At 41.9% G+C, this 143,649-nt stretch overlaps 3 protein-coding genes and 1 long non-coding RNA gene across 6 annotated transcripts; 3 read left to right on the top strand and 1 right to left on the bottom strand.

The window, feature by feature from the left end:
• The first annotated feature begins 4,225 nt into the window (after nt 1–4,225).
• LOC120455513 (netrin-B) lies at nt 4,226–65,367 on the top strand. Of its 2 annotated transcripts, XM_039641784.1 has the most exons (8): nt 4,226–4,992; nt 5,396–6,900; nt 58,744–58,932; nt 59,603–59,752; nt 59,840–59,953; nt 60,030–60,095; nt 60,178–60,409; nt 60,569–65,367. In XM_039641784.1, coding segments are annotated over exons 1-8 (2,400 nt in total). In that variant the 5' UTR covers nt 4,226–4,990; the 3' UTR covers nt 60,711–65,367. The 2 variants fall into 2 exon arrangements, with proteins under 2 accessions (XP_039497718.1, XP_039497719.1); XM_039641785.2 differs by lacking the exon at nt 4,226–4,992 and having other exon boundaries at nt 5,322–6,900.
• A 4,702-nt stretch (nt 65,368–70,069) lies between these two features.
• Nucleotides 70,070–72,485, bottom strand: LOC120456994 (gamma-butyrobetaine dioxygenase). The gene is made up of 2 exons (XM_039644146.2): nt 71,551–72,485; nt 70,070–71,470 (listed from the first exon to the last, which is right to left on the bottom strand). The coding sequence occupies exons 1-2, from the start codon at nt 72,465–72,467 to the stop codon at nt 71,146–71,148; spliced, it is 1,242 nt and encodes a 413-aa protein (XP_039500080.1). The 5' UTR covers nt 72,468–72,485; the 3' UTR covers nt 70,070–71,145.
• A 10,046-nt stretch (nt 72,486–82,531) lies between these two features.
• LOC120456132 lies at nt 82,532–90,652 on the top strand. Its single transcript, XR_005616815.2, has 3 exons — nt 82,532–83,160; nt 90,023–90,104; nt 90,163–90,652. It is a non-coding gene; the product is annotated as an uncharacterized LOC120456132 (long non-coding RNA).
• An 8,116-nt stretch (nt 90,653–98,768) lies between these two features.
• Nucleotides 98,769–143,273, top strand: LOC120456370 (netrin-A). Of its 2 annotated transcripts, none has more exons than XM_039643182.1 (7): nt 98,769–100,457; nt 127,015–127,203; nt 137,270–137,419; nt 137,495–137,647; nt 142,055–142,120; nt 142,180–142,561; nt 142,648–143,273. In XM_039643182.1, exons 1-7 carry the CDS (start codon nt 99,344–99,346, stop codon nt 142,787–142,789), a joined length of 2,196 nt encoding a protein of 731 aa, XP_039499116.1. In that variant the 5' UTR covers nt 98,769–99,343; the 3' UTR covers nt 142,790–143,273. The 2 variants fall into 2 exon arrangements, with proteins under 2 accessions (XP_039499116.1, XP_039499117.1); XM_039643183.1 differs by having other exon boundaries at nt 137,495–137,651; nt 142,648–142,717.
• Nucleotides 143,274–143,649: the final 376 nt, after the last annotated feature.

The raw sequence follows: 143,649 nt of genomic DNA, 5'->3' as shown, positions 1-143,649 counted from the left end.
TAAATATTTGGCCTACGTGCCCATTACGTGATTTTCCGATAGTCTCCCATCGATAAAGACGACGACGACGTCGAAGTCGGGAAAGATGAGAATGCTGATGGTGCTGATGATGATTGGTGATGGGGATGGTGATGCTGGTGCTGATGCTGATGGTGATGACGATGGTGATGGCGATGGGAAGGTGCACTTGAGATGGGATGCAATGTGCAGTGCTGCATCGCCTTGGTCGGCGCTACTTGAGTGGTAAGATGCAGAACGGAAACCTCTGGGCGGCATGCCTCGATGCCAACGAACTGGGGATCCCAACCCCAGAGAAACGCAAGATCTGTGTAATTCTTCCGCTGAAATTTGTACGCCTTCGTCTTCGGTTCGTTTGGTTTCAAAACCGCGTGCAATTGGCTGGATTGATGGGAACTAAATGGTTTAAAGACATTTGGAAATGTAGAAGTACAGATATGTAATGTCATTCCATCTATAATGGAGAGTTACAAAGAAATAATAGAAATTTAATATAATATTTTACTTTCCTTTAATAGTTTAAAATACTAAATAGTAACCTTTCGTTATTATTCATTTTGCTATAGATTTATTATATTATTAAAGCCTAAGTGGTCTCCTGTTAAGCAAAATAGGCGACAAATAACAAGAAAACACCCATATACCAAATTAAATTAAATTGCAAGTATCAAATTATCATTGTGTTTTCCCTTTTACAATTTGTACACTCTGGCATTGTAATTTTCTAATTGGTTGATTTAATGTTTCCAGCGCACGAAAATGCCTATTAAATATTGTGTCAGGAACAGAGGACAGGCAGTGCAGTGAAAAGTGCAAATCATTTTTTGGTAAAGCGTAGGCAAAAATAATAATAATAATATTATCATTGCCACATACATACATCTGCATGCCACGTTTTTTGTTCATTAACTTGATTCTTGGGAGGGGGGTAGCAGTCAGAGTGAAGAGCTCTAGCAAACAAGGATGTGTTTGTGTCTGACCTGCCATGTCCTGTTCTTGTGAACCGAAACATCGCTTATATAGAAAACTTTATGCTTCGTTAAAAATGATGTACAAATCAAATGCCAGAAGCAATTTTCCAGCAACAATTACAGCCAAAACACCAGCAGCCAGAGAAGCTCCGGCAAACCACAACAATGTGAGGCCAAGAAAATGTAAGGGAGCGTCTGAGCACACAGCAAGAAATTCAAGAATATATTTTCACTTTATATTTGTATTAAGAAAGACTTTGTGATTAATGGTCTAAGACATGGCTTTTCAATTGACAATGGCAACTCTATTAGGAAGCAATAAGCTGTTAGTGATAAATAAACACAATTCTGAAGGCAATAAATATATAAGTTAAAACATGTAACAGAACTTTTGTTCAGTGTAGCCGTCAATCCTGGGTCTAAGGGATGTGTGTTGCGGCGGACAGGCCAAAAGCTTGCGAAGGGCAATGAGCAAAAATAAATAAATCATTTAAATGAAAAAAAAAGGAATGGAAACGGAATGGAAGTACGGGCACCCAAAAGGCTCATTAGAAAAACATAGAAGCAACCGCAACAACAGGAAAACCAGAAATAACAAATATTCCAGCAAACATTTTTGAGGCTGTAAGCCGAGCCCTCTTTGCAAAATTAATTGAAAATATCATACAAATGGTAAACAAATTTACATTGTTGTACTGTGTTAACTGCGGTCGGTGTATGATAGTTAAACAGCAAACTATATTTTATAGAACTAATATAAATTAATATTAAATATTAAAAAGAGGAAAAACTAATCTTCTTTTAAATGTTTTTTTTAAATACCATTTATTAACTGAAAGTCTTGTTATTTTCGCACATTTCTCTTTTCATTTTCTCACATTATTGCTCACTACTAAAGTGGAAAAATGTTTCAAGTTACCGGAAAATATCGCGATCGTGGGACAAATTTGGCAAGGCGTACGCGCCAGTGCCACGCCCCTAAATGAAAGGCGTTGACCAGGGGCCTCATCGCCGTCATCATCATCATGACCATCAGTGGCCTCATCTGGAGCAACTCAGTCAGTCAGCTCTATAATGATCGTAATGATCAGGTGCTGACCATTTGCATTTTGCATTTGGCCAAGTGCGAGGCGGCGTCATAATTACACGTTCCGCACTTTTCGGTGCACGGCGAGAAAATTAGGCATAATTTGTGGATTAACACATTTTTTTGTAATAAAATTAGATACTTAATTCCAATTAAGTTACCATTTGTAGATACTATTTTATCGAAGTTTCTCGTATTTTCTAAAGGTTAACATATTAATCTATAATACAAACGAAAGTTCAATATCACTTTACATATTTCTGAGTGCATAAATCCCAAGCTGGAGTTGCGGTTCAAATTTCTGGCTGCCAGAGCTCCAGGCGTAGAGAAAACGACCGAAAGTTTTCCGCAATGGGGAAAAGCCAGCCATATTTCGCTGCGGTTTCCTAGGCAAGGAATCAAATGAAATTTAAATTCCATTAAGGCCAGCCTTCGGAATTAGCGAAATGGACCCAAATCAAAAACGGGGCAAAGGGAAAACAAGCAGCAGGTCGAAGAAGAGCACAAAAAAAATAAGGAGGAGGAGTCTTTGAGTCTTGAGGAAGGGACACACACATGTGCGGGGCTTGGCATAAATATTTACAAACAATGACGACGGAAAGCCAAAAGTGGTGGCTGAAACAAATCCGTTATAAATAAAACATTACGAACAACGATTTTCAGCTCCGAATCCACTTGAAACGCAGACCCAAATTCAGACTCAAAACTCAAGCCTGGCATTCCCGTCCTCCTGAAGAAATCCGTCCGAAGAAATAGGAGCCCAAAAAACGACGAACGAGAAATATGTCAAAAACAATAAATCAAAACCAGAAAGGAAGTGCACACACAGAAATTAAGGGTAATATTAATGTTAACCTTTTGAAATCATACCAGTATTCTGGTAAGTTTTACCCATAAAGTAAATATGCTTTTAGTTCCATATAAATTATATGATTGCTGCAATAGTTTGGCACTCTTCAAACTTCAATGAAGTCGTGCAGATTTGCTCAGTGTTTTCGGGAGGGGGTGAAGCCCCAGACCATTCGAACGGAAGCCCTGTCTTTTGGGAACCGGTGAAGATTTCTACCGGCACGTTCCCTTTTTTTTTTTCTTAAAACTCGCTGCCTGGGGCATGCCACTGGGCAAGCTGCGAGCATTAAGCATCGCTTTTGCAGGAAGAAGAGGTCCAAGAAATAAAGAAAGAAGCGGTTGCGCAGGCGTCGCTGGGTCTTCGCCATCTGAAGTTGACTCTTATTCCCTCATGCACTCATGTACATATGTATGTGCGTACGTATAAATACAGATGTGTATCTCCGCCGTCTGCGATTAGCATTTGTGAATGAGTGGATTTTTGAAACGGATTCATGACAGCGGAAGTTTTGGGATCGGGGTCTTTATTGTGAGGAAGGTGCGACCTGAAATCGAGTAAGGTAGGTTCATATTCCGGAAGATTTCGTTTGCAAAATATTTAAAAAAAAGGGAAAGTAGTTATAAATTGAAGTATTATATTGGCTTAAATGTAATACCTCAAAAGGAAAGTTAGTAAAGTAGTTACATTTAGTTAAACTTCCAAGGAGAAATAATCGCATTAATAGAATATTAATTAAAAAGTATATATATGGCACATAAGAACATTAAATAATTTAAATGATAGATAAAGCTGCCTTCCTAGCAGATTGAGAGTTCATAGATCTCATATTTTTGACATATTTATTGAGTCCCTTATCAACACATTGAAAATCGAAGGCAACATGATGAGAGAGAGCCAGCGACAAATGTTGCAGGCTACTTCCAGCAACACGAACAGCATCCAGCAACATGAACATCCAGCAACATTGCACCTAGAAATAATTTCAATTGCATTGTATTGTACATAAAAATAAATAAAATTATCCGTTAAACATATTAATCTTAATAATCTTTTAACAGCCTAAAGCCGCTTAATTAGTTTAGTATTAATAATACGTTAGAAATACATTAGTTCGAATTCCAGTCGAAAATATTTCCCTTTCGAGAATCTCCAGCATCATAAATTTGGTGACATTCAGGCTGCATCAATGTTGCGGCAGCACAAATGTTGCCAAGCAGCATCATCAAATGTTGCTCTCTCTCCGGCAAACCAAATGCAAAGCAAAGCAAAGCAAACGCAAACAGTTTCGACCGAGCGTTTGCCAGGTGAACAACATTGAGCGGCGCAAGCGAGCGATTTCAAAGCGATTCCGAGGCGATTTCAAGGCGGTACGAAATCGAATTCAACCGAAGTGCGCGTCGGGCCTTCGTTGTTGTTGTTTTTTTTTTCAGTTACACTCTGTTGTTTGAGAGTGCGAGTGTGAGCGAGATAGCGAACGAGAGTGTGGGAGTGGTGCGACAAGGAAGGAGCACCAGCCTCCTTTGAATATTCAGTGCGCCAGGACGAGAGAATCGAAACGAATCGGAACGAAACGCAACGAAACGAAACGAGAGGAAACGAGACTTCGCAGGTCCTTTTTTTGGGGGCAATTGGCGCGAGGACGTCGCTGCGGCGAACAGAAACACGCTGGCCGTTGACCGAGTGGCAACGCAGCCCGGAGAATCGGCATTGGAATTGAAGAATTCCCCTACTTTTTTCAGAAGAATCAAGAGTATCGTATCGTATCGTATCGTATCATCGTAGTGCATCGCATCGCATTGAATCGAATCGAATCGGATAGACTGAAAGCAAAACTGAGAGACTAAGAATTGGCAGCTGTTGCATGCAGTTGCGGCAGACTCAGTGACGCCGCGAGTGACGTCGCCGCGTCTTGTTTTTGTTGTTTGTTTGTTTGGTGACCCCGACGCGAAACGATCCTCGCGAGTGTGTGACCGGGACAGCAATATATACATATAATCCTCGGAGAAACAATTGAAGAAAACAGTGCCAGAGAGAAAGAGTACGAGGTATTTCGCATTCGAGCCAATGTACGTAACTGCCGCTGCGATCCCATAAGCTTCGAATATTCCCAATCCACAATTAAAGATTATAATCTATTAAAGTGAAAACTAAATAGCAAATAGCTGTCCGAGTTTTATCATATTTATGAATAGTTCAACTAGTTCAAGAAATTAAGTGTTGATATTTTTTGTTTATTTGTTTTGTAAATAAGGTAGTCGCAAAATTATTATAAATAATTTATATTTATACTTAGTGAAATTCTATAGAGAAAGATTTTATTAGTTTTGTTAGTAACCAACTAAAGTTATAAAAATGATTTTGTGTCAGGTTACCTTTTGATTAAAAGTAGGGAATATGAGAAGCTTATAGGGTGTGGGATAGTCGCCATCAGCGTCGACTATATAGTTCTCCCCCCCATTTCCAATTCAGGGTCAGAGCGACAGGGACAAGGATGGGCCTGCTCCTGCCCGTTATCCTGGCACTGGCCATCGGATCCTTGGCCGCCGGCATATCCTCCAATGATCCCTGCTACTTTGAGGGCAAGCCGCGCAAGTGTCTGCCCAGTTTCGTGAATGCCGCCTATGGAAATCCCGTCCAGGCATCCAGCGTTTGTGGCGCCCAACAGCCGGAGCGGTACTGCGAGCTGCTGCGCGATGGTAATGCCGGCGAGTGTCGTTCATGCGACCAGCAGCGATATGGTCCGGCGGCATTAACCGATCTGAATAATCCCAGCAATGTGACCTGCTGGCGATCGGGTGCCGTGAATGTGCCCCACGATCCGGACAGTGCGCCGCCGGATAATGTGACCCTAACCTTGTCGCTGGGCAAGAAGTACGAGCTGACCTATATATCGTTGTCCTTTTGTCCCCGCTCGCCGCGTCCCGATTCGCTGGCCATATTCAAGAGTTCGGATTTCGGACAGACCTGGCAACCCTTCCAGTTCTATAGCTCACAGTGCCAGAAGTTCTATGGACGACCAGATCGGGCCAAGATCTCCAAGTTTAATGAGCAGGAGGCAAGATGCATTAATTCGCAGCATGATACGGGCGGTGCTGCCCAGCGATTTGCCTTCAATACGCTGGAGGGTCGTCCGTCGGCGAATGATTTGGACTCGTCGCTGGTCCTGCAGGATTGGGTGACGGCAACGGATATACGTGTGGTATTCCATCGCCTTGAATTGCCACCGCAACTGCTGAAGGTGAAGAATGCGAACGCCTTTAGCGATGAGATGGGCGGCAGTCGCGAGGAGGATGAGGATGATGATGCCGATCTGGAATTGGATGGCGAGCAGGATGAGTACGACTACAATTTGCAGGACAACGATAGTGCCGATGCTGGTTACGATGAGTACGAGGAGCCCAAAAAGCATTTGGAACTGGATGACGATCATCTGCATTTGGACTATGCCAGCGATGGTGAATCGACTGTTAAGCGGCAGGGCAAGCACAAGGGTAGCGCCTATGAGAAGCACTACCAGAGCAAACTGGCGGCCACCACGCCCCCACAACAGTCACCCAAGGTGACGTCACCTGGCAAGGCCACGCCCCCTAGCACAGCTGCCCCCTCCATCGCCGCCGCCGCTGCCGCCGCCTCAGCCGTGACATTGCCCATTTCGCAGCATTACGCCGTATCGGATTTCGCCGTCGGCGGACGTTGCAAGTGCAATGGTCACGCCTCCGAGTGTGTGGCTACCGTCAGTTCGGGTTCGGGAACGGCACTTGCGGATCAAGATGATGGACAGGACGAGGACACACCCTCCGCCCCCTCGCTGGCCACCCACTTCGGCGGCCGGAGCACCCAGATGAGCGCCAAGCTGACCATGACCTGCGCCTGCAAGCACAACACCGCCGGCCCGGAATGCGAACGCTGCAAGCCCTTCTACTTCGACCGACCCTGGGGCAGGGCCACCGACAACGATGCCAACGAGTGCAAAAGTGAGTACCAATCCTTATAGATATTGTTACTAGATATACATACATGCTTACAACCTAACTGGATCCCAACGGATTCTACAGCTGTGAATTATACAAATTTCGGAGGTCTAACAATTTTTAAAGATTATGTTGGGCATTTGATTTGAGAAACTTAAAACAGAATTTGTTTGCTGCTTTAAATAGCCTAGCTGTATTTTAAGTTTTACAACTAAATCTATAAACATTTACCATATCTATCTAAAATTTTCTTTATTGTGAATATTTTTCAACATACCACAACTGCACTTTAAACGACTTATCTTACGCACAACTTATCTTACTCACAACTTATCTTACTCACAAGTCATACATTTTTAGGACATTCGAGTAGGCATGGAAAAATGTAGAAGATAGTGTTATCTGAAACATATACTTTTTAGTAGTAGAAGAAAAAACTTACATGCATATTAAGCTATTTTTGTGTAAATGCAATACATTCTGAATAGCAAATTTATGGGTATCTCGATGATAAAGCAAGAATTGATTGAGTAGCACATATTCTTTCATTGAAACCGCCTCCAGTGCAACCGGCCTCACTGCCAGTGATATTGATCTTTGGAGCTGCCCTTGGTCAAGAGCAGAGGTCTTTTCATGGTCACTCACACTGGACTTTTGGAATTGGACAGTGCAATTGAGTGCATTTGCAGGAGGAGAATGTGGAGCGCGGAGGATGGCTGGAAAGTTGGGGACGGCGCATCGAGTGGCGTTTTCAATTGCGAGCATTGTGTGATTGAGATTGTGATTGTGATTGTGATTGTGCCAGTGCCCTCTGCTCATCCTTTCATCATCATCACTCCAGTTTCCCATTGCACTTGAGCACTTTAGCCTTGCACTGGCAATCGCCATCGATGTCATCGCCTCCACGGCACCAAATTGCCATCCACATTCTTCTCCTCTTGCATTTTTCGTATTTTATTCGAGACTTGGAATGTCCGTTTGGATTGTCCACACATACCATCCCGTTTGGCACGGAGAATGTGGCCCAAACATATCGGGATTTCTATCTACTTTGGCCAGCAACTATAGACCATCATCATCATCATCCCATGCGATATAGCATTCGGTATTAGCACTACTTTCAGATCGCCTTACCTTTACGGCCACGCCCAATAATACGCCTCCTTAGAGGGCCATAAATTACTAACGATTAACTTTTCCGTGGACCATTGACGTCCACGTTGTTGTCCTCATCCAGAATTAATCAAAAGCCAACCAAGTGGGGGAGTGGTGCAGCCCAAAAGTGGGTGGTGCTCAGTTGATGGAGAATGGGGTCGAAGGTCAGCTTAAAGACTCAACGGAACGTCGGTCGGCACTAATTTATGGCTTATGGCAAAAAAGAAAAAAGAGAAAAGGGAAAATCCCATGACAATTGCCGCTGGAAATGGCCAACGAGCTCAAGCGGAAAGGATTAGCTTGAAGGAGGAAAATGAAGGGAATTACTAGGTATTAGTAATTTACTAGCTACTAACTAGGAAATAGCTCTCTCATTTAGAAAATATCGCAAGGCAGGACTGCCCATCAATAAAAACCAGGAATTTACTACAACGAATGTAGCGAACTTCATCAATCTCTGTAACTTACAATTGAGCGCTTTAAATATTTTAATTAGATTCAAGTGCTTTGGTGCTGTAGTCTAGGGATTTTCCACTAATATCGGTGGATCTCCGTAAACAAAGCGTCCTAGATGCCGGCTAGAAAATGTCCGTAAACTCTTTAACCCATGGCCAACGGCCCTTAATCGACCTTGAAGCATTGAAGCTTACTATAAGCCGAATAAGCCGAAAGTTGTCCGTCTACTTCTGTGCTTTTCCATCAGCGTTTCCAACCACCGCGAAGCATTTTTGGCTGGATGGATGGAGGATGGAGGATGGAGGATGGTAGCCAAAAAATTAATTTTCTATGGCTTAAATTTGAATTAGTCTCCGCCGGAATCCCAAGTCCGGACTTCATTACAAATGCAACGAAATAAAGAGCGCGGGGTGAAGGGAGGGGCAGGGGCAACATGGACAAGGGTTGCTGGAAAGATGGAGCGCTCTCGGAAAGTGATAAAAAATATTTATGTCTGGGCGAAATTCCAGCCGCTGGCTGTCCTTGTTCCTATGTTTCTGTCCCACATTTCCCCACCAATCCCCACCATCTGTCTAGGGCCACTCTCTCCCATTTACCTCCTCCAATCTCCTCCAGCTGACCACTTGGCTACTGGAGGGAATCAGTCGGCTCCAAATATCCACAAAGATTTACGAACGCGGCAAACAGCGGGCAAACAATATGCATAACTAAAAAAAAGATTTGATTGCGACACCGAAATTGTAATGCCACTCACTTTATATTTAATAGAGTTTCAACTATTGCAAAGTAAAGTTATGACTTCAATGCATCTGTATATCTGTATATCCGTATTTTAAAAATCTCACTGCAAACTGTATACAAATTGGTATATTTGCCAGCTGAAATATTGTATTGTTAATAGATGTAGGGATATCTTGAGGAACGCCCTCCCGAGGGAACTAACTCATGGTATCCAGCGGAAAGAGTAAATATTGAAAAAGGAAATGGAAGTGCAAACACAAACATTTTTCTACCTGCTGCCGTGTGGCTTATCTCGCGATCCCCCCTGCCCCCGCACTTCACTTCACTTTGCTCCAAAATGCTTTATTCCGATTTGCTTTATTCGTTGGCGATTTGTCTCGATTCCGTTTGCCTAAAAATTGCTCCCAATTCCATTCCATGGTTAACCCGCAATGTTCGCAGCGCACAGTGGGTCGCAACTGATTTTATTGTACCCACATTTTAATTTAATAATAATTATTATGTTATTTTTACCAATGCTTAACACTGAAATTAACTTTTTAATAGCTTTTACACAATAAAATCATTTTTATTTAGAATGCCTATATTCTAAATATGCAAAACTTTCTTTATTCCATTTAATTTATTTTAAATAAATCTTCTACTTTTTTTTTTGAACATGGAATGAGGTTTTTGAATGACCTTTGAGCCACTGTGACTTAAATCGCCTCATTGGCTCGCCGCTCGCCGCTCGCGGGTCTCTGGGGTCGAGTGAAGCGCATCTAATGCGAGACATCTGTTAATTTTTTGGCAGGCTGCAATCGGGGGAAAAACCAGGAAGCCAAGGGGCATCGATATGGCTGTTTGTGTCCCCTGACCATTTTTGACTGGACCAAAGCCACTCCACCCCCCTCCCTCCATCCCTCCATCGAGTTGTGAGATGAGATGATGCTTTGTTTATTACATTTATTTGTGTGTGATTTTCATATGTTTACTATTCCCCCTGCCCCCCGGGGGTGAGTCCTGTGTCCTGTATGGCTGAATGGCGAAGTGAGGGTGTTGCTCCTGCCCGCTCTTGTTTTTCCCTTTTTCCCTTTTTCCGAGGGCTGTTCGGTGGGTTCGTTGTGTTCGGGGCGCGACTAATTCGCTGCGTTTACATTTGCAAATTCCGCCTGGTAATCCCGGCAGCTGTGCGCATTTAACGTGTCCGGGTCCGGGGGAGAGGTGTAAACGGAGCCACGAGCTCACTCGGAAACCCCGGCACCCACAACTGACTTGCAACAAATTGCCCCAGCTTAAGTTGCAAAGGCACTGTTGCACTCGCAAAAATTATAGGGTAGCAATCAGCTACTAGCTACTAGGTTTAAGTCTTATTCTTTTCACGCATAAACTGAGCATTTCTCGCAGTGCAGTAGAAACAGTTGTAGAAACAGTAGCAGCACTAGTAAGAGTTACCTAGCGGTTGCCAGTTAAGTTGTTGCACATATGCAACACGAAGCATTCAACATTCAGCATTCTGCATTCTGGGTTATTCTGGCCCATGCGTTCGGCAAACCGAAAGCAAAATGCAACATTTTATGGCATAACCGCAACACTGTGGCTCTGTACCATGCACCCCCCCCCCCCCCCCCCCCCCCCCCCCTTTCCCTCTCTACCACTTTGCTCACTTGTCAGGGGGGCAGAGTGGGCGTGGCGTGTCAATGTGATAAAATGCTGGCAGCTTCCATTTCGCTTGTTGCGATTGCTTAGTTTTTTGCCTTCCCTTTTTTTATTTTTTGTTGTTGATGGCTGGAGCAAAAAAAAAAAGTCTGCTATTTAAAAGGAGCCGTGAAAAAATATTACAAAAAAAATAAAAATGGGGTGGTGGGCAGAACATGGAAGTGCATAATGAGGGTCCTTTGTGTAGTGGCAAAACTCGGAGACTGTACTTAATTTGCATGCAACGGGTCCGGTTATGTGAATGTGATTTGCACTGCTGAATGGCTGGAATTTAAGAAATTCGCTCTGGGAATCCTAATAAGGCTGAATTACATCCTTTGTTTGCCATGCGGAAATGCTTTTGAGTTTTCATTTGATTTCGGGAATTCAACTATGTGCTCGGTGGCGTGCACAAAAAGGACTCGTCTAATGGAGCCCAGAGCATTCGAAAGGACACTCGTGCGAATTGAACTTACATTTAAAGGCTATGCAATATAATTGAAAGCAACTATAGAGTGATACACAGACACTTTTCCTATTCAGATCAGTGTCATCGGGAGATGTGTTCTTTTTCTTCCAATTATTATTTGTCTCAAGGTAACAGGAAAGTACTTTGGGGGGACACTTGAGGGTTTAGAGAATGAATTTACGGCGGAGCATGCCATGTACTTGATTATCCTCGGGGAATTGCCGCAGATCCTTGCAGTTTCACTAGCACACCCCATACCATTTGTCCAACTGTCCAACCATTTCCGACTAATGGCTTCGCCAGCACTCTAATTCCTTTTCGCACAGTGCCAGTGTTTGATTCATCACTTTTACTTCTATTTAATTGCTCCCCCGAGCGTTTCTCGCCAAGATTGCCGCTGAAAAAGCCAGCATCTAGCATTCAGCACCCTCCTCAAATTGCATTCTACTTGTATTGTATTGTTGTTGGGGAAACATCCAGTGTGGATCGCCCTTGCCCTTCGACCTTCGCCATTCGCCCTTAACCGAAAAACAACGATAAGTTGATGACTTTTTGGCATTTTGGCTGGCAACTTGAAACCTTTCAACTACACAAAACTGTGGGCCACCAGCCCAGCAGCCAGTAGCCACATCGGTTGCCCCATTCCCAGCCACTCGATTTTCCCCTGGAAGCCATCAACGCCACATTCCTTCGTCGTCGTCTTTTTCTCCGCCTTCTTCTTCTTCTACTGATGTTGCTGCTGTTTGTTGCATATTTTCTGTTTCTGACTTTTTCTCAAGCAATTACTTTTTAATTTGCGCAAGTATTTGGCGCCGGCAAAAAAAATCAAAAAAAAATCCAAAAACAATCAAAAACAGCAACAATGCAGCGTGTCGGTAGTTGCCACGCCCCCTTAAAAGCCGCCACCTACTATAGCAACAATATTCACACACATACAAGTATTCTCGTATATAAATAAAGCTACTTGTCTTACGTTTAACTTTCAGCGTGTTCTTTTGGCCGATATATGGCGCTTTGGCACTGAGAACAAAAGTGATTATTGGAATATTACTCATGTTTAGGCATAATCATGATAATACAATATTTATGGTTAGAACGGTTTTTGAAACTAAATTTAGTCAAATGCAGATGGAGCTTAAATAGCGACTTATACAGAACTAGTTTCCAAAGTACATTATCCGATCTATGCTAACCAAAAACCAGATAGTTTTTAAAATGGCAAATGGTTATTTCTGGAATCTGGAATCTAGATTTGATTTACCTCAGTGTGATTGCCTTTTGGGGGAACTCATTGGCTTTTATTTATTTTTTTTTAAAAGCAAGCGGCTTAAGTTAGCGCCATAAACCCACCGCCCACGCGATCCGTTCTACGTTCTTGGTTTTTCATGTGGAGGTGTGGAATTATACAAAAATTGGAAGTGGATGTGATTGACCGCACTCCGCGTCGCATCAAGTCTTGTTTTTATGACTCTTTTGGTCAGAAACAAGAAACAGCAGCTGTTGCAGCTGTTTTGGCTGTTTTGGTTGCCTTTTGGCTGCTTTTTGTGGTTAAGAGACCGAAATACCTATCCTATCGACCATCATCCGCCGCTTTGGGCCACAACAGAGCACTTCAAAGAGCTTTTTTGGGGTCTGTCGTCATCGCTCCAATTAGTTTTCGTTATAAAATTTAAATTGTAATTTATGATATCAAACAAACTGACCAAAAATGCTTTGTTGCTGTGTTGCTGTGTTGCCTTTGACGATGCTGATGTATCTGACCGCAGAAATGGCAGAAAACGACAAACATACGTGTATTCGAGTATTCTTTGGACGCACAAGTTGTTAATTTATTGCCCGATTCAAGTAGCATTTCTGTGCATTTGCATATGCAGACAGTGGTTGCTAGGCGACTTTTTGGCTTGGAAGAAAGTAGTCAACAAATGCAATCAATCAAATGCATTTGGAATTAAACGATTTCAGCGAGCGGCAAGCAAGCTGTAATCAATATTTGATTTGAAAGTGAGTGAAAACCAAAAACTTGTGTAATGATTAATACAATAAAATTCATTAAATTTACCCTAAGATTTCTGTGCAAGCTGTGTACCTCTGATTTTTGTACCCAACTACCCATTTATTTGCTGCTGTTGCCAACGACAGAAGCATATTTCAATTAATTTGTTCGCTTTTCACACTGAAAAGAGAGCGAACATTTACTTGGGTTTTTTTGCTTTTGTTTTTTTTTGTTTTGGCTGTATGTGCTTTGTTTTCCTTTGCCATTTCCCCTTAGTTTTGTTTGCTTTCATATTGTTTACTCTGTGGTGCTGGGTTTTGGTCCTTCCAGAATCGTGGTCCAAAAACCCAAAACAGCCAAGAAGTACTATACATACTCGTTTGCCTTGTTTTCCCGCATTGTTTTCACTGTGCTTTGCTTTTGTTTTCACTTTTCCGAGGTTTTCCCACTGGCAACATGGTAAAGCGACATGATAAACTGCATTTCGTTGCCACAGAGTGGGAGAATTCAATTTTTGAAGATAATTCAGTTGTGCACTCATTGAGTGGAGCACTCTTGAGATACTGACTCTTAAAACAAGTTAGTAATAATAGTACGAATTACAGCGAATGATTCATGCAAATAAGCACACGCATGGGTACTTTAAATACCTTTTCACGACTCTAATTACACAATGACCCTGGGCTCAAACACGACTTCTATGTCAGTTTGACTGCCCTCAAGTTCATTGAGTTTGCAGTTAAAGTTGCAAGTTCACATTCGTACACACTCATTATTATTCACTAATTATTCGAGAGCTCTATTCACATCTTTTGCTTTGAATTCCTTGTGTGTCAATTCTTTTCATTTGCATTGAACTGTGCAAATTGAATTTGCCAACGTGTCTTTTTCTCACCCACATGCACTGACAGAAAAACTAATGCAATTGATTGAATATAGTGTATTTAGCATATAACAGATACAAATTTCCTCAATAGTATGAAAAGCAATGTTTTACTCACTCATTGAGATGCAACTAAAATAAATCCCCCACTTTTTCGGTGCGGAAAAAGAAAAAGAATCTTTTCTGTTTGAGCACTGCCATCTCTGCCGAGAATCCTCTTTTATTTATGTCATGTATCCTATAGATACATGCCTCTATTTCACCATTCCACCATCCCATCACATTTTTTTTTTTCTTTCTAAGCCCCGTCCGTGTTTAGCTGCAAATTGCAATTAGTGTTGACTTATGCTGCTATGTTGCCTCTGCTTTGCCAGCGACGCTTTTCCTACGCTTTTCCCCCATTTTCCTGTGGCATTTGCGGGTTTGTTTCGGCTGCAGCCGCTCAATATCTCAGTTGTTCACTTGCTCAATTGACTCAATGAAAATGCAATTTCTCGGCCTGCACTCCTTTCGACCTTCTACCCTCTGCTGCTGCTGCTTCTTCATCTGCGGCTTTGTGCAGTATTCGGAAAACTCTAGGAAACTACTGCTACTGCCCCATTTTCTGCCCACCTGTGGCCTGCTCACCTGTGAAAAGCCGCCGTCCGGCGGTATTTTAATTGCCAAATGCTTTGTTTTACGCCGCACCCGATCCAAAAACAACACGAACAACATTGAAACAACCAACAAACAACAGCGATTACATACACTCAGGGAAAAGGGGGCTGCATTGGGCTTTTTTGTAAAATGATAGAATTCCAAACATGGAAACAAATAATATATGTAAAGTTCTTTTGGCTGTAAATTATTTGTATAGCAAAGTAACATAAAAAAGCTAAATGTTGCTTTTTCTAATTAGTTGAATTTAAAAGTAAATAGATATATCGCAATTTTTTTCTCTGCATGGCCAAAGGAAGCAAACAGAAATAATGTTTGGTTAGTTAGTTGTCGGTTTTATTTCCCAGAAGCCGCCATTGCAGCCACACAGAACTTAATTTAAAAGCAATTTTCATAGCAATCTAAATGAATTCGGGGGCGAAATGGGCAACGGATGAGGGGGATTCCAGAAAGGGGGGGACGGGGAGGGGTTGACAAATCGAATGGCGTTGTCGCAGGCTCGTTTACAACAACTTCTCCATCCCCCCTCGTAAAACACTACTAGGCTCACCACCTCGTTAGCTACCTTGAAAATTCACATAAATTAAAGGCACGGAAAAACTATTAAAGCATTTTGTCGTGCCATGTGTGTGTGTGTGTGTGTGAGTGAGAGTGTGAGTGTGTGTTAATGAAGAAAATTATATGGTGCCGAGTGTAAGATGGGTTTTGTGGCTTCAGCAGGGGATATAATAGTTGGGGGGAGGGGAGCAGCTATTACAGGCCAAAAATTTGTACCAAACATTTGTACCAAATGCCCCACTTCAAAATGTCGCAACTTAGATTGAATCGTGAGTTGAATAGGAATGTGAGTAGATTGCAGTGACTAGAGTGAAATAATAAATGATTTTAGAAGGGAAACTTTAATGCTGGTTTCAGTTACTATTTAAAACGATGATTTTTTAAACAAGTTACCTAAATAAAAGGATATATATTTGTGCTCAAGTTTGTGAAACTTAAAAATCCAATTGAAGGAAAATATTCTCTTGCCTCGTAAAGTTTGATGCATTGGGAAAGCACAAGTGCGGAAACTGAATAACAAAAAAAAACGCATAAATATGCCGGCTGGTTAGAGGAAATCTTGTATGGTCGTAGCACCTCTAGACCCATAATTCGATCGGGTGTGAGGCAAACCCATCGGGGAGTCCCAACACACGCACCTAAATTAATTTCAAAGCAGCATTTGGATGGTTTGTTACCAGATCTTTTTACCAGATGGGAACTGGGAATGGAGTGGTGTGAGCTCTTAATAAGTTGCAGCGATTTGTTGCCTGTCTGTCGAGGCCTCACTGCATTCAAGTGTTAATTACTTGCCATTTGAATTTGTTTTTTCTCTATTCAGTTTGTACTCTACCCAGTGCAAAGGGTGTACTGTAGATGATTTTTGAATTTTGTTTCACTTTAGAATCGCAATTTCTGTAACTTTGATTTCGCGCGTATGGAAGGCCGTTTTAGGTATTTGCACGTGGGCCGCCAAAAGCAGGCTCATTCAAAAAGTCAGAGGCGGTGGGATGGTGGGGTGTCTGCATTAAAGAGGGTTCCTTGGTAAAAGGCAGTTAAAACTGTGGCACGTAGTCGTTAGCGATGAAAAGCGCGAAAGCGTAGCATTGACTGCCAAATGAAAAGCCAGGCAAATAAAAGGCAGCCAAAAGAGCAGGGGTGGGGTTGGGTGAAAAGTGGATAGGGGGGATACAAGGGGATTCGATTACACTGACCATGGCTGGTGATGGTGGGGCAGGGGTGCAAGAGGTGCAAGGAGCAGAGGGGCAGAGGGGAGGTGGTGACAAACCGCAGAATCATGCGGCCTTCGGTTAGTTTGAATCCCTTTTGCCAGCAAAAGCATTTCAGATTCCACTTCTTTGCCCCCCGCTGTGTGCACAGTGCATTCTGCTGTTTTTTTTTTTTTCATTTTTTTTTCTCCATTTCCGTACTCTCTGTGGCCTTTTGCTTTGACTTCTGGGTGCTCGGGATAAAAAAGGGGGGCTTGGGGGTCGTCCAGAGGCGTCGGTGGGGTGCCTCGGAATGGGGTGGTTAGTTGAGTGCGTCTCGTTGCACTTCATTGAGCCGTGCAAGTGTTAAAAGTGTAGCAAATTGCGTGGTTTTTATGCATCGAAGATGCATGAATGGCGTGGGGATTCCAAAGGGGCGAGCCTGCATGTGTGTGAATATATCTACAAAGATATTATATATACATATATGTATATGTACATGTGGGTGTGGGTTTCCATGCAGACTCCAATTTAATGAGGAATGCATCCGACGATCCATTGGAATTACTTTGCGGTTGAGCTCCACTTAGATTTGTGGGGATGCCTGATTGCATGTTCCCATTTCATCGAGTTTTTCAGGGTCAGCACTGTAATGATATATTATACCTAAGGAACGTTTGTGGTTCTGGTTTAATAACTTTGACATATTTCCTTCCCAACTCATAACTACTAAGCATTTTCTGAGCGGAGGAGAATATTCATATTCATATTCAATTTCATGTCATTTCACACAATTTATGTGTTAGCTTTTGGTAAAGTTTTGCCTCTTTGGTGTAAAATATCTCTGGCAACGATGATAAATCATAATTAGACCTGTGCTAAGGAAAATAAAACACGGACTGCCAAACTTTAAGCTCTTCAGCTGAGAATCATTTAAATTTTCCCATTCGATTTCCCATTTCCATGTCCATTCACATGGCCAGACTATCCCGGCAACGGCATATTAATATTGAATTATTTTTCATTGCCCAGCGGCAGCTCAAACAATGGAAAATTAATTGACGACTTCATTAACTTTCAAATGAATATGCTAACAAGCGAGAAACAACAACGGCAACGCCAGCAAATCGATAGGAAAATCGGTTCGAAGGAAAATAAAAGAAAATTTCAGGCCAATTTAATTTTAAACTGTCGCTAATAACTTTCGACCCCACAGTGGCCAGTGGCCAGTGGGCGATAAACTAATGAAGGCTGAAATGATGTATTGTTGTGGCACCAGGGCCCTAATGAGGTGGTAAGCCCCACCGAGCGCTGCAATAAAATGCAGGCTAATTAAAAAAAAAAAACAAAAAATCGTCTGCACACACAAAAGTGCTCAACATTTTACATGAAATGTGTAAAAGTCGAGTGCTGAACGGTGGTAGACGAATGAGTTTACCCTGTAGCCATTAAATTCGTTAGCAAAATAATTAATTAGGCTTGAAAAAGATAAAAAACATAATTTCTAACTTCATTGTAGATAAATTAGAAACATAATTCTTATTATAACTTCAATGAAGATAAATATATTGAACTTAACTAACCATTTGTTTATCCAAAACTTCTCATTTACGAATGTTATATACACCCTGTAATAAGCTGAATTATAGGGTACCTTTGGAAAATTGGCAAAAACGTTTGGAAACAGCTTAACGAAGTGATTTAGCTTTCACTCCAGTCCCCGGTTCATTACGCATTATTTATGGCCGTAAAAGGCAGCTGAACAAAAAGAAAATTCACCCACACTCACACATTTTGTGAGGGGGAAAAAGCCACCCACTTTAACAAATATAAACGCACTCAGACAAAAAAAAACAATAAAATGCGCTAATAAAATCTCACATATTTTTGACTTCATTAAAATGTTTCGTGTATAATTTGTTGTTCATGTGCCACAAACACACAAACATTAAGTTATTATTAGCATAACTAAAATTGTGTAGAGGTGATAGCTTAAAAACATTTCATTAAAATAAAAACATTTTGAATGCATTTTGGATGTGGCGAGTAGGTAATTTCAATCGTTAATTGTCAACAGAACAGAAAATTTTGAAACAGAGAGGAAGTGAGGGAGAAAATCAAAAAGCCACAATGCCAAAAACGTGACTAGGAATACATTTTCGTAATTAAATTTTTTTTTGTGTTGGTGAATACATTTAATTGGGAAAAAATGCATAGTGCCAATGCAAATTGATTGAACCAATATAATTAGGCAATAAAATAAGAGACACTCGCATATTAATAGCGACCATATCTCTCCCTATTTATAATGCTGTTTTTGGACAATGGAGTCGGAATTTGTTCACTTTTGGGTGGCATTGTTTGGCTCAATGGCATTAAAGTCGTTAAACAATCGCAAATACTCGAATACTCACTCTGGCACTCGTGCATTCGAATGCCTATTCATTTTCATTTCGATTCCGCTGCCACAAAAAGCCGCACAATTAACAGGAACCGTCGGCTGCTGCTGATTGGATGGAATTTCGAGCTATATATATGTATATATATATATGTATGTATATCATATATAGGAATAATCGAGATCGGGGATGGAACCGAAAGAAGGAGTCGGAAATTTATACGCGATAATTAAATCGAATGCATTTTTAAGCTGTGCACGAATGATTTTGATTGATTTCGCAGCACTTAAGTGCCTGCATTTTTCAACGGCGCACATGGCGTATGAGTGATTTTTACGATTTAACCCATTAAGCGAGCGAAACATTCTAACGAATGATTCCCTCAACTTTCGCTTAATATTGCCCATTAATCACCTGACTCCTGTGATTTTTTCCCAACTAAGGGAACAATTGATACGCCATGTTAACTTTCATTGGCCATTTAACACGCGTGTGAAAACGACGGAGTCAAATGTGTTTTACGGTTTTTTAAAAGCTGGTTGATGTGGTTTCAATAAATCGAACTCAATTAATTACTATCGAATTGTTTTAGTGCAGGAAAACCGAAACAGTTTTTTCATTAAGACTTTAACCACTGGTAAAATCCAATTACTTACGTGTATAGATGGTTTTTAAACTTTTTAAGCTTTAAGAATAGCATGCAAAAGGCCATGGAATCCTTATCATGAAACCGATTCAGTTTACTTTCGCTTTGCCCAACAGACAATCAGATAGCTTAGTGAATCGCGGAACCCAATATCGCCCTTCTCAAATTCATATTGGCAATTGATGCATAAATTCGTTTACATTTCCCACTCACTGGACACCAGATGATGATGATGATGACGATGATGGGTTCTGGGTTTGCGTTCCTTCAGGGGTGAAATGACATCAATAGCCATTCTTTCATTACAGTTCGGTTTTAATTTCCTCCAACACCTCGCACTTTCCCATTTTTCTTCTCCGTTTTTTTTTTTTTTTTTTTCATTGAAAACAAAGCCAAATGAAATTGCGGTTGGCAGCGGCAACAAAAACATCAAAACGAACCAAGAAAATCATCAACAGCACGGGGCGGGCATTTTCCTCTGGAAGTCGCCTCATGGCCGGAAATGAATAAATTATTTTTTAAAATTAAATATTTGAAATGACAAAGTTGGCGCAAAAAAGCGAATTATGCGGGCAAGCAGAGCTACAAAAAATTGAAATGTAAGATGGAGAATCTGGCCGACGGCGGATGTGGCGGCCGTTAAAACACTCGCGATGAACTGTCGGAAACATGATTTCATTTCTCGAGTCGAGCAGTCCAAGACCCAGCGACTCAATATTAATTTTATGCAAAGTGTGGACTATTCAAATGATGATTGTCCACCACCACCACCAAGACCACCGACTTCCCTCGCCAAAATCAGCCGACTGGACATAATGCGCCGTGGGTCAAAACAGAGATGGCAGGATGTGCGTCGGTAGTGTGTTGTTTGCAGGAGGATGGTTGCTGACAAGCTGTCTAGGCCTTGAAAACGAGGCACCCATTGGTTGCCCAAAGGGCAATCGTAGCTGAAACAGCAGCCATCATGTCGAGACTTGGGCCACTGGGCAAACCAGCAGCAGCAGCAGCAGTAGAAGCAGCAGCATCAGCAACATTGCAACACACAGCAGCAACATCAAACTCAACAGCGGGGAGTAGCCAGGAGAAGAAAACCTTCTGAAGAGGATTTCTGTACGGATGGGTATTTCTGGTGGGGATTCGAGGGACAGGAATGGAAAGGAATGGAAAGGAAAGGACGGCTCGACTCGAGTGACAAGTACGTGCAAATGATACTACAACGTACGATGTACTTGACTTTGCTGCGGCATGTTGCTGTTGCTGTTGCTGCTGCTGCTGCTGCTGCTGCTGCTGCTGCTGCTGCTGCTGCTGCTGTTGCTGCTGCTGTTGCTGCTGCTGCAGCTTGCGTAGTATTTATTACACTTTTAATGACAGCGACAACGGCTGAGCCGCAGACTCAACTCAACTCAACTCGACGAAACTCCAGGGGCGGTACAAGCTGCTACTAATCTGTGACATCTATTACTCCGCTCCTGAACAGAGCGAGATGGGTGTAAAAAAAAGAGGGATGGCAGAATGGGAGTATCTGTGCACAGTGAAACCCAAGTGGCACTGCTGGATAATTAGATCATCAATTACGAGCATAAAGCTCTGGATGTGCCAGCCAGTTTATCCATACTTCTTATATTGTATCAATAGTTAAACGTCATCAACTAGCTGCAGATAATTAAAGATAATAAATATAATTGCATGCAATTGCATTAAGAGATAGGATTCATATAAAGAAAACTATCCATTGATAAAAGGAGCTATGATAAAGCAGCAATCTAAGCGAATTAGGAAACGAAAAGATGGTGTTCCATTTCTGTTCGTGCAGACATGAAAGCTATGTTCACCTTTGGCTGCGTTTTTGGGGCAAACAACTTTTGTGGCATGGGGGCACGACAGTCAGGGGCGTGGTAGAGGGGGGCATCCAAAGGCCAAGGCAATGCCTGTTGTTGGGGCACGCGCGTTGTTGTATTTATTTGCGTTGTCTGCGCATTTCCGGCTGAAGCTGCGACTCTGAGGTCGAAAGTCGAGTCGAGTTGAGTCGAGTCGAGAGTCGAGTGTCTCCTGGCTGAAACTCCCTACTTACATATATACATATATACCTTTTGATTCTTATTTTTTTTCACCGCTCCGCTCCTTTCCGTTCCGTTCTGTTTCGGTTGGTTTGCCGTTGTATCGGCATGCGGAGATACCCACAATCAGAGGAATAAGAAATACGAAATAAGAAGAATGGCAACTGCCACAGGAGGGGGCACATTTTTATGCGCTTTAATGAAAATCCTCTTATGCTCGTTGCGAATAGCGAATAGAGTTGTGCCATCATCTTCTTCCCTTTTCTTTTTTGCGGGTCGAATGCGAATGTGAATATATTCAAAGAGCAGTCACGAGCTGACACGACGCGATTGTTATTGCAACGTGATTTGTGAAAGCAAATCGGCTTAAAATAGGTATAAATACCAAGCTGCCATCTCATTGACTTTGCGTGTTATTCTTTGTCACAGTGAGCGGAAGTGAAGGGCACACATCCGTGATCGGAAACAGTGACTGCTTTTCACGAAGAACTAAACGCTCAAGAGGTTCTGTAATCTACTTAAAAAAGTGAACAATTTGTATAAATAGTGTTTGTAGGGTAACTTTCTTTACATGGGAGTCTGTGGCACAGGGAAACCTGGCTGATGTTGCACTTGCAACTTAACCAAAGTCACTGTTTGCATCCACTTTACCACTTGGCATCTCTGGCGAGGCAATGGGCCGCAACAAAAGCAGCAGAGTCACAACAACGATGTCAGGCTGCTTTGTGCCAAGTTTTGTTTAAAGTTTACTTTGGTTTTAGCAACGCCGCCGACGTCGACGACTACGACTACGATGACGATGACGATGGCAACGTCGAGCCTCAGTCCCATTTACATCCACAACCGCAGCAGACGGAGAATCAGCAGCAGCAGCAGCATCAATGCCGCAGCAACAGCAACAGCAACAGCAACAAACAAACTGCAGAGTTGCCGCTGCTGACGTTGCAACAACGTCGCAACGGTGACGTTGTCTATTTACCTTTGAGTTAGTTAAACCCGATGCTGCCTATCTGCTCTGCGTGTATATTTTACTAATTTAGATTAACCTGCAGCAAAAAAATGAGAAAAAAAAAACTGAAAATGCAAAGAAGATGAGGAGGAAAAAGAAAATTCTATCGCATTGCACACATGAGCACGTACATGGCAGGGTTCCAACCATCCAACCATCCAACCATCCAACCATCCGACCATCCAACCAACCAACCAACCGAAACCAAAAACACAGCCGAACTTGGGCCTGCCTGGCAATTTAAGATTATGAACCACACGCAGACAACAGCAGTCTGGCGACAGGGGCGGCACAAAAAAGGGGTTCGAGACTCTGAAGGGGAAAAGCAGGGAAAAGCTGAAAAAAAAAAAAACAGAAGAAAAAACAATCCAAAAGAAAGGCAAGTTGGGGACGCGGCCTAAAGGCAAGTCTAGGCCTTGGCATATGCTCCACTCTCTGGCTGGCGCATGGCCAAGCCCCTCCCTTGTCTCCGCCAGCGAGTGGCAGGCTGCAGGTGCTGCATGCAACTTAATTTTGATGCCCTCTCCACGGATTGGAGTCCAACAGCTGCTCTAAGTAGTGCTGATCTCACATTTTCAGCCTAAGCATAAACCTTTCTTAAGTTAGTATCTAAACTTTAAGTGTCTTTTTGAAGTTAGTCTCTTATTTAAATGCAGTTCTGAAGGTCAGGCGACTTTTTCTGAAAAGGTATAGTAAGTAAATCCTTGAGTCTATATACAAATGTTTATTTTTCACTTTGCCTGTCCCCGAAATCTTGAAGGGTAGTCAAGTGGTGCGGTATCGGTCTCTAATCCTCCGTACTTATTTTATTTCCCCACTGCCAACTGGGAGGTCTGTGTATGTATGGGCATGGGAGTTGACTTGCTCCCGATTGCTTTGCCAGCAAATTGTAATTGTGGGAATTAGCAGTCCGGGCAGTCATCCCATCCTCCCATCCTCCCATCCTCCCGACCACGCCCCCCTTTGGGTGGCACGCCCTCGTACCTGCTGCTGTTACTGTTGCTTTTGCTTTTGCTTTTGCTGTTGCTGTCGAGTGAGCAACTTCATTGCATATTGTAATTGAAAAGTTTAATCAAATTATAAGCTAACATTTCTCGTAATTGCAATTGAGTTGCGCATTTTGCTGCAGCAACACCCACCGCTACGTGCCTTAACCAAATTGAAGTGGTGCGGATGTAGCAACGGTGGTGCTGGTGGTGCTGTCGGTGGTGCCAAGTGTGCTGGTGGTCAAATGAATATGCATGAGCCGCACATTTCGATGGCATTTTGATGCTGATGCAGATTGATGGGGCTTGGACTTGAGCCGATTTAGTCGGGGAAAACGATTGTGCCTTATCGATAAGGGTGGAATCTTAGAAAAGTTGTAATTGAATTAAAATATTGCAGATAAACGCTGTTGGTAAGATTTTTATAACGGCTATTAGCAACAAGTTGATCGTAATTTAGAACTTTGTTCTATTTATGCAACACATTTTCTGTGTGTGCTCGCTGGTCTGAAACGATCTGCGGTTCCGTAGACATAAATATGACCATCTTCACGGTGGCTTCAAACTTCAGCCCCATATGTGGCATTTATGCATGATGGCTTGGATGGCAGGACTGAGAACTAAACGAGCCAAGTCGTAAAACTGACAGACAACTGAAAGTGAGATTGCAGTGACATTTGTTCTGTTGCTGGATGACACGGCGGTCCTCCTCCATTTTACCATTGCGTAAGTTTCCCGCTTGACTTCTGCACAGAAACCCCAACCACCCTTGTGACCAACGATCTGCCAACTCACACCTGAAACCATCAACCCACCATCATCCGCATCCGCATCCTCATCTGCATCCGCATTCGCAACCCATCCTTCGTCGCAGTTCGTCAGTTGTGTTATGAAACATTAAACACTTTGCATGCTGTTGCTAAAGTTTTGGTTGTCTGCTTGGCTTGATTCAGGGGGAATTAACCGGAATAAAGGGGGTTTTCATGGAGCATCGCTCAGTTTGCTCATCTTTGCACTGTTAACGCTGCCACACATCACGTAAATCCACTCGAAATGTGCAAAAAATATGTAACACCTCCAAAATAGTGGATTAAATAGTATGTATTTAAAATCCATAAATTATAAATATTTGCATATATGTATATAATTGCACTTATACAGAGAATTGTGAATGTTCTTTTGTTACATGTTCTATATAGCATTTTCCCGCAGTGTGCATAATTATAACATATAGCCTTAGTAGAACATTTTGTGGAGAGGCTGGGGAACACGCACACGAAATGTTTGCCGACATCTAAGATTGGCAAACGTAGCCAGCGGGTTACACAGCAGCTTTTAGCAATGAGTTGTTGGGCGGTGGGCGGTGTGTGGCAGGTGGCAGGTGGCAGGTGGGGGCGTGGCCGGGGTCAGGAGTCAGGTGGTGGCAAAACTGGCAAACGCCGTTGATTGTTATCTATGTAGCGAGCTGGCTGTGTGTTGTCGCCCGCTTTTGTTTCAACGCCCAAACAGCGACAACGAGAACAACAGCTTCCAACTGCCCGTGGAGTTAGTCAGCGGCTCATAAACTTAACTGCTGGCTGAATCGCACAGTGGGACATCGTTTTTGAGTAATTAACGATATCTGCCATGCAGGGTGCATTATTGATTGGATTTTTACACGTAATTTAGATGGTTCAGATACTCAGATATTCGGTTACCTTATTGGGTTGAAACCTATTCAACTGCTTCTTTTTTATGCCTTCTTAAAAATTGAGCAACCCTCTAGCTTTTGCTTTTTTTTCTGTTTACTAACTTAGTTTGTCCTCGACTGACTTTTCCCATTTCTCTTTGAATCATCTTAATAGTTCTTTATCGATTTCTCGATCAAGACGAAGAATATTTGCTGCCAATTGTCGCCCATTGCCACCCATGCTGTTTATACGCCCCTCCACTCCACTCCTGGCCCAATGTCCTCGATATGCCTCCTTATCTGCAGCCCACTGTATCTGTGCCGCAAATCACAGTCTGTGGGGCGAACGCGTCGTATACGTGTTATACCAACGATAGATACACAATGGGGGTCACAACTCTGGCACTATGAACACAAAATATTGCCATTCTCGCCAAAATAAAAATGAACTGCTCTTTTTTGCTGCAAATTATAATCCCTAAGTGATTAATTATTATAATAATTACAATACTAGGTGTACTATACTTTGAAAATGGGTGCTATTAGCATCACCGCTGCTGTACGACTGGCGCTGTGCCTATGAAATGATTGTGGGAAAGGGGCATTCAGATGGGGTTGGGGTGAGAATGGGGGACCAGACTTGGCCCGAGGAGGGCGATGATGGCGGAGATAAAGATGGGGATGCTCATGGGCCCATGGACCTGGCTCGCTTCCAAGTTGTGGCCATCGGTGGCATCGTCATCATCTCATCTCATCTGCCGTCTGCCGTCTGCTGGGTGTGCGCGCCTTTTGGAGTTAATTGCGTTTTGCTCAATTTAATATTGAATTTAATTGGGGGCGCATTTTTGCTAGGTAAGACACGCATTCCGTCTCGCTCGGCAGTCAGAATGAGATGGGTTGGGTGTGGTAGGGTATATATGTATATAAGGATTGGGCCACCCAAGACACATTAAAAGCTCTTAGGGCAAATGAGCAAATTAAATTTGATATGCGACTTTGGCAGACAGAAACGGGACACTGCCACGCCCATTCCTAAGGGGCGTAATCCCATAAAATTAATGCGTTTAATTGAAAGTGTTAAGCCTTCTTGCCTCTGGCCAATGCCAGAGCATCAATGGAGCATTTGTTTAATTGCGGCGACGCTTTTCCTGGAAAAACTTTTCCCGCCCCCCCTCCGCACTCGGAAAAGTCCACTCATTTTGAAAACCCGCGAGAGAGAAAGTGAAAAGTGTTGGCAACAATTGGCAAACTAATTGACAAATTGACGCAGCAAAGTAGGCAACGCCTGTGGGTGAGCGGGTGATTTTGGGCGGGTAAATGGTTGATTATGGCTGCATGGGTGGTGGTGGTGGTGCTGGTGGTGCTGGTGGTGGTGGCTCCATGGAGACATGGAGGTGCCAGTCGGAGGTGGCAATCAGTGGCTCCTCAAAATGTAGAGATGAAAACCGAACAACAGGCAGCGTGGCTAGGCACCGACGTTCTCGACGCATTTGCAACTCGTTCGCCATGTTGCATGCCGCAAAATCATCAACACGTTAATTGAATTGTTGACTGACACACACACACACACACACACCAACGAGCACACGCACAGGCACAGTGGCGCCACAGATGGGGGGTTCCAAAAGGGAGCTGCATTGCTGGACAGGCTTCGTGCGAATGCGGTTCACCGCTTTTGGGTTTCCAGGAGACGAGGAGCTGGGCACGAGCAGCTGGAGGAGCAGGAGAAGCTGGAGAAGCTGGGCAGGGGATGCATATTCGCCCGCTTAGTTGATGGGAATGCGTTTGCTTTCATGGTTCGCTGCACTGCCGGCATGCAATGGAAATCGCCAGCAGCAACAAAAAGCACTGAGCACTAAACACCGAACACTGAACACTGAACACTGAAACTCGAGCAGAGTCACGTCAGGGCCATTTTCAAAAGCCTCCCAACTATAAAATGGCTGCAAGTGGCACACCAGTCAGCGTCTATGTGTGTGTGTGTGCGTGTGTCTATGTCTCTTTGGTTATGCGCGCGTGTGTGTGTGTGTGTGTCTGCCTGGTAATTAATGAAATTGCAACGCATTTGAATTTTAATTAAAACAAAGCGCGCAAATTACGCAATATGCAGCAAACGGGTAAAGTTGGAATAGAAAGAGTTGGGAATAGAACAGATACTATGGCATATTATGGGTCAACTAAAAAGTGGGGAATGCAATAAGCCAAGCGTATAGATCGCACAAAAGTCAAGTGGAATGAATATTTAAACGATTGTACAATTGGTAAAAAATGCTACAAACATAAGAACTAATCAAATAAAATGTATGCAGCCTAACAAATAATTTGTAATAAAATTATGTACATTTATAAAATTTCAAAGCTCGGAATCTATCTTGCGAGAAGAAATGCTTGTAGTAATAAAAGTTGAAAGGAATTTCAACAAAATGTTTTCACAATAAATCGTTTTATTAATGAAAGCCACAGCATAAAGCACTCACATCCCCAAAAGTCACTTATTTTTCAATCGCAGCTCGATGTACTCATACTTGTGGCCTCCCAGTGGGGCCATTGCCAATTCCCAGTTATCGGCCTTCTTAGCAGCTAAATTGCTTGCTTCCGTTAACTTGACCAACGGGCACAGGCAAAAGAAAAAAAAATAAATGTATGTATATATGTATAAAAAAAATAAAAAAAAAGGTGAAAAGAACAAACAAACTTCTGCTGACTACCTGTGAACAGTCGGGTGGGTGGAGAGGTCCAGAGACAAAGGCTCTGGCAGACCAAGTGCCTGCCTATTATAAGTGGGTGCACTGCGAGAAAAATCGCAGAATTGGGAGTTGTTCATATAATAGACATTCAAATTATAGTCATTTTTAAGGGGATATTCAAGGCAACGCAATCGCTATAGCATCTTAAGTCATAGTAATACCAACAGACAAGAGCTCTTCTAAATTTTGTAGATACCAGGTACACCCAGTTTCTTGCGGTGCACGTGTGTGTGTGTGTCCATTGAGGGCCCCACAATGTCCAATAGCCCGATGGGAATTGTTTGGGAGTTTCTCGAAAGAGGCGGAAGGAGCGTAGAGTTCAGTCTGGCCATCGGGCAATTGCTTTTGTTTCGTTAGAACAAAAAACACATTTCCACCAGTGGCTGACCAGCATCCCCTAACTCCCCCCCCCCTTCCGAAACCCCCTCCAAAACGAGGGGCAGTTCGAGTGAGAGAGTCCGTGTAATTGCGTTTGTGATATTAGCCTGAAGTACACTTGCTGCTGGCTGATTCTTTTTTCTCTCTGTGCTTTTTCTGCTTTCGCATTTCACTGCTGACCGGCGTGGTCCATTGAAGTTTCTGTTTCTGTTTCTGTTTCTGCCTCTGTTGCAATTTTCAAGCACATGGCCCCGACCATGTTTAATTTGAATTGTTTTCACTTACAGTTGCCATTTATTCATCGACCGAACGAGGAGCACTTGATTGGCAAAAATACAACAAAAAAAAAATCGAAAAAAGACGAGAGCCCATTGAAGAATCCGCTGGGACCGCTTTTGGGGCGGTAGATTCTTTTTAGTATGGGTTTCGTTGTCGTTGTTGTTGTTGCTTATTCCATTCTTTTGTTTACCCGGCTTTTCCAAATAAATTGATTTTCATATGTGTGCACTATGCGCTGCCAATAAAACTCAACGTATATGCGACTTGGCGGCAAGGACAATGCCGCTTGCTGGTCATTTTATCACTTGAGCTGCAGGCAAATCGAAAAGGATTATAAAAATAAATGTGACACTTGCTGTCATGAATGGCGTGCAGAAAACTGTTAACTGTTAAATGCATTGAAAGCTCACATTTTATTAAAAAAAGAAAAGGGATTCAAAAATAAGCATTTACTTTTTTTGCAAACATTGCACATTAAATATGTTTAAGCCAGCATTTCATTAAATATATATTCAATTTTGCACATATTTTGCATAGTCTTGCATAAAAGTGCAAGATATATCTTGACCAAATACCATTTCATCATATATTTCGATGCCCTCGAATCGAAAGTATAGGTTTTTTTTTTTGGTTGACCCACTTTCTCTGGGTCGTGAGTGATGGGCATTGTCAGTGTCAGTTTTCAGTTTTCAGTTTTTCATTTTTATCTGGCGTGAGTCACGAGTCAACGGGGCGAATACGTAAATTTTGCGAATTTCGCATTGCGCATACGACATGCTGACCCAGTTGAAGAGAGCCAAGGAGTACCCGCCAATCCCCACTACTCCCCCCCACTATTCCCCTGCAGCGGCAGCTCCTTTGGGGGAAGTGGAGAAAGCATATAAATTATAATTTCTCTTTGTTGATGTTGTTATTTGTCGTTAAGCGCATTTTCGGCTAATTAAAAAAGAGCGACAGGCGAATAAAGCAGCAAACGCATCCCAAGACCCCAAAAAGAAGAATGCAAATTAAATGAAGAAAAATGCGAGGGAAATGCGAGAAGCGGAGAGACGCCGGTGCTCAACTGAATTGAAATACAAAAAGGTTAACTAACAAAAGGAAAAAATAAAAAATCTCAAAATCTCAAACAAAACGAGAGGAAGAACAGAGCGGCGGCAGCAACGTCAACCAAATTTCACGCTGACAAATTATGATTTATGCTACAGCTGACTGCTGCCGTTTGGTTCTTCTTGTTTATGTTTCAGTTTTTGTTTTGGGACTTTTTGGGCTTTTTGGCTTTTTTGCCTTTGTTTCTGGCTCTTTTGACGTGGGCGCCAGCCAGCCAGCCAGCCAGCATCGAAAAACGCCCAAAACGCAGCTGCAAAGCCAACTTCAAGCTGTCCAAAGTCGAGCAAATGACAAAAGCCCATTGGGTTGATGGAAAAGTGAGGCGTGATTCACGCGTGACAGATGCGTGACAGGTCGCACGAAGCCATTGTGAACTCTTCACTATTAAACTATTGCACTTTGATTGTGGTTCGGTGGTTAACAAAGGTTCAATTAATATATATAATAGGATGACAATCAATTAAAACTGCAAAGCAATTAAAGCAGATATATTTGAAGTCATATTATAAATCACTTGGAATACCTACTAGTAATGCGTTTTGGCCTTCGCTTCATACATGTATATTTTGCAAACATTTTTATTGTTGGCATACGCCACGCAAATCGGACATCATTCGTTGGCACACAATACTCGTAGAGCCAAAAATCCACCGTCCAGCTGTTCAGCAAAAACCGAATCCCTGTCTGCGATTCTGTGGCCCTGGGCATATGGTAAAAGGCTTGACGCTTCAATTACACGCACACAAAGACTTCGACACAGAGTCGTTGGAGGTGGAGTTGCTCGCATGTTTGGCCTGCGGCGATCGTTAGAATCCAAGTCCAAGTCCAAATCCTTATCCAAGTTGCCCAGTTTCCCAGTTTCGCAGTTTGAATGTCTGTAGTTGTGACCTCCTCCCGCAGGAACTTCGCCCCAAAACTGCTGCTCTTTCAACTTGTGCCGTCTGTTTTTGCTGCCTGTTGAGAGTTGACAACTGTGCACTTTCATGGCCTATGGCTAGAAATGCCATGAAATATCTTCTCTGCCAAACGATTGCCTGCCTCCTGCAGGTTGTCATGCGAATACACAGCAGTTGGTTGGGTCTTCAATTTGGGCAATGGGTATGGGAATGGGACTACTACACACATATGTATGTATATACATCGTATATACTCACAGTAATCGTAGTGGCCCCGGCGATTTGGTCAAACATTGCTCAGTTGCTCGAAGGCAGGAGGCATTTACATTTACTCCACTATTTTCCAGTTCAAGTAGAAGCAGATGCAGATGCAGTAGCAGTAGCAGTAGCATTTTGGCCAGTAAACTCGTTAGCCGGCCAGTAATAGTGATAACTGAGTGTGTATCCCAGTTGGCCAAAACTGGAATTTATGGGCATCGTAAATGTGAAATCAATGGCCAATGAGCAAATCATTTTGCAGAAATCTGTATAGAGCTAGATGATCGATTGCTTGCAGAGAGATCACAAGAGTAGGGATATATAAAATATAAAAATATCATGAAATCAGGAAATACAAAGCCTAGAGCCTAAATATTCCCTACTTATAATTTAATTTGTGGCTATACAATGCACGCTTGTTCATGAAGTTTTTTCCACTTGATTATCATTATTAAATGGTTATTATGACCACTTAACCAGCAATTACTTAACAAAAAAAACATATTACAACATAAGAGGCACTGATGGCTGGCCAACAATCAAACGAATCACCACTAGTGGCTAAAACAAAAAAATAGCATTACCATTTTAATCGGGCATCTCTGTTGGCCAGTTTGGCCAAGCCTTCTGCCCTCCTGCTGCCATTTGACTCTAAACCCAAACACACTTTTCGGTCTAGCGCTGATTGTGAAATCTTGTTTGTTTGTTGCCATCACCGACCCCACATCCCCGCTGTTCTGCTCCATCCTCTCAATCATTGAACACTGGCCATTGTCCATTGTTCCTTGTCCCTTGTTCATTGCCCATTGCCCATTGCCCATCCATTGGATGTTGTACATTGATTGTCTGGAATATCTTGGCCTCATAGTCCATGGTCCCTTGGCAAATTGAGTCATGGGCCGCCACAGAATCGAAATTCCATCGAGGTGCCGCCACTAGAACCGCACGCGATCAATCCCAAAAAATGGGATCCCATGGTGAATTCAACATGATCGGTGTCACAGAGGAATGAAGTGGGTATCATGGGTAGAAATAAAAGGGGAAAACATCGCGTCAAAACTAATTAAATAACTCGTTCGACAGTGCATTCGCATGGAAACGGAGCTGGAAACCGAAACCCAGAAAGCGCAGACATCCAGAAATCCAAGTCCACGAAGACCGGGCACTCCGTGGCCATGTTCAGCTGTCGAAAGCATTTAATTTTCAATTATCTCTTGGAAATTACACAAAAGCCAGACTCTCGGACTTCGAGTTGCAGATGAAGTTGGACCCGCTGTCACTTTTCCCTTCAAATTTCCCCCCTTCTGCGGCTTTTCGAGTGGCAAAGTAAACAAAAAAGCGAAGGGAAATAAAAGTCGGCCAACTAAATTGGCCAATTAAAGGGCCCAAAGTGTTTGATCAAATGAAGCCGGAAAAGTTGAAACTACAGCATTCAGCTGAGATAACTATTATTTGTCAAAAAAATCTGATATGACCAGTTTTTGGGTAACCGGTTTTTCAATTTGCCGTGATATGTTTTAGTTGTATTTAGTAAGCAATTAAGAAACAAGAAGTTCTGGGAAAATGTAAAAGGATAGCATTATAATGGGCATTCAAATAGAACATTCAAAAGCTGTGGTCTCGACTCAACATTGTATGCGTGATGGGATACGATATGAAGCAAAAAACCTATCAACATCCTAGAGTCATCATCCAATAACTGCACATTACCTTGCCAGATCAAAGCCTCGATATCGTGGGCCATAACGCTAAATGGATAATTTACGATGGGGCACGGTGTATGGAGCACTTTTAAGGCAATCCCCCGATGTCCCCACCAAAAACAATGCAATTCAATTAAATTGAAATGGAAATGCTAATGCAAATGCAAATGCAATTTCAATTGCGGACGAGAAGGCCGAGATGAAACGACCGCATCTTTTGGTCTCTGGCTTTGAATCTTTGGCTCAAAACCCCACCGATACTTGCTCTTGGTCTTGGTCCTTAGTAACCAAGCAAAAAAAGGTGCCCAAAGATGGTAAGCTGCTCTGCTCCCCCCCCAATCCACAAAAGTCTGACTGCTTCTGTAGTAACCGCTTCCACTTTTAACCCAGAGAGTCTGTGGTGTCTGCGCCGTTTTGTCTGCATCTGCCCCGGCGTCATTTAAAAATAGTTTTGCGTGTGGCTTCCACGGATTGGGGGGCAAAATCGGAGGGTCGAAATGAGCAGGTTGAGCTAAAAATATGACTGCGGCAGCCTGCTTTCTTACACTCGCAAAAACGCAAAATCGCAAAAACGCTGAATATGCAAATAAAGACTTTGCGTCGTTATGAGGTAAAGTTTCCCTCTCGAGTTGCGCGAAGAAAATCGAGACATGTTGCAGGAAGTTCCAAGCGTATTCTGATAGATTTTAAAATGCCTTAAATGACGCTTTTCGGGCAACTTAAAAACGTATTTACATATTTACTCCTTCTCAAAAAGTTAGATAGTTAAGCCAGAGTAGAGTCATTTAATTAGAACACTTTAACGAAGAATGAAGAGTTGTAACAAAGACAGGAACCTAGAAATTTGTAGGCCACCTATTCAATTCTTTACATTTACAATAAACTTACCGAAAAGATTCGATTCTTTACAATTACAATAAACATACCGAAAAGATTAAATTCCTTACATTTACAATAAACTTACATTTACAATACACTTACCGAAAATATTCAAATCCTTATCTTACAATACACTTTCCGAAAAGAATAAGTAACTTTAATCTTAAAAAAGGGTTTTGGAGCAAAACAAACCAGTATGCCCATTAAGGTGCATTCCCCGCAAAACGCGATGGACTTGGACAGCAAATCGTTAATTTAGTGGCATCATAAAAACCACTGGCTCGATATTGGACCACTTCCGTTGGCAGATCAGATCTCAACTTGAACTCAACTTGTAGAACTGGCCACATCAATTCGAGGCTTTCATAATTTGATTCCCCCGGCACAGTTGACATTTTTCCTATTTTATCTGCACTTTGGCTCGCGTCTGGCAGCCGATTTATCTTGTGACCCCCCAACCGGTTCCACATTTTGAAGTAACCTCCTGAATCGATGGTCCCATTGTCACATTGGCACAGCGATTAACTTATTTGAGTAGGAGACTCGTTGGCTATCCCTTATTTCTTCGGGTATCTGAGTTTATTGTGTTGCTTAAAATGCTACTACATATATGTATAATATACTTACAAATTCGAAACAACATTTGTTGCAAGCATATGGTATCTGTTAGTCCATCATTTCTGCGGCCAACTTGTTTTCTCTGCGTTTGCGTTGCTGTTTGCGTTGCGTCTTTTGCGTAAAGTGTAAATATTATTCCAAGATACTTAACCGTGTTGTCGTTGGCAATGTTGCCATCGTTCTTACAAATTTCCACAATGGAGTGGAAGGGGGCGTGGCAATAAAGGAGGCGATTAGCTTATTTCGCCGGTGACGACAGGCGAGGCTGGTAGACTGGTAGAACTCAAGAAACGACCTTGTCCCTGTTATGATGCCGTTGTTTGAGTTGTCAGCCCGTGAATGACTCACTGATGGATTGGCTGACTGCTGCTGGATTGCTGAACTGCCGGTTTGTTTGCCTGTTGATATTGTCAATGTAAACAGTCAACACACAGTCAACTGGCAAGTGGGAACTGGCAACTGAGAACTGAGAACTGGGAAATGCGAGCAGAAAACGGCGCTGAAAAGCGCTCCACTTGTGCAATTGACAGCCGGGCGGAAATAAAAGTCAGCGCAGAAGCGGCGCCGCAAAGTCTGGCCAATTAATAAGCCAGCTAATGGCATTGCCCGCCAACGGATGCAGTGCAGCAGCCACATGAAGGCGGTGCAACGACGTCTCGCTGCAGCTCATTTGCAGGCCTCTTTCAGCGCCATTCAGGCCCAGGCCCTTATGCATACACTCGGAGAAAAGTTACTCAGTCCTCGCCTTTGAAGTACACATGGGCTATCTACCTATAAATAAATATATTCGCATGGTTCAGATTTAAAAACTTGTATAGAAATAATGTTACAGGGTATCATTAACAATCGTGTAAAGAATAATTCAAATACTATTTATGGTCTTAAGTTGAGTCACAGGTCTTTCCATTGGAAGTTAAACTTTAAATTGTTGTAAAACTATTGTGTGCTGTTAACTAAAACATATTTGCTATTTGATGGATATTTCGTAGTAATAGCATGATGGTACACAACACTTCCACTTCGCCAACTCAAATAGAATTGAAAGTATAGTTACTCCCAGTTGATGCCATCTATTGGCAAGTCTGCGTTGGTGCTATTATTTTGACTGCATTTGTTTATCTTCGCGCCATATCCAGTCCTTTATCGCTGCAACTATTTAGGCAACATCATCACCCAGGGACGTGGTGCAATGGGTGGAAAAGGGGGATCCGGAGAGGGGCGTGTATTTACCAGGGGGAGGAGGGATCTGTGTGCATAGGAACCAGGCGACAAACGCAGCGCACAGACGGAAACTCATTAGTGAAACTGTGTCTTGGCAGAAGAATCACCCGCCGCACCTGCCCTCCAAAGGGTATAAAAAGCAACCTACCAACTTACCTTCCTGCCGCCCATCTCACCTGGCAGCACCATCGTTATGACGCTCTCTCCCGGAATTTTTATTTTTATTTTTTTTTTTTTTTTGTATGCAGGCACAACAGTAGAGGTAAAGGTCCTGCCTGCGAAAATCTGTGATGGAACAAACAAAGAGCACATTAGCTAATAGAACACACAGCGCATAAATCTCGGGGAAAATGCGATCATCGATTTGTTTTTGTGAAATTTCGACAAATCTTTCCGGAAGACTTTGTGGCTTTTCTACGGAGTATTTTTATCACTACGTAGGACCAAGAACGAAAGCCAAGTCAAATTTAAATTTAGCCAGCTGTGAATGGCTTTTAGCGGATACCGCCACTGGCATACTTCGACTTTATGTATTTGAAGTTGTTCTATTTTCGGTCATTGATGAAATTCTCAATTAAGTCGTTGATACGTTGAAATTTATACGCGGACAGCCGCGCGTGCCGTCGTAAATTGCTTTTGGTTTATTATCTAACTTAATTGGTAAATCAAAGTTAAAAGTCACTAGATGCGAACTATGACGAATGAAACAAATACAAATTATTTCATAAAACTTAGATACAAATCCTGGATAGCTCAAAAGTTGACACTTTTTTTTTCCAAGTAAGAAGAGAGTACAAATAGGCCGATAGTAAATTACAACTAATCAGTCACCACGCAAATAGCCATGTTTCCATTTTTTATGGTTCTTGTTAGTTAACTTGTTGTGATGTATGCCTCTTTTTAAGCCTGTCACAAGTCGCCCATATTTCAAACTTTGTTGCCTCTTAAGAGACCGATCCCAATTCGAACCGGTTAGGATCGTAAAGTAGCACTGCAGCGAATTGCCGTGAAGGTAGGGTATTCCCTTTGGCTTGCTTTGTGTTGCACCTTTTCACGGCTGTGCTGTCGTCTGCCTGCATGTCTCCTGCCCATCCCCCTCTCGTCCTTTCTACACATTGTTCTGCTCCTTCTGATGTGTGTCTGTGTGTGTACTTGTGTGTTTGTGTGTGTCTGTACACAAATTTTTATGACGACAGGTTGGTTGGTTCGTCGGTCGCTTGCTTGGCTGCTTGGTTGGTATTCGCTGGGTGGAGATGGATGTAGAGATGAAGGTGTGGATGCTGGAGAAACAGGAGGTGACTGGCAGCCCTGGAAAGCGATTTCACGCTTCACGTTCCACGGTGCACACTCTGGCGCCACCTGCCGGCGTCCGATGATGGTGTGGATACACTGATAGAAATATGCTTACTAAAAGGCTGATTGCAGCTGTTTCGAGCAAAACAAATGGTGTATATGGTTTCTTATTGAAAACCTGCTTCCAATATTGATTTACTGGTTAAATGTGTATAAAGACTGTAATGAAGATCCAACTCATATGTTATCATATGTCCTTTACAATTAACAAAATCATGCTCAGTGTTCCGATGACGTCGTCACGATTGAATGAACGGCTGAAAAACGAGCCGCTTCGCTGTGGAAACAGGAAGCATTGCGGCTGCTGGTTCTTCGCTAGTTGGATCCAAGTTGGATCCGAAGCAGGATCTGAAGCTGAAGCTATAACTGAGCTGCAGTCGAGTGATATAAGTGGTTGACATGTAGCCGCCATTAGCGGTACGATGACAAGCGTTGAAAGCGCGCCCGGGGAATTAAAACGCAAAAAGGGAAAATAGCGAAAAAATATGACAAAAAATACAAAAAACTAAAAGGAAAATGGGAAATGGTTGCAAAAAGCATGGGAAATGTGAAAAAGGCAGAAGCGAACAAGAGAATTGAATGGGATAGTTCTATGTTTTTTTCTTCTTTTTTCTTCGCTGACTCCATTTTATGACAGCAATGGAGCAGGAAAGCGCAGTGCAATATATATATATATATAAATATATATATATAAAAAAGGTGCAAAAATCATCAGCACGCTGTCGGCGGCAACTCCATCCTAACCCGCTCCCTTGACGGCCTTCGGTTGGGAAAACCGCCTGTCACATTAAAGTATCATTTGCAGTCACTCAGCGAGAGGGTGTCCCTAACCACATGGCATTTCACAGCCTGCAATCCTTGGCGATTAAAGTCAATGGCATTCCAGGATCCTTCTTCTATATATATGTATGTATGTATGTATATTGATGGCACACAAATCGCGAACGTAATTTATAGCTACGCGATTTTCGCGGTCTTTTAGCCACAAAACCATTGACCATTGACTTGGCCACTGAAAATTGGCAACGGAAGCGCATCGTAATGAATACATTAACATTAATAATTGACTTGGCTTTGGCAGCTCTCGTTTGGCTGGCGCAAAAAAGAGGTGTGACCGAGTGGGTGTTTTGCGGTTGCATAATTCTGTGAAGTCGAAGTCGAAACCGAAGCCGAAGCCATTTGACTACGAATTTGGTAGCGACTTGAAGCGTTTCTGCCATGAATGGTTGTAATTTATTGAATGTATGCCAAGTTCAAACTAGATACGTTACAACCTTGGACCAATTAAAATTGAAATTAGTCAGTTGCATCGATTTTGAAACATATTTCTTAAGTTTATTACAACCTATATCTTACCTTTTAAATTTACGTATCATTTAAATGTGCAAACTGCGAGAGTTTGCTGTGAAAAGCGCTGGGGAAATTTCACCCACCAAAGTTGAAAATGAAAAGCAAAAGGTGGGCGGGCAGACTGCAACAGTTTTTCCAACAGGATGCGCTGACATTTATCACCAGCCATGAGTGCAGTTTGCGGTGTGCATTTTCCCTTTTAGCCAGCACTTTGGCCGCATTCGTGGACATTTATGCCAAGTTTTTTTTTTTTTTTTTTTTGGCAATTGTGCGAGCGGCAGACGCTCTTTGATTACAGAGCACCGCGATGGGCGGCGATGGGTGGTGGCATTAGTATTAGCATAAATTTCAGCTAGCTCACACACAACAAGAGCGAAGAGCCGAGTATGAATATATAATACGCCGGTTGTATGTTATTTATGAGTGTGCATGTCTGTGTGGAAACTTGCGGCAACTTTCCGAATCGCAAAACCTGGGGGCGGAGTGCCTGGATGGATGGATGGGAATGGATGGGAATGGATGGGAATGGATGGGGATGGAGTGGTTAGGCCGGAACAGGGGCAGGATAATCGCTGCTTAATGCAGTCGCGACCCATCCGTCCTTGCCAACCGCCATTTGTCTTACCATCCCATTCCAATTCGCCATTGATAACGAAAATAACGAAAGCGAGACGAACTCCAGCCCTAGCCACTTGCCTTTACACTGAACGAAATGCATTTGGGTTGATGCAAGCATTTCAAAAAGCGAAATTAATAATTAATCAAGTATATTTGGAATTCATTTGCTCGCTTTTTTACATTACAAACTAAATTCTTGTTTCTAATTCCTTTTTCCGAATTTTCTTATAAGTTCCAGTTCACAGTTAGAAAAATGGCAGTGTATTAAGCCACCACGCCCACTTGGGAGCCAGCGAAATGTGGTGTGTGTGTGTGGGCTCATTGAAGAGCATTCAAATTTAATTTGCATGCAGGCTGAGCAAACTTTTGTTTACCTTGCGGTAGCGAAATCAAATTTGAATCCGCTTTTGGGTTCCGCTACCTCGCATTCAAAGCCCTGTATTTCAAAGTATTTCAAAGGGATCCTTATCAAAATCGCGACTGGGACTAACTAGAACGCGTCTAGAGTGGCTGTCGGAAATCGGTTAAGTTTTTGACCAGACCATGAGGATTTTCCCCAGAAAATCTCCCCCCAAAAAAAATACAAAACCGGAAAACAGAAAACAGAAAACCACCCACAATTTCCCCACAGGTGGCAGTCAGCAAACTGTTTGAAGTATTAAAATGGATGGAGGCGACGAAAATCGGTGGGGTGAATCGAGGTGGCTGGGCGGCTTTAGCTTTACATAAACGATGCCAAATTATTTTTATTTATTCGTGCGTTCAAAGAGATTAGCGCTCACTAGGTGGCGCCACCTCAAAGGCGTTCACGGTGAAATGCAAAGCCGTACACGTGTATTTATCGATGTGCAAGTGTGTGGCTGGTGTGTGTGTGTGTGTGTGTTGGGAAAATTTCCAGCAAAAAATAGAAAAAAAGAAAATGCAAATAAAGATTTGAGGAACATTGATGGGCGGACAAGTTGAGCTCCTACAGCTGCAAAGATATTCTTTAATTCAATCGATTACGCCATTACCGACATTGAGGCGCCTAGGCGAGTCTGCCATTTCCCATAATTTATGACTTTTCCTTTACCCTTTTAAGGGGTATGCCAAAATGCGGAATATGGATGGAAAACTGCACACTAAATATCAACGATTCAGGCCACTAAACTTATGTAAAATGCAACCAGAAATGTTTGCTTTTTTTCCAAGTGAATGCATTGTTTAAACTTTCAACCCAATCCCCCAATCCACTCAACTCCCAATAAAAACGCACTTTGTTTCATCAATATCCAGTAGTTTTAGCACTACAGCTTACGCGATAATATTCCCATTGGCAATTGGCAGCTACAAAGTCTGAAGTTTATCACTGTGGTGAAAGGGTATTCTGCGCACTTACTTGCCACTGCATCCTTTGCCATTTTTCGGATTCGTTATGAGGCCATTTAGGCAGACCCAAAAGGAACAAATCTTTTATTGATGTTCGTGAGATGGATGGCGATTTGGTGGGGAATGGGTGAATGCTCCAGTTAGTAGTATTGGCCTGGCCTGTTGGCGAGCTCTTTGGCAGCTCATAAAACCGGCAAAATGCGGCAATTGCTCGTGCCGCCATTAACCCCAACGTGGTGTTACCTGCCACATGAATAAATCACTGGGGTGATTCACAGCCCGCCACCCCAGAAATACCCCATATACTCGTATATACATATACATATATATGAATCGGCCCACTCGTTCATCCTCCCAGATGATAAATGTGCCGGGTTGTTGTTTTCTTCGTTTTGTTACACGCCCTGCTGGCTTTTCTTCGATTTGCTTAACAAATTTGTGAGATTCTTAACACATTTGCATATTGCGTTAGCGAAATTGTCAAGTGTAAAAGTGTCGGGCATGCCGAGCATTCCGCATCCTCTATTTATTTTTGTGGACTGTCTACTTTTTGGTTCTTTTTTTTGTTCTTATTCCAATAGCAGCTACCGAATCGAAGTTGCACAGTAATGACGACATTTCCTTTCGACATCGAGGGACAAAAAATATACCAAGTTGCGCTGTCGTTTGCGCTTTTTATTGCTGGCGTCAGTGTTGCCATTCGAGATGCCATTTTAAAAGGATTTCAGTATTGAGTTTATTTAGCAGCTCCTTGCTGGGCAGATAGGGAAAATGGTTTTTTTGAGAGGAGAAGCATCAGCAGCAGCATCGCTCAATCGAAGTTGTTCAATAAAAAATGTGCTGGAATTTTCGTTGACATTTTCGCCTACATTGACGCCATTCCCCAGCACCTTTTTTCCATAACATTTTTGCGATGACTTTTCGACGGGGGCATTCGTAGAGTCGTAAAACGCTTGGAACTTGGAATTTTATGCGATTTTTGTATCGGCGAAATACTCAAAGGAATTGACCTGAATTTGTTTTTGTGCTCGCGCCACAATGGAATGTCCTGTCTGGCTGGCCTGAGGTATTTTCTGAATAATTTGAATTAAACCAATGGTGAGAAATAAAAGTGACAGCCAACCTGTTCTGGTTTCCGAATCCTAAGCCTCCTCACAATCAGTTTAATCGTAAAGTGGATAATTGCTGATTGTGTGCGGATTGAATGACAGCTTCATTTTGTAGAGTGCTTAAGAAAACAAATTGATTTTCTCCACTGGCGGTTTATCAAATCTTAGTTGCTTTACAAAATAATGAGATTTTAATAAAATTCAGATTTTCTTAGTTCATTTTAAAAGCTTTTAATTTACGTTTTCTCCATGGACTTAAATTCACTTTAGTTGGAATAAACTGATGACCAAACAAGCCTATTAAGTCCACTTGGTCACCTTTTGTTAGCTAGACAGTTCCTTTGCCTCCTTTGGCTTCCTTCCTTTTTGGCAAACACCTCGTAAATTGTAAATAATAAAAATGGGGCGAAAAACAAATTATTTTCTGCTGCTTTGGCTGAAAGTTTGCTTATCAAAATCGGTGGCCATGGGGATTGCTGTTGGGATTGGGGACTTGGAACTGAGGGTCACTGGACCCTCTGCTGTTTATAATTTTTCCTTCGCATTCATGCAGCATACAGAGCTTGGAAATCCTTTTCCTTCTCCGTTCCGCTCTCCTTGTTTATTTTTTTTTATTTATTTTTTTTTTGCTTCCTTTGACTTCCGTTTTCTGGGTCCTGGGCGAAGCTCACATAAAATTTAATTAAGTGCAACAACAGGAGCAGCAGCAGCAGTGAAAGCAACAAACCCGGCGATAGCAGCATCGTTTATAAAATTCACATAATAACAATAAATTTTCAAATGCGCCTTGGCAGCCAGCGTCTGCCGCCCCCTCGTCCTTCGCATCCTGCGTCCTTCGTCCTGTGCCTAGGTATTAAAATTTATCGCCAGCTTGCGTAGCACGCGCAACAAACGCGAAGAAATTTGCGTGCCGGATGCCAAGGGTTCGGAAAAACACGGAAGACACGGGGAGGAAAAATCATTCCACACGGAAACAATTGCGTGGGGAAAATGTACACAAGTTAACAAGCAGAACTAGCTGTCTAAAAATTGCTTGTATTCCACAAATTGATGACACATATTATTATTAATTATTTTGTATCTGTGTGTAATATGCACTGATATTTAAATGATATTTAATAGCTCTTTATAAGCTTTCAATATTTGCCACCAAAAGCAATGAAACTAAGTCACATTGCCTACTGAGCTGCAATTAGAATTATACATTTTAATCTAATACATTTCGTTAGTATTTTGTTCAAACAAAATTCCCTCAGTGCATTGGGAAGCGAGTGGAGCCAGCAGAAATACCAGCTTAGTGTCCCCAGAGGCGGCGGCATTCGAGACCTCTGGGTCCCCTTCTGCTACCCTACTGCCCCGCGAAGCTATGGGTGTGCATATGTATTCCCGATCAGCTTTAAGAACGTGTATATATAGCTGCGTCGGAATGGCAGTCACATATGGCGGCGGCGGGACACTCGCCCGACTTTTTCCCCCTCGAATAATTTGTCTATTTGTTTGCCTTTGCCTCGGTTGGCTTGCTCATTCATTTGACTCGCATTAATTACATGACACGCACACGAAACCAGGAGTCTGAAGTCTGGATTCGGGATTCTGGATACTGGATACTGGAATCGAGAGTACCAGTTTTTTCTGCCCTTCCTTATCCACATACCCGCCAGCTGAAGTTCTCCTTCGCCCGGGGTAATTTATTAAAATGGCCTGAAAAGAAAGCTTCCTTCTTCTCACAGGAATTAGACCTTCATTGGCAGCCAACTTTCAAATGCACTTGCCAAAATTACTTGATGGAATAATAATTTAATAAGCTGATAAAAAAAAAATGGCAAACCAATGATTATTTAATATATATTAAAATCAATCTTTAAATGCTAGATATGCGAATAAGAATTTGTGATGTTTAATGTTTTTGTACGATCTGTTTGTAAATAGTTACTAATTATTTTAAGCTTAAATATTTGAAGTTTTGGCAGCACGTTTCCTTCTTTTAGCTGTACATTAAAATTACGTTAATATTTCATTATTAATTTATTTGCTTACGGTGACGATGGTAGGGGTTTGTTTGCCGAACAACCCAAATTTCTGGTTGCAAGATTTCGGCGCACATATGTGGCTCCTTGGGGAACCCCTTCCTTATTCACCAGCCATGCCAATCCTTATTCTCCTCCAGCACACACATCATCATCTGCAACTGGCTGAGCCTGCTCCTTGTCCGCTCGTCAACACAAATGACTGTCTCGTGTTATCTGCTAAGCCGCCTTATCTGTTTGGGTCTTCTGGGTCTCCTGGTCTCTTAGCCTTCGTGGATCCAAATTCAGATCCACATTCACAGTGCTGCCAGATGCTGTCACCCTGCCCACCCCATCCGCCCTTCAGTGATTTTGCCTGTGTGTTACTTATTTAATTTGTTGCTTATTTGTGCTCATGGAGGACTGTGAGCAAGAAGCAAACAAGTCCAGGACAGAAGCTACTGCCATCTACTTGAGTTCGACTGAATGCGACTCGAGTCGACAAATTCCTGGCTCCATTCACTTGTTTGCATATGTTTAACATGTTCTCCAACTCCCAACTCCCAACTCCCAACTCCCAACTCCAACTCCCACTCACAGTCGCACTCCCAATTGTTTGCCCGTTCGCCAGTTTGCCAGTTTGCCTGTTTGTTTGTTTGTTTGTTTGTTTGTTTGTTCGACGGGACTTCCACTGTATTGTGTCCTTAACTCAAGCGAAACTGTACTAAACTGAGCGGGGGGCTTGTGTTTTCCTTCGGCTTGCTAATGATTTTGCCAGGGTGCTAATCAAATTGCCTGCCCTGCAGCAGCTAATATCATTACCGAAAAGGTGAAACTCGGGGCAGGGGCAGTGGAATATGTAAATATTTAACCGGATGGCATTTTCGCCACAGATTACAAGTCGCAAATTATCTGGGAGCCAGTGCAGTTGTGGCAAATGGGAACAACTGGAAATATATTGTTGCATGACAAAAATGCCTGATGAAGTTTTGTAATTCAATCAAACTTGCTATCTTGCTCAAGTAAAATATTACAAAAATTTATATATTCACTTTGTAATGATTTTGTCAGAGAATTTGTATATATTCACTTTGTAAGCTTGCTTCTAAATGATTTTCTCAGAGAATTTGTTTGGTCTCTCATAAATTAACAACATTATAACTAACAACTTGTGCTGTTAAGGTTTGCCATAAATATATGACGTATACGCCATGGTTACCGTGTTTGCAACTATAAATTGCCGAGATCCGTCTTAAATCACCCGTTCTTTTTTTTCCTCAGCCTGTGAAACTTTTATCATTGATTGCCATTTCAGTAGAATGTCTGCGCCAGCCTTTAAGTTTTTACTTACTGCAGCAGTTGGGCCTGCAAGTTGTCGCATCTTTTACCGGCTTCCTTTGGGTCGCCGCCTGGTTATTGCTTTGGCACATTTTTCGATTAAAATTTATTTGCACAACTTATGAAAACTTAAATGCCCATAACGGCGCCGCCAGACTTGGAGTCTGCAAGCCCGGATACCCGCACTACACCGTGAGAAAAGAGCATTTGGTATTTATACCATCTATGACAAATCCAGTGTGCAACTTTTCTAATTACATTTGAAGTACATTGAGTACAATGTACTATGTTCAAATTAAAATAGGCCACTAAATATTTTGTGCAATTTATATTTATATGCCATTTTCTCTGTGTGTACTTAACAACTAGAGGGCGGAGGGCAAAGGCAACGTCTGCGTTTTGGTCGAATGGCGCCCCATGGGCTACCACATTTCTTGGCTAAAAAGTTTCAAATATTTCATAATTTGCAACATATTTTATGGAGGCGCAAGAGCATATTGCACTTTTCCGGCCACAGCCATAAAGCTATAGAGCTGCAACTGCTGCATGCAGGCTTTTATTTTTTTTGGCGATTTTCTTAGGCACTTACTCAATTGCGCCACCTAAAAGGAAGGAGAAATTAGGTTTTTCTACCGCCTGACCTCGTTTTCACTCCGCGCTATTTACGTTAAATAATTCAAATGACTTCCGACTTAGACTTTGACATTGAAGTGGTCGTTTTCCCTCATTTCCCGCCGTCGCGGCATGGAAAAATTCAGTTTGCGAGCAGATGAAGCACAACTTCTGTGAGTTTTAACCTCCCCCCAGTACACACACAAGCCCAAGACACAAAAACCCCCATCACAGGTACGCGGCGCACTTAAAAAGTAATTTTATTACACAGCTACTTACGGTGGAAATGGTGGAAAATGGTGGAAGGAGATGGCTAGATAGTCGGCGGGAAAGAGACGGTACGCACTTAAAGTCATCACCTCAAAGGCGAGGAAAAAGGAGGAAAATCCTTGGCGGAAAATGGTGATGCTGGCTGGCAGTGATGTTGCCATTGTCACACTATTGCCGGAAGTTTTATTCAACCTGCTCACCCTTCGTCAACCTTTGACGCTGATTGTTCTTGGGACATCACCCCATGGCAAGCTTACTTCTTTGCGTTTGCGTTTTCGTTTACAAATTTTTCTCATTACATTTTTACATCATCTTTTCCACTTTTCCCCCTTTTCCCCTATTTACCCTTTTGACTTTTCACCGGCTTCGCTGGGCGCCCAAGTTTGTCGAAAGTTTCCACTACTTTCTGCCCTTTTGGCATGAGTTTTCTTTAAAATTTTTGCTCTACCCGCACCTGGCTGGTATCTCCCAGCATTTGCAGGTAATTTAATGACTCGAACTCACCGTAGTAATGAGCATTCAATGGGGTTTGACAGCAAAACAGCAAATGGGGGAGCCCTCTAATTTGTCTGAATCCCCAGAAAGTTGAATCCTTTATGAACTATTCAGCATTGCTGGTAAAAATATGGCACGTGTCATTAAAAGTTTTTCAAAGATGCACAATTGTTCCATCAATTTTTACTTTCTTAATATTAAGCCATGTTTCTTTACAAACTTTTATTCAGGGTGCTTTTGTGTACTTTTAAACACATGCCTTTTGCTTTTCACATGCAAGAATTTAGCACAGGAATCAATTATACTAATGTAACGGGTGTTTTTTTTAGAGGTATAGAACTTTAAGTTGGCATTACTGTTCAAGATGGCGACCGATTTAACAGCTGTCAAGTGATTTATTCTCAGTTTGGTTTGGCAATTCGTCATGCGTGCTTACAAAATCCAACTCGTGCAAGAATTGAAACCAAACGATCATCAAGCAAGGCGTAGATTCGTCGAATGGGCCCAAAACGAGATTGCTGTTGTTCCCGATTTTTCATAAGCCTCCAAGATCTTGTGATTTAACACCGCTAGACTACTTTTTGTGGGGCTATGTAAAGTCATTGGTCTATGCGGATAAGCCACAAACGCTAAACCATTTGGAAGACAACATTCGCCGTGTTATTGCCGATATACGGCCAAATATTGGAAAAAGTCATTGCAAATTGGACGTCCAGATTGGACTACATCCGAGCCAGCCGTGGCGGTCATATGCCAGAAATCATATTTAAAATGTAATGCCACAAGATTATCTTTCATGTCAATAAAATTCATGTCAATCGAATAATCCATCGTTGTTTTATTGCAATTTAAAGTTCTATACCTCTAAAAAAAACACCCTATATAATATTTATGCCAGCATAAAATATTTATGCTGCCACTGACAGTTTGACCATTTTTCCCAGTCCCCCAGTTCAGTCAAATGATTAAATGGATTTCACCTTGTAGAAGATGAAGTTTCCCATAAGACTCTGCATTTTCTTGGAACATTTGGACTTCACCTCATGCAGCTTCTTCTCATCTCGGAAGCTTAGTTTAGCTTTTTCCTATACTTTTCTAGTAAATGCATTGTGCAAAGTGCACTGCTGGAGAAGTACGAATAATGTTTAATATATAAACACCAATTAAATGTTAATGATTACAAATTGAAACAGATCGTTGTTCTGGTTTCTTAAAGATTAATTTTCCATATAACTCTCTAATTCCAGACCACTTGAAGCCACTTTACAATTTCGAAACTTACGTTTCTAAAATTCTCTGAGTGTGTTTATCTTCTGCCCGTTGTTGTTCTTCGGCTTCCTTCTGCTGTTGGCATTTCATTTAATTACTTTTGACATCAGGTAGAAATTTTCGCTGCCGCTTTTCAACCCTTTTTTCGGTCTTCGAGTTGAAGAGGGTTGTGTGCGTTGGATTTTTAAGGGGGAGGGGTGAGGGAAAATGGCAAGAGGATGGACGGAAAAGTGTGCCAAATATTTGTTTAGGCATATTTGCCAATGGCCACTGGTGTTCTCATATCCGCAACTCATCACAACTGTAACATCCGCATCCACAAACACACTCACATCCACATCCTCATCCTCATCCACTTCCGCTCGAAATACGCATCCTTTTCATTGTAAATGCTCATATTTGCATTATTCCTTTTTGACGTTAGCTTTGCCAAGCATTTTTTGCCCACTACCTGCTCCTTTGAATTTATTTTGATGTATTTCCGTTTGGCAAGCAAATATCCAAGATTCGAATGGAGTGATGGAATGGCCAGGAAAAGCCGGCATGGATGGAGTTTCCCGGTGGGTTTTCATTAGCTGATAGTTTAGCTTGGCAAACGCAAATATGCGTTGCTCTTCTTCAAGCTTATACCATCATCCTGTTCACTGTAACTCATCCTTTTTTTTTGAATAAGCCAAAGTGGATTCATTTTGTTAATTGTAACTAGAGAAATTTAAACAAATATCTAGAGCAAGTGTAGATAATTGAGAAGAGAAGCATACAAACTATATAAACGTAATATTATTGGAATTACTTACATGCTACTTAATGATAGATTAATCCATTAATTATTTTAAGATTTTTGTAGTTCATTAATAATTTCTCAGTGTCCTTATTTTCTGCCAGTGCAGTGAACTGCGAATGTGTCATAGTCCTTGTTGAATTTGCCGGCTTAGTGCTCGTCCCTCATTAGGACTGCCGGATATTCCATTGTGAGTGCTTTTGGCTTTGGCCTGGGCAAATGGAAAATCTTAAAATCCACCAGCAACCAGCAAGCAGGAAAGCCAGCAACTTTTCAACTGTACGTTATACGGTTAATCATTTAATCTGCATATGTGCATATTAATGAATTTCAACGTTCAGCAGTCCGTGTTCTACCGTTCTGCCACTACCACGTTCCACTAGCCAGAACTTTTCACATACATATTTCGCACCGATTTTCACCATAACTTTGTGTTATTTGAATTTTTTCCGTTGTTTTGCCCCATGCCCAACTGAAAGTTTTGTTGTTTTTGTTTCGAGTGTTTGTGTTTTGGTTTCGCTCGCTCGTGTTTTATATACATATACATATACTCACTGGCTCGCCTTTTTTCTACTGCTTTGTTTGCCTTGTTTGGCTGTTACTTTTAAAAGCTTTTTTAAGTAATTCGAACTAAATTAAGTTAAATACATTTCATGTTTGTCCGCATGCTGGCTGCATAAAAGATACACAAACGCAACGACAAACGACGAACGACAAAGTTGTCACACACGGCGTATGCGTAACGTAACCCAAATCCTTCGATGGAAACGTGAGACTGCTGCTCTTTATGCGCAGGAGCTATTTCAAGATGATGTATAGCCATCTCGGCTAATGGATTTCCTCCACAAACGCGCCAAGGATCAATTCAATTAGCTTTGGCACACATACGAGCACATACGTATGTAAGAGGATGTGTATGACTCTGTGACCTGTGACCTTTGGCAACAAGTGCGCCACGCGAGCATTAAGTGTGTCACACACTTAATGAAGGGGATGCACTTTATGTCGAAGAAATAATTGTACTCCCATGACAGTCGCAAGAAAAAGTCCCAAGTGAAAGTTATTAATACACATTTGTTTGCTTTCATAAATAATATCGTATATGAAGGCTAAAGGATTACAGTCCAATTTATTACCATAGAAACACATCATTATTCCTTTTTTTATACATTTAAATTGCGTTTAAGACCCCTGCACCAGCCAACCGCAAAACGCTCACAATATTTATGTTTCTGGGTTAAAACTGCGGTGTGACAATTTAAAGCTCCTTTGACTCCCGACTCCCCGTCGCCATAGAAATAAGGCTTAAGAATAATGGGTGCTGCATTCTGGTGAAAGCTAGAGTATGTGGATGTTGGATGCTGCTTATTTTGCACAGTTTTTATGCTTTGTCAATACGCAGATGCTTGCTTTTGCGACCTCTGGCTCCACTGCAATTGCACTTTGCTTCGCAAAAGGGTTTTCTATGTTTTCCAACAGCTTTTGTTTGCCGCTTAGCTCACACACACACACACACGCACACACACAAACACGGAGCTGCAGAGAGCTTTTAGTTTTGCATTTTAAGCAGTTTGACTTTGCATTTTTCCGTTTGCTGTATTCACAATACGAAAAATCATTCGGAAACTCCACAGAACAACAGGCATCAAAGAGCGTGCTCACTTCAAGATGCCTCTTACCAAAAGATAGAATAACATTTTCAAATAAACTACCTCTCAAATGGCTTTCAAAACTTTAAGTCCAGTTTGGAAATAAGGTTACTAATTTTACGAATTAGTTGTAGCATTTGATAGCTTTTAGAAACATGTAGTTTTTTTATAATCTCAACACTGTTACGTACTTAGCCCATAACCGCACATACCTTTGCTTTATGAAACTACTGGGTATGCGAAATACAAATTCTCGTGCATATTTACCGCCTGCATGTGCGTCTGCATATGTGCACATAAAACAACGAGCATGAAAATAAAGAGGAAAATAGAGAAGCTTTGCGTCCAGCATCCCGGCATAAAGATTAGAAAACTAAGTCGGTTGGGGGAAAACGTAGATCAGCAGCGTAGGAGGAAAGCGGAGGATTTTCCAAAAAGGAAAGCCACAACACAGAGTTCATCGAGTGGCAATTTAAGTTGTAAGCTCTTCAATTAGGTGCAAAATGTTGAAGGGTGAATATCTCCTGCCAAAGAGCTCCACGACTTATGGGTTTTTCGAGACCTTTCACTCACCACACACAAATGGGGGGAAACTACGTTTTTAAGTTAGAGTTATGGCAAAGTCGTTACATTTTTGACCGCACCTTTGCAACATCAGTATAAAACTAACAGAGCACTGAAATAGCATCCTTCTGAATTTGAATTGTGAGTTATGGTGCTCTCTGCCAACTGGATAACCGAACTAACTCGTTTGATCGAGTGGCCATTGCCAGACCAATATCCAAAAGCTATTGCAATTTTCCCGCTGCATCTGAGCGATCCTCTGCTTTTAATTGCATTTTGATTTGAGCATGAGGTGAGGATTTGGAAGTCAACGATATCGAAATCGAATTCCCAACCGGTTTGCGTACAATCGTAATCGAGGCTTCGTTGGAGCTCATAAATCGTTCCATCATCAATGGCACATTGCTATTCAATTTTCTTGTTATTTTTTCGTTTAGCCTCATTTTTTCTTTTATTTTTGTGCTTGAGAAGTGTGTGTGCGCAGCCAAGTTGTGAAATTAATGCAATTTACTTACAAAATGTCCCATTAAAAGCGCTCCACCAACGGGGCAAGGGAATCGGGCATAGACATAAAGCAATATGAGCTTGTCGCAGTCGTAGAGTCGCCTTGTCTGGATCCTCTAAATGTCGTGGATGTGGATGTGGATGGGGATATGTGCGCCTGCATGAGAGTGTAATTTAATGCTGCTGCAGTTTTCCTCCTCCTATTTTCCTTTGCATACACAAATACACATAAACGACGACCCTGGCAGGCCACAAATTACCCGGCCAAGTCCATGAAGCGCATTTAGCCAAATCGCTGAATTTATGTCTTATAAAAATGCTTGCGTCGAGTAACAGAAACTGAAACGCAAACCCAAACCAAACCCGAATCCCATTCCGAAGTCCAAAAACCCATAGCAGAACCATATGCCAAAGACTAAGGTCTCAAAGTGGGCAGGGTTAAGGCCAAGTGACATGGCCAGAAAGACATGGCTAATGTACGAGTCCCAGGAGTAATGGATCGTAAAGAGAAAGGGTTTAGCATACCCTGTAAAATAAAAGAATGAATCGCAAGGTACGAGTAAATTGAGATTTTCCATGAATGCCCTTTTTAATTTTTAAAATATATATTATAGATTTGGGGCTTACTTATAATATATAATATTTAATTTTAATTTTACTAGTTTTTGTCCTTGGAATACAGTATTTCGAAAAATGGTTCAAAAAACTCCACAGTTGCCAAAGTTGAGCAGCTGTAAAAGTTCGTCTAAGGATAAATTTCACTATTATTACCCAGAAACCATAAAGTACCATTTCCTAACACATCGACGCAGCTTGAGTTCTATGGAAAACTGGCCAATCAAGTATCTCAGCTTCGTTAAAGTGGCCAAAAGCACCCTACCAAGAGTTGAAGAAGGCTAAATCTGATTTATACCTTTTATTATTATGAGTTTTTGCTGCGTTCAAATAATTTTCCTCGTTCATTTTGGCACTGCCCCGTCCCAGTTTCAGTTTCAGTTTGCCACTTTGCCAGCTTGCCAGTTTTCCATTTGCCATTTACAATTTTAGCAGTCTTAAACTGCTGGGGACCTTAAAGTTGCACAATCCCTCGAATTATGGAGTCTTAGCGCGATATTTTTCTTATTTCCACCCATCGAAATGAGTGCGAGGCAAAAGTTTTCAATTCAATTATCAACGCCCATGCCTTTTTCTAGTTTTTTCTTGGCCTGGGATTGGAAAATGGGTTTTTTTTCTGGGCAGTTGAAAATGCTGGAAATGCTAGGGTGGCAAGTCGATTTGGCTCCGATTTTGGGCCGGCAATTTGCTGTTTTCTGTTTCCCAATGCACATTTTTGGCGTAATTTGTTTGCCAAATTGCGTGTTGGCGTCATCGGCGTTGATGATCATCAACAGCAGCATGGCAGCATCATCATCGAGCCAGTTGTCAACCATCGGTTGCCAGCTTTTTGTGGGGGTGTCGATTGCAACAACAGCATTAATGCCACCCCGCCCACTTGGCCATAAATAATTTTCTGCAGGCAAAAGCCAATTTCGCCAGTCGCATTCGGTGGGAGCATCGCTTTTCCGCTTTTCCCGCTTTTCCAATGGAGTAAAAGAGGGCGTTTCGTGCATACTTATGCACATTCGAAAGGAAATTAGTGAGTGAAAATCGGGTTTTTTTTTAACTCTACCAAGTTGAAGCTGAAAATTAATTGGTTGTGAAAAACAAAGTTTAGTTTATGTTACACAACAATGGTAGCTTTACTTCCTTATACTTTTTTACATAAACAAAGTAACTGTGCTTAAGAAATACTTCGTTTTATCTGTGTACTAATGGAAATTAATTTGGCTGATTGCCTGCCTTTTAGCGAACAATCCAGTTTTATATCTCATTAGAACAAACGATCATTAAAGAAAACAGACCACCCAAAATAGCGAAGAAAAGCACACAGTGCGGAAAATGCACTCTCGGGCTAAATTTAAAAATCCGTTGCCATTCAAGCAGCAAATATTTTGGCAAACCAAATTTCGCAAAATTTCGTTGAGTGAAAAAGGTGAAAAGAAAAAACTGTCAACACATTCTGGTGGATATCATAACAGACTTAGCCGAAAAGCAAGCAAAGTGCTTAGATACGTAGAAGTAACTGGGAGGAAAAATTGAAAAATAAATAAAATTATGCGTGGCAGCATTTTTGAAATCATTGGCACGCGGTAAAAACTGCGGGGAAATAAGCTGGGGAAAAACAGACTGTCTCGCTGCCTTCATGCTTCACTTGCTTTTTCTTTCGTCCCCTTATTTTTACAACACACACATTTAGCCGAATTCGACTTCTGTTCGGAAATGGGCATCCCATTGAAAATTCAAATCACACCAAATTCTAAAACACACAAATCGCCGCCAAGCAAATAAAACAGCAAGAACGTAAAAATAATAATAAAAATAATATAACCAAAGAGGAACGTGAGACGAGCCCATGAAATGAAAACGAAAACAGGCAACATTTTCTTGTCAACGGGCGAGAAAATTACACATAGCTGCTGGGAAAAAAGTCACAACAATTTACCAGGTCCTGTAAAGAAAAAAAATCAAGGACAATGCCAGCAAACAACTCTTTGTGCAGGCAAAGCAAATTTTCGCTGGATTTTTCGTGGGTGTTGGGTTTGAAGATGGGCGTTTGGATATTTTTGCGAGACGGCAAATTTATTTCAATGAATGTGCTGATACAGACACATTAACAATGGCTCGCAAAATGAAATATAATAGGAATTATGCGAAGTACAATAATACAAAGATTCGAGTGGAAAATCACGATGGAATTCGGTAAAAGTCGCTTTAAACTAAATGAATAACAGTTTTATGCAACTAATTATCAATGTTAACCAATCCAATCGCTTTTTGCCATATTTGATCCAAATACTGATTGTTTACGCAAACAATCAGGGGAACGATTTTTTTCAAAAATTCAATATTTACGTTTGGTATTTTCTATATAACTTGGCTAAAAATGGTCAGAAATCGAAAAGAATTACATTTTTTTACTCCTAACCACCAATACTGGGTAACTATATCACTTTTTGACCGACTTTGTTAAAATAATTTTTGGCCAAATTTTCGCCTTTTTTGTAAGGGGTAACATCATCAAAATTTGCAAAAAATGTGAAAACAATAGAATTTTTTTTGAAAACACAGTTCGATAGGAAATTTAATTACGAACTCAACGAGGTATGACATTCCATATTCCGACCAATATTTTGAATGTTCTGATCAAAATACTTATAATTATAGTCGCAAAAAACAGAAAAACGATTTTCGGCATTTCGCATTAATTCAAAAATCATAATCAAAAATTGCAAAAAATTTGAAAAAAAATTAAAAAAATTTCTGAAAACGCAGTTTGATAGGAAATTTAATTACGAACTCAACGAGGTATGACATTCCATATTCGCACCAATATTTCGAATGCTGTGATGAAAATACTGATATTTTAGTCGCAAAAAACGGAAAAACGATTTTCGGCATAAATTCAAAAATCATCATCAAAAATTGCAAAAAATGTGAAAAAAATTTAATTTTTTTCTGAAAACACAGTTCGATAGGAAATTTAATTACGAACTCAACGAGGTATGACATTTCATATTCGGACCAATATTACGAATGTTCTGATCAAAATACTGATATTTATGGTCGCAAAAAACAGAAAAACGATTTTCGGCATTTCGCATTAATTCAAAAATCATCATCAAAAATTGCAAAAAATGTGAAAATTTTTTTATTTTTTTCTGAAAACACAGTTCGATAGGAAATTTAATTACGATCTCAACGAGGTATGACATTCCATATTCGGACAAATATTTCGAATGCTGTGATGAAAATACTGATATTTTAGTCGCAAAAAACAGAAAAACGATTTTCGGCCGATATTCAAAAATCATCATCAAAAATTGAAAAAATGTGAAAAAAAATTACATTTTTTTCTGAAAACACAGTTCGATAGGAAATTTAATTACGAACTCGACGAGGCATGACATTCTATGTTTGGAATATTTGTTGTCCAAAAATCAGGATCGAAACTTATGGATCGAAACTTTTTCTTTAGGATGACGGTGGCGCAATGTCAGTTTATGTTGATGAGAGCTACTATTAAAGTGAAGTAAACTTATAGAGTCGTTAACAGTTTTTCTCACTATTAAGCTTCATTATGTGCTTTATGGCTGCAATTTACTATTTACCCTATCTGCACCATCTGAATTCGACTACGAAATTCTGACCCTTGCGAGGCATAGTCGTAAATTCTTTTCTTTATGATTTATGGGAACGTGCTTGGCTCATTTCCATTCGCTGACTTTCGGCAACATTGTTCCCCGGAGAATTCCTCCATTCTTCGGCAGATACAATAACCTATACAGATACAAGATACAGATGCAGTCTGGCGCCTCTTGCAGCTCCAATGTGAGTACAAGTACTCAAGATCATATCATATCGTGTTACTTCCCTCCCCAGTCTGTCTTCTTTCGATTCTTTTCCTGTCGAGTTCTATTTTTCTTTTACTGTTTTGTGTATTACTTTTTTCGTTTTCTCTGCTGCTGCCAGCAGTACCTCCCATTTTTCTCCATTCGTATGGTGAAAAAATTTAGACATTTTGTAGCCAGTTTATAGATGGTATGGTCTGCTGCAAAATCCCCTCGACGCCCCACCGAACGAGTAGGAGAGTACTCTCCTCCACAATTGGGGGCCTGTTTGGTTTTCGCCCATAATTTTTGTGCCGTTTTACACAACAAACGGGCACATAACTCTCAGACTCGTCGACTTATGAACGGGGAATGGACCAGTCCGGTCCCGGCCCCGGCTTATCTGTCGGCGCCGGGCCTCATCATACCCATACCCCCAAACTCTATACCCCATACACCAAACTCTATTCTCCATACCCAATAGCATATACCATCTACGAGATACCCTCTAGCAGCTACCCCTCCTCGGTTGTACTGGGTGCCAAATGATTTTCACATGTTTTCCTTTATTTTCCTTTATCTCGGAGCACGTTGCTGTTTTCGCACTTTTGTTGGCTTTGCATGTGTTTTACCACTTTTCCGTTCGTTTTCCCTGTCGCATTTTCCACCAAGTGTTTGGCTTTTAATTAAAATTGCAGCTAAATTATGAACTTTTCTTTTCTCGACCGTCTGCAAATTTTTCTTTGCACAGACCCGATGGGTCTGGGTCTTTACCTCGACCTGGTACGTATATCAAAAACTATTGGCAAGCAAAGCGATGCGAATTCTTGGTCAAGATGTGCAAAATTTCACCGGCCGCCTGGCCCAGTAATTGAAGTGAAGTTTTCTTTCCCGGGAAAATCGGGAATGGAAAGAAAAGAAAAGAGTGGAAATGAGGCCGCAGCAAATGAACTGTGAAGTAAATTCGCGTAAAAATGCGTTTTATTGTTAACCAATTAAGCCGATCGACTGCATCGTTGGCCATGCTTGAGTAAATCCCACACACACAACGAAATGTTCGATTTTCACAGTTTTTCCCAAAAACCAGAGGCCACTGAAAATTTATGTGCTACTTTGGCTAATCGGCGGTTGCTTCGAATATTTTAGGTTGATTTTTTGTTTGTGGCTTTCGTCGTTAGACGTGTTTTTTTTTTTTTTTGGTTCTTCTAATTGTCTGCCCCGGGAAATTTATGTGTGGCGTCTGTGTCTCTCAATACCCGTGGAATTTTTGCGGGATTCGGCTCGTTGAATGTGGCTTAACGTTCCGCAATATCAACTCAATTACAATGCGTGTCAATGGCAATGCGACAATAGGAAGCTTCCACGAAAGCCATTTGCCTGGGGTATAAAGTGGACGCCAGTTGGCGGTCAATATCATTATTATTATCATTAACAGCGATATGGGTAAACGAGAACGAAATAAAGCTGGTAATAAGATTCATATTGACGCAGGAGCCGTGACAATGGGATTCGAGACGAAGATGAAAAGAAGCTCTGGATGATGAAGAGCTGCAAAATGAAAGGTGCAACGAACTGGGAATGCTCTTAAATTTGTTAAAAGCAAAATGTAGGATGTATGATAATGGAACTTGAAATAGCACTTCATCTTATTATTATAAGTACACTTTTTATATTATTATCACAATTTCTGGACACGAAACACCACTCGACGGTTTAAGCCGCCTTTTAAAGCCAAACTATGGCCTTGACCCCGCAGAAGTCGAGTGTGGAGTGTCGAGTGAAAATAAAATCCATTTTAAATTGTGCACTGGCTACGATGATGACACAATAGTGGGCTGAAGATGGGGGCGGCACATGTTGTGAGCCTGCTGCCGGGATAAGGTCCTTCGATAAGTATTCCCATGTGTCCGTCCGGGGATTCTGGGTATTCCGGGTATTTCGGGTGGCGTTGGCTCTATAGGTCCATTGTTGCTGCTGTTGTTATTATTTGCCAAATAAGCGAACGGCCATCCGCGTTGTCTTCCCGCCACGCCCATCGCCTCCAGCGGCTCCAGCAGCTCCTTTGTTGTCAGCCTTCATCCTTCGTCGATGATGCAGACATAAGATATGAAAAATATGAGGCAACAGCAATCACAATAGTCGCACCAGTCACCAAAGGCAATCACCAACTTCCCAGCCTCGATCTCCAGTGCCGAAAGTCCCCCACTCCAAAGGCGCTCATGCGTGGGCATTGGCGGACAATCCCAGTACGTACATTTATATAAACACAGCTGGGGTCGAAAAAATAGTGGAGAATATCCGGAATGTCTTAGGTGTATTGCCTTCCAAAAAAATCAATTATTCCAAAGCAGCAATAAAATCAAATAAAGCGCATTTGACTTGAAATTACCATTTAAGGTTTGTTAAAAGCTATTACCACAGCTAAGATATTAACCTCAACTGTATGATGTGTTCAAGGAGGACACGTGTGTGTCTGCATTTGTGTATAAATCACCCTTAATGCCCCTGGCCCTAAAATGCAGAGTGTGGGTGGAATGTAATCGAAGGAAACTCCACGGAGAAACGCCACACAGAGGAGCAACGTCAGAGGTCCTGGACACCGGGAACACCATAAATTGAAGTCAAGTGCTGCCAATTAGTTGCTAAAATTATTTTATGATATTTTCCCACTAATTAAATGAACATTCACGTTCCGCCAAGTGGGCGGTGGTTGGTCAGTCTGGAAAATCGATAAGGAGCCGCACGCAAGTAAGAGCATTAAAAATAAAGATACAAAAGGAACACCCAGACCGTCCGCCCAGCAGCACAACCCACAAGAGCTGCCACCCTTTCTACCCATTTTTATTTTTTCATCAATCAAGGGAACTACAGCAAAAGCATCAGTGCCCACAACAACAACCATAATCAATCATAACCAAGACTGGGGGGGGGAGGAATAACTCAGCTGCCCCCGCCCGCACCTGTCCGAAAAATAGAGCACGTAACAGTTTCCCATCATTATTAATTATTTATGAAATCTACGGATCCGGACCGGATACTACCATCCCATTCCATCCCATCAACCACCCAGCGTCCAGCAGCTGGAAAAAACGAGGGCAACGGCACTGGACTGCCCGTACTGCCATTAAATGATTAGCTATCCTCGGAGCCGCACACCCGATGGTGTTATCCTTGATAATAACCAAATAGGAGCGGGTTAAGCTCGTTAGGTCATGACGGTAATTCGGTGAAACTATGTGTAACCGCTGGACCATCCTGCTTGCGGTGGCCATTTGTTCGAACTTTTTCGATTCTCAGATGGAAAGTGGGTACGATAATGTGGGAAAAGGTGTGCCCACTTTCTGCTGTTGCATGCATAATAATAAAGCATTTAATAAAGTTGCTTAGATGCATTACTTTTTTTAGGGATTTTTTCGTTCTACACATGTGTAGTTTTCTGTATTATATATTTTCTTATATATTTTCCTCATAATGATAATTATTTTCCTCTGTCTCTATTTTGCAGTGTGCCAGTGCAACGGACACGCCCGTCGCTGCCGCTTCAATCTGGAGCTGTACAAACTATCTGGCCGGGTTTCGGGAGGTGTGTGCTACAACTGCCAGCACGATACTACCGGAAGATACTGCCACTACTGCCGCGAGGGATATTATCGGGATGCCACTAAGCCGCCAAATCATCGCAAAGTCTGCAAGCGTGAGTTCAGCTTTCTCTTGTCTTCTGTACTCTGTCTCCTGTCTTCTGTTTTCTGTTTTCTGTCTTCTGTTTTCTGTCTTCTGTTTTCTGTTTTCTGCTGATTGAATGAGAGACAAGGCAATGAGGTGGCCAGTTATAAGCATCCATATACATACATACATACATATATGGTATTCTGGGGTATACCCGTTTGATGTAATTGTCTTTATCAATCCGAAAAGAAATGATGTTTCTAGCATTTAATATAAATGCACAATTTTTCGCTTTGTCTTAGACTTCCAGTTAGTTGCATACAAGCTACCTAAAACAGCTGAAGTTCAGCCATTAGGGATTTCATTAGTTTGACTAGTAGTACACAGGTATTTGTAATACATTATTATCCCCTGTAGTGGGTATGCTACATTTCTGCTCCTGTCACTAAATGTCCGACCTGTCAGGGTATTTTGCCCCAGCTCCCCCCCGCTTTATTGATAATAAGATGTCATCAATCAGTGGTCCCATAAGCTGTCTGCCAGACAGATACAAAGACAGACAGCTGTGCGGAATAGATAGTTGGATGGCTGGATGGCTGGTTGGCTGGATAGATGGATGCATGGATGGATGGATGGTTGGATGGTTGATTGGTTTGGGGATGCGCTCTAATGAGGATGACATACCTCCCTCTTCACAGGTTGCGATTGCCATCCAGTGGGTTCGACGGGCAAGACGTGCAATCACCTGAGTGGCCAGTGTCCCTGCAAGGAGGGCGTCACCGGACTAACGTGCAACCGATGTGCCCGCGGCTATCAGCAGACCCGCTCCCACGTGGCACCCTGCATCAGTGAGTTTCCAAGAAATCAAGATCGCCTTGAGTCGCACCCGGAATCCATGGTTTCTAATCCCCCGCTTTTCTCATTAAAATTAACAGAGGTGCCCACCAATGCGAACATGATTCAGGCCGAGAGCGCTGGCGGCGGTGGAGGTGGTGGCACTGGTGACTACAAGGATGGTGGTGGCTCGCAGGTCGAGGAGATGAAGAAGTGTAAGTACACTAAGACAAAAAAAAAAAAAAACAAATGCAGCAACGGGGCAGAAACATATGCATTACTTATCCACAGACTGCGGCAAGTGCAAGGCGAGTCCCAAGAAGCTCAATCTCAACAAGTTTTGCATGGAAGATTATGGTGAGTATAGTAATTTAAACATTCAAAAATATAGCATTCGGTTTATTAATCTGTTTAACTTGCATTCATTTTTTACTTGCAGCAATTTTGGCAAAGGTGATTGGCCACGATCGCGCCTCCCAGGACATCAGCACGGAAAAGTTCTCGATAGAGCGACAGAACGAGATCTACAAGTACGAGATCAACATCCAGACGATCTTCAAGCGGAATCCCATGTCGGGCACAACGAGTTCCCTGCTCGGAAGGGGCAATATGATGCTGCTGGTGCCGCGCAAGAGCATCGAGTGCCAGTGTCCAAAAATAAAGCTAAACAAGTGAGTATTATGGCAAAACTTAGTAGACATACTATGCCATCGCATATATAAATGGCATAAGTAGCAATTCTTAAGGATTGCATATATGCAACTCACTGGGCTTGGAAAGCAGCTAACATCTAACACGCCCTATTTCTTGAATCTCCCAACCCCTTTCAGATCATATCTCATACTTGGACGTGACTCGGAGGCGGCTCCCGGTTACTTGGCCATCGGACCGAGCTCGGTGGTCCTTGAATGGAAGGACGAGTGGTCGCTACGCATGAAGCGGTTCCAGCGGCGGGCACGCAAATGCAGTTGAATCGAACCGGAAACGGAATATGTCAGAGCGGATTTCAATTTCACACACTTGGCTAGGTATCGGTTTTTGTATAAATTGTACAGTTTACTCAAGTTTCTCACCTTCTTCGGCATCATGCTATAAATTAATCAGCATCGGCATCGACTTCCTCAACCGGAAGTAGCCCGTAACCACCAGCCCCCCCCTCCCCCCTCCCCAGCCAATAGCCCGTCTATATAATCTCAATTCCTATCCAGATAATCTCCTTCCGGGGCGATCTCGGTATCGGTCTCTAGTCTATAAAACGCTTTTACACAACATCATCAGCAAACAAACAAGCCATCCCCCCCCAACAATCGGAAAACAAGCGAAAACACACAACGTACATCGTATTATCCCCGCCCTTTTATGACCAAACACCAAATGCTAATTACAGTTACGTGCCAATGGGCGTATGGGCGTATGGGCGTGTGGGCGTGGCCGCGTGTCCATAACGGTTATGCATGTGCTGGCCATAAAAAACAGTTATAAATTGAAAATAAGTGCGAAAAAGAGCGGTAACATCGCGTGTCGCGCGATTCTAGACAAGCAAACAAACTGCATTTTGGATGGCAAATGAATGGGCAATGCAACCGAATGGGGTGATGATGGACAAACAGGTCGCGTCGACACATAAGTGCAGTCATAAACCATCAACACGGCTCTCGAGCATCTGGCAAAAAGCGTCAACACACTTGCCAATACTGGGTGAACTCGGCCAAAACATGTCACATTTATTCAAATCAAATGCAATGCGTCAAAATAACACATTCATTCTTTTAAATCACCCGAAACTTACTAAAGTCTACAAAGTTCCTGTATGTGCAATTAATAAATGGGGCAGCCTTTCTGAATTTATAAATTACTACATTTTTAGATTGTATTATAAAGCTAACGTAACTTCTCTTCATTTACCTTTAAAATCCATAAAAACTTAGCGCTGATAGATAAGCATGTGGTAATACAAAATGAAACCTTTAACTTGAATCCAAAGATTTTATTTAACTCAAAACACAAGACAAAAATTAGTAATCAATGCCCATCTGTTTCAACGCCATTAATAATTAGTGTCAAAAATTAGGCATCATTGTCTAAGCTTTCAATGTCAATATTTTCAATGGCTATTAATTAAATATCTTTTAACTCTTATGTTTTAAATGCCCATCATAATACTTTGCTATACCATGCAACAAAAAGTGAATTTAATTTTCACAAGTGCCAAATTTCTATTTAAATATTTACCATTTGTTCACTAGTCTAGCAGTTTTCATATGCACATATTTATTTTACTCTAGCAACGGATATTTGTGTTTTGTCCATATGTCCGTTTCTTTGAGATATATTTGCACAACTTATGCAAAACTATGGCGATTGAAAAAAATGCAGTATTTTCCTCTTCCAATTTATAACAAATATTTGTGGACTAAAGCTGCAAGGGTATTTAAATTCAGGTTTCGAGTTTCAATTGGTATCATTTCTGAATTTCTGAATGTCTGCATTTCTGGTTTTCCTGCATTTTATGCGGAGCAGAAAAACGCCTCTCAAGAATTTATGCAAACAGTTTTGGCCGATAATTATGCACATGTTTATTGACAATCTGCTAGTTGATTTTTCACGCGCTTTTGCATACCAATTTGTTTGATGGATGCATCAATAAAAAAATCAAGGCAGCGAACAGCGGCAAAACACGCATTTAAAATGCATTTTATTTGAATTTAATTTTCAATTTGAATTATGCATGCAAATTGTGAGCGCATCAATTTCGGCTCGTTCGCATCCAAATACATTTGTATATTGTATATGCATCCACGTATACTCGTATACTCGTATGTGTCTGAAACTAAACGAAACGAAGGCGTTAAGAGTGAGATTGGAGGTGTTAAGGGATCGGGTTGAGGCATCGGTTGTAACTTGTTTTTGGAGCATGTGTAGGCCACGCTTGAACACTTGAAACTCATCCCGGCAGCCTCATGGTACAGTGAACACAGCCCATGACGGAAATACAAATCTAACTCGATTTTAAGTTCTCTTCCTCTAACGTCACTCGGTTTACACTTCTCTTTTCAACGAACTTTCTCTAGAATGGAATAGAAAAAGTTATGGTCTTGTACTGGGTGCCCACTGTACCACTCGATAAGTATCACAGGCAAAAAGCAACAAAGAGACACCCAACATGACGCACATAACACAAATTGAACAGCAGGAGAAAACAGAAAAATTCACAACAATTTAAAACCTGAAAATTCTTTTGAAATTATTGCAAATTAATGTAGTTTTCGTACAAATCAATATCAATATAATGTGAAATATAAGGCAAATGTAATATATATATTTATGATATTAACAAATATTTAAAAACGCTAAATTTCTGTCCGTGTACAGAACAAATGAACTTCGTGGGCTGAATCGAGTGATATGCATGCCCCTCCAATTGCAGTTACATTTTTTTTTGATGTTGCTGCGGATTAAACATGTTTCGAGCTCAAAAATGTAACATGATATATGACAGTCAAGTGTCGAACTTGATAAATGTTTTAATGAATTTATTTTCGTGTTTATATGCTGCCAGCCATCCATGAATCGAGATCTTTAGCTGACTTTGGTTCATTTTTCGTTCAGTTCGACGGCTGGCACGACACCTACTCTCTGGCTCTTTTGTGGCCGTCCAATTTCGATGTGTTTCTCCCCATCCACCTATATATATATGTATATATATATATATGTCCACACAGAGCCATTCACATATTATTCAGGTCCGACCGTGACCATGATGTATGATAAATCAAAATGGGGGCAACATATGCAGGGACAGTCCAGAGTTGGACAGTTAACATGCTGCGGCATTTAAGCCGAGATTTGTGTTCGCATTCACTCTCCGCCCAGGGACGCATAATTAGCTCTGCTTCTGGCATCTGGATGTTGATCTGGATTGGGACTCGTATCTGTTTCTGTTTCTGTTTCCCTTGCTGTTTCTGTTTCCCTTGCTGTTACTGTTACTGTTACTGTTTCCCGCTGGCCAACGTGGCGTATGAGTCATGGACACACACGTGTGTGCCCACCGCACACGGATAATAATTTTGGAGAGCATGTCCTGGGGCAAAATAAATGCAGAATTGTCAACTGTCAACTGTATACATTTAAACTCATTTTTATGCAGATGCTACCGTGAAAAATGTGAATGCTAACAATTCAAAGGTATTGGACATGCAAAGTGTTTACATTTCAGTAATATTATTGTCAGCAATAAACTTAGAATTGCCAAACTCCTATGCCCCGAAAAATTCCAATATAAATTCAATTAAAATATTTCAAAGCTGAGCCTTAAATGACGATAATAACAGTATTTCGGGGTGTTACAGGTTCAGTTTACATTTCTCGCAATTTTGAATCTTGGTAGGATAGGACTGAAGCCATTATTTGGATCAACCCCTTTCACCTGAAACTTCCAAAAATAACATTAAATACATGCTAAAAAAAAAAAGAAGAGGGAAATGATTCGACAAAAAACAAAAAAGTGGGAAAATGAAATGAGAAATTCAATTGTGGCCTCGGTCTGGTCTCGTCGACTGCGGCCGGCTTCATGCCTTCATGCATATTTAAATGAGATTTTGCGTTAACTGAATTTTTCACCGGCATTCTCCAGATGGAAATGGTTGGGGGGCGTGGCCAGTCGGATGCGTGGGCGTGTGGCCCTCAAAAAAAAAACATATTAATTTATATAATGTACGAGTACGCACAGAGATACGAGTATAAAACATTTATATAGATTTAAATAAATTGGGTTCTTCTCGCGCGCTTTTTATTTGTATTTTTATTTTTGCCATTTTTGTCGTTCATTTAACTCAGAATGGGGCGGGCGGAGGCGTGGCAGCAGGCGTGTTGTCGCATATGTATTTTAAATAGGATGCAGGCCCATTAGCATATAAATTGACGCAGCGACAGCTGAGTGGATGAACGGAAAAATAAAAATAAAACTCTTAACCGAGAGGCTTAACGATGAAAAGGGGTATGGTGGCTCGTAACTGTTAACTAGCATTTGGTCAAGAAAAACAACAACAAAAACAGAAAAATAAATAAATAAATAAAATTACACAACATTTATTGAAATGCCCACCAAACATCAACGACAAAAACACTATTCGTACCACAAGAACAACAGCCCCAAGCTGACAAATTGACTTCCGTTTCCGCTAATTGAAAAACAAAATGAAATTTACTTCGAAAGAATGAATGAAAAGTACTTAATGAGAGAGAGATGCAAACATAACCAAATTAGTCATTAGTTGATATGTCAAGCCGTTTATTTATTTACACACCTTTTTTTCCTAATCTTAATTATAAATTAATACGCCTAAACGCAATATATTTAAAAACAAAAGCGAAAAGCGAAAATCGAACATGAGGAGGGGAAGAAGCAAGAGAGCTAAAATGTATTTATATGTTATATGGAACCCGAACTGGAAAGTTTGAACGATCCAATGGACTTACTTGTAGATCACTTCCCTTTTGGTTTGCGAATGCATTAAGCATGGCCTACTAATCACATATCCTTCAACCACACACAAATAAACACAATTAATTATTGAATAATGTTTTTTTTTTATTGGTCAGACTAATATGAATATCAAGCGTGTGTGTCCAAAACGAATTATTCATATGGTAAGCTAAAACAAAAAAAAAACAACAAACAAACCCATACATACATATAAAATATAAATATAATCAAAAAAGAAACGCAAACATTTTTTTTTCTTAGATTTTTTGTAAATACTCAAAAAACGTAAGGATTGAAGAAGAAGAAGAAGCGCTAAGGCAAATAGAACTATATATATAGATATATATATTGATAAATTGATTACAATTTCGATTATTGCTAATTATTATGTTGAATCATTAATTGCACACACACACACTTACACGCACACACAAACAAGAAAAGGCAGCAGAAGAAAGCAAGAGAAATTCACATTGTCTGATATTAAAGTATTGTAGTTGGTACTTATATAATATATATATACATATATAGATATATATATATATATATATAAATAAATATAAAAATATGATTAATCGTAATACATAAAGTATGCAATTTTTGTGGCAAAGAAAAAAATTTATCAAAGACAAGCAGATGGAGGAAATCCAAGTTATATATATATCATTTATGTGTACTTGAAAAAGTAAAAAACCCGAAAACAAAGCAAAAAGAGCATGAAAGTTTAATCGAATTAAGTGGACAGATTGCTAATAATAATAATAAAACTATAACGAAATCAAAACTAAGTATGTTGTTTAATATGGGACAATTACTTTATGTGGTAATTGTACATATGTATATCCAAAAAGTAAGAATATTTTTATAGAAAGGTGTAACGACTTAAATCGAATTCATAAAAAATATTGAATCAACTACTGATAACCTTTGGCAACATCAGGCTAATGGAATCACAGGAGGTGTCCACCACTTCTTCTTACGGCAGAGGAGGCTCATCTGGATCCTCTGTTCTCCTCCGCTTCCGGCACTTATTAGTATGGCCCCCCATCCCCAAGCATTTGAAGTTGGTGGAGCGGGGTAGTCCTTATTGATTTTGCATTTGCATAAGCAGTTTATTGTGCCAGGCAGGCACAGGACACACTTTGCCGCCGGGAGCCGCATAGTGATGCATACTTTTTGGGGGGCATCGTTGAAGGGACACCGGAAGGTATGGGAATGGGTATGGGAAACCTTGCCACTTGTCCTTGCCGGGCGAAATTAATTTAGAGCGCAATTTAAGTACAATTTCCGCCCGGGGGCTGTGTTTCTTAGTTTTATTTGAGTGCTGTGCTATCATCGCCAGAACTCTGGTCCTTTGGTTTTTCGAATCCTGTGTGTCCTGCGAGCGGCAACTGAAACTAATACGCATATTTATCAAATTTCACGGCCCCGGGGTGGCTGCCACTGCTGCCTGTGATTCCGTTGCATCCGCAATCGTGCCCAACATGTACAACATCCACTGCTTCTGTGGCTGCCCCGGCAAATGCCTTGCAGCGCTTCCAGTTTCGGCAACAAGGACTTTTGGGGGGCAGTCGCAGAAGGGACGGTATGTTTCATCCTGCAGGACTTCAAGGACCGCAATGCAAGGCGTCGGACAAAGTTTTTGCCCCGGCAAACTTGACAAAGAAATAAAATGCGCCGAGTTGTAAGTGGCGTAGCACGTCTGCGTACTGTGCTCGACCATGGTGATACTGTGGGATCACGTAGCTGGAAAAGTAAGTTGCTGTCAACATGTTGAATATCCTACTCTTGAGTGGAATTGGAAACTTTAACAATAAGCAATTATTCTGAAGTAAAGAATGGAAAATAGATTGCATTTTAAGCACGCTTTATCATTTACCCTTTTTTAAAAAGAATAACAAGTTCTTAAGCCAGATGTTTAATAACTAATAATACTGTATTATTAAACGAGAATTATTCAACGTTCATAATTAAACAAATCCGCTAGCGCACCCACAACCCAAAAATGTTCTCATTTTTTTATTGTTTTATTTTTGTAAGTCCCAAAATGTCGGCTGTCCCTATGATATCAAATAACGATTGAATAATTGAATGAAGGGGACAGGGTCAGTCGGACTGGAAAAATAATAATCTGCTCGGATTCGAAATCAATACTCTCCCCTGCTGCAAAGGTATCATGCCTACACACAGAAAAAAAAAACCGCTAAAACTTCGTTGAGGTGGTGGGGTGGTAAAGGACGAGGGCTTTGCGATGGTCCATAGGCCAGGACGGTATGGTTGCCTTGGCAATATGCAAGGACAAAGCGGCGTCTGCCTGTGGCAGACAGAACCCAACCACCTAAAACCCACTGAAAAGCAACCAGAAACCACCCAAAAACCACCCACTCCCTCACGCGCTTGCACGCTTCATAAGCGCAACGAATGAATTTTAATTTGATTAAAGTGAAAAATTGAAAAATGCTCCTTTGCCAAAGCTTCTCCGTTTTTTCGGGACTCTATTAAACGTGAGCGGGGGGAGGAAATATAGAAGTTTGGCAAAAGTGAAGGAAACCCCAATTCGCCACCCTGTGGAAGCACAGATATACGGGGATTAGTTGGCCAATCAGTGGAGGCAGGCAACTGGGATTTTGTGGCCTGCTGCACAGCCTCATCATCCAGACGTCGTTGCCATGGCTAGAAATGCCAAAATGCCGATTGACGACGTCGTTGCTTCGCAGTATCTCAGCCTTTTCCATTCACATCCGCTGGAGATGGGGGACTTCCCCCTTCCTCCCCCCCCACCCAAAAGACGGCGAATGGTAACTTAGGCCGCATTAAACCTTTTTCCCTAATATTGTTGTTTTTGTTACAGCAACCACCCAACCACCCAACCATCCAACCATCCAAACATCCAGCCACCAAAAGCTGCCAAGCTACCCAAGCCAACATATACAGCAGACCCTCGAAAACGCTCAAAGACTTTTCCATTTGGCCCCCTAGGAGATGCTTAGCCCGGCTAAGAAGCATTTTTGCTCTGGCCTGGTCGTCTGCTGGAATTACGCCGCTTGGATTTCAAGTGCCGCCACTTGCTGTTGCAGCAAATATAACACAAAAGTTGACACAGCACCTCAAACACTTGGAAAAAAAGTAATAATTTCAATATCCGGTTAAAAAATGTCCTATAATATATATATATGGTTTATCAACAAGGCTAGGCTCTTGATAATTATATATATTATATATGATAAAATGTATTTTTTACTGCTTTCCTAATTGTATAATTTTCGGACAAATTCAAGAGTTTTCTAACGCTCATGCTGGCTACACAATCGAGGACTTTGACAATCTTATTCTACAAATTCTTCAAATCAAAAGACGATATCCTTTTTTTTGGTTGAAGTTCACTGCTGGATGAAGACAAGCCCAACTGCTTCGTAGTTGCAAATTGCCGGAGGCCGTAGAGACGCCAGTCAAGTAAAACAGAATTTTGCACTGAACCCTAAACGTGTTTGGGTTTGCAGTTCGAGTTGGAGTTCGAGTTTCTGTTGATGTGGATGTGGTTGGGGTTGGGATTGCGATTGGGTTTGGGTTTGGGTTTGGAGATGAGGAGCTAAAGCTGGAGAAAGTGGGGATCTGAGCACCGCAGAGTCCCACTGATGGCATTCACATGGGGCGCATTGTGAAGTGCAAAAAAGGCGTATTTTACAAGATTTTTATTACATATAAATGCGAGAAGTATTAAAAAAGTAAACTTTTTATAGACTTTTCATTTTCCCTACGCTTTTCCGTCGAGGACTGCTGACTGCTGGCTGCTGTTGCTCTTGGCCAAAAGGGATGAGGCTAAGTGCGGAACGAAAAAGAAGTTGTTCGCTTTTTGTCTGGGCGTCATGATGCGTGTTAAGGGAATACACACACACACACACACACACCCACCCATAGCCACACACACACCCATAGCCACGTTCACATACCAAAACACTCACAAGCATTTTGCCATGGAAATGCTTTCACTTGGGTACAAGGATACATGCACTACCGCAGTTGGGAAGATCAATTGAATCTGCGATTTAGTTCCTCGCTTAACATAAAGATATATATAAAGAAGTTCATAAATATATTTGTTTGTATATATCGTATCTGAATTTATTATTTAATCTCCAAGCCTTTTCTAAGATAACGTACATTTATGTATATTCAATCCAGATAAGACATTTCCCCTAAGTATGTGACAGTAAGTGTTAGAAGAAACGAATATTCACAGATGTCAGTATACTTTTGGGCTGGCCTTTCTCTAGATATTCTAGTTCTGGAACTACTTACCTATTAATAGCTAATTTTCCACATTTACATGCTACACTCATGCCGAAGTGAGCGCAGAGTCGAAACTCCCTGGAGATGTGGCCCATTATTGCAGGTCAAGACTCTACCACGACAGCCGAATTTCGACCGCAAATCTCCGCCGCTTTTTCTCTTCAAGGGTTTTCCCCTCCCCCATCTTGCCCACTCTGGGCTTAGGGTTTTTCCGCTTTTCCACTTGCTGTTGCCGTTTCTGTTCCTGTTATTGCAAGGACTTGAAGGAAGGAGGGAAAATGGGAGTGAAAATTTGGGGCTGGGCATGTGGATGTCGATGTGGAGTTGCTGGCGTTGTAACTGTTGTTCGAAATGTTTTCCAGCGGCTGCGAGTTGTCGAGTTTTGCTACCGCAGACTTTTCATATTTTTCTTAACAATTCTCTCACCATCTCCGCACTTTTTTGCCACCCACGACCAAGACCACGCCTCCGCGTACTTTTAAATTTTATTTTATTACTATAACAAGACATAAGTAGGCATAATGGGGCCCTATAAAATATTTAAAAGGAAATTGGCATAGAAGTTTTCCAGCCGGAGGCGGCAGATTTTCTTCTTTTTTTTTCTGTTTTTCTGGTGGTAAGGGTAAGGGCATGGTTACAGTAACGGTTACGGCAACATTTACGGCTACGTTTCCGGGTCCCAAGTACTTTCTTTTTTGCCCCATTCAGTTGGGTACTTCGAGGATCCCGAGAGCTGCCACCTCGAGGACCCGGAGACGCGTGTCGGGCGATAAACGGGCTGCTCATTGAGTGCCATTTAAGGTTATTGCACTCCAAACTAGGATTTCCATGAGATTTCATAAAGGAAAATGGAAAAAACTACACAGAAACTATATTAACACGAGGGAAATTCTATAATTGTTAATGAACATTCAAACTAAAACACCTGTGTTAATAGTAATTAAAGGTTTAGCGAATGTTACTAGATGCAAATCCCTGGAATGCAACTGGATGCACTCTTTGGAATGATTTTATATCTAATTATCTAATTATACTATAAAATTTCTGTTTTCATCTTAGCTTAAATAAATAAAATGTCATATGTAAAACATAGTAACGATTATGGTTTGGCTTAGATACAATCTTGTTCCTGTGTGATGGATTTTAAGTGTTTCCCCTAAGATATGTACACTTTTAGACACTCGCAGAGTGTTTAGGCAATTGCCCCGCCCACTTTTCACGCATTTTATACCCACAACGCCCACCGACGTCAATCATTTTCACAAACGATTTGTCAGGCAATGCCGCGATGCAAATAAGCCGAGACATTTTTCCCCCACCGCCCATCAAATGTTGCCCTCCTACCCAAAGTGGTGACTTTTTTTCATCGCCAGGATCATCGCGATTTTTTACAACTTTTCATTTTTGCGCTTGAGCTGGTTTAACTGCCGAAATTGGCGCCCTAAGCTAAACCGGATTAGGAGGATTCCGGCTGCTGGATGTCATCCTGCCTCCAGGATTCAGGACTCAGAACTCAGGATTCAGAAGCATATGTGGCTGCTGGCAAAGTACCGAAAATCTTTTGGGCTGTGGTGCAAGTATTCAAATGAGAAGCTTACATCAAATGGCTTGGAAAATATGTTATCTCGCCTTTTATTGGCAACTCGCAGTCGAGCGTTTTTTCAATACCCTCAGGCGCGAGTATATGATGTCCCAGTCCAGATAGGCGCCCACTATATAGCGCGGACTCGCCTCCGAGTCATCATAACCAGTACGGCCGTGGAGCAGGCGAATGTTGTTGAAGGTCAGGACATCGCCAGGACGCGTCTTGAAGGCGTGGCTATCCGCGATGGCCAGGCGAACGAAGCGCGCGTAGGACTCGTACCACGGAAGGACCTCCTCGAGCGGCACGTTGAAGTGACTGTCCCGCTGCGGAACGCTGTGATTTATACGCGTGTATCGCCCCTCGGCGTCCAAGCTGCGATCACAGATGAAAGTTGAAAGATGAGAGTTGAAAGTTCATTTGAAACTCAATTAAACTAGTGCTTGTCCACCTACCAGATGACTGGTGCCCGCCAGATGTTGTGAAACTCTCGTCCATCCTCGCTGCCAATGTCGTTCCAATCGACGACCACGCGGCTGAGGCGCTCAAAGTCCTCGGGATGATCGCGTCGCAGGAGGTCGGCCACGTGGAAGCCATCCACCAGCATATTGCTGCCGCCAGGTGAATCCGTTTGCACAACGCAGTGCAGGATGTTGACACTTGGCTTATACTCGTAGTAGGGCAGATCCGTGTGCAGGGGCAGTGGTAGCGAAAGATAGGCAAAATTCTGGGCACCCGGCTTGGCCTGCACCACAAACTCCTCGCCGTAGGTGGTGCGCCTGATGAAGCCCACCCGATCCGCCAGTCGCCGCACCACGCCCTCATCCAGCGGAGCACCACGGAGCAGTGCCACGCCGTAGACGGCCAGCGCCTGGAGCCACTGCATCAGCACCGAGTCCTGGGCCATCACCTCATCGTAGCTGAAGTGCTGGGCAATCTCCTGAAACTCCGCACCCGACCAGTGTCTAGTTGTGGGTCTGTAGAAGTCCCGCAGGTATTTCTGCTGTTTATCTGGCTCGAAACTCCGCTCCTTTAGCCACGTCAATGGGAATCTGCTCTCGTGTGCATCGCTCCACTTGACCAGCACCTCCTTGGATTGCTCATCTGTCTGCAGGCTGACTGGCCGGATGCGGGTATCGAAGTTATCCCAGTCCAGTTTACGCGACTTGGAGCTGCCGTGAAAGCAATCACCGCACATGCAATTGTCCCGCAGCCAAACACCCGGAAAAGTTAGTGGTTTGCCATTTGCCTCCGGCTGCACCTCGATATTCGATTCATTCACGATCTTGGCACTGATTTGGCGAGCAAACTGAACCGTATGAATGGTTTTCAGTTGACTCAGGGAACGACCAACTAATCTCGGAACCCACATGGCGTTGTAGTACTCGGTGTGAGATTCAAATGCCGAATGAAACGCCGGAGAAAGCTAAATAGTATAATCAGCAGCGAAATCGGGTCTTTGGACTTTGCCTGCCAGCTCACCACACCAAGTGGGCATCCAGATATGGCAGGGACGTAGACAAACTTTGGCTATTCTGTTCAGAAAAGAAAATCTTTCAGTCAGAAAGAGATATATCATAAATAATCGCTGTATGGATATTCTATGTATAATAAGTAAGAATCAAAACATAACTAGCTCACAATTTAAAAGAAGACCCCCTTTACAAGTAGTTCTTAGTACGACTCTGGTGAAGAGCAAAGTGTTATCAATAAACTAGTTCCCCTGCGAGAGCGCATCTGCTACAGTTTGTTTGTTAATAAAAGCACTTAAAAAGTAGATACTATGGAGTGAAAAAAGAGGCTAACAGATACAATGATCAAATAGTCAAAGAAAGTAGGAGTTAAAGCTGTGTATTATAACAAACAGACAAAAATTGTCTTGTTGAAATTAAGTCAGATTTTATTTTACAGAACTATTCATTTGTTATTAATGAACCCTCTTAGACTAAAACTTCTTTAATTGCAGCTCAATTCCCATTCATATTGATAACTTCATTTGCACAGATTGTGACACAAATTGCAAACATTTTACAAGATTTTATCATTCAATTTATCTAGCTCTGAACCAATTTCGCTAATTTAAAGTTGCAAGTCAATCTGTAGCTGTATCTGTATCTGAATCTATAGCTGTATCTGAATCTGAATATATGTCATAAGCATCCGGCTGAATTAGCATATTGTTGCTGAATCTTGAATGCCACCCAGCATCGATTTGCTTGACGTCATCGGCTGGAAAGTCAGTTTTCCCCACCGTCTGCTGTTTTCCGTTTGCTGCGGCAAAGCGGTCAATCAATCAATCAATCAATCAATCAATTGAATCATCTTTGTCCGCCTGTGGGTCTTTTTGGCCCATACCCATGCCCATTCCCATTCCCAATCCCAATCCCATTCCCGGGCTAAAAGCCTTTAAAGGGCCTTTCTCGATTCTCGTGAAAGCAATAAAAATTGCAGCACCTTCTGCGGGCAAAGCTGACCTGTTGCACAATTGAATGGGAGCAGTTGCAACTGGAAAGAGGCTCCGGTGGGAGGTGCACTGGGAAAAACCAGATATATATATTATATATAAGAGCAATGCATACATATTGTACTTGCATTAAAGACAGATTCTAATTAAAACATATATTTTAAGTCACTGTGGTCTTTTGCTAAAATCTACTTGATTCATTTAATGAATCATTTTGCAATGTGTAGTATTATCCGAATCGATTCGTTTTTCCGCAGTTTCCGTACGTAGGATTTACCCAAACAGTGGTAAATTGTTAAAAACGATAAATGAGTTGGGTTTCGAGTGCAGGTGCGCAGCTGAATCGAATGGCAGCCAGTGGCCCACGGACAGTGGACACTGGACAGTGGACACTGGACAGTGGACACTGGACAGTGGACACTGGACAGTGGACACTGGACAGTGGGACCATCCAGTGGACATCGAGGGGTCCGGCGCGAATGCCCAAATGTCTGCCTGCCCTGACCATTTTTAGCGCGGACAATAAATTCTTCATGCGAGGCTGCCTTCGCATTTCCAGCCGGCGGAGGCTTTTGGAAATGTTGCAGAAATTCCCAAGCCGGCGGCCATAAAAATGCGGCTCACATGTGACAACGATTTGTACTTTAGCCCCTTTTATGGCACTCGACGACTGCTGTTCCTCCTCCGGCGACTGTTGCATTTTAAAAAGCAACTGAGCTCCGCGAATACGTATTCGTATTCGTATATATGTACACACGTACCCCCGTCGCCTGCCTTCTGTTCTGTTCCTTCTGTTTGGCTTCACAAATCTCAAAATCGCATCAGATTATACGAGTTATGCGATGCAGCGCATCCAGCATCCAGCATCCACCATCAAGCAACCAGCAACAGGCTCCCATTTTGGTCATCTGCCGTTTGTCGTCGCTTTTGTAGGTCAACGCCTCCTTTGGACCCATAACCAAAAAACCAGCGGCTCAATCTCCCACTTCCACCTCCACTCCCACTTTGCCAGTATCCAACCCAATCCTCCGACCCCCTTGCAATTGGGTCAATTAACACTGACGACCCTTGAGGTTGCTATCGCCGGATGCGAGAAACGTCCTTCAGCTTTTATGAGAATGAGACCCCTTCGATATGCCGATGATTATCATGTCACATGCCCCCACTTAAGGCGAATCCTGTTTCCTTGTCCGAAATGTTAACAGTTTTCATTTCATGTAATTAAGTGCTGCTGCTGATCCAGTAGTTTTTATCTTTAAGAACGTTCGTTCCTTTCCCCCAACCGGATGAAAGCACTGGAGATGGAGGGCAGTGAAAGCTTTTTGGCTTTCCACGCTGCGAACGGAAAACAATGGGGCAAGATAGTTGGTGTATGGGGTATGGGGCCATGTCGGATGGATTAGGATGGGTTCCGGATGGCTATGTGGATATAGATGTGGATGTGAACGTGAATGTGAATGTGAATGTGAATGGACTCCTCGGACTCGGACTAGCCGGGTGACTGGGTGACTGGATGGGTCTCTGTTTGCAAACTGTCTGGGCGAGACAACGTTGTACGTGCGGATGATGTCCGCCGGTCCGAGATCCGGCATTTTGATACCCGTCATACCGACAACAGGGTATATTGTGCACTGCTGGATGTGACAGGACGAGGGCAGAGATGCCAAGTCTAAGCAAGTAGCAGAGGTATTTACGATCCGGTTGATCGTCGGGCTTTGCTCTACTGATAAGCAAAGAAGAGCTTGTTGTTTAGTACCTCTATTAATTTTAAATATATTATTATTCAAAACATATTCATCTGCTTAATAGACAAAACAGCAAAACAGTTCAATCTATCGACTTGGTACAGAGTATCGCTTAGTCTGTCAGCGGTGCAAAGGACCTTCTTTCTTGTTCCTTCTGCCTTTGCTGATTGCACTTCAGTCGGGTAAGGAGCAAGGACTAAGGCCCCAAGCGGACCAAAAAATGTGTTAAGAGTCTAAACACGAACGTGCCGCTCAAAGGCCACTCGTTAACAGGCGCCGGGAAAGTGGTTCGAGGTTCGAGGTTCGAGGTTCGCGTGGTTTGAGGTTCGAGGTTCGAGTTTCGAATCGGCGCATCGCCAGCGCCATCTATCGGTATGGACAGGAGCTATTGGTAAATATTTTCACTATTTGCGACAGGCCAAGATGCACACACTCACCCACATGGAGCGGGAAAGATGTAAGTGTAGGAATCCCTGGGAGACGACTGACGTCCAACTGGCTTCATATATCTTCTGCACTTTTCTCTATTTTGCTTTTCTTTTTTGCTTTTTCTCAGCGGAAACGAGCCTTTTTGCAGGTGGCATCTGCAACATCCTCCAAGATGGCAATGTCTGCAGCCATTTCATTTGGCTGCTTATTTTATTGCCCCTGAGCCCAGTCAGAGTCAGAGCGAACAGGCAGACAGACAGTTGGCAAACAAACAAAAACACCGGGTTAGGCCAGATTCTCCAGCTACAAATATATAACTACATATATATACATATATATACCATTTTCGGGGTCCAATGGAGACTTCATTACGAATGCGGCAGGAGAAAGGGAAGTGCAATTCATTGCCCAAGACATTCGGACTGGCAAGGAGGATACCCATATACAACCGACTTGGCAGTCTCATCCGAGATCCTCGCAGTGCTGGCGCATTCCTGAACTGCGTTGCAGGTGCCGCAGGATTTCCGAAACTCCGGAGAGTACACAACTCCGGCAGAAGTACAAAATCCAAGCCAGAGACTCCGGCTCCGAGTTACACGAAATGAACTCGCGTTGCGGCAGAGGTTTACCATACTCGCGTTGTCTTAAAATCAACCGAGTCCCTTATTTTGTTGATTTATACCCATTTATAACCAAATACGATAAAATAGGTTTTTATTTAGAGGTTTTTATCAGTTCTTGTTCTTGTTTATAAGGCAAAGGAACTCGCTTTAAAAGCGGTCTATCCCCATTTTCTCAGATGTCAGACCTGTGCGAAGATGAAGTCAGTCCGCAGTTGAGTTTGAGTGCATGCATAAGTGTATTTATGTACGGAGCCTGCATAGTTTACACATTGTCTGCTGCAAGTCCTGACAGCCGTTGTCTCCTGAAAACGAAGACGCTGTCCCTGCGAATTTGCCCCTCTGCCAACCCCCACCCCCCTTCCCACCAGTCTGCTGGCTGTTATCCTGTTTTCCTTGGCTGAGCTTTCGGTAAGCCGCGTCTAAATATCCTTTTTCTGCTCTGCAATTTTTACAGCTCATTCCGGGCGGCACTCCTTGAGCAGTTGTTTGCGCATTGTTTACAGCTTTGTCCTGTCTCAAAACAGGATAAGACGAGGGGTGGGAGGGGGTAGATGGAGCTGGCTTCGGCATCGAGTCCTGCGCTTAATGCAGTCTGCAGCTTGGCCGGCAAGTGGCAGGAATACAAATCAAATTAACCTCGATGAGGCATCCGGTGAAGCGGTTTCCGCCTTTTCCGCTTTTCACTTAATTAGTGGGCAATGGGGCGTGGGCGCCCAAAAGTTTCGAGACAATGCGATTGGGGCATGTTTTCCGCTGGACGTCAAAGTGCCGATAAGGCTGTGCCAGCGGATACTCATTATCCCTGCAACGCACCCATTTTCTTCTTTTTTTTTTTGTACTTCAAGCCGCAATTAAACACAGATGGGATTCATGCACGTTACGCTCTCTGCGATTTTTCAATGGAAACTATTTCCAACTACGCTTTGCTTTGGCTCAAAATCAACAAAAAGTTACCCCACCTTTTCACTTAATTTTTTTCTTCTTTTTTTGAATGCTGGCTATAGCCAGTACAGCGCTGCTTGGGAAGTTGAAACGTGTTGCGGCATATATTAATTTTTATTTCCAACGCGGTCGTCTACAAATTAACGTTGATGCCTCAGCTTTGCTGCACTGAGAGAAGTTTGGTATTCTTACAAAGATTCTTTCTATGCCATGTTACACGCTTCTTAGCGTTTTTTTTGGCTTACAAGGGCAGAAGTTAGGCATCTTAAATTTAATTAGATATTATGTGTAAATCTACAACCATTCAGTTTTTCTCAGTGCTGCTTCTGCTCTGCTTCTTTTCAGCTTTGTTTGTTTAGCCACTGAATGATGGATCATACTCACACACACAGCCATACGCACACACACACACACACTCGCTCAGGCGAAAGAGTTTCGAAAACAACTTTCCAGGGATTTCGGTTGCACTTTTCAATGAAAAACCTTGCTTCTTTCCCCGATTTTTTGTTTGTACTTCCACCCCGCAGCCTTTGTGTTTGGCATGCCTGCTCATTATTTTCACACGTAGCTTGGCATGCTCTGGAAACCCCACCCCCTCACTCTCCCAGAAAAACCCCCATCGTAACCCACTCCTCTAATTTTCACTCACACACACGGACACGCACACGCACAGCCCCGTTTTGTTTATATTTGAAGGTAATTTTTTGGACTGCCGCCGCATTACTTGCAACTGTTGCGCCTATTGAACCCATCCCCATCCCCATCCTCTCCATCCCCAACCCCATCCCCTTACCCTTACCCTTACCCTTCCCCTTCTCCAGGCCAAAAAGGGCAGCCATAAAAGGTCAATGATACTTACAGTTTGAACAACTCCTGGGGCCCAGGGAACCAAGTGTTCAAGTTTCTTGTGGAAACTGAGAACGCAGGAGGTGATTACGGCGATGCTGCAGGAGAGGTGCACAGAAAAACTTAGAGAGACTATCAGATACCCATTTTGCCACCCTGTTGCCTGATGCGCGTTTTGATGTTTCGAATGTCTTAACAAAAAACAATCTAATATATTATTAATTAATATTAATACTTAATTAACACTATTCCATTTCTATTGTTCTAGCTGGCATTTAAAGTGAAATAATAAAATTATAAGTAAGATAGCTACGAGAATTACGTTACATTAAAAGGAAATAATAAATAATACTAAATACTAAATACTACTAAGTACAAAATACTAAAAAATACTAAATACTACTAAGTTTTAAATACTAAAAAATACTAAATACTACTAAGTTTTAAATACTAAATAATACTAAATACTTAATACTAAATAATACTAAATAATACCAAAATATAGGTGCCCTCCTCTGCGCTTCTCAAAAGTCCTACATAAGCAAACCACTTTTTCGATGTTTTTCAAAAAAAAAATACTAAATGTGAGTGAGTGGTGCAGTGATTTAATGTGGCAGCAGAGGATACCAATAATGTGATTTCGACCTACTGGAGGAAGTGTCTGAGCGAGCTATTTCCCAGGAGCTACAACCAGCTCTCAGCTCTGACGTGGAAAGGGCTTGAGGAAAGGGGTGAGTATATTAAAAAGAAATTTCTATTTCGTGTTGTTTAAATTGAATAATTAAATTAAATAATTAAATGGCTCATAGCTCAAAATCTTAAAATTTCGATTATTTTTCCAAAATATATAAAATGTGATATGGATCGTTGGATTAGGTTGTCAGCTGCACAAGACAGCATACTTCTTGTTTGTATAGTATAAGTTAACTTATTTTACACTGTAGTGCAGAACGTTTTCTTCGCACAGGCAGATGTGAAAGGTGGAGACCTCAAGTAACATAGTTGAGGAGCTGGGGAGCTGGGTGACCACTGGCAAAGAAGGATGCTGTAAATGTGGTCAAGCTGCATGAAATTGAAATGGTCAAGCCATAAACTTGGCCATTTGTACTCCAGTTCTGTTATGAGTAGAAGCGAAAAAACAATAAAATGGCCCCAACGAGTGCAAACCGAAGAAACCCAAGGAGCAGCAAACCGAGAGCCCAAACGAGGGCCAAGGAAACGGACAAATGTAATAGAAAATTGCCGCAAAATATGAAATGTGAATTGCGTGGGGTTTCAGCCAGCTAGAAATATGTACAAACATACATATATACCGGAAATGGTTCTCGTACCCTTTTCTGTCCTTTACGAGGGTCCTTAAGTGGGCAAACTACAAGTGGGGTGACTTACTCACGTCGCCTCTGGGATGCGTGTGATCTTCGGGTGTTCGGGTGAACCATAAATGCCTGAATGAACTGAATTGGAGTAACAAAGTGCCACTCCGCCGCAAATATGAGGATAAACCAGTCTGAAATATGATACGGAATAACAAATGACTTGGGGCACGTTTACTATCCTTACCCTCGAGAAGGAAAATCAATTTTCATTTGTAGTTTGTCCCCCAGTCTCTTTCATATTAAGTTTATATGCACCTTTACTCTTAATACTTGTATCTTAATACCCTTAGAACTATGTACTTCCCTAAACAATAGGCCTTAGTTCGTGAGGCGAATCACTGATTTATAAAAATGCTTTAATTAAGTATTTCAACCTTAAACGCATCACAGGAGTGCTCCTCACACACCAGTCGCTCATTAACAATGTATTAAATAATGAAATAAAGCGATTATGATAATAATTTCAGCGCAATTAATGTTGGCAGGCAGCGGCAAAAAAGTTTTCCCAATAATTACCAACAATTAAAATTGATTTATGAAAAAAAAAGCAAGCGGCGGATTCGGACTGGAATTCAATTAAAAAAACCTGCTATCCCCCATCGAAACAGAATATTCGCAGTAGCGGCAGAAGGACAAGCAATTGTCCAATGGCCAATCGATTAATAAGAAAATGTGCAGGACTAACGGCCCTGAAATATGGGCCAATAAAGGATGAGCCATCCACTTTCGAGGATCGCACAATATACTCGTATTGGTGCGTATGGCGTCATGCAATTACGTTGCCCGGTGTCCGCTGATGCCTAACATGAATGTCCATGCCCAAGGATAATTAACGAACTTACACACACGCACACTCGGCAGGACGATGGATAAATGCTTTTATTTAACAAATTAATTGGCGCAAAGAACGGTGAAAGCACACGGCCAGGTACACGACGAAGAAAATGGTATATTATTTTTATATACCTATACATTTAAATTGTTCATTTAACTTTGAATATTCAGGGCATGCACATTACCCTATTCTATGTATTAAAACCTATAACACATGACCTCAAAATGCATGTGATCCAAGCAAACTCCTTTTGGAATTGACAACATTTTCTGCCAGTGTCCGAGCGACAGAGATGGACATCTTGAAATGTTTCTGAGCCAAGCTCTGCCCTTTTCCCCCCTTTTGCTGGACATACAATTACTTACACATTGTTGAACCTCTTGCAAAACAATTTTTTTTTTGCCGCCACTGCTGCTGCCGTGCGATTTCCGGAGCTCCAGAATGTAATTAATAAACGCATTAAAAACGCATGCAAGTGAGCAACCGAACAGGACGTGGCCAGCACATGGACACGGATTGCGGCCCACTACCTCTGAACTGAAGCTCTGAGCTTCTGAACCCGAACCCGAATCCGAACCAGATACCTGAAAACCAGTGGGCCAGAGAGCCATCCAGAAGTTCAGGCCGAGCTGGAGCCATCCAGGCTGTCCAGGCTATTGGAATGAAAACCAATTAATCAGCTGCCGGCCACCAGCCACCGACCACCGACCACCGACCACCAGCGAGTGACCAACTCTGGTCAATGGCCTATGAAATGGGGCAGCCAGGAGGACTCAGGTTTGGATGTCATACGTACTTGGGCTTGGGGGTGAAACCAACCCCCCAGAACAACCCCCGTGGAGTTGTTTCAATATTTGTTCTATTAAACACCAGCCCCCACACTGACACCTCAAAAAAAAACCAAAAAAAAAAGAGTGGGAAAAACAACAAAACAGAATAGAACAATAAAAAAGCGATGAGCAGAAGGGAGAACATAAGATAATAGACAATTTTTACATTACAGATTTTATGGTGGCGTCGAATTATGAATCGTTATATTTCAGCCAGAGGGTTCAGATGCCCGAAAGGCAATTTGCAACTGCAGAGGGGCATAATGAACTCGCAATGAAGTTGGCAACGAAAAATTGCACAAATACATCGCCCTGAAAATGTCTACGAGTATCTAATGGGTTAAGACATTCGAAGAGCTTAACATATCCAAATGGGGAATACAAACATATGATTAGTGCAATTTAAGGATAATCTATACCGTATCGCTGGTATTATATTTTTATAAAGATGTGTTAAAATAAAATCCAATGGGACGACTAATTCCATTTGCCACGGAGAACAAGAGACGCGACTTGAAGATACAAATATTGCCGAGCTGACTCGTATACCTAAGCGTTTAAATAAATCTGCTGCTGGTCTCGCCTACTTCTTGAGCTCCAGATGCTTATTTATGGCCCGGGAACAATATATCGCAGATGAGTGGGTGGATGACAAATCACGGCCAGAAGCAGGATGATACTGGTACCGATGCTACTGGCTCTGCAGGCAATGTAATCACATTTATTCGCGACACTCGAGACGCTCTAGGACTCGGATAGCCCCACACCCACTTTTCCTTCTCCCCCGCTGCGAGCCACAATTATTGTCTTGTAACGCACACGCCCTCCGCAGAAGACAAAGCAAAAAAACAACAAAAAAAAACAAATATCTATGTAAAAAAGAAAGGAAGGAAAAAAAAAATAAAAAACAGAACGAGCAGCAACATTTGCCTCCCCCAGCAAACACTTTATACAAATCGCTACCCCAAAGCCAGACAGACGGCAGCTGAGTGATGGCATTTTCTCCTTATCATTTTTACGTTTTTGTGATAATTCATGTTTATAAATTGTTTATGTATTTCATTTGCCATTACATTGCAGAAATTTTCTAGGCAGGCGGGCGCGATAAAAAATTCATGAAGCCAGAGCCAAGACAAACCGAATTGCGAATTGGATTACACGGCAACAACGGCAAGCCAACGTGTCACGAGGAACAAATATAATAAAAAAAAGAGGACCAACAAATCCAATAAAATCAAAATCATTGTCAAGTCATCTAAGTGAGTCGTAATCCTCGATGGGAGCCGGAGTAGCAGCAGCATCAGGCTTTAAAGCCCCTAAATCCATTTAAGAGCCACTGCGAAGGAACTAATCGAAGTTTGTACTTTTGAAACTCAATTTTCTCGATGATTTACAGAGACACTACTGCCGGCACTCCACTGCACGCTTTCACAACCCATCAACACCATCGGTTTTCAATCAAACTTTGCATATCCCATCAATCAACACCGAATCACACATCAAAGCCGCTGCTGCTGCGTTCTTAAAAAAAGTGACGTTGCCAAAGAGCAAAGGAGCCTCTCCATATCCACCTTATGCTCCCACCACACTGCCAACCCCCTCCCCATTTTGGAAATAACCCATACGAAGGCGAGTGGGGCACACACTCCGAATGGACCCAGTGTCCCATAGAGAATGGCTCCATGGAAGCGCAACAAATTAGGCTAAACACCGACAAGCCCCCCTTTCTCCCCCATTCTCTGCCTCCCCCTAAATTCCCCTCTCCACCCCACCCCACCCCAAACATACAACATCCAACATCCCATTGTGATGCGACTTTGTGTGGATGCTGATTTTGATGCCGACGCAGCGAGATTTCCAGTGGCAGACCAAGTAGCAGCAACAGCAACAGAAGCAGCAACAGAATCAGAAACAGGAACACGAATGTGAGTCAACGCACACGTATTACCCGGGTTGCACTGCGAGAAAGTGGGGGGTGAGTCAATATGAAATTTACCTTTTTAAACATATTTACTCTATTTTCTGTATGATACATTTAATGAATTAATCGCATCATATATAGTATTAATACCTTGATATATATCATTCAGATATCAGCAATCACCTTTTTAAAGCTAGTTTAGCTTTCTAGCGTTTCTGCTTTGCTGAAAATGCTTTCTGGCAGTGAATTACATTGCGCGCGGAAGCTTCAATGATCACGTGCATTCAAGCACTCAAAGATGCATTCAATCAATAAACAATCTACTTTTTTCGTAGTGTATGCAAAAGGCAATAGCGCCAAAGAGAACCATAGACATAAATCATACATAAGTCTAAGTAATTGTGTGTTGTGCCGTAGAGTTCGTGTGTGTGTGTGTGTGTGTGTGTGTGTATGTATGAGTGCGCTGAATGCCCCCCCTGGAACCCCTTCAACTTGTGCCATATTCAGGCATTATGTAGCACTACTATGTATGGCTATTCCCGTGCTGACGCAGCGGCGTCTGTCGATGCGAAGTTCGCAAACACTCTGACTGCGCATATCCGCAGCAAATTAAAATTTCATTAGGAGCAACAAAAGCGGATGCATGATTGGTGGGCTGCTAAACGACCAGATGCTCCCACCTCCGCTCCGCTTGGGATCAACTATTTTCGGGGCTCCTCGCAGCTGGAGCTGTCATAAAACCCCTAACCCTTCTCATGGCCCACATCATCGCCCACATTCATTCATTGACTGGTGTATTTGGCAACACTTTCGACTCACATCTATATTAGTCGCTGATAACTTGCCATTTGATTGACATTTAGAACGAGCGTTCATCTTTGATGGTTTTAAGCTGCGAAACTGCCATGTCTTTATATCCTTGCCACACTGCGAAAGTAACAGATCATGCAGCTTACGTATGTTCTCAAAGGAAAGAGGTGGGAAAGGGGGGCAAGGGCTGAAACACACACCCACTTGTGGCGTGAACTCGTGGTACATTAATTAAACAGGCTGTCATGATTAAGTAATAGTTGCGCCCCGTGCTTAGCACTGCGCCGGATTAAGTGGAGCAACGAGAGAGCTCGGCGGAGGGCAAAGCCACAGCAGCTGCAGTAAAAAGAAGGCTGCAAAACACAGCACAGTCAACTGTGGCACTCAAAGGTCCAACTAATGGTGCACTTACTATGTGCCTTATGGTAGTGCACATATGCAAAGCACTGCAATAAGCTATGAAATATATGGAACATTTTCCCAATGTTTGTTTAGATATAACCAAGTGAATCGCATTTGTAAAGGAAACCTATCTAAAAACAAATGGATAACCCACCCAACTCCTAAAGAGTTTATAATAACGGATTAGTTTCAACCCATTCATATAAATTTAAAGCTAATGGTTCACCTTCCTTGATTTATTTATGCAGCACTTTTAAAAGCACATAAAACAAACTAATCTACGCAGCTTGTTGTTACCGGTGATGCAGTTGTGCCTAATTACTGTCTGTCGCTCCATTTAACGCCATCCATCGCACTTAGCCAGCGACACCTGTACAGCAGAGAGGACACACAGCCACCCACACTCACTCACTCACTCACACACTCACTCACTCACTCACTCACTCACTCACACACACACTCACTCACACACAACACATAAAGAGGACACTAACAAAGTCTTTTGTTTTGCTTTGAAGACTTTGCTGGTGCGAGTGTGTTAATAGGTATATGTATACGTGTGCCAGCCAGGCTCGACTAACAAACACTCACACACACACACACACGCGCGCGTGTTGTGCAAACATATCTAATTAGTGTCAACTATTAACATAAAGAGTGCACTTCACATAAGAACTTGAGACGACAACGGCAACACACCGCAGCAGTGGAAACAACAACAGGATGACGACAACGATGAGCTGCTGGCCATAAACTAACTCTCGACTTGAAGTTGACTAAGCTTTCACAGCAGCAGCAACAATGCCAGCTGAAGGATGTGGGCTGGCTGAAGGGTGTGTGTGTGTGTGGATAGCGTGTCCTTAATGTTAAACACTAAAAACACAGCAACGTTGCTCGCCGTTGGTGAAAGTGAGGCGGCAACTTAATACTCGTATGCGTGCATTATCAGCGCTCTTCGAGTGGGCAAATGAAGTTACGGAATGCAGGTCCTTTGAGCCTTAAGTATCATTGCGGCAATCACGAGATGGGATCCCGACTGCCGACTGCCGGCTCCTTTGGCCACATCCTCGGACATTTCCGGCAACAGGAAATCGCCCACATGACCAACACGCACTGGAAGCTGGACACACAAAAAGCACTGGGCCACATGGCCAGAACCATAACCAGCTGGATAATAAAGATTAAAATAACATTTAAATGGCAGCAGCATAAAAAAGATTTAAGCCATTTGCAGCAACAGCATGTCCTTGTAAAAAATATGTTGCATACCTAACGGCGTTGCTTGACTTGCTTGCATTTTTACTTTAAATAATTAATAAATATTGATATAAACAAAAATACCATTTAATGTATCTTAAAGTAGCTAGGAGTGGTGGTAATGTTTTATTTTATTTATAACAAATACTAAGCAGTATTATAGTGGGCTGAAAAGCGAGCAGGATTTTTTTGAAAGTGCCAAATTTTTCTTTTGCTTTTGCCAAATTTACACCAGCTCTCAAAAAGATCTTTCGGCACAACTTGAACTATGGGCTGTGAGTCTCGAGGGGATGAGGGATGGGGTTAAGTTTCAAGTGGTCGACAGCTTGGGCGACGAAAACTATGCAAAAATTATGTGAGCGAAAAACTCGAAAAGGGGTGAAACTCTTTAATACAGTCATAAATTTGCCAAAAGTGGCCAGCTGAAGGGCTTAAAGAGGGGAGGGGGAAGTGGGTGGAGGGTTTGCAGCTGAGTTGCCGAAACTTCTGGCTGCAACTATTTAAAAGCCATAAAAGCCGAGAGCTGTTGCCAAACGAATGTGCCAGCCGGATGCAGTTGATAGGCATGAGTTACACACACCGAAGACCAGCAGGACAGGACACTACAGGATATACCGGCCAGGATCACACCCCAAACACACACACACACACACACACACACACTCACGTGCCAAACAATACAGTGAGAAAAACAAGCCAAGCTCTAACTAATTCGAGTCGAGTGAAATATACCTAATAAAGGTGTTTGTTGCAATGGATTTTCTCTGCGTGTACGTCCAGAGGCCAAGACACTTTCCGACACATTTGGGCCGCACAAAAGGCATGCCGCAAACAATGGCTTGGCCAAGGGGTAGAGGGGTGGTAGGTGGGGGCAGGGAGCGGTGCAAAGAGTTAATGGGGTCGAGAGAGGGCGATCGGCGGGGCGGGGCGGGGGAGGTGAGATCGAGGCAGCAAGACAGCGAGACAGGACCGCCCAAAAAGTGTTTCCAAAGCTACAAGGGATTTGGCTGCAGAGCGCACTAATTGCAACTCTTGTAAATCGACAAGGACAACCCACGCACATACTGCCACTCACACACACTCACACACACTCACACACACTCGCACACATGCACTCTCATTCGCTCATTGGGGACACGCACACAAAGTCGTAATGACACGACGGCAAGGACAAGCTGCAAACGATGCCGACAAACGAGCAAACGACAACTAAAAACAGGAATTAGTTGAGGATAATTTGCAGTGCGACTACTGCACACTCTTACTGCGAAGAAAACGGGTTGTTAATTTAATATTTATGAAACAATCGAATTTTATTTAATTATTAAATACAAATCCAAAGTAAGCTGTGAAATTCATCAGACTGTATAGTTTCAAATAGATCATTTCAAAAACTCGCAACTGCGATCTTCTACATACATAAATAGTTGCGATGGTGTGATACCCTATTGGCCAGCGCCTTCTACGCACACTTCCCCCCACTTTCGCCACTTTCTCCGCCCCCCACCCACCTCACTTTCTCCCGCCCGTTTGCTGGCGAAAGTCATTCTGGCAGGATGCTAGGACAACGAGGGCGAGTACATGCATATATCCTGTGTAAAACTTCAAGTAGTGCTTAATAGTTAGTTAAGTCGAGTTGAATGCGTTTTTCGACAAGGGGCGGCGGGCTGTGGGCTGTGGGCGTGGCAGCTTTGGGGCGGTGACATAGATGTAGAAGGCAATGCATTCTCCGCCTGCTTTTGAATATTGAGTGAAATATTGCTAAGCTGCCAGGAAGGGGGTTTCTCTGAAAGTACTTTGCTGGCGCTGCAAGTGTCGCCTGTAATTTATTTACATTGCAATTAGTTCTCAGCTCCGTGAAAGATTATAAACTTTTGCCATCTCTTTCTGCCCGCCTCTCTTGCTTGCTGTCTCTCTTTTCGTGTGGAAAATGCAAAATGCAAAATGCAAAATGCACAAGCACGAGGGAAACAATGGGAAAGAAACTGAAACTTATGCGCTTAACAAATTGACAAATGCATAATGTCTTCAGTCGAAAGTTTTTCCCCATCTTAAGTGCATTTGGAAAATGGCAAAGGAAATTCGGGAAAAGCGAAAGGAACAGGTCGGGAAATTGCCAATTGAGTGCGGGAATTATGATGTCATTTACAGATAGACAGCCAGCCTGACTGATAAACGTCCGCATGATTGATAGATTGCACACCACAAGGGCTTTTCACTTCCACAGTCGAAAGTATTTCAATGCCAAGGGCTGAAAAGCCCAAGATTTATAGATTTTCATTTCGACCTGCGATGGGCATACACATTTGAGTATAGCATGGTGAAACTAGAAGGAAAAAAGTTTATGAATTCATTATTCAACTTCAACTCTGATAAGAAATATATAGTAATCAAGTTTCTTATCCCATATATTGCTAGAAAGTGAAAGAAATGAAACTGGAAATACTTAAAAATAGATATATATAAACAAAGTGAATTTAGTGAACCTAAAAACCTTACGTGCTGATTCTGATAGTAATCAAGTTTCTCAAAAAGCGCCAAACTTAATTGAATTAAAGTCCGCGTTTTATCCACTGGAACATTCCCAGATTCCCAATTTCCTTGGCCTTTAGTGGCCGTGATAACTTTGGTAATCTGCTGGCTAAGTCGGCGAATCGGTTTTCCCAAGCCACGCCCCATCGAATAATCGAACAGTCTCGCTGTGAATAAGGAAAAGTGTGCTCTGCTGCTTTTCGCAGCTACTTGCAGCTTGGCACAATGGGAATATAAATAAATAAATAGAAACCACTTTTCGCGCCCCGTTCGGAAATGGCAAACAAAAAGATGCAATTGCTGGTAGCAGTGGGCGTTGGGCGTTGGGTGGTGGGTGGTGGGTGGTGGGTGGTGCATTTTGACCAATCTGAAAGACACTGGGAAAGCGAAATCAAAGAGGAAAAGCACTTTAAAGAAGGCAAACCAAAAAAAAGAAATAAAGTGGAGAGAAAGGGTAATGGGAGTGTTGTCAGTTTGGCGCAATGTTCATTTTTCTTTTCCTCTTCCCCGCTTCTCACCGCTTTTCACCGCTTTTTCCGACGTTTCCGCTTCTGCTTCTTCTTCTTCTGCGTCTACTTCTGCTTCTTCTTCTTCCACTGTTCTTTGTGCAACGGACTTGAAGCGGAAACGGAAGTGCCACGTCTTGAGATGGCGGCTCCTTCTGGTCCGCAACTCCACCGACTGACTGAATGACTGACTGACTGACTGACTGACTGACTGGCTGCCTGATTGAGTGATTGACTGGTCTGCTCGGCAGTTGCCAACTCGCCAAGCGGAGTTCATCTTCGTTTTGCTTAAAACTTCAATTTGTTTCACCTTCAGCGAACGCTTCTGCCTCCTTTGCCGATTTTTGCCACCAAGGATTGGCCATCGCTTAATGAAGTCGTTAAGCGGTTTTGGTCGGGAGTTGCCTTTTCGGCTTTTAATAGCTTTTTGGCTCAAGTTTTTTGTATACCCCGCCGCATTCTTCCGCTTTCCCTTTTCCATTTTATCGGACTTTCTGTCCAAACCGAAGACTTATTACTTTATGATGATGCGGCAGCCATCGAAGTTAAAATCGCTGCACTGCGAATGAACCTAATTATTTACAAAGATGTCGAAAAATTTGCAGGGAATTTATATGCACTTTACATACTTCAGTTATTAGTTATTGTAATGCAAGCTACGGGCAAGTAATACATTTTGTATTTTATTTCAATTCCATTGCTTTTTGTGCAGTGTACATCAGCATACCATTTGTTGCCGCTTCATTAGACGCGCCCCTCGAAGACAGAGGAGTGATTCGTGTGGGGCGTCAGGGCTCATTGTAAATGCCTTTTAATTGTGGAGCGATAAAGTGCTTTATTTTGCAGTATAAGGTCCCTCCGATGGAAAATCAATCGGGCAAATCAAAGTGCTTTGTGATTATTAAAAGTGTTTAAGCCACAACCAAATAGCAGATTAATTACACTTTTAATGGTAATACTTTCTATATACTGTGTAGCATTCAAGAGCTTAATCTTTTGATCAAAAACATTGAAAATCAAGGGCTATTCGTTTTCTGTTAGTTATTATAATTTAAATTAACTTCTTTTGGGCTGCCAGCCAAGAAAGCCGTGCAAACGGATCGAATGCAGAGGAGAATGGCATAGGGTTTGCATAATCTCCATCAACGTCAATTACCCAAACCAGTGTTGTGGGGGAAAAGCGGCCCAAAGGAGAGTTTACCCAACACGCAGAATTGGCATTTGCAGGCTTATGGGCGCACTCCCATTTGGGGGCGTGGCTGGGGGAAGGGTAAGCGGCTTAGTTTCGCCGCAGCGCAAAAGTCGAAATGTAAAAAAATATATAGACATTACAAAAATGGTGGAAAGCCATCAGATGGTAGCACGAATTCAACACAGGATGATAACCTTTTTTTTTTAAACAATTACAGAATAATCTAAAGCAAATACAATGATTTGTATGATCGTTCAAGTAAACGCTATTCAAAGGATCTCTAATACTTTACAATCAAGGTACGTAATTGGGCATTGCTCATTGTTAATTAACCTCTATTAAACAGCTTTCACCCAGGTGTACATAAAACAGCTGCCAAAGGTTAAAGGTGTGTGCTTTTGGTTCCCAACGAATTGAGCAATCGGCGCCTAGACAGTTTAGAGACAAAGGACATCTGGCCGACGTCATCAACATCAACATCCAGAAAACACCATCTGAATCATCATCAACATCATGGAGCAAGTGGGGACTTCAGTGCGCTCGGTACAATTTAAAATGTGAAACACGTCTAATCCTTTGAGAGCTGTCACAGTTAACGTGAATGCTCCTTCTTTCCCTTTCTGCCAACTCCCTTTTACCCAGGACATTTTCCATGGCCAGTGGTCAGACATTTATGAAAAATGATTATAAATGCACAAAGCATGCGACCAGACAAGAAATGGCAAAGGTAGATACACCATTTTTCCCGCCAGCAACTGGATAGAGAGCACTGGGTGTCCTGCCAGTCCTGGCAGTCCTGTTTAGTAATTTAAATGGTAGCTGCACAAAAGTATGCTACGAAAAAGCGGCCAACAATTATAAATTCAATGGTCAGTGCAAAGGACTTGTAGGACACGGCACAATGAAGTGTTGAACAAAAATCAAGGCAATTTGTGGCCTAAGAATAAACAAGTCCACATATTTCTCTAGTTGAAAATAAAGAATATAAGTAATTGGGAAATTCCAAAGATTTAAATTTCGTTTGAATGCCCCCTTTCGAATCCCATTCGACCAGTCGGTTCAACTAACCGATTCACCAAGTGCCTGCAAATGGGTGACGAAGCGTGAGGCTGGAGGTCCTTTTTCGGATTTGCAGGGTTTTTGGCGAGTGGCAAAAGCTGAGTGGTAAAGTTCCGACATCAGCCGCAGACCGCAAAATGCAAGCGCTGCTAATGAGTGGCCGACTGGGCACTGGACCTGGAACTGGGATGCAGGTGCTCCTCTGGATCCCCCGGCTCACCTGGCTCCTCTAGCCACTGCAGCTTCTGCACTAATTGAAACAATGCCGGACACCTTGGCAGGGAAAATAGCTAGCCAAAAGCCAACAGAGGCAGACGAAAAGTGGCCATCGGTAGTCGGTGGTCGTTATTTGATGAGCTCCCGACTTGGCCAACACTTCACCCCGATTTCCGATTCCTATCCCAATCCGCATGCCGCATCCGCATGCCAGCTCCTTTCTGAGCCAGTTCCCATTCAAATGAAGGCGGCAGCTGGCGGCAAGTGTTTGCCAAAGCAATGAAATGGCCAACAGACAGTGGAAAATGGCAGCTCACAAAGAGAACGTGACAAAGGGCAACGGGATGAGCACACTCAGAGAAAAACTGTATCTTTATGCACATCAAAAATGTGGCATAAACTTTAAGTATGTTGATCAGAACATTCGAAATATTGGTCCGAATATGGAATGTCACACCTCGTTGAGCTCGTAATTAAATTTCCAATCGAACTGTGTTTTCAGAAAAAAATACAATTTTTTTCACATTTTTTGCAATTTTCGATGATGATTTGTGAGTTATTGCAAAATGCCTAAAATCGTTTTTCTGTTTTTTGCGACTAAAATATCAGTATTTTGATCAGAAAACTCGAAATATTGGTCCGAATATGGAATGTCATACCTCGTTGAATTCGTAATTAAATTTCCAATCAAACTGTGTTTTCAAAAAAAAAATTCTATTTTTTTCAAATTTTTTGGAAATTTTGATGATGTTACCCCTTACAAAAAATGCGAAAATTTGGCCAAAAATTATTTTAACAATGTCGGTCAAAAAGTAATATAGTTACTTAGTATTGGTGGTTAGGAGTAAAAATATGTAATTCTTTTCACTTTCTGACCATTTTTAGCCAAGTTATGAAGAAAAAGGGAACCCTTACTATGAAAATATACTTAGTTTTGGCATAAAATTTTGCTCAGTGCTTTCGGAGGGCAAGGCAAATGACTTTAAGTGCATCAGCAGAAGGAGCAGCTGATTAAGCTCAAGGATTATGTCTCCGGTGGTAAATGGACATGCAATTAGAGATGGGAAGCTGCCAAGGACGAAGGACGAAGGACGCCGAATAACAGGTGCGGCTGAGCGAAGAGGTAATCTTAAATCAATTAGCTGACAGCTTGCCCTTCAGATGGAGCCATATTTTGCTAAGGAGTTGCATTGCCCGTTAATGCAATGAAAGCGGATGTTCGCGCTTTGAATTTGCGGAGAGATGCAATTTGGTAAGATATAAGTTCGAAGTTTAGGTCGGCCAATAACAGCCTAACTTAAAAGCAAATAGGTAAAACACAATGAAATAAGAGGTATCCTCAATTATTACTGACAATATGTACACTTTAGTGCAGTAAAAACTTAAACATAAACACAGTGTTAATTTCCCTTTCTTTTTATTTCTTTATTCGAACCCTCAGTTAATTGCTAAGTTCGAGAATCGATTGTCACTCGGTTCAATTTACCTTTCCGATTTCCATTCTTATTCGATGCCACCATCCTATCATTCAGATATTCTCCACCGGTTTAGCTTGTATAATCTGTTTATCCAAGCAACGACTCGAATTTACTGTGATTCCCCATTGATTCCCTTTGATTCTATTACCCAGCTGAAGTTTGTTCCCCCAGCTGCATTCCTGTGGGTTTACAGAACGCAAAGAGCAAAAAAAAAAAAATGAAAATGAAAATGAAGAAAAAAAAATCGAATAGCAAAGCCGGAAAAGCGGTGGGAAAAACTTTGAAATCAAGAACTCATATTGAATGGGAGCGAAATGATTTGTGAATGAATGATTCGTGTTGGCTGAGCAGTTCAGGGGATTAGCCTGTTGACAACTTATTTCGAGCTGGCTTTAACGAAGGAATATTATTATATATATATATTTTTTTTTTGTTAGCCTTTCCGCTTGTGAAGGCAAAGTTTAGATTTTAATTTGAGCTTAGTCGGATTTTGTGGTCCGCGTGCGGTTGGCGCTTGTTTCTGCCGCTTTTCGCCTTAACATAAATAATTTATCATGCACAAATTAGCGTTGAGGATTTCAGCTTTATGTCCCTGCCACAAACCCACACTCAGACACACTCCCACACTCACACACACACACACACACTCTCGTTCTCCACATGTCTGCTTGTGGGGCTGTGTGTGTGTGTGTGTGCTTGAGTGATGAGTGATGCCCGACACATTAGTTTGGACCTACCACGCCCACCTCCGCCCTCCTGTTTTGGCCCCACGACGTTGACAAAGTTTGCTGTTTACTTTTGTTAACGTTTTTTTTTTTTTTTTTCGTTTTTTGTTTTTTCTTTTCTGGCGAGCGAGCGAGAGAAAAAAAGAAAATAATTTTGGTCAACCGCAACAATTTTTCGGCAGGAACGTGACAGCAAAAAAGGACCACGACGGCCAGGAGCAGCGACAGCAAAAAGGGATAAATTATGAACCGGTAGCCGGAGACTCAGAGGAGTCCAAACACGACTTGGCTCAATACCTCTGCACTCGAAGAAAAAGTTGCAAAAACTGATTAGGAAGCGGAGATATGAACATTGGTAACTATATAGTTATTGTTATTTACTAAAACATAAATATCATATCATATCATCACATATTTTAAAGATCATTTAATGCACCTTATTATTTTCAGTGCACTCGCAACTTTCCATGGCATGGCAGCAACAGCAGACATGGCTGCAATGTCGTGGTGAAACGCTTGAAATGTCCTGGCCAGAGCACGCTCCTCTGCTCCATGCTCCGTGCTCCTGCAGATCCTGCTGCTGCTGCTGCTCCTGTTCCTGCTCCTGTTTGTCCTGCACTTCTAATGTAATCAACATCTTGTAGTTTTAATTGCATTTAGCGTTGCGAGCGGCGCCTAATTCGATTGTAACGGTCAGCTAACAGCCCCGGACGCCCCGGTTTTAGCCCTTTTGGCAGTTCCAACCATCCACGTCTCCCAAGCCATCCCCAAGCCATCCCCAAGCCATCCAAGCCATCCAAGCCATCCATGCCATCCAAGCCATCCAAACCAGCCAACCATCCACCCATCGCTTGTAGCACTTAATGAGTCTTGAAGGTAATTGGCTGGTTTTAATGGCCACGAGTTGACTTCGACATTCAATTCTTTGCCAGCTTCCGATGCTTCCTTCCTGCACCACCACCACCACCACCACTTCCTCCTCCGCCCACTTCCTCCTCCCACTTCCTGCCATCCACTGTGGCCAAAGCTAATTATAAAATCAATGTAAGTAGGTGCATGTAGGTGGAGGTGGCACTTAGAGATCGAAAATAGGCAACTACAGATGGCAAATTGGTGGAGGCAAAGGGCCCTTTTATGTAGGCTTCCACTTCCAAATGCTATTAACATAAAAATTAAACTTTGATCTAGTTAGACTCGTGCAGTTATTTGGTTGCGAAAATCAGTGAAATATTTTTAAAAGCATTTATTTACTAGAATGCAAATAAAAAAAACTTTATATAAACAAATTATTTTCACTTTTGGTTAATATAAACTTAGAAGCTGCTAATGTTTCAATAGTTATATAAAATATTATATTAAATATTGTTCAAAGTAATATTTTGCTGGCCAGTGTTATATCTATCATTGCAATCACTGAGTAATGATTCCAGGTAACTGTGGACTCCTATTTAGGTTAAATTAGGCACACTTATTGGTGGACTGCATTTTCCAACCACATATTTTTCGGTGGGGTGAGGGGAGGGGGAGTGGCGGTTCGCCGGAAAAGTGGGGGAAATTGGGGGCGGTGCCAAGACACGACGCATATTGCACTAGACAAAAGACAAAGCGGGCAAACAAGCAGACAGCCAACAGACAACCCAGACACACTGGGAAAGGCAAGAAAAAAGCGCCAGACCAAGAGACCGCCGGGAAAGGGGGGTAGATTTTTCCGAAAGGCCGGGGAGGCGAAGAGACACAGCCATAGATACTCGAAAAAAACTTTTTCAATATGAGCCAAACGGAAAGACATCAGCTAATGGAGACAGGGAATGCGGGGCTGTGTAAACGCTACTTTTCGTGGCGAATAACAGTGGGATGGCCCCAAGAGTGATCAAAGATCAATAATGAAGTTGGGCACTTTATAAGCAAGTTCGCCATTTAATTATAGCATATTGAAAAACGCCAAATCAATGTGGGATTTAAAAAATGCAACAGTAAAGTGAGGAAAGGTGTGCAAGAAAAAATGTGGAATGCTGTGCACATTCATTGTTATTAATGATTTTATGTTAAATCTAAAGAGCATTTTTTTTTGCTATAAATCAACTGTTTCGGCCCACTGTCATCCCGTCCTGCATCCTGAGCCCCACTGTTCTGGCCCCTGGGTTGTCTGTGACAACAAGGAGACACATATTTATTTTCTTGTCCCATTTAAAAACTTTATTTATTGACGCTGATAGGAATCTAGTCAGCTATCTGTGCGTTTTAGTTGCACCGCCCGCTCCCTGCTCCCTTCTCCCCATGGCCACGCCCCCTCCCCCATCCCCCATCACCCTTATACCTGATTCTAAATTTGTACTTATCTTTTTCTGTTGTATTGTATTGTGTGTCGTATTTTTTGCATGTTTGCAGGTCGAGCAATAAAATCAAAGACCAACTACAGAGCCAAACACTTTGTAAAAGACAAACAAAAACCCCAAAGATAAACACTGGGCACAAAAAGTGACCACAAAGCCCCAAAAATTGGGAATCCTGTGGCGTGGAATGGGGGCGGGGGTGAAGGGGTTGCAGGCGTGTGAATCTACAGAATCCTCGATGAGTGAGTGGAATCGGCAAAGGAGTTCACATTCATCGATGTCACCAATAAAGCGCAAGAGTGTCCTAACACAAATAAATAGGACTACGGCAAACAATGGACACTGGCAGAAAAAGTTGCGTGATTTTATCGAACAAGAGCTGAAGTGCAAAGTAAAAGATAAATATAAAAGTCAACTCTGCAGGTGTTCATAGAGAACATCATCTTAAAATGCACCCTTTTATTTAATTATGCCATCAATTTTTATAACTTTGGCTCATCCCAACATAATAACTAATACTCTGTCTTTTGTATATACTTTAAACTAGGTTCTCTGGGTTTTTCGCGCGGTGCATGACCTGGGGACGAGCGGATCTGGATATTGTCCAGCTGGTGAGGATTGCAGAGCCGTCATAATCTAAAAATCTTGCCGCCGGCCAGTCGGTCGCTCGGCCTGGCAAACAAACAAACAAACGGACCAACGAAAAGCCGTTTGGACTTTGCGCCCCATTCGAAAGCACAATTGACAAAAGGCCGGACGGTCCTGAACTACACAGCTTCATCCCACTGCCCCTCAACCCCCACTTCCCATCTATCAAACCGAAAAGCCCCAAAACCCCCCGAAACGCCCACTCTCTGAAAACTCTGCGAAAACGACAATGCAATTTTCATTACGCACTTGCCAATATTAAGCCAAAGTTTAGCACTGTCTGGCCGCCCACCCATACAAACAAACAGTGCGGGACAAAAACGCAGTGGTGCACTGAGAAAATTTGCTAGTATAATGATCTATTTAGCAACATGACTGCCCAACTTCACAACCTTTCCAATGTACTACCATACTGAGACGGAATGCATGGTTAAATAGTAGTTTACAACCGACTTAAGTTAGCGTATATTTTGCCAAAAAATTCTCTCAGTGTACCCACATACACAGCCTCGTCTTGTCGTGGTCGTGGGCTTTGTGGTTGTCGCAGCCACGCCTACTGCCTAGGTAATAAAGCAAAAGTTCTCATCCAGCTTGTATGCCCCATCTTCCATCCTCCTCTCTTTGAGTCTCCTCCAGGCCAAGGCGCCTATAAGCCTTCGACCAGAAGTAGTTTTGGCTGGATGCGGATGCGGATGTGGCTGCGGATGTGGAAGTGGATCCGCATCAACAAAGGAAGCGGAAATGAGCCGGCCAGCTGTCTTTCATCGCATGCTTAAGGTCGTAGGTGTTGCAGTTGCTAAGCCAGAGGTTCAAACGTAAGTACTTCTAATCACTGGGTTACATTTGTTAAATATGAATATTTATTTTCCAGCTGTTTCTTTTTATTCTTTACAAAATACTTAATTAGGAAAACAGGCTGTTATGATTTATGCATTCAATTTAAAGGCGATTTCAGGCAATATTTACAATAAACCTTTCCTGCCTGCCAACGATTAGGTGTGAGCATTGTGTTTAAGCCCATATTCCAGGGCCCCTTGTGAGAAGTCGAATAATTAAGGTATATACGATACGATACGGTTTCGACCGCTGCCACGCCCCTACGCTCTTACGCTCTTACGCCCACCCGACCACACATGCCCCATCCAAGCTAATTATACGCGCCTCCAAATAAAAACAAACAAACAAACAAAAGCGCGTGGAAGGGAACCGAAAGTGAAACGCTTATCAGAAAGGTGCAGGCAAAATGCAGAAAATATTGGAGTAGGCGGTGGGGAATATCGATGTATATAAGAAGCAGGGGGGAAGATTGGGGGGGGGGGGGGGGGTAAAGCTATAATGAAGCCATCGTCGTCGGCATGACCATCCGCTCGTCGTAATTACGCGCCCCCTTCGAAAATTGATGATTTTCATTAACGACTAGTTAATAACTTAGCCAGCGCGAGAACGAGAGTTGGGGATTGGGTATTGGGGATTGAAGATTCGAGATTGCAGATTCGAGGCGTCTTTATTATCGATAGCCAAGGGTATCCAAAGGTAAACACAGGGCGGAGCAAAAGAGCCAGAAGAACGCAATGATGTCGATGTCTTCGCTTCTGCTTCTGTTTCTGCTTCCATCTCGAAATTCTCAATATTTGGCTGATTTGTGGCCTTTGATTAAACTGAAAAACATCGATTCATTTTATTGGATTTTCGTAATAATATTAGGTTTGGGTTTTCTAAAGATTTTTCGAACTTTTTTTTTATCGATTTAGTTGAAGAATGAACGATAAGTTATCATGCTTCAAAATTGGATTGTTTTCTTGTTAGACTTCTTATGAAACTTTTATGCAGATAGATATGTACTTACAGTTATTGTGATATATGGCTTAGAAAATTCGAATTATTATAACGTAAATAATAGTATCCGAACGTTTAGTTCAAACCAAAGTTTATTGAAAAAACACAAAAAATCCAAATATATGCTTTATTTAATTTTAAAACGATTAATTGATGATACGTATACATAATTTATCAAGCTAAAAGCGTACGACGAATGCTGTTTAAGAAAACAGTTATCTGTCCGTAAAGTGGACAAAATGTTTGGATTTGCTGTGTGGCCCCGTTTGTGCGGCCAAGTCAACAAAAACAATCGACGGCAAAAAAAACAGTGGCTATTTGCCGACAAGCCGGCAACAAAATGTGTCGCCGAGTGGCAATAAATGTAAAAAACAAAAAGAAATAATTGCAGCGCCAGCAAAGCAACAAATGTTGCGCCCGAACTGCGCAACTCTCAAAATGTGACTGAGAGATGTATCTGAAGAGAGAGGAGAGCGGTTGCGTTGTTCTGTGGCAGCGCAGCATCAGCAACATAATGGAGCAACATGTTGCGGGCGGCGATCTTAAGCGCGGTCACCAACAAACACACACACACACACCGAGACGCATACACGCACGTGCAGAGGTGGAAAACCGAAAAATCGAAAAAACGAGCGACGAACGAAAACGAACACACAGTCGCCTGTGGACAAGCAGCCCGACTTGACGTTACGAACCGAACGCCGCCGAACAACGAACGGCGATTTGAACGACGCGATTTGAGATTTGGGTTTGGAGATTTGCGATTGGAGATTCGCGATTTGCGATTCGATTCGAGTGGCTGGAGATTTGACACGCGACGCGCGATTCAAAAACGCGTGCGCAAACGGCTGTCAAAGCGGCGATTTCGAATTTTTTTGAGTGCTCAAGTGTGTTAAATTCAAAACTATTGGCGATTTACTCATTTTTTGTTTGGTGCGGCTCTAGTGACTTTTGAAACTATTGAAATTCACAGAACTTGGAGTTCTTGTTCAAAATCTACAACTCGTAAACGGTTTTGAAAATTTGAAATATTTTTATGATTGTGCTGCGCCGAAACAATTAACTACCAAGAATTAGTGATTTTTAAAACTACAAAACAGTTGAAAGTTTATAATTTTGAAGCTCCGTTATTTTAAATTACCAAGTCTAAAGAGTTTTTTAACTGAATAACGGCTGATTTCGATTTGTTTTGAGTGAAATTGAGTGATTTAAAAAACACCTAAAACTCACTGAGACCACAAACATGCCTCCACTGATCGGTGGACTGTTGCTGCTCCTGCTGCTGGGAACCACCAGGTTCGCACCCATCCAGTGCATCTCCAATGATGTGCTCTTGAAGATGTTTCCGCAACAGGCGCCGCCGGATGATCCGTGCTACAATAAGGCGCACGAGCCACGCACCTGCATCCCGGACTTTGTGAACGCCGCCTACGATGCACCAGTGGTGGCCAGTTCCACGTGCGGATCGTCGGGTGCGCAGAGGTACTGCGAGTACCAGGATCACGACCGCTCCTGCCACACCTGCGACATGGCGGATCCGTTGCGCAGCTTTCCAGCCCGATCGCTGACCGATTTGAATAACTCGAATAATGTGACCTGCTGGCGCAGTGAACCGGTAACCGGAAGTGGCGACAACGTGACCTTGACCCTCTCGCTGGGCAAGAAGTTCGAGCTGACCTATGTGATCCTGCAGCTGTGCCCGCATGCACCGCGTCCCGATTCGATGGTGATCTACAAGAGCACCGATCACGGACTCAGCTGGCAGCCATTCCAGTTCTTTAGCTCCCAGTGCCGCCGGCTATTCGGACGACCTGCCCGCCAATCCACTGGGCGCCACAATGAGCACGAGGCCCGCTGCAGCGATGTCACCAGGCCACTGGTCTCCAGGATTGCCTTCAGCACACTGGAGGGACGGCCATCGGCTCGGGATCTGGACTCATCGCCGGTGCTGCAGGACTGGGTGACGGCCACCGATATCCGGGTGGTCTTCCACCGCCTTCAACGCCCCGATCCGCAGGCCTTGCTCTCACTGGAAGCCGGCGGAGCATCGGACTTGGCCAGCGGCAAGTACAGTGTGCCCCTGGCCAATGGACCAGCTGGCAATAATATTGAGTCGAATCTCGGTGGGGATGTGACCACATCCGGCGGTGGTTTGCACTATGCCATCTCGGACTTCTCCGTGGGCGGACGTTGCAAGTGCAATGGACACGCCTCCAAGTGCTCCACGGACGGCAGTGGGCAGCTGAACTGCGAGTGCAGCCACAATACCGCTGGAAGGGACTGCGAACGCTGCAAGCCATTCCACTTCGATCGCCCATGGGCACGGGCCACCGCCAAGGAAGCCAACGAGTGCAAAGGTGAGTCAGCAAACCATTTCATATTTAATATTTTAGTCGGGATACGGGAATATACAAATCTGGATGGGAATTTATATATATATATTAGCACTTTTTGTCTATGACTATATGGTTTTTTAGATAATTAACCGAAATTCCGAAAACAATTTTAAATATTTGTATAAGCACCTGCTTATTAAACCATTTTAAGATCCAAAAGCAAGGGCATACTAGTAGTTTGAAATAAATAATTCAGCTCCGGGAATATTCTATAAACAACGAACCGATTTCAGTTCAACATTTTTGTTTATTTATAAGTAATGGAAGGAGAGTCACTATATAAACAACTTTGGTGGGCTTGATGCAGGTACATTCCTACCTTAATTTACACAAATACAGTATTTATACAAAATAATACAATATTATGAAATTGTACGTTTGATTTTAAAAGTCACAATTTAATAAGAGGTTTTTTAATTAGATGTTTTTTCCTATACAAAGTGTTTAGGTGGCGTATTTGTAACTCAAACACACCTCTGGGAAAAATATTGGATTAGGCTTGGTTTTATTGGCCAATATTATTGAGAGGGCTTATAAACACACTCGAGGGATCTTACCTGAGCCAGAGAGGCTCTTTTACCTAAACTTCTGTTGTGCGGAATAACCCGGCCAGGAGTTTTTCCCGGGACACATCCTACCTAGGCCAAGAAAGTCAACCAACTCCCCCATGAAAAATGGGAAAACAGACGCCGCAAAAGGGGGAAATATCGATGCGAAATTATGTTACCTTCGGGGCGAGTATTTTCCCCCAAGGACATTCTGCTCCTGGCCAGCCAGCCAGCTCAATCTGTTGGGCAAACATATCGGGACACAAAGTTAAAATACAGAAAGTAAGCATATCGCTGGAGTGCAGGGTTGCAAATGCTTAAAATGGTAATCTGGAGCTGGGGACTGGCGACTGTCGACTGGCGACAACTCCATTAGAATTTTCGATTTCAATTTTTCGAGCCAGTCGCGTGTGTTTGGTCTTCATCTTAGTTTCACTCGGCACGGGGTTGCTCTTTTCCACGCCAAGGATAAGAAGCATGCTGGAGGAGGAACAGGAATCTGGAAGCGAAAATATGAAGGAAAACCCAAAGGCATGAATGTTTGTGCTGCGGATTTGGCTTAGCCATAATTGAACAACTCGATGGACACGTGTAGAGTGTTATGGGGGAGGTATGCGCGCATACAATAATATCCGTAGGTAAGTGAGACCCAATCAAGTAGCAACTCTTGGGCCAACCCTCGCCACCGAGGCGAAATCGAGACGTTACCTTTGGCCAGGCTAAACAAGCAAACAAACAAACAACAGCAATAACATTCAATCAGGACACAATGCCGAGACTTCGAGGGCGATATTCCGCTACCAATGTCCGGATTGCCGAATTCCAAATCCTGAATCCTGAATTCAGAATCCAGAATTCAGAAACCCCGGGATAAACCCTCGCAATTAACCCTCTAAAAACTGGCTGAGCTCGAACAATAAGCGCGAATTTAAGCGAAATTAATTTGATAAGCATTTTCAACAAGAGCGAACACATAATTCCCGACAATCGAACATGAAAACGAGAGCAGGGAAGGTTTTGGGTTTTCGATTTCTTCAGATTTTGATGTTGGAATTTGATTTCGTGCTTTAGAACTGACAAAATTGTAAGGGTTCAGATATGTGTGGACATTCTTTATTGTTTTATTAGCAAAAATGTGCAGTTTACAACCAGGATATTCAGCATTTGCATATAAATTGATGAGCTGCAATATTTGTAAAATCAAACTATATATGTAACCTATTTTTCATTGGCTTACACTTACACTTCATATTAGATGGCTCCATGTGAATGGGAAAAGCACTGGCATCATTCATTGCAGGCACTTGATGAAAGTGTCCTTCGTGGTCATCACGTGCCATAACATTGCAATTTTTTCCTCATCCAGTTGGATGGCGATGCTAGGGGAAGGGGGGGATTGGGAAAGGAGGGAAAGGACATGCAGCCGGGGGACCTTTAGTATTGTTTAGTGCATAAATCACAGTCACACCATACGGGGCGGGAAAATGGAAAATGGGCGAGGGGAGATGAAAATGGAATGGAAGGCAGACGGTCTTATCAGAGGCCGGCACGTGTGCCAGACTCTCCTACTCCTTCTACCGGCCACGCCCCCTGGCCACGCCGCCCTTCGGTTTATTAGGGTTGCAAAATGCAACCGACCTCTGCGTCCCTGCCTCACTGCATCCCTGCGTCTCACCCCCTCCGATTTCAACTCAAAGGACCCGCGCAGCATATGTAGCATGTTTATGGACAAACGAAATTAACGTTGCCATCGCCGCTTTTGACGTTCAATGTGACCTCAAACAACGGCTACAAAAACAACAAATACAACAACAATAACAACGAAAACAACACAGACAACAGCCAACAGCCAACAGGCAGCAATTACAGACCGAAAAACAACAACAATGAAAAGGGAAACGAAAAATGTCCAGGCCGGAAAATATTTCCGATGAGCGGTGTGAAAAGAAAAAACCACAGAAAATTCGGAAAAAGCGAACATATGCGAGCAGATTGCACTCGAATCGAATCGAAATGAAACGCAACGAAAATGGCTATGGAAATCCAAATCGAAGCGAATGGAATGGAATCGAATTGAAGGGCACGTGATGCTATCTTTTAACTAACTGCAAAACGATTTAGGTCGGCTTTTAATGAGCAGGCGATAACAGCAGGCAATTTGCATGCCAGGACTCACTAAATTAGGAGTTCCCCAAATATATGCCACACATATGGAAGGATTTTATGTAAAACAGGCGAAGGAAGTAGTAAAAACTGAGCTCAGGAATAGGAATATTTAGGGAAATAAACCATTCAGATATTATGCATAAACGCTTCGCTGTTTCCGCAATATATCATTTCATAATAATGCGCAAAAGTTAATAAACAATTTCTAATGCATACGTTTCTAGCCAAGCATCATAAAGTAAAAAACTTTAAGGCGGAAGTTGGTATACTTGATGGCGTATTTCATGGAAATTTCTTTTAACACCCCAAGGGTTCTTCGATGCCGATGGCCAAAATTATGGTTCATTAAATGGATCAACAAATAATAAAGCAATCTTTCGGCTTACAAAATATCCCCTTAAAAGGGCTAATATCTTAGAGAGCGAATTACGAAAGAGTCCCGGGAAAATCGTGATTAATGCACAGATGCAGTCCCATTATTTCTCTGTGCGCCGGAAACCATTCATTCTCAACATTCTTTTACCATAAATTGCCAAACTCCCAAACTCGCAGCATAAATTCGCCTTAGATTTATAGGTGTCGAGAACAAAGGAGAGCTGGCGCACATACTCGTACATGAACATACATAATACATATATTTTTAATGAGTTAAGACGGCAGCCAACTTTGACCCGCACTTAACCCCTCAATCATATGGCGAATGCAGTTTATCACACCTCCATCCGCACCCAAATCGGGCCTAGGATCCAGAAATCTGAAGATATATATATACATATATATAATGTACAGGCGAGTCATGGGAGTCATAAAGCTGAGGAGCAGATGAAAATAGAGGAGAGAGCGATGTGATTTTCAATTTGAATTTAAATTTGAACAAAAACAAACAGATTCGTGAGATGCGGCTAAAATTAACGTCGGCGTTGTTGAGATGGCGCACAATAAATAAATTTAAATCCGTTAAAACGTTTGGCAAATCAAGACATTACTCATACGCCATGTTGTTGCCGTGGCCGCCGACCAGAAATAGTTCCTCTGATGGACGGGTCGAAAATGCTTCGCTGCGACGGAGTGGTGATAAATGTGCCGGGGGCTTACGAAAATGCCGCGCAAATTAGCCAAACAATTTGTCCAACTAAAATCGAATGGAATGATTTGGCGGCCGCCGAATGATGTCTATATATCATCGCAGAAAAACAAGGGCATCATCACTAGCTAATAAGGGGTGTTATTAATGATGCATGAATATGCATAAAACCTATAAATTTCAGTTAGTTATAAACTAATCCGTTCAAACTGAGTACACTTTTGCAATATTTGGCTTGACAGAAATCAATTAGTCATTTAGTTAATTAATTTTGACTTCAGTGTCTTTAAATGCATTTGCAATGAAACTGCTTAAAGGAAATAAATGAGCAGTGCATATACATAAATAAGCAGTAATATATAATCATTTTTACTTTTTTGTTGACCAAGTTAAAGGTTATTTCATCACCTTTGCCTTGTAAATGCATTTTCCCATCTGCCAGTTTTTGCCGCTACCACCAGATTTTTTTCCCTTGACATTTTCCGATTTTGTCTCCGTTTTTCCTGTTTTCTTCTATTTTTTTTTTTTTTTGGCTGGCTCCCCTGGACATTGATTCGAAATTGCATTGGCATGTCCTCAAGTTATTTGCCCATCCTTTTTGGGCGGGGTTTGGGCTTTGTTTGGCTGTGATTCCGCTGCTTTGTGTGTGAATGTCCTGTGGCTATAATTTCGCACAGCATTCCCTGCCAGTCGCCTTATGTCAGTTTTCATCAGTAACATTTCATGAATTTTTTCCCATTTTTTTTTTTTTTTGCACTCGTGGACTTTTCCTTTCCCACTGGGATAAGGATGAATGGATTGTGCGGAGGAGGGGGACATGCGGGGTCCCAATGAGTAGAAAGCGAAACGTGCAAAAATCCTTTCGCCTCGCCATCTACTCCGTTGTCATTTTAATTGTTGTTTACCGGGCTTGTCAAATGCGCACTTCAGTGTGCAAAAAAAGCAGAAAAAATACAAGAAAATAACTAGAGCATCTGGACTTCCGACTTGCTGATGCCCTGCACTCTGGGCATTCACACTTTACTGAATTGGTTAGGTAAAAACGTTTATGTAAAGGTTGCTGAGCTTGTAACTGCAGTTGGAATGAAACCTTATTACCATATCTAGTAGATGCAATATGTACTTAATAGTTATTAAAACTAAAATGCAATTTACCAGGTATGAAAAGGAGGAGCACTACATCATTGCTAAATGAAAGACCCCAGGTGGCGCCCATTCAGCCGGTGGGTCTGTCATTTTGGGAGCCTGAATAGAACCGGGGACACCTAGACCATTCGTTATGATGGCCGGCTGTCTATGACGAGGCTGTCATCGCCATACGCTCTGATTTACTGGCCAGCACATACTCGGCTTCACGCTCGTCCTCGTATCCTTGCATCCACGCATCCTCGCCCATATATTCTGCCCATCCTTGGGCATATGTATATCCTGGCCAGTGGCTTTAATTTTTGCACATCAGTATTTGCGTATTCACTTTCATCAGTGGTGCTTAGCGAAATGTATTTAGCAATATTTAGCTAACTTTTTACAACACACTTTGGCACTTGCTTCATTTATGTTGTTATTTATCGCCCCTCGAAATGTTTGGCAAAATGCTGGCAGCTTAAAAAATGCCCTCATATTTGCTATTCTGCATATTAGCCCCTTTGGACTTAAGTTGGCATTTGTTTCGGTTCGGTTCGGTTCGGTTCGGTTTGGTTTGGTTTGGGCTTGGCTTTCAAGTGATTATGATTATTTTTTATGCACATAACGCCACACAAAGCACAACATGCAACCCCAGCAGCCAAAATCCTTCGCAGGCTCATCAGCCAACGAATGTCAAAAGCAAAGGGCAAAGGCAGCCAGGACACAGAGAGCTCAAAAGCCAAACAAACCAAAACAAAACGAAAAGTTAAGTCAGCAGCTTTGGGCGGATCGGTGAGTGCAGCTACAACGATCTGTGGATGCCCTACAAATGGTAGGATCATAAATTTAAACCTAGCAACTACTATACATAACTATTTTAAAAACTTTGCAACCTTTTCCTTTGAATGTTAAAAATACAATTTTTTCTTGTCTGTGAGCCATGGATTTATGATTCCAACTCCTTATGAAAGTGCAAGGACAGCGCTTGGCCATTTCTATGCCACAGCTTCAAAAGGTAGAAAAAGGATCTGAGTCCTTCCCCATCCATTCAGGCACATGTTCATACATATGATGTGTGTGTGTGTGTTTGACTGCTAGAAAATGGCCAAAGGCCAGCTGGGATGTGAGGACGAATGCCGTGCGTTGATTTTAACTGTTATTACTTGCTGGTCGAGGATGTGGATCAGGTAAAACGGGAATGGGAATGGCGATATATACATATATGCATTTATATACACATATCTCTGAGCACGGAACTCGACCCCGTCGACGTCGTCTCTATTTGTCTGGCCATTTGAGTTTTGTGTAAGCAGTTAATTGGATCAGGGGCTGGTTGCCTTCATATCTTAGCCCATCCCATGTCATCCCATCCCAGGATCGGGATTCCAGTCCATGTGGCAAAGAAAACGGCATAAGAGATTGTTGCATACTTCATGGAGCTGTCGGATACATTTTTAATAGGCTTTGAATGTCGAGCCAGTTGGCAAATGTCAACACACAAACTCGAGGAATGCCAGCGGGTTGGGTTTTTCACAGAGTGAGAGTGAGAGTGAGAGAGGGGGGGTTTTTGGAGGAGTCGTGTCTGTTCGTGGAATCTATTAAATCATTTTTGTTGCTAATACATTTGTACATAAATAGCAGCAACAAGCATATGTGTACTTGCCACTTCCATTTTGTTGTTGGTCTTGGGTGTTGCTCTTGGGAATTCCTTTGAATTTGAATTTGAATTGCGAGAATTCCCTTCGAAATGCGGCGAACTTGCAACTTGGGGCAGCTGCCCATGCGCAACAACAACATCAATATCAGCTGTCTGCAACAATAGACACGGAAGGCATGGAAAAAGATAGCTGCACATGGGTGGGTCAAGAAGTTCGTGGAGAGCAAAGGTTTTTTTCGGTTAAAATATCATCAGTTATGTAGATTAAAAAAACAGGCTTTAAAATTTGTTCTAGGTTGGTTTTTTCTTCATAACTTGGCTAAAAATGGTCAGAAAGTTAAAAGAATTACTGTTTTTAACTCATAATTACCAATACTAATTAAAGATATCACTTTTTGCCCGACATTGTTAAAATAATTTTTGGCCAAATTTTCGCATTTTTTGTAAGGGGTACCATCATCAAAATTTGCAAAAAATTGGAACGAAATAGAATTTGTTTTTGAAAACACAGTTCGATTGGAAATTTAATTACGAACTCAGCGAGGTATGGCATTCCATATTTGGACAACTATTTCAAATGCTGTGATAAAAATTCTGATAATTTTTTATCCCGAAAAACAGAAAAACGATTTTCGCAAAAAATTCAATATTTACGATTGGCATTTTCGGTATTTCTTGGCTGAAAATGGTCAGAAATCGAAAAGAATTACAGTTTTGTACTCCTAATTACCAATACTAACCAACCAAATCACTTTTTGACCGACTCTGTTAAAATAATTTTTGGCCAAATTTTCCTTTTTTTGCAAAATTTGCAAAAAATGTGAAAACAATAGAATTTTTTTTTGAAAACACAGTTCGATTGGAAATTTAATTACGAACTCAACGAGGTATGACATTTCATATTCGGACCAATATTACGAATGTTCTGATCAAAATACTGATATTTATAGTCGCAAAAAACAGAAAAACAATTTTCGGCAAAAATTGAAAAATCGTCATAAAAAATTAAAAAATGTGAACAAAAATTAAAATTTTTTTAATTTTTTGTTTTGAATGCCAAGCGATTGGAGATGAAATTATGAGCTTAACGAGGTATAACTTTCTATATTTTGATCATTATTTCTATGCTTTTGAGCAAAAAACCGTTTTTTTTGACGTATATTCAGAATCAAATTCTATTGGCAAGAAAATCTTTGTGATAAACAAAAGTATTAAAGTATTCGGTCAATAAAACTAATTCCGCCATAAAACTAAACTAGCATATATGTATATTATTTTCGAATCCGTTTGATCAACCCACTGTGTCCAGCATAATGATATGTATGGCATATCGGACATAAAAAGCCAGCAGCCGAAGGCAAGCCATAAATCAAAATGTGTGCAGTGGCAACAACGACTTCTTCTCACCTTCGACGGGACATGAGGGGCGTTCGTTTGGTTTTGGGTCTTGAGGATTCAGTTTTCAGTTTTCAGTTTCAACATGGTTTTCAGTTTTTTTTCGGTGGAAACGCCGCTGCCAAGTGCCACTAAACGTAATGTAAATAAGCATTTAACAGCAATAGCAACAACATCCAGGCATCGAACAACCAACATCGCAGCAATAAATGGCATTACAAACAACGGGCAAATAAATCGCAGTGAAGCGCAAATGCTCAGATGAAAAACTTGGACGCCGCCAAAGTTGCTGCCGCGCTTAACATTTACAACATGCAACACACAGCGAGAATTATGCAGGCAGCAGCAGCAGCAGCAACATTGGATATTGCATCTTGCACATCTCCCATTGCACATGGCACATGGTGTTGCCGCCGACATGTTGACTTATGCCGCAGCAACACACTGCCACACTCGCCGCAACAACTTCTCAGTTCCTCATCGGCAACTGCAACTTGCAACTGCATCTTTAGCTCCATCTCCAGCTGCATCCCCTCGGCCGCCGAAATGTTGCACGCTTCAAAACACTTGGACATGCGATTCGAGATTTGAGCAACAGCAATACACAAGAAACTTGCAACGGCCGCTGCAACTCGCCTTTTTATTGTTGCCGCCTGCACCTTGCCTGCTTCCCATGGCCACCTGAAAAATCGGAAAAAAGGGAAATAATAACAAAAGACCAGAAGTTTGTGTGGTGGGCGCCATAAAATGACCACAAGTGAAACATGTTGGTTATGGGAAGATTTACGGGAAGATTTCCATTGAAGGAAAAGAAAGCAAAAGCCACTTCAATATACATTTAACTAGCATCTAACAGAAAAGTTCATAGCCCATACAGACGATACCTCATTGTTTTCACACGATTAATATAAAATTGATTCGCTTGCGGTATTGGGAGAAAGCTAAAAACTAAATAAAAAGCAAAATATCAAAACTATAAGGGTTACAATTTGGCTAAAAGACCAGCATAATTATAAAAATCTACCCATACCATTTACACTTTGACTAATTGGATTTTCCATCTTTAAATTGATTTATTTAGTTTCTTATAAATCTTGTACACTTCTGCCGTAAATCACGTTGAGCTGAGAAAATGTATTTTAAATTTCCCATGAAAATTTATTCACATTTGCGTTATGTGTGTGTTTTATGCCCCTGACTAACCTATTTTGATGCAGCATTTAGTCAGCCAATTTGATTGATATGTTCTTGGATTTGTTTTATAGATAAACAAACACACGGGTCGTCCGCATTTCAGTTTCTCACTTTTTATACGCCTCGAGTTATATATATATATTTTTTTTGGGGAAATTAGCTCTCACCTCATGCGAACATGCCATAAAATCTGCTCCAAATACAGCTAATTATCGAGTAAAGTACAGAACATTCGCCCCTTCACAGTCTTTTCAGCCTTTTCGGCCTGTCAGCGGGAAAATTTATCCCAAAAAGAAGGAAAAACTGGTGAAATCTCGAAAACGGGGCGAAGAAGTTGCGCAAAGTGGCCAAAAAAGAAAACGACGTGAATGACGCCTCTCAGTCGGCGTCAGGTGCATCATAGGTGTGAAGTGCAATCAAAACCTGCACTCGGAAAACTCCAACTTCTCCCTGCAAGTTATATTTATAATAACATGGGGGCGAAGAAATTGAGATCACTTTAAACCATCTCTTTAACTGCAGGTAGAGCAAATACACGACCTTTCGAAAAGCGGTGAAACATTTTCATAGTTATTACTATCTGATTTCTATATATTTTTATGGTATTGCGTAGTACTTTTCAAATCTGACATTTACATCAGGAATAGTTTATAGCCTTGGCTAATTTTGGACAATAACTTTTTTGTTGCCCCAAAACATACATATATTTAATGCTTTTTATCGTACAAAAAGTTGTACCTTTACCAACTTTGCAGTTATACCCCGTTCCAACTGCACAACAACCTGAAGCACTTTACATATACTCCGCCAGAGTTTTTTAGTCAAATAAAAAGCTCATTAGGCGAGTTGACCAAATTGCAACATGTTTCTTAATTTCGTTGTTGTTTTTCGTCGTTATTTTCAATTTTTTATACATTTTTGGAAGGGCGGCGGCCACGCCTGTGGAAAAAAGCCAATTCAAATATTAACCCTCCAACATCCCCCCGCCCGCACACCCCTTGGCAAACAAAAGATAAACAAACAAGCAACGAGAAAAATAAAATGAGATAAAATAAATGAAAAGCAAATTCAAGTTGGAAAAGCAAAGCTTCAAAATCAAGCGGGAGACGTTAAAAGTCATTAAAATTGAAACTGTCGAATGATGCTGCCGGGCAAAGGGGCGGGGGAGGGGCAGGGGGCGAGTATGGGTGGGGGCGTGGCCAAAAGATAGGGGCGGGAAGGGGGGCCATTCGAACAGGTGTGTACAACTCGCCCAGGGTCAGGCAAATAATTAACTCTGAGCCGATTTTGGGCTGCGAAAGTTACAACGGCCTATCACTCACAGGCATCAGCTTTGGTTTTTTTTTTTTTGGTTTTTAGGCTGGAAATTAATTTTCTCACACACTCGGGGAAATTTGGGGAGAGGGCTTCGCCCAGGTGACTTAATTACAAACCTCCAGATCGGAGTAAAGATGGGCACTTGATTATCTATCTAGAGGGAAATACCTTGAGGGTGTTACTCCAAGTGGACTTTTGTTATAGTTTACCGAAGTAAAGACGAAAACTTTAGTTGATCACCAAAGCATTGGAAGCTTTTTTTAAGAAACAAAATGTTTCAGCAGGAATACGAACCTTAAACATACTACAATTTAATAGAAATCTCTCATTTTTTATTCTGACTTGGTCTTCTATAAATTGGCAACATAAATAAAATGCTGTCATTCCTCTGACTAATAAACATAATGAATCCAAAATTTGCCTTGACTTTCTCTGCCAATTTGACTAACAATTAAATCCATTTTATTTTATTACCTTGTGGGTTCTGGAAAAGTGTCCAAAAAGTGAGCAAAATGCAGCTCAACTACCAAGTAGTTTGGTCGTCGGTAAACCTCATTCAACCCAACGCACTTTTGGCCCTTCGAACGTTGTTTGCATTTAGTTTGTGTTGTGTTATTGCTTTGCTCATCCGGGCATCCATCGATGTTATGTTGGGTGTATGGGGTATTTTTGCTTTAATTAAATTTTACACAAATATTTTGTGCGCTGCGAAAGTATTTCCCAAATTGAAGTTCTATGCCACCCCGTTTTTAGCCAAATGGGGATGTTCATCGCGAACGAGCAGGGGCTTTCTATGAGGATGGGGTTGATGTTTTGGGATGGGAAGATTTCTGGATCCTGACAAATGGTCACCTGTTCGAAAGGTAAGACCCCGAAAAGGGTTGGGACTATCTTGTCGAGATTTCTCGACTCTTTTCGCAGCCTGACAGGCGCCAAAAGACGACGAGATTAAGTCATCGAAGCGGCAACTCGGAAAAAGCGAAAGCCAACAAACAATAATCTAGCTTTCATTGTCTTGAGGGTGGTGGTTGGGTGTTCTGGGTGCTTTGGATGTTTTGGGTGGCACTCATCGTTTTCCCTTTTTGAAAAATATTTTCATTTGACAAATTTTAGATTTCCTTTTCATTTCTCGCTTTCGGTGGTTGGTCTTGTCTCTTTGGATTTTTTTTTTTTTTTGGCTGGGGCTGGAGTGGCATTTACTTGCCGTAGGCAAAACGGGCTCACTTTAATTTGGTTTCTTTTTTTTTTTTATTTGCTTGCTGCTCAAGCACGTAATTATCCTTTTTTGAATGCTTACCCTCTACTCCGAGCATCTTTTTCTGGCCTTTTGCATTCCGGTAACTTGTTTATTTATTTATTTTCGGCTTTCCTTCTGCTGGCTGGCTGGGCCACTCCAGTCCATTCCCATTTTATGACATCTTGTTATTTTTATTGTTATTGAGTTTTGGCCTTTTGTCCCCCGCACACACACACACACAATCACAAGTCGTAGATATTCCCATTGTTAATGCCATATTATTAATTTTTGAGGTCTGCAAACGATCCTATTAGGCAGTCGTCCCCAAAGAACATTGACAACTTCATCAGGGGAGTGGGGGCAGTTCGTTTCCCGAAAAACAAGACAACTTTTTGGGAGGAGGGTCCAGAGAAGTATCGGATCAAGTATCGTAAGACCCGTGTCAAAAGAAACTCCTACTAATCTTCGTTCTACAAGATCCAACAGCATTGATTAGAAATCAAAGCCTTTTGCCGGAACAACAATTTTCGCAGCCCAACGGCAAACAGCCGTAATCAAATGCAAATTATCAACACACACTGACGAGTAAAGATATATGTTAAAGGCGTGCCTACAAAAAGAAAAAGTTTCAATTCGGCTTTTTATTTTATTTTATTTCATTTTTCCTCCCGTATTTTGTGTGTGTCTCTCCTTCTTGACCACAAAATTTATGTAGATTTACTGTGGGCAGTTGTGTCTGTGTTCGATTTTCGGGTTTTCTGCCTTTTATTTTTGTTTTTTTTTTTTTTGTTTTTGATTGAGACATTTCCAAGTGCGACTTCTTGGCCATGGTCAATTAAAATGTAGCGGAGGCTGAAACTAGAGAAGGAGAGTTTTCAGCTGAAGATGATGGTCGAGATGGGTAATACTCTACAAAGAGGAATGGGAAAGTAAGAAATAGATTTATTGGGATTTCATTTTGTATCCATTACAGCAACTGAACCAAGTAATAATATTTTACCTTACATATTTATTTAGAATTCCGATTAAATTATTTTAATTTCGTTTAAGTACGATATATTTTTATAGATTAAAATACTATGATACCCTGTCAAGATCTGTGGAGCTAGGGTATCTAACGCTAAGCCGCTGGCCAAGATCCACTGGGCTACGCCTATCGATTTCAATGGGCCAACACGCCAAAGCGCAATCAAAAAGCGTTTTTAATAATGCGCTAAGTGATTGTTAAGCGCTGGCGGAGATGGAGAGCCCAACTCGATGGCTTTCCCAATCCCACAGCGCACAGCTCACAGCTCACGGATTCCAAAGTCAGAGTGGAGTCGTTAATGAGTCTGTTGGTTCGACAACTGCGACCTTCGGTGACACCCGCATCTTCCACTGGGAAATTAATTGGAATTTCTAAATTGGTCTGCATAACCATTCACTCAGGGTATTCTATCAAGACGAAGAAAATCTAAGTAAATTCTAGCCAATAAATTTTGCAAATGAGTTTAGGCTAAAGTATGGGCTGTTTCAAAGAAGTATTTGCTGCCCTTTTGCCATATTTTTTCCCAGTGTGGCAGTTGCTTTTTCAGGGCTTGGCCTTTTTGCCTTTTTGCCGGCTTATTAAAACTCAATTACATTTAATTAATCAACCAGACGAAGTTTAGCTGCTCCGACACCTCGTCGCAATGACGTTGCACAATCGCTGGGAATGAAAAACCTGGGGAAACTAAATCTCCATCTCCATCTTCATCTCCATCTCAATCTCGGTCTCAATCTGAAGAACTGGCAAATCGGCATTGGCTTCATTAGCGATGAAACAAACACCAAATTATCGGCTCAAACAAATTGAAGTTGCTCATCTGCATGCGCAAACAAATCGGTCAAGTTCCCTGATTGGAGGCGACAAATATTTCGAAACCGATTCCGGTACGTGGAACGATGCAGTTGGTCAGTTGTCCATCGGTCAAGTGAAAGGTGGCAAGATGGAAAGATGGCAAGATGGCAAGCTGGAAAGATGTGAGGATGACGATGGGAAAACGATGAGTCAACTGCGCCAAATCAACTGATGAATGGTCGAGGCCTCAATGAATGGATGTGAATGGATATCGGTGGTCATTCAAGGGGCTTAGCCAGACGTAGGGGAATGTTGGAGGAACTCAAGTGAGAAGTGCAGTGCCTTGATTTCTTTACTTCCCAGTCCACTAAGGGGTGAAGGTTGACCAGATGACAGAAGAGGATTAAATTGTGCCTTTATAGGCTTTCAATTAGTGCAAGCCACATGATATTCGGACTCTATTCATTTAGTTTGAAACTTAGTATTCTAAAACTGCTTTATTAAAATCGTATTGCCCCCAGCTGCGAGTTTAAGCTCAGCTACTAAATGCTAGCAATTACCCACTTTTATTTCCTCGCGAGAACTTTGGCCCATTTCCAAGTTTTCTTATCACACTCAACTATTTAAGAAGCTGCACAAACAAAGCGCGCCCAAAAAATAAATATTACCCGAAACTACAAAAAGAGAAACAATTCAAAAGGCAAACAAAAAAGTTAGAATGCTTTAGCCAGGCGAATCGACTTTTTTATACCCATTTTATGATTGAATATAATAATAATGATTCAATAAAAAGAAATATTGAAATGCATAGATATGCAATATCCCTATAAACAAAAACACTTTAAAAGTTGACAAGCCAATGCTCACGCAAACCGCACACATTATACCCATAATATTTTGAATACCCCTTATAAAAACTGGGGAAGTCGAGATTAAAAATGACAAACAATGAAGCGAAAGTCGCCCTATAATAATATTTGTACACCTCCCCCCGGTAAGTTTTCCCCAGTTTTTTTTTTTTGGTGAAACACGCTGGGGAACCAGAGGAAAAATTACTTCATTAAAAGTTTGAAATGAAGAAGAAGTGTCCGAAACAAAAAAAAAATAAAAAAAGGTTGTCGAATGCAAAGACTCTGGGAGCTGAGGTGTCCAGCTGCCGTTCCGATAAGAAACTCATAATTGGTGTCATTAAAAAAGCCATTTCGGAAGTTGTTAATCTTCCGCCGCGTCGCATCGCATCGCGTGGGTCCAACAATTATGCCAACTAGCGGGGGACTCGACTCCGCGGCAAAAGTCAACTGAAGATACATAAATATGTAATTTATTAAAAGAACAGGCAGCCGAAGCCGAAGCCGAAGCCAAAGTAGAAGAAGCAGGCAGCTGAGCAAAACCGTTTACAACAATGGCTTGACTTTTGTTTATTGTTATCATTATTTAGCCAACTGATAAGACGGCGTCCAGGGACTTGACAAAAACAACAAACAAGTAGCCACAGAACGGGGTGATCCCTGCTAAAATCCCCGCCTGACACCCTGACAATATAAAAAACAGCTCGTTTTTCATGTATTTCTGCGCTGAGCAGTGTGGTCGCCATTCTTTGTTCATCTTTTAATTATAAAGTGCGATAAATGTGACACAAAAAGTTGCGAAAGATAGTGAGGAACAAAAAAAAATACCAGGGGACAGTACAAAAAAGTTGAGAGACGTAGCACGAAGTCGAAATGCCGGATACTCTAAAGTTGTAATAAAAAGATCTTTCAAATATTAACTTTAGAGTTCAGCGAATCCTAGTTCTGCTTTAAATTAGAATTTTAGCTTTTTCAGCACCTTGTGTTTGAATAGATGAATTGTAATGTGCAGAATCAGTAAATTCCTGAAATTCCTAATAAATTAATTAAACAAAACTGCAGGATAGTGTACAACAAAAGAACGGCTATCGAAAGTCGTTAAGGGGCATTGCGATGCGAGATTGCGCTGGTTGTTTGTGTGTTTTTTAGGGTTTTTTAGGCCCGCCTGCTGCCTGCCCTTGTGAATAGCATTTAATAAACACCAGGACACCCAGGATGCTGGAAGAACAAGGACTATCCCTATGCTATTCTATGCTATCCTATCCTAGCACACCAACCCATTCCCACTCCTGGGCATCCAATCCCCTAGGCTGGCTTTATGAAATAGCAAAATGTCCCATAAAGTAAAATGGCATAAGATAGTAGGCGACGTTTGGGCCAGAAATACTGACCACAAAACTGGCTGTAAAGGGAGCCAGATACTCGTACATGGCCATCTTGTGTTGCGGCTTTGTCTTGCCCATAAATATTATCTGCACTTGTTGGCCTATAACTTTGCACTGGCTTCTGTTTCGTTGGTTCTTCTTCTCTGACAATTTTTTTTATTATTTTTTACGACTACGAGGACTAAAGTTGTGGCAAAAGTTGTTTTTCGTCGCCCCAGTCAAGTGTTAATTTCTTCCCCTGCAATTAACTTTTTCCTCTCTCTCTCTGTCTCTCTGTCTTTGAAAAGAAAACGAACCCCATCGGAAATAAAATGCTGAAAAGGAGCATTGATAGCCAGAAAAGGCAGAAGATACTTTCGGTGCTTTGGAGATGTATAGATAGCATTGTCTTAATATGCAAATTGCATTGTCTCGCGACGGCAGTCGTTGTCCTAAGGTTCAATTGGAGCGCAGATCAGCTTCCGTTTATCTCTTTGACCTCGAGCGTTTCTGGAAAACAGCAGACCAGATAAATATATGTACAAATATTAATAAAGATTCGGCTGGACTAGCTGCCTAGTTGGAATCATGACCACACAGAAAAAAATACACACGAAAAATACACTTAAATGCGATCAATATAACAGAAACGAGCTTGTAGAAATTAACGAACAAATAACCGAAATAAAATGTCTTTAACTAATCGATTTCATAAATAGATGGGCAGTATTTTCAGTGCAGATCGCGTTTGTCGCGGGAAAAGTCTTGCACATTTTACTTATTATCATTGTTTTGGCCCATTGTGATTTGCTTTTGGCTCTGGCCCCGTTCATGTTACTTTCACGACTTGTCCTCTCTGAATCCAAATCTGCAACTGCAACTGTATCTGCATCTGCATCTGCATCTGCATCTGTATCTTTGTCCCTATATCTCTGTCCATGACCATTGACAATATACTTTATTCAGGCATTCAGGTGAATGGCACTGCCAAATAATAGTAGCTATCGGGTAACCGTTTTGTCAAACTACGACTACATACCTCGACTTGACTTAACTTGACTTGGCCTAAAGGATTTAGGGGCATCTAGATAGTCATCTGTGCCGATTTCAATGGGAAAACGGCAAAGGACCCAGGAATTGTGATCATCTATCGTGTGAGAAACTAATAATCCAAAAGAATACTTTGCATATCTCATCGGATTCAGACTTAGCCAGAATATTCTCTACTGAAATTGCTAAGGAGTTCGTTTTATCACGGCCTTTTAAACACAAATAATTCCCAATCACTGCCTCAGTTTAATGGCCTATATATGTGTCTCTGATCCCGCCTGCCTGACAACAGAATGTTTATGATGGGATAAACTAGAGATGGGACTACAGATAACCCTTTCCAAGGCGAACAGGTTCATTAGAATTGGGATATGTTGGTAAAAGAAATGTGATGGTGATGAGACAGGGAAGTGAATGTGAAAAATGTAAAGAAATCTTTTAAGGTGTAATAAAGATTTATGTGGAATAAAGATAAAGGATAACAAATGCGAAATTCTAAATAGAAGGAATATTAAAAAAATATATAATTATTATTAATAATTATTTTAATAAATACATTTGAGCTAGTTGCGATGTTCAGCTTAAGCATTTCATTTAGCATCCCTATAAGTTGTTAAATTCCTGATTCTCTTCGGCATCCGGTCGATTTTTAGGTTCATCGTCCAACGCTTTCCACTTTTATGGCTTAATAGCTCTCAATGGAAATCGATTTATGTTGTCACTAATTGATTAGCAGCAGCTTTATCCCTGTCCAGTCGGCATATCCTTCCTTATATGTACATACATATGTGTATGTATGTATTTCTCTCGCTGCACCCCGAGCTCATAATAAAACATAACCATTTCCATTTCGACCACCGTTTGCACACCTGTTAGGAAGGTCCCTTTTGGGCGGCGATTTCCGAAAACCCAGAAGAAAAGGCTTGCCAGTCGACAAGCCCCCTTCCCTTCCCTCGCCGGCGAGTGAATGAATGAATGTCAATTCGAATGTGAATGTGAATGCGAATTTGAATGCATCGCAACCGTCTGCCTCGCTGTCTGTCCGTCCAACTGTCCGTATGTCCGTATGTCCCTGTGTCCGTGTGTCCGTGTTCACGGACAAATGTAAATAAATGCAAAGGCTGCACGAGGGACGTGGCTCCTCTGCTGGGCCTTCCTACATACATAGTTTTGCATGCATTTTCCTTCAAGGACACTCGAAAAAATAAAAATCCTTTTTTTGATTATGAAAAAAATGTTAAGTTTTATATAACAAAAATTTGGTGTACATATAAATAATTTACTTAATATTACTTAGTAACTAATGTGTAAAAAAGAACGTTGATTTCATTACAAGCGATATAGCTGCAACACTTACCATAAACAGAGACTTGTGATCTGTAACTTCCTTATAAATAGTACTTTCCCACTTTTTTTTTGAGTGCAGAAGAAGGGCCAAAATGTGCAACATGGCTAGAGCAGAGCAGAGCAGCAGCTGCTGTTGGGAAAACTCATTGAACAATTGACCAAATCGAAGCCTCAAACTCGGCACAGACAATAAATGCACAATGCACCGCTCTCACTCACCCCTCCCTCCCTGGCCCTGTACCCATAAATGCACTGATGTCTACCGAAAAGTACGAAAATGTGGCAAAAACCAGAGGGATACAAGATTAAAATCCATGAAAACGAAACTGAGTCGGCCGACACGCCCCTTTTTCTCAAATTTTTTTTTTTTTTGTTGCTAGTTTATCTCATGATGACCGGGCAGACATACACGCATGTACATCCATTTCTGGCTCATTGTCATATCCAAAATACGAAATACGAAATCCGAAATCCAGTGGCATTGTGCGACTTTGGGCCTCTGGTGGCATCTTATTATTAATTTGCTTAAGTGCCATAAATGGCAAACAGTACAGGGAAACCGAAGGAAGCGGCTTCCCAGGTCGTGGACACAAAAGGATTCAAGTTTCTGAGCCCAGGCCGCCCAGCTGGAGATTTTACACGTACTCCGATCTCAGGTCCTGACCATGACGAATTGCCAAAAACTACAATAAAAAAAAGAGGGAGAAACTACTTAAAAAGTGAAGTGAATTGCTGGATTCTGGGGAATGCTCGAATGCTCTTACAAATAAAATTGCACAATAATATGCAATCGGAATGGGCTCCAGGAAATTATACATAGGTGACCTTTCCACCTGCATGGCATGACATTCATCTAAAGGTTAAAAAAGTGCCAAGTCATAAATTTATGCGATTGTCTTCTATGCATTAGTTGTTTTTACTTGACGCTTTGGGTGTGCAACTTGCAAAGATCTAAAAAGCGTACGAAAATGACCAGTAAAATAAAATGTTTTCTTTTGTGTTAAATGAATTGAGGTATCCTAGGTATATACCTATATATAAAATGAAATTCAATTTATATTTATAAGTCGGCTGCACTCCAACTAGATGGAAGCACATGCTTCAGCTTGCTCCCCTTAAGAGCACCAAAAAAAAAAAAAGAATGCCAACAAGTGGTGACAATCGGGCGAATATAAAATAACCGAGAAATCTGCAAGTAACTGCAAGTGACATTGAAAACTCCAGCAGAACTCGACCCGAACTCTCGTGTCCCCCATCCAAACTCATCCCACTGTTGGAATGAAGGAGCTGATTTATGTTTCGTTGGCTGCGGCTGCATTGGGGCATCTTTGACCTTTTGGAGGCATCGCATTTCATGGAGGGTTTCTGGGGAATTTGTACGGACATCGCAGATAGACTATCTACGAGTTACTATGCACAATGTCAGGCGGCAGATACGATTTTTAATTGACATTCACACGACAACACAAAAGGGTTGAAGGATTGAATGGGCGATCTGGTGTGATGGTGTGATGAAGTGACGGAGTTTTCTGCTTAATTAAATGCAATCTACAACTCTATTGGGAATCAGTAGCCGGGCCATTTTTGCGCATTTAAAAATCATTTATACGAATTAGCCCCTGGCAAATGGTAATTAAGGCGTGGCCCATGGGCACAGAGTCCACGATTTCCCACACACACACACACACACAGCATAACAAGCGCACACGTGCAGAGCTCCAAAAGATAAACAAACAAAATGCAAATGCAACAAATGCAGCAAATGCAACAAATGCAACTGCAAGGCCCCCGAAAAAGGCGAGAAAAATGTTAAACAAAACATATTGCCGCAATTGGAGGCCATGTGCGGTGCGGCAAGTGCTGGCTGACATTTCAACACCACGAATCCAGCCAACACCACTTCCAAACTCAGAGCCCAGCCAGCACCACTTTGATCCACAGAACGGGCAGTGCACTGGGAGAAAAGTGGGCTAATGATGCTAATGCATACATAGTTGCTTCAAGTCAAAAACATCTCATAAGCGAAATGTTATTAAGTAGATTTAGATAGATCTGGGATTATTTCATGTCTTGGTAATGTAGATAGGTAAGGAGCACTTATTTCTGCCTGTGCACACAACTCTGAATTCGAAAAGCGAATCCCAATCAAAACAAAGATCAAAACCCAGCAGCAACAACAATGCGCCACTTGAGCGGTACGAGCGGTATGAAGTTGAAGATGATGATGAGGATGAGGATGAGCGGTACGGGCGATCAGCGGGCGGCGAAGACCTTTCACCTCACCTGCAAGTGTTGTTGATCTAGCTGCTGTTTTGTTTATCTGCCAGATACACACACACACACACACACAAACTACACACCCACCAGCTACAGATACAGATACAGATACATATGCTTATTTCAACACCAGAAACTCCAGCAGCACACTCAATTGAGTTTGCTTTGTCTGCGATCTCAAGTTGTCCAAACTAATTAATGAGGCCTGAAAGGCGGAGAAAATCGTGTTGAGAATAATTCACAAGGATTTATTTACCTTTTTGGTAATTTCAAATGCGCTGCATAATATTTATTTGCTATTTGGGGGGTTCAAAAGGCTATTATATGAACTGTTTCCGGAATAACAAATCAATTGATTTACTTGGAAATATTCCCAAATCAAAAATAGTACCATTTCAGGCTTAATGTTACAAGTTAAAGTGCACCTTTTTAGCCAGAAAATGCATACACATATTTTAAGCACAAAATATAGAAAGTGAAAACTGAACAGAGCTTTGGCAATACAATGCATCACAATCTTTAGTGAATAGTGCCTGCCATTTATAATCCCCGTTCACTTAACTTATTTTGTTAAATGATTTTATTTCGGGCCCACTTTTCCGGCGAATAAGTGTGTGTGTGTGTGTTATTTGACTGGGCGACTTAATTAGGAAACTGGTGCTGGTTTTATTTATGTGTCTTAACGAGTCGTTTATTTAACCCACCCTATATCTATATACGTATGTATATATATATACATATATCTATCTATCCTTGTCGCCCTCGAAATGAAGCTGAGCACACAAACATTTTGGAAATTTGTTTATTGTTTTTCCTCGGCGTCCTCCGCACTAATTTGGGAAATGCTAGAAAATGCACCACGAAAATTGAAAACCGAAATCGGAATTGGAATTGGTATTGGAATAGGAATTGGAGTTTGGAATTCGAATATTTAAAAGGAAGACAACAACAGAGAATTGAAATAATTCGGGGTCTTGATTTAAATACAAAAAAAAAAAACAAAAAAAAAACAGAAATAACAAACAGAAAGAACATTTTCCTCCGAATGCTGCGAGCAGTTCGACGAAAAACCAAACATAAATTCCAATCGACCCCTCCTCCGCCGCCTGTGTGGGCCAAAGTGAAGCCATGAACATTGTTTTTTATTAGCGGCAGGATATCGGCGATGCACCCTGATTTTCCCCTCTCCCTCCCCATCCCCATCCCCATTCCCTGCCCCTTCTGCCCAGATGTGTATATATTTATATGTTAATTCGCCCGGCGTTAATTAGAGAACAAAACTCTGAATGCAGATGAAAACAAGTGGAGGTTGGAGATTCCGGCGCTGCTCTTACTCGATGCCTGAACTAAAAATGTATTTATAAGCATACATACATACAACTCTTTAGGTTTTTTGTATTTTTTTTTGTTGTATTTATTTATTTGGCCACAAGCAGCAAACAATTTGTAATCGCTGTTTCTGCCGCCGCCGTTGACAAGGAAAATGTTGCAGCTGCGGCACGCGAAACGACACCGAAAACAAAAGCTGCTGCAGTCGCCTTAATTGCACTCGTTTTTTTTCCGATTTGCAAGGAAGCGCCAAAAGAAAAATGTTTTAAGTTTTCCGAAAAAGCGCCGAGGGCGCGGAAAATGCTGTAGCATGGAGTGGATTAGATGGAAATGGGCGTGGGCCAAAAACTATTGTCTGAACTTTAATGAAAATAAGCATGGGTTGTCTAAACTGTTGTTGCATAAAATTCGATTTTATATTTTTAAGCCCTAAACTATTTTACTTTGTTGTGAATTTCGAAAAATAAAGGTTTCCTTATACCAAATTGTATACATTCTCAGCCATTTGTATACAAAGTGCAACTTCCTTAAACAAAAGCTAGTGGCCAAGCTAATTAAGATTAGTTCCTAAGCTAGGGTATGCACAATTCTAAAGAAAGTGACTTAGTTGTGGGTTCTTTGAATTGGCCCCACTTTTGTGCACTTTTTGATCGTCAGCAAATTGAAGATTTACCATCCACTAGGTGACAGACAAAATAAATTTGCTGCTGAAAACCCTGCAAGTTAATTACATTGGCCAAAAAAGCTGATTACAATGCAGTTGGGCGTAAAGTGGGAGGTGGGGGGTTTAGGCCAGAGGTCTCCAATTGTTTGGATGCTTTTTTGGGGCCATGTGGATGGGGATGGGCGATTTTCTTGGTATTTTCTATGGCCGCTTCCAGGGAAGTCAGTGCGAACAATTTATGAAAGTGGTTCTGGCTGTTTACGACTGTTTTGGGGCGTTTACGATGAAAATGTTTATAAATACTCGCCCTGTACTATAGATAAGTATAGTTGTAGTTCAAAGAGTGGCGAAATTGGGTTAACCAGAATACTTTAGACAGACAGCTAAAGACGCGATGAGATGACATAATTGCTCGGCTTCTTGTGAATCACTCACTCACATTTTTTGTTCCCATGAACAATGATTTTGCCTTGTTCGGTGTGCAAAAACTGAAATTATTAATTACCCAGCAAGAATGTTTTTGTTTTTCGTGATTTTCTGTGTGTGTGTGTTTGTGTGTGTGCGTGTAAAACGACCACTTTTGATAAATCACAGAGAGACACAGAGCACAGAACACGGCCACAAACACCAAAACAATTTTGCGATGAAATTGTCAAATTGCAGTGCAAAAACGCAAGAGCAACAACCGCAACCGCAATCGCACCAACAACCAACAGCCATTGAAAGCCCCCGCTTCCGTTGAAAAGGAGGGGGGGGGCGGTATCCATTCCCCCAAACCCCAAACCCATACCCATTCCCATCCCCTCCACTCCATGCCACGAATTCAATTCACAATTTTCGGTAACCGAAAATCACTGCGAGGCGAACGCAATCAATCATAAAACGATGAAACGTCGACAACGACCAGCAGACGAGGGGATCGGGGGGATCGAGTGAGGAAAATTGAAAACTCTCAGCCAGGACATGGACAAGGAAAAGCCCCGGCCAACAAAACTCCAAGCCCCAAACGCCAGAAACCCCCAAAAAAGGGGACTAAAAACCCATCAACAGCTAGTCGGTTTATGCGACGTCGATTCTGCAAAACCATTTCGTGATTAAACATCCAAAATGACTTTAGTTGACCACATTTACTGCGGCTTACCATTAAATTACAATTTAATAAAATGAATTGATTAATTTACTTTTTTTCAAAGCAAGTTGACCACAATAGGAATCAAATTTAAATAAAAATCAAAACTTATTTAAAATTAAATTTAACTAAATGAAGTGCTACTGTATGATCTCATGCTTTTTGAGAAACTTTTAATTTTAGATGCCATAATTCTTTCGGCATGAACTATATACTCTGGATCAAGTCAAAAGCGTAACGTTGAATTGGCTTTTGGCTGGTTTGCGTTTGCGTTGGCTTTGGCTTTGGTCTGCTTGGATACGGAATGTTTTGGTTTGTTTTCGGCCAATGGCAGTGGCCAAAAGCGAACGTTTTCCTACAATTTACCAACGGAGCAGCCATGGCCAATTCGGAGTTGCTAAGCTTGGCCAAATCTGCTTCTGACCAGCAATCCATGTCCAAAAAATATCCCTAAGGAGCATAAAGAATGAAAAAAACAGACCCTCTGCAGTTAATTAGAGATGGCCAATAGACGCATCCAACTGGTTGTGGGTTTTGGTAGATTGCAAAGCGCTGCCATTCATAAATCGCAAAATGGCCATGCAAATGGCGATTTTTGAAAACAAGTTGCAAAAGCATCCAGCTTATTCCGCTTCTTTAAAATCATGGCCATCTTATCACATCATTTGGCTTAAATAATTCTTGACTAATTTCAAACTCTTATCCTTTATACAAGCCACTAGCTTTCCCTAGGAAAATTAATGTTCGTTTTTGTTGCTCACCCAGTGACTAATTCGTGTCGAAAGTTAAGCGGCCTAAAAATGTCGTTTTATTGGAAACTCTCCCAGGCAGTTAATTTCTGGGCCTGCGACTGCGACAAAGATACGGATACAGATACAGATACAGATACCTGACGATACTGACGATTTCATTGTTTTCCCCCAGTCCAACGAAATCCATCGAAATGCATCGTCGATTCCGGGGAGTGTATGAGTGTTTGAGGGCCACTTATCAAATTTGAACTTAATTACTGGACTCACCTTTCTCGGATAACACAGCAGCTTGGGGTCCGGCTAATGAGCGGTTTTATGCATCGCTTTAAGTCGCATTTGATTGAGCTGGATGGGCATTTTGTAATCGTCGAACTGAGATTTACATGGCCCCCAAAAGAAAAGAAATCCCCCGGACCAAAAAACAAAAAAGTAAAAACGAAAATATCTCTGTCCGGCTCATAAATCAAGTGGCATTCGCCGGGAGTCGCGAGCCGCGAGTCGCAGGTCGTAAGTGTGTCATTAAAATTAATTATCTAGCATTTTTAACACCGAACCAAAACCAAAAGCGAACCCTTTTTCGGGGCGGAAGTGGGGATGTTTTGGGGGCTATACGTGGTCTAGTAGGTATATCTGGTAGCCTGGTTGCCTGGTAGCTTGTCAATTAGCCACACGCCGTGCTTTGAGCTCTCAGCGTTTTTCAAATATTTGCTTAGCTTTTGTTGACGATTCTACAACGGTCTCCAACTGCTAGACCAAATGCACTGTGCGAAATGGTCTAGCTAGTCCGAAAAAAAAATATATAAATTCATAAAATGTAATGTAATTCATTCTTGGTTATATATAAAGGTTTTCTTTCGCAGTGCATGAATGCGAAAGTCCCTGACTGCGCTCAAATATTTGCACTGACATAAGTTGCTCTGTGGCTGGCAAGAGGACGGGACTTGAGGAATGAGAAATGAGGAATAGGCATGTGGCATGCGGCATATGGCATGTGGCAAGCGGCATTAACCATGGAACAGTCCGTGATCCAATAGAACCAGTGAGAGTGGAAAGTGGAGTGAAAGTGGAGTCGAGAGTCGTCTTCTCTGAGTTGTCTCACTGTGCAAGATAATTATAACAAACATATGTGCAACCAGAACCAAACTGTGCACAAAACTTCAAACTGCAAACTGCGAAATGAAGTCCGGCGTGCCACAACTGTCGATTGCACGGAATCGTTGACAGACAGTGGGCCCTCGACCAGTGGACAATGGTGGGGCGCTTGAAGTTTTTGTCTGCAAGCTGCAACAGCAGAAAGATTCCAGTTTCGTGGTCGATGCCATTGACAGGTCAGCTGTCCATTTCCGTCCGAACTGTCGCTCCTTTCTTGGGCCACCAAACCTCAGCTGAAAGATGTCAACTCAGCACAGAACTTGTACACAGACAAAAGCGGGGGATGTTTTCAACCTATCTACAGAAGAAAATCGCCAGAAAATCGATTGCAGTTTGCGTGACATAAAGCATCTTAAAAGCGGACTTGATTTTCAGGTTTTTTTCCAAGTCACACTTATTTCTCTGAGTGTGCCAATGGCAGGCAGCAGAAACCGCAGCACTCGCCTTCGAATGTCAATAGCAAAACTGTTTGCCAAAAGCATAACAAGCAGCAGGCGACAGCAAAAAAGCACAGAAAACTCCGGTCTTCAATGATCGAATGCCTTTTCTTCAACTGCATTAAGTGGGCTAATAATTCGAAATATAAAACCCCATCTCAGCTCATTAAATACAGTATTTAAACGGACAAAATGAATTCCAATGTTTCCCAATCATCTAGGTACTATAAATCGAATGCTGTTAAATAATTTTACCTAACTATATTGCTCATACGCCCCGTTTTCGCTGGGCAAGTTCACCCCAGTATATTCTCATCGTCTTAAGTCTTAAGTAATTCAAGACAAATCGCCGCATAAATTATCCAACCTAAGCCAATGTCCCGCTAGACAAATAGCACTCTCATCCACCAGATCCACTGCCAATCTGTGTTCCATTGCCCCACCAACTCCAATCTTGGCACATTTGCCTGGACAAACCATTTTGCGTTCCATTTTTTCAGCATTTATTGCCAAATCGAAGGCGGCAATAGAGTCGTTGAAGGCGAACATTGCGTACATTAAGACCGCAGCAAATGTATCTTTTCTCATGCGAACCCATCTAACTTGCTTCCATTCTTTTCATTACAGAGTGCAACTGCAACAAGCACGCCCGTCAGTGCCGCTTCAACATGGAAATCTTCCGGCTGTCGCAGGGCGTCTCCGGCGGAGTCTGCCAGAATTGTCGCCACTCGACCACCGGCCGGAATTGCCACCAGTGCAAGGAGGGATTCTACCGCGACGCCACCAAGCCGCTCACCCACCGCAAGGTGTGCAAAGGTAAGCTAAAAAAATATATTAACATGAAAAATAAAAACAAAAAAACTAGCAATAAAAAAGGTGTTGTGCAATCAGACATTCTTGTGTCCGAGATTAATGCCTAATTTACAATAATTAGCTCACAGCGACATCCAACTGGGCCAGCCGTACCCCCTTGTGACTCCCCCTTAGATACCCCTTAGTATCCCCTTTGGATCCCCATTCAGGCCCCCTTTTTGGCACCCCTTTAGCCCCCTGTGGCCACCCTTTGGCCAGCCCATCCCCAGGCGACCTTCGAGTGTGTTGTTTGTAATGTAATTTATGGCCGCCATAAATTCACGCGCTCCAATCGAAACAATAAAAATAAAACGAAGCCAGCGGATAAGGAAAAGACGCTAGCAGCAAAAGGGAAATGCTTTAAAAAAAAATACCACGGATTAAGCAATAGTATAAAAAATACAAATACTTAGAACTGCTAATGCTGCTTGCAAAATATTATTAAATTGCGATGATTAAATGAACCTTGGTTTTGAATAAACCTGCCTTTTTGAGCTGTTCATTAACCCAAATCCAAAGTGGATTATTTAATGTAGAAAAATGAGATTGCGGATGTGCTTTATATGGCCGAGGAAGGGGAAGAGGTAGAGGTTGAGGAGGAAGCAGCCGAAATTTATTGCCTGCAATCATTTTCATTGGCAAACAATCAAATCAGGTGGAACACATGGCTAAAATCTGAAACGCTCGACTATTTATAGTTTCGTGGCGCATCTATACACAAATTTATATACATATATAAACGGATATAGTATAACATGTATAGTAGGCAGTATCCCGCTGAGAATTCGCATTCAACAAATTTATACCTAATTGCGAATCGAGTATCGTAAACAACAACAACAACAACAACAAATACAAAAACAAAAGACCCCAGTGGGAGTGATTTTCGTGTGGATTTTCGGTAGGTGTTATAGGGGGTGCCGCCTGTCGTTTGTCATTGCGGTGTCAGACATTTTTGGTCGCAAACCGCTTTTGGCTTTCGGAATTTGGCTCTCAACATTCAGCTTTCAGCGTTTTGGCTTTCGGATTTCGCATTTCGCATTTCAGCTGACTAAGCATCATAATTCTCGTGTCCGCTCAGCCAGAGCCGTTAAATCCAAATCAAATTCTTATCGATTTTTAATTAATTATCCGCCGCTAAGTCGGAACGGAGCCACCACATCGTAAATATCGCCGAATAAAAATCCACCCACCCACCGTAAACCACTGAAACCACTTGCGATTTTGGGACACAAAAGGCGCCGCTGCGACAATTTTTTGAAATTACGAGTATATGCCTCTTCTTCCAGAGGCCATAAAAAATTTATTCGTTTTAATTTTGACACGCGTGCAATTTGTTAAGAAAGATTTGTACATATGTACATTCCCCGAACTTACAGTGGCTGCCATTGTTTCATTTGTTTCATTTGTTTCGTTTGTGTTTTTGCGACTTGTTTCTGGCTTGTTGGCAAAATGTTTTACGTCATGTTTGTCATTTGCCAAATGTTGCGGCTGCCATGCCCCATACCCCTTCCCACTTCCCACTTCCCACTTTCCACTTCCCACTTTCAATTAGTCAGCCCGAAATTGTTGGGTGAAATCTTTGTGGCACAGGAGCCGCATGAGAAAGAATCGAGAAGGAATCCTCGCCAGCTGATGCCCCCAATGGAAATGTCGGAGGAGGACATTCAGAGATTTATTCGTTTCATCTCGAGCTGGCTCGTTTTTCATACACACATATTAGTCATAGTAGTCATACATGCAGTACCCATAACGTTCGAAATAAATTTAAAATAATTTCACATTACTAATGGCATTTTGTGCTGTCGTTTCACAAGACTGCAAGAGCTGCCACAAAAAGGGGTGTCCTCATGTGTTTGTGGGTTGTCTGCAGCTCAAAGGTATTTGAATTTGAATTTTATTATTCAGAAGCTGCAAATCCAAAGGCCTTTAAGGCGTTGACTTAAAAATATTAAACACTTTAAGCTAACGCAACATGGAATTTACATGAAGTGAAGTACGTACACTTTATTTGTAATGCGAACATTACGAAACAAGCGTTGCAATTTTCTTAAGCAATTTGTAAATTGATTTTGAGATAATTACAATCAATGTATAATCAACATTTAGAATTCCAAAATAATTACTTAACTGAACCGTAAGTCGTGCTAGGCTAATAGAAATTACCTTTAGCTTCAGAGACTCTTAATCAAAAGCCACAAGTACACATTTAAATGTGGGTATTTAATATTGAGCCTGTTGTTAATATTAAGTTGTCAATAAATCAGTTAGTTGTTGTTTTCGGTTGTGAGTTTCAGTTTGCAAAGGTTTGCAATTCCATTTCCCAATCCTCAAAATCTTTCCGCCGCAATCTGCATTCCAAATCTGAGTGAAAGCCATTAGATTTCAGCTATGCCATTAACATCCTTTATAATTAACGCCTTAAATTCATTTCGATTGCCAGTTTAAATGAAAAAGATTAGCAGCAACTTGGCTTCCGTAAAACTACATTTATTCGAGCATGAGTGTGTGTGTGTGTGTGCATCAGTTGAATTTGAATTTGAAGTTGATTTAATTTAAATATTCAAATGATTTACTCGAGGAAGGCAAAGTCGAGTCTAATGGAGCAAATGCCAGCCAAAGCCATAATTCATCGCCTAGACAGAGAGTTTGGTTGTGTTGTTGGTTGTGGGAAATGAGGAGTTGGCTGTGGAATTGGTATTTGAAATTTGAAATTACACACAGCTGTAGATGCAGGCAGATACAGCTACAGATACAGATACGGACACAGATACAGATACAGACTTAGATTCAGATGCAAACTCATAGATACGGACACGTGTTGTCAAAGTCATTTCAGTCAATTTCCTTATTTGTGCAAATGTTTCAATGACCGGAAAATTACATATTATTATTTGTCCAACGGGAGGATCCGACATTCCAACATTCCAACATCCGAACATCCCGACATCCTGGCCGTAAACGAATCGTTATTCATACACTTGTCTGCATGTGTTGCCTGTGCCTCAACGACTGCTCCTTTGATAATTAAAATCTGAACCCTCCTGCCAGTACCACCAAAAAAGTATACTCTACTTTTTGCCTTATTGCCATCGTTGACATCATTAAATCTGCATGCCACATACAAGGGCAATAAAAACAAGAAGTGCAAATCGCAGACTGTGTGCTCTGCAAATAATGAGCAAAACTGAGTTAATACTCGCTACTTATGTTGCTTTTCTATTAATTAATTGGATATTTCTTTCTAAATTCCAACTGAATACAACCGTATCAGATGTGTGCTGACAAGGCCATCCTTTTAATATATGTACATTAATATACATTATGTGCCGTCGTATCTGCGATAACCGTTTATCATCGCCCAGTAATTAGGGTATACAATTGAATGCCTGCCAATTGTTTTCAACTGCCCGGAACTCATAGGCCATATCCACGATGACAGAAGACACTCCGGATTCGCATGTGTCAAGGGGAGGGGGGACATTTTGGGGGGCGTTGGGCGTGCCCTGGAATACAATTAACATTATCCGTAACTAAATACGTGAAATTAAAAGCCATAAAATCGGAAAGTCACGTGCGAAATGTTACAGCAATATAACATGGATGGAAAACAGCAGCAGCGGCAATTAAAATAATGCCACACACACGTAGACGGGAAAAGTTTCTTTATTGCCCAAAAGTTCATTCAAATGCGGTGGCAAATGGGGGAGGCTGGGCAAGGACATTATTATTTTCGTTGGGGGAGGAAACAGGAAACAGGAAACAGGGATCAGGAGTCAGGCATCAGAAATCAGTCAAACATCATTAGAATTTCATAAAACGCGTCGATGCAACTGTGCCGAATCGCTTAAAGGTTAAAGGTTATCGCTGCGAGGGTCGCTTGGCAACTTAATTGAAATTTCGAAATGCCAGCGCGAAATGCATTTATCATATAGCATATAGCATGCCAAGGTGGCTTTGAAGAACTAAGCCGGAAAAATCTATTTCAAAGCCAGTGGGTGGGTGCGTCGGTGGTTCCAACCAAAAACTAAGCCCCGTGACAAATTTTCTGCTGGCAAAGCTATAAAAGTTCATGCCCAGAACACAAGCAATTTTTGAACAATTTTGACATAGCTAAACAACAGGCAGAAGAGTAAAAAAAAAATGTATAGAAACATTTCAGTTTTATAGGGGTTGTATTCAAACAGCACAACGAATCTGATATGCTCTTGGAATTTCAAAAAGTGTAGTTCATTTGGGCCGAATTGATTGATGAACTTAAGTCAAAGAACAGAGAATGGAGTAACTTGAATTTTGAAATAAATTCCAAACGATGCTTTATCTACTACAAAGAGGCTTTATAAACATTGTATAATAACTACTTAATTTCAAACTGGAACGTACTACATATAAGTACGCTGTTTTCAAAAGGTGTATTTTTTTTTTCTCTGTGTACACATGAGCTTATGGCAGCGTTTAACCCGCAAGCACCGAAATGTCCCCAAATCCACGGACATTTTCGGAAGGACAGAGGTTCGCCGATGGGCGAGCAAAGCCGCCCAATTTGAATTATGACATTTTGCATGCGAGCCGACATTTAAAGCTGTGCAAATTGTTCGAGCGTCAAATTGGCGCTGCCATTTCACCAGCCACCAACACCCAACTCACACCAACTCACACCAACTCACACCAACTCACACCAACTCACACCATCTCACACTCAACTCACACCAAGCCACTTTTCCAGTTGGAAAATCATTTTCCGAAACGGTGCACTTTCAGTCGTCGTGAGAAGTAGCAAGAGTTTGGCAACAATTCGGCTCCACATTGCCTACTTTACTGCGCGTCGTTTGATTTTCAATAGGCCCATTCAGATCTGTTTACCCCGCCTCCTCCATATACGAGCATTTCCCTCTCGATTTTCCCAAGGCGCCTCAATCTTTAACGCACAATTTGAAATGCGCGAAAAGTTTTTTTTCCGTCCGCCTGTCCGCCCCAGTCGATTTTCCCAGCCTTTTACCAGCTTTTCTCCACCTGGAAATGGAAAACTTTGTACATGCAACAGAAAATTGTAGCAAGACGAGAAGAGGCTTTTTGCTCATTTGAACGGCGAACGAAAGTTGAGCGAACTTTGCACCAGTTGCAACCGCGATAAACTTTTTTTACTCCGCCGCCCAGGAAAATGGGGAAATGGAAGGGGCGAGGAAAAGCAACTTTTCGTGGAGTGTCGCGCGAAGCCTTTGATTTATTAATAAGACCCAAGAAAAGTTCCGCCCGCCGGCTTAAACTCCAAGTGTGAAGTGCGATGGCGATGGCAAAGGTGAATCGCCTTTTTGGACCGGTTTTTGTCAGGCATTCGGGCTAAATCAAATGGCTCATTTGAATTCATTCATGAGCAATTGGTAGATGATCATTCGAGTGAATCATTGACGTGCGATGTGCGATATGTGTGCATTTAATTGAATGTGTAATGTAATCCTGCCCTCCTAGGGTAATCGCATTGAGCTTAGATTTAAGTCATAATCATTGGAATCATTGGGAAAGTTATGCATTTGAATGGCTCTTTAAGAATGTGAAATACAACTGCAAAAATAGGCAATTGCTCTTCAAGAAAACTAACATAAATTGAAACTATTAAACAATCGACAAAAGCGTTTATTTCTGGCAAACAATAAAATTGTGAAAATAAATAGTAAATTTAAAATTTGAACGATGACGCGTTGCATAGAACTGCAATTGAAGAATTTTCGAAATATTCGTATATTTCAGAATTTGAAGTGTTTGCTTTTTCCAGAAGCAAGACCAAATCAAAAGGCTTATTTTGCCAGCTAATAAGTACTAGTGCAATTGGCTTTTCCTCGAATGCACAAGTTATGGCATTGCCCATATACCTATATACATATATATATATATATACTTGTATATATGTATGTACTGTATATATGCACTCGGTCTGGTTAGTGTTATATAGGCAGGATCTGCACATCTCACACATCGCCCACTTGGTCAGGTGTAATCTCTCACTGCAAATCATGCGATGGCGCGGCAGATTTTGTCTGCGAAATCTTCTTCATAATTCTTCTATGGCCGCAGAGGAGTCTGTTTGCTTGGTTTTCATTGGAAAATTGCAAGATTCTGTGGGCTTTTGTTTTGTGCTAATAATAACAAATAGCAGCATCCACAATAGCCCCCTGACTACCGACTACCGACTACTGACTTCTGGCAGCTGTGCTCTTTATGGCTAACAATTTTCGTTTTCCTTCTTGTTTCGTCGTCGCTGTTGGACTAGAAAATTTCGGCTAATATTTTATGGCAATTGATGGCCGAGGAAGAGACTTTTGCCGTAAATTTATGTTACGCACTTTCCTCCACTGGTCAGTGGGGTTTTTTCTTCTCTTTTTTTGTTAATTTTGTTGTTGTTGTTTTTTTTTGGTAGGGGGCAAATTGGGAGGTTTGCTTGCGCAAAGTTGAAATAAACAATAACAAATTGGGCTTGATTTGCTTTATGATGTTTACACTAGGCCCAGTGTTGGTGCTTTTGTTTGAGTGAACGCGAGTGGGTGGTTTGCTTAATTAATTTTCCGTTGCCCTGGCAAAAGGAAAAGGAAGCGAAAGCCAAGAAAAATACAAGGCTACCTGGAATCGCACTTAAATAACTTGTAAAAACGAATTCGTGGGGTAGCAAAGTAGAAAACAGGATGGCATTCTCTCTCATGTATTTGCAATATTTTAATCCATCAACATTTTAACTATTTTTGGTAATCAAAAACGGGCAGGACGAATAAAATCGAAATATTCAATATTCAAAGCCAGAAAATTGTCGAACATAAATGCAAAAAAGGGTCGGAGGTCAAGGGGATTGAAGTGCAAAAACACAATCCGTACATTTCATATACTCGAACAAATGAATGCCAGCCATACTGCGAATGATTGATTTAAAAATATCCATGCCTGGCAGATGCCATAAAACATACCTGAAAATGTGAATAAACATGGGATATATATACGAATATATACGAGTGTATTTGTATTCGGCACATACGCACATTTATTTCTGTGTACTCAACTGTTTAATAGGTCGTTCAATGAGGTAACTTTGAATCGGTGCGCAACGAGAAATTCGTGTTAAACAAATGATCTAATGAGTGGATAATGGCCTTAAATCATCTGTTTCACTAGATTATTCGATTAACATACATATATGCCTGATGTTAATGATGCACAGCAGGCGATAAAGAACAGACAAATGAATGTTTCCCCTCATTGATTGTCTCACTTTAATTTAGAGTTTTCATAAAACAAACCAATATGGAAGAATGAGAATAGAATTTATTAGATACCCACCCAAAAGCTGAAATAAATTGAGCAAAAATATTCGTAAACTTTAGATTTGATTCACTTTCGCTGGAATCCCTGGCCAGTCAGTAAGTCAGTGGTTCAAGTGATTCATTGGTGGACTCTGCTCATTAGGAGCTCATTTATTTCGGGAGTCCCTGACCCGAATCGATCTGTGGATAAGCCGAAGGGAATGACTCGTTTGCCTGGGCTCTTTGTCCCAACAAATTTGGGTCGCACTTCGCGCCAAATTAAAAGGAGATCTCTGGTGAAAGGGCTTCCCTGAATCACCGATGCAACTGTGGACTCAATAATTAAATAGAAATGCAAATGGCTCTCGCTGGAACGTCCATACCCGACTATTCGAAAATGAATCCACTCGAACAGAGGGAATCCCTCTGTTGGCCTGGCCATAATGAAAATTCATAATCTTTATCACGGCCAATGGAGCAAGCGACGGGAAAAAGGGGCATAAAAAGCGAGGAAAACCTACGCGCAAATGGAAAATGACAAGTAAATCCGGACAGAGGAGGAGCATATGGATGGCACCGGCAATCCGGAGCAGATGGGATCCGGATACGGGGATATGTATGTATATGGTGTAATGCCAATGCCAATGCCGTGCACTGATATGGGATGTGTGTAATGAACTCGCTGGCTTGCAGTCCCGCGATTTTCTCTGGCTTGCTTATTTTAACACTATCCAAAAAGCTGAAGGTCCCAAGTCCCACAGCCCCATATCCCATATCCCATATCCCATATTCCATATTCCATGTCCCATATGCCCCAGGTCCATGGACCATATCCCAATCCGAGTCCCACTCGCATACCCATTCCCATTCGTGGCCAACTGGCCCACACTCCGCTCCTCGCAGATAGCGCGGCGCACACAACTCGCATATTGTTGCCCCCAAAACCCACCGTAAGCGGCACAGTGGTGCCGAGTTAATTGTCACAGCCTGCAATTTAAAACCTATTTTTTAGGGCGCTACTAAAAAAAATATCCTGAAAGATTCATAATGATCAAACAATATTTAAAATAAATATATATATTATAATAAATTATAATATAATATTTTCCTGATAGTCGTGTTCCGTTTTGCCCCACTGTGCTCGTTCGGCGACTATGAAGCGCCCTGCAGGCAACAACAATGGACACACGGTACTGTTGCTCTTGTTGCTGTTGTTGCAAGTTATTATTGTCCGTTGCTGCTGTTGTTGTTATCATCCGGATGTGTCACTGTGTGCATATAAATCGCATTTAATTTATTGTAAATCGGATTAAATTACCAAATGTTGCACGAGCGCACGCAACGTGTATATATCTGTATATGGGATATGAAAGTGGAAGCGAGAGGCTGGGTGTGCGAGAGCAGGACAGAGGTATAACTCTACGCCTAGTTAACCCATTAGTTTCGAGTGTAAAAATCCCTTTCCAACCACCAAATAGCCATGTAACAACTAATGGTGTTGAAAACACAAGAAATATTTCATGTAAAATATTCCAAAGACATTTCGATTCAAGAAATATTTCTTTCTGACAAACCCTAATGGGTTAAATGCCATAAGTGTGTGTATTTCGAACTTGACACCCACCTTTGCCCAGTGCAACATTACCACTCCGCCTGCTAACCCCCTTGACATGCCACTCCCAATGCCATGCACAAGTTAAATCTTTAAATATGCAACAGCTTTTGGCCAAGAGCCTGCGCAAAGACCCATTAGATGTGGCCAAAAGCGGCTTATTAACTAAACAACCCACAGGGAGCAGGCTCAGCTGAAGAAACAACTGCAAAGTCCTTCATAATAGTCTCAAATCTAGAAATCCCCTCCCCGTCGTTTCCTCCCTAAAAAATTAGTGCAAAACAAAGGAGCCAGTGAGAAATATGTAAATATGCTATATAATTTAAGGATCTGATCTTATGTTTGTAAAATTTCACGGAAATAAACAGGATTAAGTTAAGCTTGGCATATTTATTAAAACGACAGCTTTAGAGATATCGAAAAGTATTTAAAGTATTTGAAGATAGTGATTAAATGGTCGCATTTCTGGAATACATTTAATTTTACCAAGCCACTGGCATTGTTCGATTGCATACTGAATGCAAAAGCAACAACAAAAAAGAAAGGGAAAAGTGGGCGGAACATAATGGTGGGCGGTCCCATTTGCACTCTCATTTGCAATTAACCGTGTGCGGACGGACAAGAAACGGACAAAAAACGAATCCGGCGGACAGCCGTTAACTGCTGGCGTGCACTCAATTTGCCGGAGTGCACATACATACATACATGCAAACGGGACGGAATTGAACGGAATACTCGGCAGTAATCGTATCTGTATTAATGTACATTTCCACGGCTCATAAACGAATCTGCTGCCGTCGAAATGGGGGCCAAAATCCCGGGTAGAGTCTGTGGTGAATGTTGAATGCAGCGGCAACGTGATGATGCAGAAATCAGAACTTGAAAGACTTTAAGTAAAACTCAAGTGGACCAGATTGGCGATTCCAATTCGATTTCGAGTCCGGTGGCCATTGGCAATTGCCGTTTTGTCTTTGAAGTGCCGGCCCATGTCCATTAAGCTCTCAGCACGCTCTGCAAAAAAAAAAAAGAAAAAAGTTCAGCTACATCTGCACTATGTGTTTTCAGACATCGCAGCCGTAAACGTAATCGTACCACGAGTATATCGTTTTTCGCCTTTCATTTTCATTTGCAGCCTGCGAGTGCCATCCGATCGGGTCATCTGGCAAGATCTGCAACAGCACCAGCGGTCAATGTCCCTGCAAGGACGGGGTCACCGGACTGACCTGCAACCGCTGCGCCCGAGGTTACCAGCAAAGTCGCTCCCACATCGCCCCCTGCATAAGTGAGTCCAAGTTTGCCACAAACCAAGTGTATTCTAATGTATTAACAATCCATTTACCATTTACGCATTCCGCAGAGCAACCACCGCGTATGATCAACATGCTGGACACCCAGAACACCGCTCCCGAGCCGGATGAGCCCGAATCCTCGCCAGGATCTGGTGGCGATCGCAACGGCGCCTCCGGAATGGCCGCCCACTCCCAGTACTATCGCACCGAGGGCGGCAGGGGTAAGTAAGTGCCACCTCTCATACCCATATCTGTATCTGTTGTGTTTTGTTGTGTTTTGTGTGCTAACCGACTATCCGCATCCCTCCCCCCTCCCCCTTTCCACCCTTCGCATTCGGTTGCGAGTGCTTATGCTAACTGGTAGTATTGTTTATCAGCGGACTTATACAGTGGGCTCTTACTAAAGAAGACAGTAAATTACTTGCTAAATGCTATATACTATAGGGTGTTTTTTTTAGAGGTATAGAACTTTAAATTGCAATAAAACAACGATGGATTATTCGATTGACATGAATTTTATTGACATGAAAGATAATCTTGTGGCATTACATTTTAAATATGATTTCTGGCATATGACCGCCACGGCTGGCTCGGATGTAGTCCAATCTGGACGTCCAATTTGCAATGACTTTTTCCAATATTTGGCCGTATATCGGCAATAACACGTAATGCCAACTTAAAGTTCTATACCTCTAAAAAAAACACCCGTTACATAGCAACTGTTTAGTATAAGAAATAGATAATTAATTAGTTAAATAGTAGCTGGCTCTCTTAGTACAATTTGTTCTGTGGGTTCTTTGAATATTGTTTGAATATATCAATTGCCCTGTATTCTTTGGCAAAACCCAAGTCCAAGCTTACCGCAAAGCGAGGGCTCACTGTGCCAGGAACGCGTCGAAGAGGGCGCATAGTTTGCCGTGGCGTTTGGCTCGCCTTTGTAATCCTTTAAAATGGGTGAGAAAACACAAATCCGCTAAAGTGCAGTCGGTTGTCGGTCAGGAAAAGTGGAAGGGGAAGGAAGAGGGGAAGGGGAAGTGGAAGTGGAGGCGGAAAAACAAGGAGCGGCTCCAGGGGCAAGAGGGGGACAGCGGCACTTAACAGACAACGCAAATGTTTGCACGCAACTTTTAGTTACAGTGGCGAAGAAAGTACAGTGGGCCCCCGGAGAGTCGAAAGAGGGAGTGGGACTGGTGAAGTGCAACAAGCATACAAAAAGCGCCACGCAGCATAAATCATACTAAGCCCAGTTCTAGGCACCCTCTCGCTCGCACACGCAAGCCCTCTCGCTCTCGCTGCAAAATAAACTTTGCAATAAAACTTGGAGAAAAAACAAAAAGGACAAATCTCAGTACAGGGTAAAGACTATTAGATATCCAGTATAAATTGATTATACTAAAATAGTATGTAATTCAGAGCTGTTTTATTAACTTAAATGCATTTAATTTAGCAGCTAAACAAAGTTACTATTTATTTTAAAAATAGCTAAATTACTATTTATTTTAAAAATAGCAATAGTGTTTTTAGAACAAAAACACAGTGTACCCTGGATACTTGGAACTGCAGGGTATTCAAACAGCAGCAACAGTGTCAACAACAACAACAAAGATCACCCCAAAGAAACGTCACAAAAAGATACAATAGAGAAGAGAGAGGAGAGAAGAGCAGAGAAGAGGAGAGGAGAGAGGAGAAAGGAGAGAGGAGAAAGGAGAGAGGAGAGAGGAGAGAGGAGAGTGGAGAGAGGAGAGTGGAGAGAGGAGAGAGGAGAGAGGAGAGAGGAGAGAGGAGAGAGGAGAGTGGAGAGTGCAGAGAGGAGAGAGGAGAGAGGAGAGAGGAGAGGAGAGAGGGGCAGAAAGTGTAGAATGACAGAGAGCAGGCGAAACTTGGCAAAGCAAATGTATTAAAAAAGTTTTTTATTTAATTTCCCATGAATAAGCTGCAGCAGCATCAAGAAGAGCAGTCGTCGTCGCCCACCTCCCCGTCGCACAGTGACCAGTGCACACCGTACCCACTACCCACTACCCACTACCCACTACCAAGTACCCAGTACTCAGTATCACAGAATCTAGTATCCAATGGCGAGTTTTAGAGTCTAGTGCTTCTGCCTGCGCCGCTAATTGCTGCCAACTATTTGCTCAAGTCGCAGCAGGATAGCCGAACAGGGGGGTGGGGGGTTTAGGGGATCCGCAGGACGACAGGATTCAGCTAAAGATGAGCCGTTTATGCAGCTGCAAGTGGAAACAATGACAAATTGACTGAGCAACTTAAGCAGCCACGGGAAATATAAGCGGCGAGTTAATCGTAATAGAGTCACATTGTCACTGCCAAGTGACCAAATGAAAAGGACGAAAAAGGACAGCGACTTGAGATTCAAGTGTTTTCCCATTTACTATTGCTTTTTCTTTTTCTGCTTATGCTAGAGCAAAATAAAGGATTTTTATATAGGATTTTATTAAACAAAATGCTGGTAAAATATTATTTAATTGGGAATGATTTAATTAAATTTAGTTGTATATTTCGGAAATCCCTTTTTCAAAGTTTTTCCGCAGCCAAGGCAGTAAGTTCGGCAAAGCCTTGAGACCCATTAAAATTGCAAGCAGATATGAATAGCTGCCAGACGACTAGGATCAATTTCTGGCTGCAATTGTTGCATATCAAGTTGCCTCCGGCTCGAAGGACCAACTCCATTCCATCACCATCCATCCATCTTGCCAAAAATGCAAATCGAGCTGCAGACGGAACACCGAGATGCGAAATGCTAGATGCGAGATGCGAGATGCGAGTTGCGAGATGAGGGCTGCGTTTAAAGAGGCTGCCCCTCTTAAATGTATTTGTCAACGGCAAAGAAAAGCGCAAGTTGGAAAAGTTGTCGGTGGAAAGTTTTTCATTCCCTGTAACCAACCAAGAACTGAGTTAGGCAAATGGACACACACACAGACACACACACAGGCACAGGATCTACGCAAAAAGTTCGTCCTTTGCTATTCATTGGCACAGCGAAATGGAGGCGGGCGGGCGGCCTGCCACGCCCACCTCCGACACTCAGCACGAACATGAATGTTAATTATGAATTTATAATTTGATAATCTTATTAAATTAATTTAAAATTCTGTCCAAGTTTGAGTTAATTTAAACTTAGTTGCACCCGCAGCGAAAAGCAGCCCACTGTGTGTGTCTGTGTATGTGTGTGTGTTTACCCAGGGGTCGTGGGTCAATTTTAATGTTATGTTAATTTGATGACTTGCAAATTTCCGAAAGATTTATGTTTGCTCGCAATTTACATGAATGGCTTTCATAGTCAGGCAGCAGGTTGGAGTTTTCCGATTTATGCTTATTTTATTTGAAGATAACTTGTAGTAAATGTTATTGTAGTTGATACGAACTTTAAGATATTTTCCGCATCTTACACCCCAGATTTTTGTTTATTTTTCTAATAATTCTTGAGCACCCAAATATGTATGTTTATGTACTTGCAACATAGCAACAATTGGCAAAAGAGGGATTCCCGAATAGTGAGTCAGAACTTACGAATCTCCCAGCTTTATTTTCGTACATTTTCAGATATTTTCAGATATTTTAAGATATTTTCGTTCGTTTTCGGGGCGTGGCTAATGATCTTTAAATGAAGGCGATAAATATCGTTTGCAGGCTAAGTGCATCGGGAAAATGCACTTCACTCTGCGTAGCGGGATAGTGAAAATAGCCATACATAGCCAAGGAAAAAGGGAAAAGTGCCATTTAAGTTTTCAACTTTAGATATGGCTTCAAATTCGATCTGCCGCCGTCGATCGATTTATAAGTCGTCCGATGCATTTCATATAAATGTTTATGCCACGAACAGAACCAGAGTTTCAATGCAATTGTGTCACGTTTACTTTGACATTGCGATCGGCGTCTGAGCGAACAGCAATGCAAACTGCGATTCCCAGCCAGAGCAAAAGCAAAACAATAACAAAAACAAATACTTCTTGGCTAATTTTAGTTGCCACAAAAGGCGGCCCGAGGCACGAAGTCGAAATACACAGAGAGAAATGCGCTGTGACCCATCTTTTGTTAGAATTGCTACAAGATTGAATTTAGCATTGCCAAAAATTGGCATGTAAAAGCGAACTCTTTAGGTAGATACCGAAAATGTGATTTATGATAGAAATGTAGATTTTCTTTCTCTGCATTCAAAATAGGCAGTCGGGGGCGGGGCGGGTTCTTAATGTAAAATTGATCGAGCAACGCTGATGCTGTGGCTGCTGCCACTGTTTCTGTTTCTGCTAATTGGCATTGGCCATAAAGACATAAATTTCGCAATTAAATTGTAAACACCAGAGTGGAATGCCCCAACCGAAGGACAAATGGGAAGGAGGACAAGGAGGCGGGCAACTTGGCATAGGGATAGGGATAGGAATAGGGAAGGAACCCCAACTGAAATCCTACCCCCAATTAACCTCTAACACAATATCACTTCGATCCATTTCCATTTGCCCCTTCACTGAGCCTCATGTCATTTGTGCAATGTGAATGCGTTTGTTCGCTCTGTGTGGCAAGTTCCGAGTGCCCAAGGACCTCACAGTGTGAACGGCTTCATTATTTGGCCACTGGCTAATTGCAGAATTTCCAATTTCTTCGCCTTTTTTCAGAATGCGGCAAATGCAGAGTCAGCACCAAAAGGCTAAACCTAAACAAGTTCTGCAAAAGAGACTACGGTAAGTTTAGGGCCACCTGAAAATGTGTGTATATTGCTAATAAATCCATTATCCCACAGCAATAATGGCCAAAGTAATTGGTCGCGATACGAGCAGCGAGGCAGTCAGCAGCAGGGAGTCTCAACGACGCGCAATGGATCCCGACGTGGCGGACTACGAAATGGATCAGGTGCAGCCGGGATCGGCGCGATCACCGATCACGGGGGAGTACGAGTTCCAGGCGGCGGACTATCCAAATCTCAATCTCAATCGCAGAGGCAGCGAAGTGGAGCGCTTCGATCTGCAGATCCAGGCCGTCTTCAAGCGCAGCAAAACAGGCGAAAGCAGCGGCGCGGGGAACGTGTACGGAATGCCGAGTACAACCCTAAAACGCGGTCCTATGACCTGGATCATACCGACTAAGCATCTGGAGTGCCGCTGCCCCAAGATCAGAGTAAACAGGTGCGAACACTGATTCGAATAAACCCCTTTTCACGGCGATTAGCTTGTCTATACAGTTTCCTCATGACAAACCTCTTATTTTACAGATCCTATTTGATCTTGGGTCGGGACTCGGAGGCGCCACCCGGTTACTTGGGCATCGGACCGCACTCGATCGTAATCGAATGGAAGGAGGACTGGTATCGACGCATGAAGCGCTTCCAGCGGAGAGCGCGCACTTGCGCGTAATCCTCCAGCCAATTATAATCCCACATCCTGCGTGTAGTCTCAAGATCCTAGAGATAAGAACTTATTAACAGCAGAAAACAATCAAATCGTGTCATTGTCTCTTAAACAGTTTTTTTTTTGTTTTTTTTTTTTAATGTCTCATTAACCGATTTTGTAGCAGTTAAAATCAAACTAGCTGTATTTAATTTATTTAATTAACTTCATTCGTTACAAAGCAATCGGTAATTGATAATAACTTGAAATCAAACGCACGAAAGTATCTATACATGTAATCTACGTAATCTATATATACGACTTGTATTATTCGCCTAATTAAGATTCCTGTCAGCCCAGTTTAAGCATTTGTGAACAATTTACGTACTAGGGCAGTCTCGCAATCAAAAAGAGCGCCAGTAAGCCATAATTTATATGTAAGAAGCACTTTGATGCATGCATGACTCGCAAACATTAATGAATTAGTAGTAATTAATAAATATTGTACAGAGCAGAGCACAACTTTTGAATTTCAAATATTTGGCGGTTATTCGAAGGGATGCCACACTGCGTCATTGTTGGCGCTGCCATTTGTTGCAAGGGATGCCATTTAATACAAGCGCTGCCACTTGTAGATTATACTTCTGGATAACAAATCAGGTGTTCTCCTCTCTAAAAGAACAAAATTACTTTCTTTAAATTGTATTCCATACATAATTTATTGTGTGTTGGGTTATAATCTTTATGCCCAACAGTCGTAGTTAAATATATTTCAAACTTAATTTTGAATCTTGGGTGGTTGGCGGGCTGTAGCGCAGGTGGCATCCCTATTTATCGGAGTTTGTATCGTTGCCACCCTCTTGACCGATTCTTGTGTCTATCGATTT

This window comes from Drosophila santomea, chromosome X (genome assembly GCF_016746245.2).
Source record: "Drosophila santomea strain STO CAGO 1482 chromosome X, Prin_Dsan_1.1, whole genome shotgun sequence".
Lineage (NCBI taxonomy): Eukaryota > Metazoa > Arthropoda > Insecta > Diptera > Drosophilidae > Drosophila > Drosophila santomea.
Note: the sequence above shows the minus strand (reverse complement) of the source record. Positions and strands in the feature narration are given on the sequence as shown.

Excerpts from the sequence above, each read along its gene's own strand:
- LOC120455513 (XM_039641784.1), top strand. Across the intron at positions 6,901-58,743 it reads CGATGCCAACGAGTGCAAAA|TGTGCCAGTGCAACGGACAC; the intron begins GTGAGTACCAAT and ends TCTATTTTGCAG. Across the intron at positions 60,410-60,568 it reads CCAAAAATAAAGCTAAACAA|ATCATATCTCATACTTGGAC; the intron begins GTGAGTATTATG and ends AACCCCTTTCAG.
- LOC120456370 (XM_039643182.1), top strand. The coding sequence starts at position 99,344 with ATGCCTCCACTGATCGGTGGACTGTTGCTGCTCCTGCTGCTGGGAACC. Across the intron at positions 100,458-127,014 it reads GGAAGCCAACGAGTGCAAAG|AGTGCAACTGCAACAAGCAC; the intron begins GTGAGTCAGCAA and ends TTTTCATTACAG. Across the intron at positions 137,420-137,494 it reads CCACATCGCCCCCTGCATAA|AGCAACCACCGCGTATGATC; the intron begins GTGAGTCCAAGT and ends CGCATTCCGCAG.
- LOC120456994 (XM_039644146.2), bottom strand. The coding sequence starts at position 72,467 with ATGTGGGTTCCGAGATTAGTTGGTCGTTCCCTGAGTCAACTGAAAACC. Across the intron at positions 71,471-71,550 it reads TGGCGGGCACCAGTCATCTG|CTTGGACGCCGAGGGGCGAT; the intron begins GTAGGTGGACAA and ends CTGTGATCGCAG.